The 127855-nt window shown below is 36.0% G+C and overlaps 8 protein-coding genes across 12 annotated transcripts; 5 read left to right on the top strand and 3 right to left on the bottom strand.

Moving 5' to 3' along the window:
* Positions 1-10237: 10237 nt before the first annotated feature.
* LOC144558653 (uncharacterized) lies at positions 10238-11083 on the top strand. The gene is made up of 3 exons (XM_078307502.1): positions 10238-10333; positions 10757-10822; positions 10901-11083. The coding sequence occupies exons 1-3, from the start codon at positions 10249-10251 to the stop codon at positions 11059-11061; spliced, it is 312 nt and encodes a 103-aa protein (XP_078163628.1). The 5' UTR covers positions 10238-10248; the 3' UTR covers positions 11062-11083.
* A 1069-nt stretch (positions 11084-12152) lies between these two features.
* LOC144558466 (hydrophobic protein LTI6A-like) lies at positions 12153-13160 on the top strand. Its single transcript, XM_078307306.1, has 2 exons — positions 12153-12341; positions 12766-13160. Exons 1-2 carry the CDS (start codon positions 12249-12251, stop codon positions 12892-12894), a joined length of 222 nt encoding a protein of 73 aa, XP_078163432.1. The 5' UTR covers positions 12153-12248; the 3' UTR covers positions 12895-13160.
* Positions 13161-18514: 5354 nt separating this feature from the next.
* LOC144557976 (enhancer of rudimentary protein) lies at positions 18515-21655 on the bottom strand. 2 transcript variants are annotated; one of them, XM_078306659.1, is made up of 5 exons: positions 21503-21655; positions 20420-20513; positions 19865-19985; positions 18806-18909; positions 18515-18775 (listed from the first exon to the last, which is right to left on the bottom strand). In XM_078306659.1, the coding sequence occupies exons 1-4, from the start codon at positions 21503-21505 to the stop codon at positions 18816-18818; spliced, it is 312 nt and encodes a 103-aa protein (XP_078162785.1). In that variant the 5' UTR covers positions 21506-21655; the 3' UTR covers positions 18515-18775; positions 18806-18815. The 2 variants fall into 2 exon arrangements, with proteins under 2 accessions (XP_078162785.1, XP_078162784.1); XM_078306658.1 differs by having other exon boundaries at positions 18515-18909.
* Positions 21656-24996: 3341 nt separating this feature from the next.
* On the bottom strand, positions 24997-36786 carry LOC144557808 (DNA-directed RNA polymerase 3B, chloroplastic-like). 2 transcript variants are annotated; one of them, XM_078306415.1, is made up of 20 exons: positions 36218-36786; positions 35258-35391; positions 34435-34647; positions 33595-33719; positions 33098-33167; positions 32597-32655; positions 31998-32115; positions 31399-31512; positions 30881-31012; positions 29985-30135; positions 29275-29540; positions 28476-28526; positions 28289-28359; positions 27877-27961; positions 27556-27708; positions 27074-27148; positions 26880-26969; positions 26490-26537; positions 25858-26076; positions 24997-25594 (listed from the first exon to the last, which is right to left on the bottom strand). In XM_078306415.1, the coding sequence occupies exons 1-20, from the start codon at positions 36732-36734 to the stop codon at positions 25484-25486; spliced, it is 2802 nt and encodes a 933-aa protein (XP_078162541.1). In that variant the 5' UTR covers positions 36735-36786; the 3' UTR covers positions 24997-25483. The 2 variants fall into 2 exon arrangements, with proteins under 2 accessions (XP_078162541.1, XP_078162542.1); XM_078306416.1 differs by lacking the exon at positions 36218-36786 and having other exon boundaries at positions 34435-34607; positions 35258-35386.
* An 8072-nt stretch (positions 36787-44858) lies between these two features.
* LOC144557972 (protein RRC1-like) lies at positions 44859-57147 on the top strand. Of its 2 annotated transcripts, XM_078306650.1 has the most exons (18): positions 44859-45045; positions 45374-45454; positions 46051-46186; positions 46647-46692; positions 47253-47307; positions 47780-47926; positions 48383-48493; positions 48888-49053; positions 50674-50786; positions 50866-50940; positions 52536-52757; positions 53067-53125; positions 53233-53317; positions 53638-53775; positions 54174-54398; positions 55120-55811; positions 56289-56464; positions 56695-57147. In XM_078306650.1, the coding sequence occupies exons 2-18, from the start codon at positions 45398-45400 to the stop codon at positions 56946-56948; spliced, it is 2757 nt and encodes a 918-aa protein (XP_078162776.1). In that variant the 5' UTR covers positions 44859-45045; positions 45374-45397; the 3' UTR covers positions 56949-57147. The 2 variants fall into 2 exon arrangements, with proteins under 2 accessions (XP_078162776.1, XP_078162774.1); XM_078306648.1 differs by lacking the exon at positions 46647-46692 and having other exon boundaries at positions 44871-45045.
* Positions 57148-70354: 13207 nt separating this feature from the next.
* LOC144557867 (autophagy-like protein) lies at positions 70355-76325 on the top strand. The gene is made up of 5 exons (XM_078306491.1): positions 70355-71912; positions 72488-73970; positions 74527-74744; positions 75288-75492; positions 75779-76325. The coding sequence occupies exons 1-5, from the start codon at positions 70948-70950 to the stop codon at positions 76124-76126; spliced, it is 3219 nt and encodes a 1072-aa protein (XP_078162617.1). The 5' UTR covers positions 70355-70947; the 3' UTR covers positions 76127-76325.
* Positions 76326-80501: 4176 nt separating this feature from the next.
* On the top strand, positions 80502-82639 carry LOC144558660 (uncharacterized). The gene has a single exon (XM_078307507.1). The coding sequence runs from the start codon at positions 80524-80526 to the stop codon at positions 82411-82413; it is 1890 nt and encodes a 629-aa protein (XP_078163633.1). The 5' UTR covers positions 80502-80523; the 3' UTR covers positions 82414-82639.
* An 83-nt stretch (positions 82640-82722) lies between these two features.
* TLP8 (tubby like protein 8) lies at positions 82723-86226 on the bottom strand. Of its 2 annotated transcripts, none has more exons than XM_078307508.1 (9): positions 85595-86226; positions 85351-85462; positions 84908-85084; positions 84529-84584; positions 84284-84389; positions 83881-83973; positions 83466-83561; positions 83121-83188; positions 82723-82981 (listed from the first exon to the last, which is right to left on the bottom strand). In XM_078307508.1, the coding sequence occupies exons 1-9, from the start codon at positions 86116-86118 to the stop codon at positions 82906-82908; spliced, it is 1308 nt and encodes a 435-aa protein (XP_078163634.1). In that variant the 5' UTR covers positions 86119-86226; the 3' UTR covers positions 82723-82905. The 2 variants fall into 2 exon arrangements, with proteins under 2 accessions (XP_078163634.1, XP_078163635.1); XM_078307509.1 differs by having other exon boundaries at positions 83881-83970.
* Positions 86227-127855: the final 41629 nt, after the last annotated feature.

Below are 127855 nucleotides of genomic sequence, written 5' to 3'. Positions count from 1 at the left end.
CAGTCGTTAGGATTCGTTCTTAGAGGATCTAACGGTGCGCAGCGCTGCAGCCTGCAGAGGATTAACAGGCGAAGTTTATTCTTCCTGTACCTCTAAAATTAACAGGTAAAATCCATCAACTTTTTTCTCGTATGTGCTGGAAACAAGATGGTTTAAACGAGAACTCAGAAAACTATCGAGGATTAATTAACCCAAGTTGAATTAATCTGTTTTATCCACGCTTTGCCCAGTAAATAATTATGAAATCTGAAATTATTTAATTAGCTATAATTAAGAGATTATATATTACCATGTGAAAACGTCTAATTGTCCACAGTTTTTGTCCACTATTTGTCCACAACTTTGACTTGCACGAATACTGTAAAACTACTTCTACATGTTGTATAATAATACAATATATCACATAAAATATCAACCATCTAGTATTCAAAGTAATCCCAAGATTGTTAGAAACAAATTGCAACTTGTACAACAGGACAAAAAAAATGTACTTTGAAGTGTACTTTCAGAAATTACTGTTATAGGAAGTTATTGGTTGTTAGTGTTAGTTATTGGCAGTTATTTAAGGCAAAATTAAATTTTTCAAATAATTTTTTTTCTTTATTTAATGAACACACAAATAAATCATCAAAATAATGAATACTGTAAAATTGACCACTTTAACTATAAAAATAAAATGTACAAACTATAAAATTGCAGTCGTGCAAAATTCACAGATGAAAACGATAAAATAAAATGTTAAAAAATATCAATTTTCAATACTGTAAAAATATCAAGTTAAACTGTGAAAACAAAACGTAAAAACTATAAATTTTCAACAATGTAAAATTAGCAGATGAAAATGATTAAATAAAATTTAAAAAATATCAATTTTCAATACTGTAAAATTGTCAACTTAAATTGTGAAAATAAAAAGTAAAAACTATAAAATTTCAATAATATAAAATAAGCAAATGAAAACGATAAAACAAAATGTAAGCAATACAAAATTTCAATATTATAAAACTGTCAACTTAAACTATAAAAACAAATATACAAACTATAAAATTTCAATATTGTAAAAATGTAAAACAAATTTATGTATAATGTTAACTATAAAAATAACAATTGCAAACTGTAATACATCATTGTTCAACAAAGATGAATACTGTAAAATCACAAGATGCATATTGTAAAATCACAAGGTGAATACTGTAAAATTAATATTCTAGATCGCCTCGCTCTCATCTCTCCTCCATATCGCCTCTCTCAGATCGTCTCCTCATATGTCCTCCATATCGTCACTCTCTCATCTCTCTCCTCCATATTGTAAAAACCATTTGAACAATCTGCAAAATCAATCAAACAAAATAACTGATGTATCATATAAAATTAACTGATGTATCCTATATACCTTGAAAATCAATCGAGCAAAATAACTGATGTATCCTATAAAATTAACTAATGTATACTATATAGGTGATAAAAACAATCCTGTAAAATAACTTATCTAATCAATGAAATTAACAGATGTATCTTATGTATGTGCAAAATAAATCATGTAAAATAACTGATATAACTAATATAGTTAACTGATGTTTCCTATAAAATAATAGATGTATCTTATAACATTGATAGATGTATCCTACACAATTAACTTATTTATCCTATGTAACTGCAAAAATTCTATAAACTTTCTAATAAAACCAATAAAATTAGTAAGTACATCATGTAAAGTTAAAAATCATACGGACCTCTCTGCAGCACCATAAACTACAATCAAGGGAATGAAAGTAAATTTTCACTTGAGAGCTAAATTTAAGCTTAATTATCAAGGGAATGATCAGGCAATGTCAAATTATATACAAAAATTTACATCTTTACCACCATAAACTACAATCCTGTAGGACCATAGTATTCGATGTACATTAATTGATAACTCGAATTGTTTGCACATCAGAAAAATAGAATGAACTAATACAGTAAAGGTCAATTAAAAGCTAATACTAAACCAGAGAATGAACACCTTGATCAAAACCTCAAAACCATGAGACAAGCTCAAATGTTGCAAATTGTACCTCTTCTCTTAATTTACTATTAGGCCACAGAAATCGAGAGAAGTTCATAAGATTAAGAATAGATGCAGCGCCCATTATGTAGGGGTTTCTAGATACCACTTTTGGGGTTTCGCGGTAACCAAAACCCCTTTTAGGCTTAAGGTGCGGAATGACCGTAGAACAAAAATTTCTACGGCCAACTTAATCTCAGGATTAAACGGGGTATGTCAGGAAACTTTCCAAGGCGGTCCACCTTCAGTATTCCTTTGGCATCAAAACCCAATTTAATCCTTTTACAGATCTACTCCATGATTGATTTCTAAAACTTTAATCTACTTACCAATTAAATAGATTAATATAACATATTTATACCTTGTTTCCAAATCACAGTTGGAATGCAGACCGAGCGAGTAGAGCCTCACCAGGGAAGGAATCGACTCGGAGTATCACACGTGTGATACCTCTATCGGTTATCCACCAGGACTAACCAGAGAGCGGTTTGTTTCTTCTGCCAGAAATACCGTAAACCGCGAAATTCTGCAAAAACACTATTCACAGGGAAAAGACGAAAACCCGTAAACACGAATTTTCGGTTGCTCAGTTTCATCAATATGCAAAACTGACATACCGCTAAATTCGATAAAACACTATTCATCGATCCCGTAAATATACTCCACAACAACCCGCAAGATTATACGTCAAGTACGTATAACTTTCTTTTCTCAACCGAAACACTATTTGGGAGAGAAACCGAGAAAGAGAGAAAATACCGATTCGTTTCTGCACGAAAAGATACATGTGAATGTGCATATGTATATGTTTTTCTCTCTACCCCTCCACCCCTATTTATAGTGTTTAGATTCGGTTGCAAAAGACCAAAATGCCCTCCAAGTTCGGCCTATTTACAAGATATGCCATTGACACCTCATCCTTTTATATGTGAAATGACCAAAATACCCCTTCCACACCCTTCCACATTCTTCTCCATGCTTCTACACATGCAAGGTGGCATAGGTGTGAAATGACCATTTTGCCCTTGTGGATAGGATTGATGACATGTCATCTGGATAGGATCAATGACGTGTCATGCGGATAAGGTCGAATCTGAAAAGACCTGAATGCCCTCGGCCCGAACACAAATAATATTCGTATAATTATTCTGAACAATTATATATATATTTTTCTTTCGGTTATTTGTTTCGGTGTCGATGACGTGTCATCTGGATAGGATCGATGACATGTCATGCGGATAAGGACGAATCTGAAAAGATCCGAATGCCCTCGGCCCGAACACAAATAATATTCGTATAATTATTCTGAATAATTATATATATTTTTCTTGCGGTTGTTGTTTCGGTAATTTATACAATGTGTCCTGCACATTTATAAATTAACCGGTTAACTTTTATACAACGTGTCATACACGTTTATAAATTAACCAATGTTTTTGCTTGTTATTTTTACATAACATTTATAATTTAATTATAACATGTATAATTAATTATAACCATCTTATCATTGATCATAACCAATTTATAATCAATCAAAATAAGATTATCCGATTAACTCCTATATGGTGTGACCCAATAGGATCTGTGTTATGTTGGTAAATAGAGTTAAAACCGTTTTAACTTCTATAATCATGGGTGGCGTATGGCAACACATCATGACCATCCAATTACACAGATGATGCTGTACTGTACAATATCACGATCCAGTAAACAATTTACTTGTGTCTGTTCTTCTGTCTCATAGCTATCAGATCAGTTTCAAGGTAGATGTGTGTCATCCTTGCTAACTGAATCTTTTCTTGATCTTGAGCAGATTATCAAATATAATTACTCTTGTAATTATACCGCTAGCAGATAATCTTACTCTATCAAGGGGCCCAGTGATGCTATAGCTCGTATAGAGATACGAGGGACAAATAGTATTCTTGGTAAACTATCACTTCCTCAGCTAAGCTATACATATGGAAAAGCTACCGTTATGACTGCTTTTTACGGACAGCGGTGGATAACAATCACACATACATATTTCTCAGTGGGAACGATAAATACCTCATACTGTAGAACGTGACACTGAATGAAAACATAAATGACACGAACACAATTCTATTTAATGTTTCATTCGGGGTCTGTCAAATACCATGTTTCTAGAACATGTATCTATGTGATTAAAATGACATCTCGTGTCAGGTGGTTTGTAAAACTTAACCATCTTTTAATCCACATACTAACCTTATAGCGGTAATTAGTGTTCCTGCTAATTACCTTGGTCAGTGACCTTTTAAGAGTATATATCATCTATATTATGGAGTTTCACAATTTCAGTCATGAACTCGAAATGATCCATAAATTCAATAATACTCAAGGCAACAAAATGATATATAAATAAACATTCAATTCATGAACAAAGCTTTATGATAATTTATCGTATTATTGACTTCTAGATTATTACAAACTAACACATTACACTCTTTGAGGACAATGAATTGATATGTCTGCAATATACACAAATTACATATGTCATTTAGTAGTATGGTAATGGTGATATATTTTCAAATATACCATGTTCATTCTTCTTAGACTTTTGTTCAACACAGCATTGGACATCTCCAGTTTCTGTCTCATTCAAGCGAGAAATCTTCCGCCCAATGCTCTCTCTCTTCTCTCATGCTTATTCCATACTGCACTAAAAAACTACTTAAATAAAAGCAAGGTACTGTTTTGCAAAGGAAATTACATGCAAAAAATAGATGTCACACTAATATATGATTTGATGGTACCTCATTAGTTCATTTTTGTTCTTTGCTCCATGAATTTTATTCCTATATGAGACCGAAATTTTTAAATATACCATGGTTAAAAAAAAGATAAACCCAAACACCCTTTTTTTGAAAAATTTCGAATTTTGACACGGCCGCATCCCGAGGGAGCGGCCACCCTGTTTTCAGTTCAAAGTCACATGAGAAAAAAGCAAAAAAGCAAAAAAAGCAAAAAAAAAAAAAATGGGCCGCTGCCCCTAGATGCGGCCCGCAGAAAAGTGGCCGCATCTAGGCGATGCGGTCATGTCAAAATTCGAAAATTTTCAAAACCGGGGTGTTTGGGTTTATCTTTTTTGGGATGATGGTATATTTAAAAATTTCGGTATATGAGATATTAACCATCAAAACATTAATTCTAAGTTCCTCAGAAGTAAAAAATCATTTATACACCAACAAATTTTTTACAACTGAAAAGAAGAAAAATAAATAAATAACCTAATGGCCAACGGGCTTGCTATTATGCAAGATAAGAGAAAAAGGGTAGAAGAAGTCTCTCTTCTCCTTCAATGTTCTCAAGCTGCCCGAGCCATGTGAACTTGCACAATTAGGTGGACTATCCAGATTTAGTGTTGCAATAAGTAAAGTTCAGTCAAAGAACTATGGAAATAAACATTGCATTACTCCAAGTATGAATCTATAATATTCAACACCAATTTAATGCAAGAACCGATGAGATAGATTAAAGAGAAAGGACAGCCTTATCCTGGTGATTGGTCATTTCTAGGGGGTCGAGGTAGTCCCATCGATCATCTTCAATCTCATAAACAAATTGTGTAATACTAATTCAACTTAATTGCGAGATTATACTTCATAAACATGCTCTTTGATCCCAAGAGAGATGGAATCCATCGACCTGACAACCCACCATTCAAATCCTACACAACAAAAAATGATACCATCACAAATCAAACCATGCACATAACTTGTTTGACGAAATGCCAAAGCAAAAAACCGCACACTAACCTGATAAGTAATGGAGTTGTATTGGATTTGACCTCATACTCTAACAAGAAGACAATACAAATCATTAAGTTACCATCGGGGATGTGTAATCTACAGAGCTAGTGAAAATCAAGAGAAGGTACCAATGTCGTGGAGGCAGTAGTAGGTGGAGTCAGGGAGGCAGATAAAATGAACAGAAATGGATCTACTCGCTGCCATAGATGCTATCCTCTCCATTTCTTCTCCTTTACCTTCGCCATCTAAACTCATCTCTTTCGCTCTTGCTTGCTCCAGTAGTAGACCTTTGCTGTATCCAGTTCACACCAATGAGGTGTCAAATCGTTCTTCTCTGAGCAAGTTAATGTCGTTGTCAAGGGCCCCTTCGTCCCTCTCTTCCTCTTGCTCCATTATCGAGCGAGTTAGCATCGATTCTTCATTGATTCTCCATATTCGATCTTGCAATGGTATTTTAGAGGTAGAAGTAAAGGTGGATGTGATTATTTGATGATCGGAAGAGAGATTTTGAAGAGAGTTTCGGTCAAGATCATATCTGAATGCAAAAGAAACGGGGCAAAAGCTAAAAATCAATGAATAAGAATCAGAATTATGGTGAGAGAATGGAACGGGGAGAGATCGAAAATTTGTAAAAAGGAAATCATGATGTTGAAGAAGGAAGGTTTATTTAAGGAAATCGTGCTGGTGGGGACCAGCTACCGTGAAAACTTGTTAGAAAATGGATCAGGTCGTTGGAGTTTGACAGTTAAAGTCAGTTGAACCGGAATCGAATAAGGCTATGAACAGATGGTGAACAAAATATAATGGACATCAACCTTTTCTCTTACCATATTACAAATTAAACCGGATCCTTTTCAAGATAACTTCGCTCTAGAAACATATTATCAGAAATTTTAATATTGAATTCTACGATGGCGACACAAAATAACATAGCTATCATCTCTACCAATAATTTCTTCATGTAACTGTTACATTGTACGTTGAGCACAATAAATAGTGGCTGATATCTTATCTTATGGCTGGTTTTCTAACTAAACCATTTCTTTTTGAGGAAATATATATATAATAGCTATATATCTCTACCAACCATTTCTTCATAAATTTGCTAATGATGCATGATGTGGTAAGTTCCAACAGCCATGCATAATTAAAAATACAAATTGGTCCATTGAATTACGTGATGAAAATCAGCGGCGGGAGGCAGATTTCTTATTTTAGTTAAGAAGTATCGATTGGATAGGAACGACCCCACACGCTCTCGCCTTCTTCGTCACAGAAGAAAACTTCAATACAATTCAACTCTGCAAATTAGCTGGCGTTTGACTTGCTGCTTACCGACTTGCTGTCGGTTTCTTCTTTTGAAAATTTAATGTAGAACCACTGGTTATTTAAGCCTGGAATCACATTAATTTTAACATGGGCTTTTCTGGGCCAGCTGTTAGCTTCTAAAGTATGGAAATATGAAGCCCACACAAAATTCGGACCTATACATCTTGGGTTCGAACTTCCAACAATTTGGAAAGATCGAGCACAGATGTCAGTTATGTTATGTTTTAATTGAATTAGGTATCCATTTTATGGACCTACACAGAACTTAAAAGTAGTGTGTGCAATAGATCTACACAAATATTAAAGCAGACGTACACAAATATTAAAGCGACATACACTGTTCTTAAAGTAGATCGAACAAAAACAGAAGTCATCTAACTCAAATTTGAATCTGATAGACATCGTACGCACCTTGTTTACCCTTCTTTAAAGGCTAAAAGCCTAAAACTAAAAGACAATATATATTTGACTTAGAGTCTAATGAGTGTCGGACGCACTCAAATAAGGCTAAAAATAACAGACAACAAACATAAAAAAAAAAAAAAAAAAAAACAAATACGCATTTAACATTTGACATTAGACTACAAATACACATTTAAAAAAAAAAAAGAGAGACATTTTTAAATATTTAAAGAGAAATTTGTATATATCCCCATCAAAACTTCTCTTTTTAGATATATCCCCATCACAACTCTAAATTTAGTTATATCCCCATTAAAACTTAATTGTTTTATTTATATCCCCATTTTTTCATTTGACCTCTTAAAATTTAAAATAAATATTAATAAAATATTTAAAAGACTATTTTACCCTTCATCAAAATTACAGCACTAATTCCTTTTCTTTTTCTCTGCCTTTCTTTCCCTCCCACTAAAACTTCCTTTTGTTTTCTGTTTTCCTTGAGCATTTTCCAAATCTCAAAGACTTCTTTGTAGGCTCTCCAATAGAGGAGGCAAGATTTGCACATAAATTTGCCAATGTCTGACAATCTGTGTAAAAGATGCAGCTCTGGATTCCCATGGCTCTTGCTTGTGTCACAGCCGCTTTCAATGCTTGAGCTTCTACCTGCAGTGGGCAACAAGCCTGAGATGTCGATGATTCATATACCAGCAGTTCGTTCTTCCTCTTTATGACATAGCCTATCCCACCGTGCCACATGTCACTCCATGATCCATCCGAATATGCCACATGCTCTTCTTCAAGATCCAATTAGGGATCTGGATCCTGTCTTCTATTGATCAATTTGGTGTTTGCTAGCATAGTTTCTGATGAGATCTTGTTGAGGTAGAAATTAAAATCTCAAAAGATGGCTGCTTTGCTCCGTATGCCATGCCAATTCTGCACCTCCACAAAGACCATATCACATTGGCCATTAAGATTTAAATATCACATACTTAAATCTAATTTATAAGATTTTAATATCATCTAAAGAATAGTATGTTATCTAGCTTAACATTTAATCAAGTGGTAAAAAACATTCAACTTATCTATATTGGTACAGTTTATAGATAACATACTGGTACAATTGAATCATGTTAAGAAGATAAACATGAGGTCACCAAATAATATTTATCCGTTGTGGTTGGTTTATTAAAGCCATTTTTTGTTTCTTTTCCATTTTTTATTTTCATACTTTATAGTTCTTGATAGACATACTGATAAATCGAGGGTAAATTGGTTTTAATTAAGGAATAACTGAGGCACAGTTAAGCTATGCCAGTCATATCCATGTACTGTATCAATATGTCTATATCATAAAAACTAATTTCACACAACTAATTTCATATAAGTGAGATTTCCAATTAGCTTAATGACAATTTTTTTTTAATCCAGCCTATAATACTAATTGCAACGGTTAATACAACACCCATGATTGCAATTGATCAAAGAATGTAAGAATTGAACAAAGAACAAACAAAATCAATTTGATTAAATCTCAAAAAAATGATACAAATGGCACAAATGCCAAGTCTTAGGTGGAAATCATACAATCCCTTCATAATTCGCTAATTGACTCCACAATTACATTCCTTATTTACATATGATCCAAACACAACAAAAATCACTAAATTTGGTTTGATATATCTCTCTGACCGACCAGCTTCGCGTCTTCATCTTCTTCAATGTGATCTTTAACTGGGTCTTCTTTTTGCGAGCTTACTAGTTGCTACAATCTCTGACTGGTTGAAATCGATAGTAGTGCTATATCTCAAGTAACAATACTATATGAAAAGTCTCCACATGGGATTTAAGAATGGTGTAAAGGGAGAGGTTAGTTGGAAAAAAAGAAAACAAAAGGAAGTTTTAACGGGAAGAGCCTTATGACAGAGAAGGGCAAAACAGTCTTTTAGATATTTTATTAATATTTATCTTAAATTTTAAGAGGTCAAATGAAGAGATGGGGATATAAATAAAATAATTAAGTTTTGATGGGGATATAACTAAATTTAGAGTTGTGATGGGGATATATCTAAAAAGAGAAGTTTTGATGGGGATATATACAAATTTCTCATATTTAAATAACATTTCATGAGAAGGTTAAATTATATTAAAAAAAACATTTTTTTAATAAACATGATTAAAAAGATTTAAATATGTGATTATGTACCTTTTGACTTGATTTTAGATTTGCCTATACTTAAAAAATAAGAAAGAACTTCAATTGAACGTATTTACCTCTGAATATGCTTATTAAAAAGAGACACGCAGGTTTTATCAACAACAACAATAAAAATAAAAATAAAAAATAAAAAACAGAGAGACATGTAGGTAGGGTAGGGTTCGTAAGAGAAATAAATAAATAAAAAAGGATAAGAGAGAGAGAGAGTAGTATCAAAGATAAATACGGCATATATAATATTTAAATATTTTAATTGAATGAAATTATGGTCTGACTTAAGATCTACTCTCCAACCACTCAAATAGGGAAACAAGTCATCAGAATCATTTAATGTGACTAGCAATGGAGCTAGAAACTATCGATCAGCTAGCACCTTCCTCCTTTCCTCTTTTGCCTATAAATAAGGTACAAGTACAATGCTTCCTAAGCTAAGTGTGCAAGAGAAGAGAGAAAGTAATTAATATTTAATATTGCTAACAATGGCATCCAAGGCAATGGTTTTGTTTGGGGTTCTCTTGGTTGTTGCTCTTTTCGTCACCTCTGAGGTGGCAGCTCAACAGACCCGTGAGTTTTACCTTTAATTATTATTTTATAATGGATTTCAAGTCTAATTAATACTATCTCGTTAGTTACTACAAGTAACAATGCTGTACAAATTGATTAGGATAGAGGTAATTAAAAATAAAAAACTTAAGTAGGGGTTTTGGTACTATATTTTGGCCTGTACACTTGTCTTAATTAGCAAATAGTGGCCACTATTTGACAAAATATGTTAGAATTAGTTGTTTCGACAGAGACAATTAGTAACGACTTCGTGGCGCCACATGCATCCAGTCATAAATATATATTTGTCATTGATATATATATACAAAACCAATATAAGCACATTTGATTTAATTAACTTCTGAATTATTCGTACAAAAATGATTTGGACCATTTAATTAATTAACAAATTTAATTTGTATTAATTGGAAATGGGAAATGCAGAGGCAACCAAGGAGAACAAGGCGGGAACACAAGACTACCGTGGAGGCGGCCCAGGTTACAATGGTGGTTACGGCCCAGGAAATGGCAACGGCGGCCCAGGTTACAATGGTGGTTACGGTCCAGGAAATGGCCACGGCGGCCCAGGTTACAATGGTGGTTATGGCCCGGGAAATGGCCATGGTGGTGGTGGTGGCCCGTACTGCCGCTGGGGATGCTGCCGTCGCGGATATCATAACGGTTGTTCATGCTGCATGCACCCGGATCAGATCCGCGACCCAATGTACATCCCCGAAGTTCAGAACTAATTAATCAATCATCCTATCAATTCTCAGTTATAATTCTCTAAAACCATCTCTACTAGCTAGCTAGCTAGGTGTAACAAAGACCCTGTTTTAGAGAAGTGTAACACAGAAATTGGTAGAATGGATGGTTACTTGGTGTTTAGTCGTTGTGTTTAATTTGTGTCATGTAACTCATGTTTTGTGTTTGAGAAATAAATAAATAATAAGAAGGGGGTTAAATTAAAAACATGTATCATGCATCTATGCATGCATGCATTGTGGTGAGTTTAATTTATCTAATGTTTTCTTTTCTCAGTGCATGCTTTCCTGCTTGTTTTCAGCTTCCAATAATAAATAATTAAGCATGGCTACATGTATAGTAACTCGCACTCGCTCCTTTCTCCTCAAAATATTATCTCGCTTCATTATAATGCTCACCTCTTTGAAGATAAGTACCAAAAATGACCAAAATATCCTTCAATATTGTTTGTACTATTATTATTTATATTTATATGTTTTTTAGTTTTTGAAACAAAAATAAAATATTGTATTTGAAATTGTAGATATGGTTCAACTTATCCAAAACATATCAAACGTCTAACTTTTCTATGTTTTTGTATTAAACGCACCGTCAAATCCAGCTTCAATTAGATGCTAGTTTTCAAAATTGAAGATATATTTTTTTTCGAAGAGAGACGGAGTTCGTACCCAAATTGTTTTTAGAAAAAAAAAAAAAAAACGATCCTGAATTCCTGATACTCTCTGTCTTAATTTGGAGCCTTGATCCTTAGTCCTTACCGTAGTAACCGACTAGCCGTACAATTACCCCTCTTTAGACTTTAGAGGTACACACGTAGCCATACAGCAAAGCGGATCCAGCTTTAGAAAAAACAAGTGAGACCCACTTGTAAGTGACTAATAGCACCGATATTTATGGACAGACTGAGAAATTTCTTAAAACTGCTGCTCAAAATTTGCATAACCAAATATGTGGCGAGTTAGGAACATTAACTAATGACCTTTTACATGGAGTGTTATAAAGAAATATTCACAGAGAGTACTTACCTCAATTCAAGGCCAAAGTGCGAGTTTGCTATTTAATTTAATGCCCAGCCCTCCGTTCTGTTCCTCACTTTATCATCCCCAAATCTAAAAAGTCGACGCCAGAGTTGAGAAAAAGGGGTTTAGATTTTAAGATCAAGAGAGAGAAAATGTGTACCGACAATACGGCGAGGTGCCTCGAGATCCTTCTCGCTCTCGTCCTTCCTCCCCTCGGCGTTTTCTTTCGCAAGGGCTTGTGCAGTGTATGATTTCTCATCTTTTATTGCTTTTATTTTTAATTTACGAAATACTTGATGCTTCTCGATCTTCAATCTGTAGTTGAGTGTGTATGGGGGTTGTTTGTGGATCAATTAAATATAATTAAGCATGAAGTCCGATCCTTGTCTTACAGTCTTGGATTATTGTTTTTTATACAAGTATGTTTAAAAGCCCCCATTTTTGCAAAACATTCAATCAATTCTTTCAAGTTTTGTAAATTTGTACAAGAGAATAATATATTTGCATATTATGGAGAGGTGTCTATTGGCATGCAAGTATACAACATACATTTTGGCGTTCTTTGAGGACTGAATATTAAATTGTAGGAAGTGAAGGACTAGAATGACTTATTTCTCTTTTTGTGATTTTTTTTTCCTCAATTAAAGGATGTTTTGTATAATTTTTCAGCTAGAATTCTGGATCTGTTTGCTTCTGACGATCTTAGGCTACGTGCCCGGGATGATCTACGCCGTCTGGATCATCGTCAAGGTTAATCCTGACGGCGAAAGCAGAGATATTTACGAGCCTCTCGCCTGAGATATCATTCTCACATTTTGCAAGCTTATGGTATTTCTAATGTTTCGATCAAACATGTTGGTGTTTGATTAGAGGGTTGCGTTTAATTGGTGCATATGTAATCTCTTTGTTTTGGTATGAAAGACAGTATTTGTGTGTTTCCTTTGATTTTGGAAGTATGAATTATGTGAAATTGTTGGCTTTTCTGATGTTTCGATTAAACATGTTGGTGCATATGTAAAGACTGATCTCGTTGTTTTGATATGGAAACAGTGTTTGTGTGTTTCCTTTTCTTTTTCTTTTTTTGAAAGTATGAATTATGAAGAAATTGTTGCCAGGATTAAGATTACTCTCGTGAAAAAGAGTGAAGAAAAGAGCTAAAGAATATCTAAAAGCCTTCTAATTGGTAAAATAGTTCATTTTTATACATGTGACGTGCACAAATATAAGGGTAAACACGTTGTATATGCGATCAAAAGTACAAAAAATGTTATTATTTATATGCATCAGGAGTCAGGACACAAAATAAATCATTTACATTTAGAAACCGATTAATTAGACAATTAAACATTTTTTGTTATCCAAGCTGTATATGTATATATTTTTAATAAAGAATACCATGAGATCTTTATAATTTTAAAATGAGTTTTATAAAAAAAAAATAGATAAGTTTTGTGAGTTTTTTAAATTTTAAAAGAAAAATATTATATTAATAAATTTAGAGAGAAATTGATGATTTTATTTTTATTTTTTAAGGAATATATATAAAATCATCTTAACTTTTTATATGTCATTAATGCTGCTATATATATAGAGAGAGACTAATGTGCATTTGTATGCATATGACCCGATATGCATACGGTCTAAATTTGAAATTTTAAAATTCAAAACGTCGATCCGAATCGTTCATCTTGTTCTCCATATTAATATGTGCTTGGAGACCAAATTTTGCATTTTTCTGAATTGTTTTACTATTTATTAAGTCACTTTGAAAATTATTGATCCAACGGTGGCTTAACAAAATAGTAAAATCAGCAGCCACTATTGGATCAATAATTTTTAAAGTGGCTTAATAAATAGTAAAAAAATTCAGAAAAATGTAAAATTTGATCTCCAAGCGCATATTAATATGGAGAATAAGATGAACAGTTCAGATCGACTTTTTAGATTTTAAAATTTCAAATTTGGACCGTATGCATATCGGCCCATATGCTACCGAATGCATATTAGTCACTCTCTCTCTCTCTCTCTCTCTCTATATATATATATATATATATATATATATATATATATATATATATATCAAAACATTTGTTTCTAGGCCGTTGAACAAACGCTTCGGTTTTTACATTTTCAAAGTCCAAGTAGTCGATCCAAAGTCCAAACTGTCAACATTCAATATATATTAAAATGTGTTTGGAAACCAAATTTTATATTTTTTGGAATTTTTTTTATATTAAAACAGTTTTAAAATCGTGGCTTTGAAATACTTTATTTTGGTCATTCATGTCTAATGTGGCCTCTGCGGTAAGCCCGGAACAGTTGACAGACTGACTGAGTTTTTTCTTTATTATTTATTTTCGGTTTACCTCTTCGTCTGGAACAGTTGCCAGACTGACTGAGTTTTTTATTTTATTTTTTTAATGTTCGGTTTATCTCTTCGTCTGGAACAGTTGCCAGACTGAGTAAGTTTTTATATATTTTTTAATTTCGGTTTACCTCTTCGGGTTAGTGTCAACGGCAATTTTGCTAGTTCTATTTACTGAGCTCCCTGCGCAATTTTATTCTAATATTGTGAGTCGTGCCTCAAAGCAAATCATTTTTTATGATAATGATGTGTACTGGATTTCGAATTTGCATCTCCAACGTGGAGGCATGACATGTGGTTTAAATTAATTTTTTTTTTTTGAAAAGTAGTGGTAATACCACCAATTTTATTGAAATCAAACATACTTGATATAGTACCCAAATTAGGTACCATAACCAAATATGTAAAGGTCTACAACAATAACGTGTTCATAGCAAAAGATAGAAAACATACAAAAAACAACCAACAAGATAATAGAAATTACACAAAACAATAACAGACCACTAAGTAAACAAAAAAAAAAAGCTAAACAATTAGCAGAAGAAAAGACTACTAATCATAATCCAGTAAGTCTTCATCCGTCAATTCTTCTCCAGACATTTGACCTGGAGGGCTGCCAGTTCCAGAAACCTGGGTTGACTCACCTTCCTCCTCCAGTATCTGATCTGGGAGGTCCTTAACATCATATGGAAGCATTAGACTTAATTTCAAATATGAGTTTTCATATCTAGATTTACACCAAAAAATAGCTAAAGAAATTATCTTAAAACCTAATGATTTAGCGGAAATGGGAGTAGTATCATTATTAAAGATAACTCTATTTCTTTCTAACCATACAATCCATAAGATAGCTCCTCTTAGCAATTCTACAAGTAATCTATCTTTTAAGGGAATAGAAGCATCAAGTAACCACAGATCATCTAAAGAATTACAATTAAAGGTAAAAGAATTGTAGGATGCAATCCAATTCCAGATCAATCGTACATAAGAACAATGTAGAAATAAATGTTCAGTACTCTCATGTTGGTCACAAAATGCACAGGTAAGATCTTCTGGCCAACCTTTATTTGCTAAGTTAACCTTTGTTAGAATTTTATCTCGTCGGACCAGCCAAATAAATATTTTGATTTTTAAAGGGATGTGAGATTTCCAAATAGTATCATATTCAGAATTTGGTATACCACCATACTCTAACCATTTATAAAAAGAATGAACAGTGAAGTGATCATCTTGTGACCATCTCCATATCAATCTATCATCTAAATTAGGAGACAAAGTAAAATGTTGAAATCTAAATTGCAAAGCATTCCATTCTACTAAGTAAATACCCGTGAGTTGTCTCTTAAAAAACAATTGTAAGGAGTTATCAAAAGCATCTGCCACAGAAATAAACCTATTATAAACAATTGAAAACAAATTTGGGTATAGATGTTGCAAGGCATGTTCAGTAAACCATCTATCGAGCCAAAAAGCAGTTGTTTTGCCATTTCCTATTTCTTTATTTAGACCTAAATTAATTACAACATGATCTTTTAGAATAGATTTCCAAAAAGGGGAACATACAGAAGGGGCAGTTCTGACACCGTATTTACAGTGAAGAAGATCTTTCCTTATACCCGTAACAGAATTGTCATGGAATCTTATCCACCACTTGGCTAGAAGAGCCTTATTCATATTTTTCAAATCTAAGATACCGAGACCACCTCGATCCTTACCCTTACATACTATATTTCATGCTACCAGAGAATATTTTTTCCTAGTAGAATTACCCCCATGCCATAAAAATTTCCTTCTAATCTTATCTATTTTATGTCTAATTTTTGCGGGTAATCTATAAATAGACAACCAATATAGAGGAATAGCCGACAAAACTGAATTTAAAAGGGTAACTCGACCCCCTAAAGATAATAAAGACCATTTCCAACTTTGAAGTCTCTTTTCAATTTTATCAATTAAAATTTGCCAATCTATATCTGTAAGAGACTTATTATTTATTGGGACACCTAAATAAGTAAGTGGAAGATTAGCTACTTTACATCCTAATACAGAAGATAAATCACATTCCGATACAGATAAATTGAGAGGATACATCTCACTTTTCTCAAAATTTATCTTAAGACCTGAAACATTTTCAAAAGCTAAAAGAAGCCATTTAATATAATTCAAGACGTCCTTATCAGCTTTAAGGAACAACAAAGTGTCATCTGCAAAGTGTAAATTCAAAATATTACCAAAATTCGGGAAGTTTCCTAAACCCTCAATATATCTCCCGACTTTTGCCCTATGTAAAATTTTATTCAAAACATCCGTAACTAGAATAAAGAGGAAAGGTGATAGTGGGTCACCCTGTCTAACCCCCCTTTTACAAGAAAAATAAGGACCTAAAGTACCATTTAAGTTAACACATGTTCTACTACGTACCCTCTAAAGTTAATCTCACCCATGTAATAAAACGTTGTCCAAAGCCCCTAGCATGCATTACTTCTAAAAGAAAATCTCAATTAACATGATCAAAAGCTTTCTCAAAATCTAGTTTAAACAAAACACCCTTTTGTTTTTGAATCTTAACTTGATGCAAAACCTCATGTGTACTAACTACATTATCAAGGATGAACCTTCTCTTAATGTACGCGATCTGAGATGGATCAATAATAGAATCCATAACTAAGGCTAATCTATCGGTATAAATTAATATAATAGTATTGAATTATTGGTAGGTATAATTAAGGTTTCCATTTTATTTTTGATTTGGAAGCGTGATATGGATCGGGTATCTGCTTTTGATTTATTTATTCAAATTAGCTTGGCATTTACGGCATTACCACATGAAGAATGTTTTGCTCCTTTGCAAATTCATGGAGCCGTTGCTTCTCTCCCTTTCGAGTTAATAAATATATATGGATATAAGATCCCATGGTGGACAAATTAAAATGTACATAATTGAATAAAAAAAAGAGGTGATACTGATACAGCGGACAGTTGACAAAATTGAATTAAAATTTGGTGATTTTGCCAGGATGTAATGGTGCTTGTTCCAGCTGCTATGGTAGGTTGACCCTGAAAATTAAGTTCAAACACTTGACAGGAATTAGGAATATGCTTACAGAATTATCGTTGTATGCAAAAAAAAAAGAGACAGTACTCAACAACCGGTTTTTTACACAAGTGATGTCTGACAGCAGCATTGTAAAAGAAATGGGAATAAATTGAATTTCAAATAATAAAGAAATGGGTAGTTTCTCATTCTCAAGTCTGAACACATTTGGTTCTCTGAATGAATGTAGTCCGGTCACTTCAAAAAGGAGAAAGATCAAAGATGGGTATGTTTGTTTTGTATTATTCCGGAGAATATAATTTGTTTGTCTTTCTCATTTCGATAAAGACATTTTGAGTGTTGCAGGGGTTATGAAAGAAATCTCTCCGATATTTACAGTGCTAGGAATGCAAATGGATTATATATTAGACGAATATGGATACGGGTCAGATATAAAATAGATATGGATATCCACTTAAATAACATTTTTTTTTCATAATATATATTAAATATATTTACTATTTGAATACGGATAATTAAAATTTAAAATCATATCTGTATTCGCACGGATATTAGAATATCGGATATCTGTATCTAATTTTCAAATACGAATGAATAATATCTGACCCGTTTGCACACAACAAAACCCCTTTAGTTCTCACACAAGGCTGTAACTATCACCATCACTATCAAGTATCAACACTTGTGTCAACAGACTTATTTTATTTCACACCTGAGTTATGGTCTCAAAGCTCAGATGTTACTTTAAAAAAATATTAATTAGCTTAGATGTTACTTAATTATGTTAATGGGCATATATTACTTCAAATCCTGAATTATAGTTGGTCTTAATTAGCTGCATGCCCCACAATTAAGGATATTAAAACAGCTGTACATATTCGTTTCGTTTCTCACAAAAAGTTCTGTGCTGCTACTCTGAGCTGAGCGTTTGTCATAGTTTCCCTTAACATCTATCTCTTTGAAAATTCTGGACAGGAAATCAGGTTGACACTACCAAGAAAAACAATTAACCAAGGTACTTGAATGTTTACACTTTACACTTACACACAAAAAAAATCTAATTCACTTCACATGTGGGTTTCTATCTCCACACTGAAACGTAGGCGGGGTGGGTGGGGGGGGGGGGGGGGGAAGCATAATCATACAGTTTACAAAATAATTAGTCTTAAATCTTAATACTAAACATGCACGAGCAATAGTAGTTAACAACTACAGACACATCTTAAATATATTACAAGTTGTAATTATTTTAGATGATCTTTATCTCAATGGATACTGGATGCTGGATCATCCAAGCTTCTAAGTAGAGGCAAGTCGCTTGAGGTGCTGAAAAGCTTTCTGTTTTATCCAGCACCGATCGTATGGTAAAAAAGCTAGAATATTGTGATCATAACTGCAACAAATCGAAATAAAATATTTGATTGCTAAATTGCAGGAAATCAAAAGTTCAGAACACACATTGCCTATTATATTATAGGTATCTAAAACATCTCAGTTTCATGCATAAAGAAGTTCATTTTGATGAGCATCGAAAGCTTGGACATCAACATATTTTTGGCCTGTCAATTTTTGGGGCTCATACTAGAATAACCCAAAATTATGCAATATTTTGATGCATGTGGTGCACGAGATGTGTAATATCTACCTACGGAAGTTTGGTATTGAAAACTTATAAGTTTGTGGTGGTTTAATGAGTGTGAGGAGCAGGGCAAACTTGTGGTGGTCTTTTGTGCATTATGTTTAATGCAACAACACCTGACAGATTCTGTCATCGTATTTAAAAAAAAAAAAAAAGATATATAAGATTGTTTGAAGAGATTAAATTACATGACCACTGGTTTGGCACCAAAATCTATAGTATTAGGCCTCTTCAAACAATTATGTTCTCGGGAATTAATATCCCGGTACCTTCCCAAATTAATTTCCAAATTACACTTATCACCATTTTTAATATATGACTACCGAGTTACGATGCCTCAATAGAATAATTATCATACCAGTAAGGTCCATTACCAGCATGTACTACAGCATCTGTATACCCTTATTTTTATTTTTATTTTTTTGTATACTGGCACTATATCTTAACTGAATTAATTATGCACTGGGACAAAAACAAGGAAATATAAGGAGAAATGATGCATAATCGAACCTTAAACATGCAATCTCTGGAAAAGAACAAAAAAAAAACAAGAAGAAAGAATACACAAATAAGCCTTAAGTATGCAAATTTTGGACATAAAAATCCCCCAATGAACAATAATGGAATTGGAGCATATTGTTACATGCTACCGGAATCAGACAGCATTTGATTCATTGAAGGGGGGAAAAATGGAGTGAGAGATACATACACGAGTGCACTGAGATCTGCTAGACCATCAATGAAATTGAAGAGATCGGTTATATCATAAGTGATATGCTGAATGGTTGGATTTATTTCTCTTATTTTTCTCTCATAGAAGCTACACAGCCCTGTCCAATTTAGCAGATTTTCATTCGTTAATCAGAAATTAAATTATGCGAAACTAATTCTATCAAGGATTGCAATTTCAGATAAAACTCTTCCAAGGATTAGAATGAAAAAAATGTCCTGCACTTGAAGGTATTGTATCTACACTATAGCTGATTACTGGTATCGAAAATTCCACTATCACTTCTTCTTTTTTCTTCTGTGATTTTTGTCAATAGTTTAAGCTATGATCAAAAGAACTTCTAAGAATAATACCATGGTACAAGTACTAAAATTATATAGCATTAATTGGTACAGTAAAGGTACCTACAGTGCTTGCCACACATGTCAGTGGGTATATGTATATGGTACTGTATATACTTAGAAGGGACCAACCTTCAATGCAATTTATTAGCTTTTCAGATAAATAGAAGAGTGCAATTATAAAATCAAGTACCATCAATCGCTTTTCCGATGGAATCATAATCCAGGAAGGTTCTAGAAGCCCGGCTTTGTGTTGTTTGCATCAGAATTATTGTGTGCCTATTTGTCTGAGAAGCAAAACTAGTTAAATTAGCTTGGTACCTAGCTTCAAATTAAAGAAGAAACAAAATTGAGCACATCGCATAATAGTAAATTTTCTTCTTTTTTTTGTTGATAAAAATGGGGTACAAACTACAAACAAAAATGTTGGAAGTAGGTACCAAACAGCTGGTACCTAGCTCATATTATATTTGTCTATATAAGCAGACAAAAATTTCACCCTAACAGGATAAGCTAATATAAGCAACAGAAAGCACCTTCCTAAGTCCTAACAGTATTATATTGAAAATGATCAAGTACATCAAAAGCCTTGAATACAACAAAATTAAAATCAGTTCATGCTGAGTTTAGCTATCAATCTTCAATTGAATCATGTCCAGACTAGCTAATTTAATGTCTTGATCATGTCAAATTCGGGTCGGATCTGATTTTGAGTCAACCAGGTTTCAGGTCCAGCATTGCACTGCTGTAGACTTTTCAAAGTATATAAAATGTCTGGCGGGGTATGGCAGGTCGTGTTGGATCATACCGGTTTCATCAAGAATTGTTTATAAACCAGTTCAAAAACACATTAAACGAATTTAATCTAAAATAGGTAACAACTGCATATAAAATTAAAAAAGAAAAAAAAAACTGAGAATAAAAATGACCTGTTTTGGAACTTCAAATAATATAACGGGAATTATTGCTTTTCTACTGAATAATAAATTTACCTTCTTATGACTTCCAGACAATTATTTTTTTCTGAAATTTGGAAAATGTTGAAGTATAGTTCAAAAAAACAAAAAAAACAAAGGGTTTGTTCTCTTCGTATGTTACTCCAGATTTGCAAATTTCTCAAAACAAGATAATTAGTTCTCTTGTTTTCTATAAAAAAAAAAAAAAAAAAAAAAGGATCCACCTTCTCAAAAGAAAGCAGAGCAAGCGTAACATACAGGTTGGAATTCTAGAAACTAACAAAACGACGATTGAACAAGGGAAGTAAACTCAAACTCACCATTGCTGGAGAAGCCAAAAGCCCAGAGAGAGAGAGAGAGAGAGACAGACAGACAGAGAGAAGCCTCTGATGAAGAGGAGAAGAAAACAGAGAAAGGTATTGACCTTGACTCAAGCAACTAGCTCAAACGATATCCAACGACTGGTTCATAGCGGGTCTAAACACCGCCTCCATGATTTCCCCTTAGTTTCCGATACCAACCCAAAAAAAAAAAAAAAAAAAAAAAAAAAAAAAAAAAAAAAAAAAAAATCTTGGAGTTTAGCTGTGCTGACGCCTCTCGAAGGACGTCAGTAAATTAATCAGTCCTGATGCGTTCAATCATTTTATTATTTGCTTTTAGTTTTAGTGTCGTCTCCTTTCTGCTTCGGTACTGGAGACATCTGAGTACCAATTTTTATTGAGGGAGCTACGGTTCTTTAGGAAGTACAGCTGCTTTGTTTGCAGTTTATATTTTACGATTTCAAGATTTAAGAGGTTAGTTCAAATCAATGAATATGAAGTTGGTATTAAAATATATTTGAAAAATAAATTTAGTAATGAGGTTAAAAGAAGGGGCGAACAGTAGCGGGGTGATCCGAATCCGAAACATGTGTTCTGTACACACCTTTTAGTGTGGGTCTCCAAGTAGAAGACTGGTCAGACAATTTTTTTGACTTGGCAACAAGAGACAAGTCATCTACAATGAAAGAAATATATTCTCCGCGAGCTGAATAATCTCTCCAATAAAAGCACCCCAGAAGCTTCCAACATGGAGTGTGCTCCTTTGTCATATCAATATCATCCATGCATGCACAATCGATATTTCTAACATTAATTAGGAATTACTGATTGGATGGATTCCTTAATCGTGTACATTTTAAAATTATGCATAGTTAAGTTTGTCTTGGCTTTTAATTCTCTGGAGGTGGTCGATTGAAGGTGGATGCTAACATGAGTGAACTAAAACAGACGAGGAATAAAACCAGTGCCAGTGCTTAAATAATCATTAACCATATCCAGATATACTTAATTTTAAGTTAATTAATTTTCTTTGAAGATTTTTGAAGAATGTTTCTTTCTTTATTCGAAAATGTTGCTGTCGTTAAAACTCCGAAATCCGAATATATAAAAATAGAAGATAGGAGAACTTATGATCAATCATCATCTTACAACTCATTTTATTCCTTCTTTCTTTATTCGAAAATGTTGTTGTCGCCTAAAAGCGGTTCGTTCAGAATTTGCAAACCAATTAGGAATTAGCACATGGCATATCATCTCTGCAAACACGTTCACAATTTTTGCAGCTTTCTTTATAAATTGGGATCGAGTGACATCAGGTTACACTTGTACTCTTGTACATTATCAGGCCCTGTTCGACCAACTAATAGGAATGGATGTAGACATAAAAAAAAAGTAAAAATTTGAACAAATTTTTACTGTTTTTGTAAAAAAAAAAAAATTAAATTAAATTTTTTTCTTCTCACACGAACAGTAATGCAATCAAACACGCCCTCAAGCTGACAAGTTCACAATTTCCTATATAGAGACTGACGCTTCAAACAACAAAACTACAAATACTAAGTGCTTACAATACCCGATTTTTTTTTAAATGCCATAATAAAAAAATAAACAAAAACACCATTGTTCTGGGGGAATTCGAGTTTTACCCAGACTGCACAGCCAATCCGCGGCCCCATTTAGGGCATGTTCGGTTGCCAGTCGAGAACGGAAATGGGTTTGGGATCGAATTCAATTTGAATGGCCGAAACACTATTTCCGTGGGAAAAAAATTTCACTCTTAGTGAATTTTTTTTTCCATAGAAACAGTAAAAGCCAAACATGACCTTAACGGGGACCACACAGCCAGTCTACGGTCCAACAAATTTTTTTTTGAGTATCTGTAACATTTATTGAAAAAAAACAAAATAAGTTTCGCTCAAACTTTGAGATATCTCAATCTCAGACGAATTATTTGCTTTAAAAAGGCTCAATTTGAATTCTCATGCACACGGTTTCAAGTAAAAGATGAAAAAGAAAAAAAATTAATATACATTTTTGAGAACACGCGAATTTTGGTTCTTCTCATAGGCACGAATTTCAAAAAAAATGGATCATAGATTGAATCTGCGGATTTCAGTGAAAGGTCGCAGACTGATAATGCGGTCTCTATTAAATGAGGCCACAAATTGACTGTGCAATCTGGATATTCGTGGAATTCTCTAAAACGGAGGTGTTTTCGGCCTACAATACGATCCATGTTGAAATTAAATTATAGTCCGTCTGAATGACTCTTAACAGTTAACACCATTAAAAGAGGAGGGCACGCTGCCTGTTGCCATTAGCTGGAGACGAAAAATATCTCCTAGTATTACACTTTGAACTGGTAAGCCATCTATGATTTATATACTTAAAACTCTTATATTGTTTGTTTATTCCTTCCATCTTCCAAAGAAAATGGAGGACAGTTGCCGCTATATTTGTGAATTTTGGATCTGCTAAATTTGAGATTGGATCCTGTCTGTCAAATGTTCAATCAGAATCTACACGAATATTAAAGGAGTTATGTGAATTCTAACTCAAGACGGATTGGTCCGGATCTAAACTCAAATTTTGAGTTACTTTAGGGGTACCCATTTTTGTGTCGAGGTAGAATTTCACATTTGACTTAATCCTTAAGTATTACAGTAGATCTAGAGTGTCCATAAACAGCAAACAAATCAATACCTTTGATTTTGATTTATTTCTTCTTTAATGCTCCGAATCTCAACATTTGTGCTATGCCTGTGTGCTTCGTTTCCAGCTTGCGTAGTTGCGTCGAGTCTTTTTTACATTTTTTAACACCTTGTTTAGATGGAGAGTAGAGGAAGGAAGTAGAGGTGAAGAATAGAATAGAATGGAATATATAATAGAAAGGAAGATTAACATATTTAATTTCTTCGTGTTTGGATGATTAATGAGAACAAATAAATTTAATTTTCATTTTCATCTTATTTTTTGTTTGGTTAATTAAAATTTATAAGGTTAATGAGAAATTTAGTGATTGTTGCATGTTTGTAAAAAAAAATTTGTATGAGAATTATATTGGTAAGATATAGAGTTGGACTATGTTATTTTTACTAAAAGTATTTGCAACAAAATTTCTCTCTCCATTACATCTCAAATTGGGAGAGAAACCAATTATATTAATTACAATGATACAAGGTTGAACTTTTCACCTCTTGTACCCTTCACCTCCGACATAATTTTGTCAACGAAACACAATTCGACGGAAAGTTATCTTTTCTTTCAATTCTCTCCCTTCCTCTACTCTCCATCCAAACAATGTGTAAGTGTAACTTGTATATGCTTTATTAGGATTAGATTACACTTATGGCATGCTTGATTGTATCTATTATGTACTAGTATCATGTTGTTCTAAATGAATTTGATTACGGGCTTACTCTTCAAATAAAACAAAAAATGTTCTCCAGAGAGGGCTTCCGTGTTGTTATGGGCTTATTTGTGGCCCATGTCCCTTTTCCAACTTTACAAAGATCCTATTTTGTAATAAACAAAATCAATGACTATTATCCTACACACTATATTTGTACAGTACAAAAGTCCCTAGTGTAAACAATGCATCTAATTTAAACAGTACAAAGATACAAAAGAAGAAAAGAGGAAAGAATATCATATTAGATTGACACTTGTATCTCTGAACTAATTTGTACAATTCTGATATATTCTAAGAGTCCAGCAATTGCACACTTCTTTATTTCTATATATGTGCACAGATGAGATTCAAATGCACCTCACGCACCAACCAAAAAATATGAATCATGTCTCAGGTAGAACTGTATCTCGCCAATTGGTCAATAGCCATATCATGTCAGTGGAAAGTGGTTGGCTCCACATGGTCTATTTCTTCATGTTCTGTCTGTTTCATGCAATTTCCAGATTTCGGAAAGTGGATTTGCTTGCAAGTTGTGGCAGATCGAAAGAGATTTACCATGTGTCTGTTACTTAGTTGAAAAAGTAAGGAGAGCTGAGCACATGTCGCAAGTCAAAGTCGCCTCTTTCTGGTAGAGGAGGGAATTCTAATGTAGGATAGGATTCCTCAAATTCCTTCAACAACTGTAAGAGTGAAAAGAAAGAAAAGAAATAAATAAGATACAACTTGGATAATATAAATACAATACGACAACATGAGAAATATTGTCAACCCCCTTTTCTTCCTAGTTCGTGCCAACAGTTACAAATTTACTCCTAGGTCTATATAGCTAAATGGATAAAAGAGAGAGAGAGAGAGAGGAGGGACACTTTGGTGTATCTTCAATAACTAAGTGCAGTGATATTACCCTACATTAATAAGAGAGTTGTATAAGAAAGAAGCATACATTTTCTAGAATGGGAATTTCGTAGAGTTCGACAAACTTCTCCCGTAAGATTCTGTTCATGGTGTCGACATCACATGCATGCGTCCAGAAGGAATCGTGGACCCCAGCGAAAGTCAAGCCGGCACTTCGGCACGCCGTGGCAGTCATCATCATGTGTGAGCTGTCCAGTGAGTGTACGAAATTCGGTGGGAACGCTGTCCTTTGCTTTTGTTTAGAAACCTGTAAATGATCTTGCGCAAATTACTGGAAAGAAATACAATATATCCAAAGATTATGACATTAGGAACTTCTAATAGCATGTACATGACACAATTGTAGTCTCTTAGTCAGGGAGAATTATTAATCCTACAGGTCTTCCTGCCTATATCACAAATTGTTATTGTTCAACTCGCATATATTTACATGCATGAGGCGAGGGTTAAATACTTAATTTCAGAATTCTGTTTGGCTAAGATTTTAGTTTAGCTTAGTGGGGGCATGACTGTATATGCATGGATGGACTAGGTATTATTCCTGTCAAGTAAAAACAGTAGGTAAGTGCTGTACAGTTTGGTATTATGGACCTTTATAGAAAATTAAGAGGAAAATTTTTGGTACTAGAGATGCAAATGCTCAAATTTTATCATTGTTACCTTGTCGCCTTCACCCCTGATTGCCATTCTCTGGAGTGACGTATAGAACTATAATAGAAAAAAAATTAGTTGGTTTGCATTTGCTTTAAATGCTGGCAAACATATTTAATTGATTGCAAAAAAAACTAATCTCTAACAACTAATAGAGGATACCAACAATAAATAGAGGGTAGATAAAATGAACAGTGACCAAAACATTTTCAACTCAATAGAGTCAACCATTAGTAATACTGTAATAGCATACACTATTGGTCATGTCATCAAATAATGATATTCAATTTTGAGTAAATACAGTGAAATATTGGTTCCATTTGCAGAAAACAATTTATTGAAGTACTACACGAAACTCTCAAAAGAACTCAAGAGAGAATTAGAGGAGAAGAAACTTACACGAATTTGCTTGATGGTTCGATATGGCTGCACAACTGGTAAACCAAGTGGTGTTGTCCATCTCACTGGTTTATTCTCTACAGTTATTACCTATTGTTAAAAAAAAAAAAAAAAAACTCGAGTGTCATGCAAAGCACTATATTAATATCTAACAGTGTAACTTTGTGAAAATGTTACAGATAGACGCAGGGCACCTTAGCACATTTTGCGAGCCAACTCATGATTTCGCGTGCCGCTTGAAACATCTCACCCAGAGCCTTCATTGTTAACTTCATCCAAAAATCAGTAAACCTTTATTAAATATTTTCAAAAAATATATATATATCTGGAATAATGCACCAGGCTGATCCCCTCCCCTAGTCTGCTTTTAAACTTTTCATCAGATAATAACATCCCCTCAAAATCATCACTAATAAATAAGGCAGCTATTATAAGGCAACTGTTGGAAATGAGGAAGATCCACTCAGGATTGCTTTCAGGAAACAAATAAGAGTGATGACAGCTCAACAAACAACAAAAATCAGACATCCATAAGCCACCTCTCCCCCTAATTCAGTGAAAACACACTGCTAACTGCTATAGTTGCATAGGGGGGTAGTCAATAGTATTAAAAAGATCAACAATGAAGTTTTAGAAGATATATTTTTAATTTCTGAAGCATCTCACGTGATAGTACCTTGCTAGCATAACAGGAAGCCTTATAAAGTACTCTGTCGTCATCAATCAAACCTCTCTCCCGTAGCCTCCTTCGTATCTGTTGTCTTGCACCAATATATGTGACTCCATAAACTGAAGTCATGACTGTCTGTTTGACTAGCTTTCTATCCACCTAGAAAAGGCCGGTACATTATTAGAATTATAGATAACACCCACATGCCAAAGATGGGCCAATCTAATGTTCAAGCAGGCCTACATTATATTGTGTATAAGACTAGAGAGTAGTGGTAATCTTGAATCCTACAAAAGATACATTCAAGTAAAATAAAATAACAAAAACCTGATCAACTAAGATCTTGGCCAAAGAAGCCGATGGCCATGTGGCAGGATCCTTCATGGAGTCTTTTTTTATTGTATCCAACACCCTTCCAGTTATTGTCAAAAATTAACAAATGAAAGTCAGTATGATTATATTTTTATTTCAACAATAACATCTCAAAACTAGAAGCTATCATTGTAGTTTAAATTCCTTTTGTTAAACAACAAAGCTTCACAAAATTATCTATGTAAATGGATCAAACTGAACAACAGGTACAATATCATTACGAAAATTCATTACTCAATTGCAATTGATACCAAAAGTTCCAGTCATCTGAACTAGAACTTCTTTTTTAATTTTTCATTTGCTCTATTCATTAACTGTAGTTGTTACTAATCTTTTTTTTCTTTTTGGAGAGAAGAGGGGGCCTTACCTGGCGGCTACTCCTGAGTAAACATCCGTTGGTTTCTCTCCAGTAACTAAGTTAACTGTCGCTGCTTCTGGCTGCAATTAGCAGTATGTTTATCAACACGTGCCAAAAGATAAACTGTTAAGGAAATGTAAACAAACCCAGATAAATCAACCAAAGAATATATTCAGTGAAGAGAGAAGCAGCTTACAGCATGTCTTCCTAAAGCGGCATAATGCTGGAGGCCATTACATGAACCATCCTAATAAGAAACCACAAATATTTAATAAGGCATTCAGTTTTACTTTGTTTGCAAATTAACCTCACCATTTGTCTTTATCACACCCACCATGGCCCACACTTATAGGGTTATCACAAACCAACTAAACCGTGGGATGAGGGTTAAATAAATGCAAGATTGCACTAAAAAATGGAAAGAAAAAGGAGATTCCAGACCAAGACAGATGCAGCATAGGTTCAATGCAGCATGCAAGGGTATCTATATGTAAAAGCATGAATCCTGTTAGCAGCTAATTAGGTTAGACTAGTGTGAATACATGCAGGTTGCTGTTGTTTCTGCTCTATACATCTTGAATTCTCTCTATACTAAAGAAATGGATTTGTTAGATTAGGAGGCCTGAAAGTGTTTACAACCATGTATCATATTTTATCTTGTACATGTTAAGAGTATATTTTTTTTCTTGGAGATCAATTCCTCCTTTCATTTATATTGTCAGTTTGTCACAGTTTTCATTCTTTCTTTATTTACAGTGTCAAAATCCCTTCATATATTTTTAATAAGAAAGAGGCTCATTGTTAAGTGGGGTAAAATTGAATATATTATACAAACAGTTTACGGTAGTCCAAAGCCTGAACTCTTGTTGGTTGGCGATTATTGGCATATAACCCAAAATATCAAAGGTACTACTTTCAAATATAAGACATTTTGGGTACTGTGCACATGTACATTAAGTTGATGGGTATAATTTGCGAAAGATCTACAATATTACCTGATGAATAGGGAGGTGTGAAACATAAGTATGAGGTGAATCACTTCTCAAAGCACCAGCAAGCTCAATGCAAGCAGCCAGGCATTGAAATGGATCCTCGGCTTTCATCCACCACCTCTCACCGTGTATCGGATTTGCAGCCGAGTCGAACACTTCCCGTAAGTGCACCTCAACAAAGTCTAGTCGCATGTCGTACGATAATTTCTGTACTCCTCCCCCAAACAGGTTTGCAAGGTGTATCTTAAGCCATTTCAAGCCAGATTTACCTAAATACAAAAATAAGTTGTAGATAATATAGGCAAACTTCAAAAAATGGAAGAGCGAGTACTAATCAAAACTCAACAATGACAAATTCTTAGACAAGCGAGTACTAATCAAAATTCAAAAAAATCAACAAAATCAGAAGACCCAAAAGGCGTAATATGAGTTTGCAGTGATAACATAATGGAAGAGTGTTGTATTAGCCGCCTTGCATCGGTGCCAAGCAGGACAATTCTGGTAAAGCCGCACAGTTGCAGGTGGATTACACAATGTTAGGCCCAACATAGAGGATAAAAATAATGAAGATCAATCCAAAGGGCAAAATTAAGAAATTTCAATCCTAATGTGATGTAACCCAAAAATTGTTTCAACTACTACTTCTGTAAGAGGTCGTATACCAAATAAATCCTAAATTATACAATCCTACAGTTTTAAGTTGTAACATGTACCCAGGGGTTTTCCCTCGGAGAATTCTAGAAGGCCACGGCAGAGGTCAGATCCAAGATGCGTCAGGTGAGAGTGCATGGGGTAGGCACGGCCTCTGAAGTCAAGATTGTGTGGATAATAGAACGCCTCCTCACGGCACATCTTACGTGCAACCTGTTTTGCACCGAAGTTCACCAAAGTTTATATTTCATATATGATGAAAGGAATCAACTATTTGGAGGAAAAAGTTTGGTTATCTGATGAATGTTGGCCAAATGTATTATTATCTTGAAAACATCGGAAAATGTCAACTTTTTAAATGTTCCAAGATAAAATCAAAGGCATGTACCCTCTTACCCGTTCATTAGCTCCACAAAAATGAGTAAGAAAAGAGGATTATTTTGGGTCAGTCTAGAGAACTTAGCAGAAGGAGAGAGATACACATAACATCTTCCGGGTCTTAGGGAGAAATATAAGATGTTTATAGTATTTGTATTGGTTTAAATCTTGATGCATTGCAACAGCATAGGGCATCTTTGGATTTACTCCAAAAAATGTAGTTAGATACCTATATGCAGAAAAAATCAGTGTTCGACTATTCAGCTGCATACTAAGGCTTAGTTGGACCTCGAATTTCTTTCTATTTTTTTAAAGGCAAACAGAGATTTTATTAACAATAATAAATATGAACGGTAGGGATTAAGATTCTTCTTTAAGCTGAAAGAATCTTGAATTCTAAATCTTCATGTTTGACCAAAAAAGAAAGCAATATTTAAGCATGGTGAATCAGGGAACACCCTTGGTACCCTTGCAGGCCAAGTGTCATGTCATTCAGTGAAGTCTGGTCAAGCTGCACAAATGCGTAAAACAACTTAATAGATGGAAACATCGCTAAAAACCAAGAGAGAAGGGAAGTTACAGTAAGTATAAGCTCAGTATCACATCGTAAAGCGTGCATCTCACTGTTGGCCTTTTTTGTTTTTCTGTTGGCCCATTTCCATCTCTTGATTTCTTCTAGATCGTTTGTCAGAGTCTTTTCTGGTAATGGAATCTACGAGAGAAAGGAGGGGGCAGGGACATGAGTAATGAATGTCATGCAAATAAATAAAGAAGAATGTCGTGCAAATAAATAAAGAAGAATGTCATGCAAATCCCAGAAACATAAGAGATCTACATGTGACTCAATACAACAAACATATTGTCTGCACTTCCTCCAAATTTACTTCAATGTATTTCCAAATTACCACTCTGCCACTTCTTATTTCAAAGTTTACAAGCAAATAGCATAATCTCATTAGCTTTTGAAATGCTGTTACCAGCCAAATTTCTCTTGACAGCAGAATATAATATGATATTCTTGTAATTTCTTAAGCGGTATAAATGATATTACCAAACATAATTGATATACACAAGATTTTTTATGCAAGAACTACATACATCTTGCTTATTTACCAAACCGGCAATGTTTCCACCACTACTCCAAAGGCTCTCTACGATATCTAGTATCCTTCTGTTTACTCTCCATTTTGTGCTCCCTAGCACATCCAATGCCTACAAAAGATGACAGCAAGACATAAATAAAAAAAGTACAGATGAACGAAATATGTGTTTATAGGAAAGAACAAGAAAATACAACAGTAGAGATGTTGCCTCCTCTTTTTGTTAGAAGTTTGGGAGTCCGATTTCAACAAAGAAAGATATGAAGCACACTACAGCTCTCTACAATGTCTTTCCCAACTTCTGACATTAATTATGTCAGCAGAATTTTGCACTGCCCCAAAACCACTTTGGTTTCCCCATATTTACCATCTAAACTCACTGCTCTATCCTAAGATTCTGATGTGTAATTCTTTCAAAATAATTCAGCGCAGCATAGAAGTATGAATTTTCATGTTCAAAGTATAGATAACCCATAAATTGACAGAAATTAATTTGGACTGCTAAGATTACAAGTGCCTATTATGCAGTCCACCTACACATACAATGCAAAAATTTATCAAAAATTTTGAATTGTGCAAAATTGCGTCAGAAATAACCTTGAAAACTTTATCAAGCTGGTTTTTTGGAGCAACTTTTAGTGCAATTAGCTGATCCTTCGAGCCTCGTGTTCGCATGGCATAAGATGGGAAGGAGATGTACGCGCCCTCATTGTACCTGGATATGATAAAAAAGAGAATTGATATATGCATATTCAACAACAAAATAACCATTTGTTCCGCAATATTAAAAAAATTAACCTTTTGTACAACTATTATTTGACTTAAGCCAAATGGATTACGTAAAAGTTCAAGTCAAGCATTACTTGCAGCTCATACCCAGTTGATAAACAAAATTTAAGTCGAAAACAATTATCAATTTTTCCTAAAAGGATGAAAGCCACTCCAAAACTTGCTTTGTCAGAACTTGAAACCTAATCTGCTATTTGCTTGATTTTAATGCAGTATTTGCATTGTAGTAGTCTAACACGTAAATGTACTATATAAACAAGAAAGATAGATTACGTTCAAATGTTTGGCATACTTTTTGTTTCTAAATTGGATTACTCCGTTGTTGTGTACATCCGCTTCAAGTAAGATAGATAAACATGACCAAGAGGAGAAATAAATTGCGTATGGCACTTATATATAGATCATACCGTTTCCAAGTTTTTGGTGGGATCAACATCGGGAGATGTGGAATCACTGTGTGCCTAACCTGCAGGAATAAAACTTAAATTAAAGAAAAAGAAATTTCCATGCAAATTCATCAACTCCCATAATTTAGTGCAGCATGGTGGTAAAATAGAATTTCATCAAGCCATAATCACCAACTTCCAGCACAAGAAACGATTATCACTCCCATTATTATTGTACTGGAGACTGAATTGTTTACCATGATTAAGGCACAATATAACAGTAGGGTGGCCAATCGCTTGCTATATTAGGTCCAAATTTGAGTATTTCTAAATCTACACAAACAAACACACCCTCGAATATTGATTATACTGGTATAATATGTTGATCAAATTTGCATAATTAATCCAATTTACCAGCTAAAACACACAAAAACACCCAAAATACCAAAAAGTCATAATCAGGAACTATACCCAAATAAAACCAAGAACCATAGAATCAGTTCAGAAAAGCAAAAGGCTTACACCGGTACAGTCAAGCCCCTCATATACCAACGAGTTGCACTCTAGCATGCCTTGACTATATCTTACCCTCCTAGAATTAAAATAGAGAATGGTGAGCAACACAGATATAACCTTTTAGTTTTTGAACCATTTTAGTTATGATGCAGACGCGATCACACAAAGTAGGAAGGCATAAAAGAGCAATCACATTGGCCAAATACCACAGCTTTGATCAGTGTGGATCAGCAATGTGCCACCTAATGAGGGTGGCATGGACTGGTTCAAGCAGGTGATCTAATGAGACCAAGTCCAGCCCAATTAAACCCTAGATGCTATAACTAAACGTCAACTTAAGCCAATTTTGCCTCGATTAATTCTATATCGTGCAATATAACAAATTTACTTCGAAATTGTCTAGCTAATTAGTGCAGAGATAATAAAAACAAAGCATAAAAAAATAAGAAAACAAATATAATTTCTCATCCAATACAAGAAAGAAAAAATCATAATAGCCATACCCAGAAGCTTTTGCGATGTAATGCCTAAATGCAGGTCGAATTTCAAATGAAGCAGCACTATCTTGGTTCACTGGTGGTTGTATATATGCTGATTCAATTAACAAATCTATTAATCTGGTCCCCAGCTGCACAAGAAAAAGGGGGTTAGTAACATTTCTAGCTTCAAGTATACACATCATTATTTCAAAACATCACTTCAGAACAAATAACTCAGGTTGTTCAGAAAAAAAAAATTAGAAAAGAATCAAACTGATAATTCTAGTGTAATTTCGGGGTACCCTTTTGTCCAACACTCTTCCATATATTATTTTTTATATTTGGATTAGATTCTTTTAGTTGGAAAATTAACCTTATGGTCTTTAACTGCACGACTAAGGTTTAATTGAGGTATACTTCAAGCTGTTTAGGAAATTTTGCTAAATCAGGGCAGAGAGCACCTAAGCATATAGGGGGCCGTTCAGCAACAAAAGTAGGATTAAATCTTAATCCGTGCTAAGGAGCTCATGTTTGGTTGCCTTAATTCGTAGTAGATGCTAAGGAAGCTTAATCCAGAGGTAGAGGTTCCTTAAGGTCCAGGCAGGGATTGGGATTAAGATTTCGGGCAAAGGAGGTTAAAGGAGGGGTTCTTAATCCTTACAAAGGAATCGATGTTCAGAAGGATTAAGCGACTAAGGAAGCTAAAGGAGGTAAAAGGAAGCTTAAGGAGGCTTAATCCTCCCTTGCCGAACAGCACCATAAAGTGCCACTTCGGTGGGAGCAGTACCTATATGCAAAATTGATGCTAATGTTTGAGCTGTTGACCTAGACAAAAATAAAAAAACAAGGTACATAGTAGTATACCTGTGCTTGGATTTCCTTTGACCAGGGCTTTACCTCAAGCTCATCCCTAATTAGCTTTTGGACCTCACAAATTTTTCTCGCCTTGATCATGGCAGAAATCCTGTTCTTGCGTGTCAGGAATTCTTTCCTCAGTATCTTGCTATCCTTCTTTTCCTCTTCATGTGCTGGGCTTTCTGAATTTTTAATGTTTTTCAGATATGCCTGAACCTTAGCCTGTAGGCAGGATAATGTAAGACCAAAAATTGCTTGAATCTTGGTGTTTACCAATCGAGCTGCACACACTGATAAATAAGTATGATGCCGGTATCTATTACATACCAATATGTCTGTTGTTATTGCACTTTATTATGTCCATTTATCATAAAATTAAATGGGGTTGAAGCATAATGCCAGGCATTTTTTAGTTTTTCAGAAAGAGAAAGAGATTCTCCTGCAAACATCACTTTATCATATTTAATAATAATACCCAGCATTTCTCATGTTTGCAAGCAGCAAACATGACCCAATTTTGGAATTTGCAAGATAAATGCAAATGACAGCAAATGTCAAGTCAAAAAAGTTACAAAATTGCCTAATTTCTTCCTATAAACTTAGTCAGATGTCCATTATATATAAAATTTTATCATATGAACTTGCAATCCAGCATCAAAAGGAAGGAAAAGTAAGGTTATTTCTGGATATATTTTTTCAGTCACACCATTTTAAACGCTGGCAACATTTGCATATCTCAAACTCTGTTGGGGGTAGTCGACATTACGACAAGATACCAGGTGTTAGAAGTGATGGAAGCTAGAAAAGATCATGCTAAGCTAAAAATAATTACCTCGTGCTCAATGGCCGCACCAATTTTGAGCGCCGCCTGGACCAAAGGTACCGACCTTTCAAGATTGTGTGGCAGTAATAACTCCATTACCTTACTCATCACTATCACTGCCATTTTGTCTGATGGCAACACATCTGTAAAATAGATACTAGGTATAAATAAAGGGACATGTTTGTCTGCACTACCACAAGACAGAAAAATCACATTCATCCATGCACCTCGAACATAGTTTCTTCGAAACATGCTAAAAGAGCTCTCTCTGTTGCTCTTTTGTTGCCAGGAAAAATGCCAAAAAGGAAGGTTTGTCTGAGCTTCCTTTTTACATTTTTTCCTTTTTCTCCTAAGAGTTCAAAGGAACAATTACAGGGAGCAGTTTCACATGCTTAAAAAAGGGATTTCCAGCATGTACTTATCCATATATAGGATATACATGGCATTTTGAGGTTTTGGAAGGATAAAGGTGAGATTTAACTATACATGATAGAAGTAAAATTATTGAAATAAGAATGAAGAATGGTTGAACAGGCACTCCTCTTTTGACTACTGGTTTGTCTACAATCAATTGACTTTTTGTATTTTATTTGTGTTGGTTTTATTCAATTGCATTGCCAGTCAGATTGAGGGTCATGCATCGTTGCTGCTTAGCTTAGTCGGCTGCAGCTTGGTTGAGTTTAAGAGGGCCCTGCTCGGGTTTATTGAAACTGAATTATGCTTAATTGAGGCAAAGAAGGGTTTCATTTACCCTAGCATTGCACAACCTAGGATCCATATTGTTTAATTGAGGCTTAAGCTAGTCTAATTGGAGCAAAATAAAATTAACGGTGGCTTGACTGATTTGGTCGAAGCATAAATGATTGGATTCGGGTTTTGTAGCTAAGTGTGAAATTTATATAAACTGGGTATGACATAACAATTGCTGGATCAAATTAAATTGAATTTCAATGAAGTTCTAATTCTGACCTATATAATACCCATATGCTTTCTTCCTGTTCTTACTCATTTGCTCCTGCTTGTCTCTCTCAATAGCATCTCTCAATTGCTCAAACCAGCTGAGACAAAGAGACTTGACAAATGGCAAATTTGGTGCCATTTTTTTCTCCAGCATAGTCTTCTCCAGTTCCTTGTACTCCCTCAGCGCCTCCGCATACGCCTGTGTCTCGGCCTCTATCTGCCTTTTCCTTAAGCTTTCGTAGTCCTCTTTAACCTTTATAATGGAGTTCAGGTTCGGTTTGGCTGGTTGAAAGTTAGGCGATATCCAGTGAATCAACGGTAGATCCATTATATCAGCTGAGAAATCTAGGTTTTGAGTAGCTTCCTGGGTTGGTGGCGGATACAGTAGGAGGGACGACCGAAGCGGTGACCGGAGGATTACGGAGGTCCTGCGTTTAGGATTGAGTTTGACTGGAGAGGGTTTGGGGAGATGCCATAAAGGGGCAGAGAGCAAGGAGGTGGTGGTCGACATTGGGAACTCCGCCATTAAAGAATGGAGAGGGTTTAGAGGTCTGACTCTGAGAGGGTAGGTTTTCAAGTGGATAGAGGGCTTAAAGCCTTAAACCCCTGGCCCTTATATGATACTTCTATTCTCACGTGCAAATTTTACCAACTTTTTACGTAGAATGCTTGTGCCGTTATAATTGGCTGGTTCCTGCTCTGAGTCGGGATTCGTGATAATAATTAAAAAGGAAATTTTAAAAATATATAAAATTTCATAAAAAAAAAATGAAATTAACAACTTAATACTACGAGTTAATTTGTTTGTTTGTTTAAAAAAAAAATGAACTATTTGGGACTGAATTGAACAGGTCCAAACTTAATCGAGAATGCAACAATACGAACATGTCCTCGAATTTTTAGACCCGATGATAAACCATCAAATATTGAATGGATCGGACCGAAAATTTGAGTCAAATGATCGGGTCTAGGGCTTCAAACAGGCCCGACTTCTACGCCCGTTACCATCCTGTTGAGAGATTTTAGTCTCCATTTCAGTCTTTGAAATATTTTTTTAACTAACTGTGTTACAATTCCATTTTGATTTTAGTCTCCATTTCAATCTTTGAAATAGAAATAGAAAAACAACATTTTTTCTCGATAAATCTGACATTTATCTGTTGGATCATAATCCAACGTTGAGCATATATGTAATATAATTATGAATTGTTTACTGTCATATATGATTGTTATAATTAAAGTTATCTAATATGAAATTAAGATATTAGACAATCTATGTATTCAATATGATGTGGTCCATAAATGTGTAAAAACAATTTAGGCAAATATCAAATCATTGATGGACTGATTCTGAGATTTGTAAATACAAAAACTGTTTTCATAACTCTGTGTGGACGCACTGAGCTACAGTGCGGACGCACTCAGTACTTAGCCATTTTTTTGGAATTTCAAGACAACATAAGAAAAAGTCCGAGCCTAGTGCAGACGCACTCAATACTTAGGCGATTTTCTGAAGTTCAGCGCAGAAAAGTCCAAGCCTAGTGCGGACGCACTCGCGGTGCCAGATGTGTAAAACTATATAAGGTTGGGTCCCCAAGGCATAAGGTAACCAACTCAACTTATAATTATGAAGAGAGGTTATTTTATATAGAATTTTAAGTGTTTTCTCCCTTCTTCCACCATCAAAAAATTGAGAGGAGAAATCCATTAGAGATTTAGAGATGATTTCTCAAGAGCAAATATTGTTGTTTTGAAAGACTTAATCCACGATTCAACCAAAAGGGCGGGAGGGAAATCTTGGCACCAAGAGTCTTGTCTCGCGCTCACGGAGACGGTTGTTGCTCCACCATAGGCTTTGGATATTCCATGGCAAACAGCATTGAATTAGGTATTGTATTCCGCACTAAAGATTATATTTTGAGTCTCTTTGGCACAGGACGATCCTTAGGTTAAGGTGGGGATTATTTCTTTTTCCCCGGGATATAAGTGTTTGACCCTTAGATGAGATGTAAGTGTTTGATCTCTAAATAAGACGTAATTGTTTGACCTTTATGATTCCCAACATTGTCTCCATGACTTCAACCGTCGTTTTATAATTTTATATATTTTTAGAAATAAGAAGTTAACACTTTTTTACCATAATACATAAAAAAAATTATATGATAAAATTTGAACTGCGTACATATATTTTGTAGAGTTCGTTGTTAATATACTTCTCAATACTATCAAACGAGTGGAACTACGGTGTTTTTAAGTTCGCCAAGTATTTTTGTGAACTCAACTCTAAAATCTATTGAATTGGCTTCAAACGATGAATTCAAACTGTTGAAATTTGTGAACTTTCTAATTTTGAGACTCTATACAAAATTAACAGAGTTCTTTTGATAAGATAGAAAATAGATCAACACACCCCCTTCTCCATTACAGATAGTTCTTGATGTCTGATTTTCATATAAACTGAGAGAATGTCACGACGCCATTTGCATAATTTCTCAAATTAAGTACAGTGTGTCTCCAAATAGTTTATCTATGTATGACTAGGAGGGAAGAAAAATAATTTTGGAGTGTTGGAGTAATGAGAGAAGATTATCCATGAATACAAGGAACGCTGTTGTTCATAATCAATGGGTGTATGTATACACAATTACACATAAAAGAACAAATTGGTTGATCATATTTTCGATAGAAAAAAGGTTCGCGATAGATAAAATGAGAAGAAAAAAATAGTGTTTTTTTATGCATATATTGCGTGTTTAGAAAGTTTAGACGGAGATAGGGACGATTAATTACTTAGCTCTGAGAAGAAAAAAATGATAAAACGGTGAATTATAATTTTGAAAGAAAATATTTACTAGTTACATAGCCACGTCTTTAGAGCTGGAGAAATACAAGTAAGAAAATTTTAAAAGGATATTTTGTACCAACTTTTTTCCGAATTTTTATTGCTGTAAAAAAAATACGAAATTTGAAAATCTACGCTCCATTCTGTCCAGACCGCAAATTATTTTGCGAAAAATCAACTCATTTTCGCAAAATAATTTTGCGATTTTGAAATTCCTATATCCGCAAAATCATTTTGTGGTTTTAGAATGGGTAGAAAATTATTTTATTTATTTACTCAGAAGTGACTTTTGAATCGGGTTCGATAACTCAAATTCAAAATATTTTTATTTTTTTTAATAACGCAAAAAAAAAAAAAAAAATTCTTACAGCCGTAAAAAAATCCGGTCTGAAAAATGTTGATCTGGATTATTTGTCGCAATCTTTCTAATAAATCAAATTATATAGTATTCCATCTATTTTCAAAGAAATATATAAAATATTTATAATATTTCAAAACAAAATTTATTTGCATACGATTCATGATAAAAATTGATTGATCATAACAACAATACGCAGCTTACAATACTGGACTGATAAAAATAGTATATTATAATCCGCGGTACAAAAGAAAATAAATATTTTGAGAGATTATTTCCATTCACAGATCAAGTAAAGCGCAGAGTATATTCGTATTGTTGATATGCAAGTGAACAAATTCGGAGAGCGCCATGAAATATGTTCGATACTTGTTTTCTTTAGCAGAGATTATAAAAACGGTACTATTAATTCTTCTGTGTTTTTACTGGCCAATTTAAATTCTTTATTGTCAAATATTTATTATTTTATTGTCTCGTTCGAATTCTTTTGTGCTCGAATCGTTTTTTTTATCGGTTTAAACATTGAGTGAGACTATGGTACTATGTATAATGCGGATTGATATATGTATTATGAATTAATATTTTTGTTTTTAAAATTCTAACGGTTGATTTAAACCGTTCAACGTGATATAAATATGTACTTACAAAATAAATTTTACATTTTTTTTTACTATTTTTTAGATGGATAGAAAATCTTTATTTTTTTATAGTTTCATAAATTTCATATCAAGTGATTTTCACCTATCTAAAAAAAAAGTAAAAATATAAATTTTAGTCCACAAGTACATATTCATATGGCGATAATGTTAAACAATTTAAATCGACTATTAGGACTTTCAAACTAAATTTTTTAATCCATAACACGAACCAATATACACTATGCATAATACAGTAACTAAGGATTGCAAAGAATCAAACCAAATCAAACTTACCCTACTTTTGAGTTTGAATAAGATTGGAACCGAACTGGTTTGATTTGTTTTAGAACAAACTTCAATCGAAGGAGTTAATTGCAAACTTTTTTTCGAATCAAAGTCGATCGAATCATGAACTACGAGTTTTTGGCAGTCCTACCGTCCTTAGTTATTTTTTGAAAATTGGATAACTTAAACTAAGCACTGCATTGGATCTCATTTAATCTTATCAGGTACCTATTTGTACCTATTTGAAATGAAACCTTGATTTTGCATTGAGTTACTGGCGTTGCTCTAATTTGAACGGTACATATTAATTTGAGATTCGAACCTAAATAGTCCGCGAACGAATTATATCCAGTTTGAATTTGAACAAGATTCGAACTAAACTTATTTGATTTGTTTCAAAACAAAATTCAATCCACCAAATTAATTGCAACATTTTTTTTGAATCGAAATCAATCAAATCACAAACTATGAACTTTTTTGACAGCCCTACCGTAGCCTCGCTCTTAAACATTTGAGTTCTTGCGTATGTTATTTTTCACGAGAACACAACTATTATTTTTTTTTTCCCTTTTTTCGAGAAAAACGCGCAGGCAAGGTTTGGCGATAACTCAAACTATTCAATTTGCATGGTTTCAGTGCATAGTTTAATCGCTTCGGTTCAGATGTCTTTGTTTAAATGCTCGAGTTACGACGAAGTCCGCACACTTTCTCCTGTACCGCAGTCCGCACGAGTTATAAATAGGAGTGCAAATCTACTGGAATCCATAGGTATTTCAGGACCCTGAAATTCTCAATCCAACCATCTACATATTTCGTGATTTGTGTATAAAATTCTGTCTACTTTGAGATTCGTGTATGAAAAAATTTAAATGGTTGGATTTGGAATTTCATGGTCCCTGAAATCCTTTGTGGATTTCAGCAGATTTCAATTCTATAAATAGACACTGTACGATTCTAGCTGAGCCCGAGCGATTGGAATTCGTGTTTCATTAAAGAATGATCTACATTTAAATTTGTTATAGTCTGATACTGAACTGGATCTGAATTATTGCTCGGCTTTTAGATTTAGATTATTTTATTGCATCGTCAAAACACATCAATATTCAATTTGTGTGTTGTACGAGAATTAATTTTTAATTTAGTAATTAAAGATAACACACTCTTTGCAGATTCAAAATTTGAAAAAAGAATTATTTTATGAATATATAAAATTGGTAAGCTTGCCTTTCATCTTTTATCTTGAACAATTTAAGTGACTATGTATGAATTTTTATTTAAAAATAAAGAGTTGTCCTCCATTTTTTTTTCAGAAAACTGTGTTTTATTTTTCAAAATATATATAAAAGTTTATGTGAATTTATCGAATATTACCAGAGAAATTGCATCTGAGACTGTGTAAAGTAGAGATTCATGTCTTTTAAGATGTATTGACCAATTTAAAGAAGAGTAATAGGAGTACCTTCTTAGAAGTACTGACTAATTTAAAAAGTTTTTTTTTCAGGAAAAGAGTTCATATATATATATATATATATATATATATATATATATATTTATTGTCTTTATTTTTAAAATTAAAATAACTTAAAATTTAATATTTAAATGTGAAAATGAAACTAAAATAACTTAAAATTTAATGTTTAAATCTCAAAATGAAATCGTTAGGTATGCTGTATATTATTTTTATGCACACATAAAATACCAAATTTTTTATAAATATACAAAAAAATAATTAAATTTAAAAAACTAACCAAAGTTGCGCCGGATTTTGAAGTCTACCCAAACGGTTTCATTTTTTCTTTCATTTTTCAGATTTTTTTATTTAAATATAAATATTTGTAATTTATTTATTTTTTGTATTGAATATTAGAAATATTTAATATATTTATTTGAAAATAGATGGAATACTATATAATTTGATTTATTAGAAAAACTGCTACGAATAACCCGGATCAACATTTTTCATGCCGGATTTTTTGCGGCCGTAAGAAAAATCAATATATTTCTTCATGTGTTATTGAAAAAAAATAAAAATGTTTGGATTCTCAATTATTGAGCCCGGTTCAAAAGTCATTTCTAAGTAAATACAAAAAATATTGTCATTCTTTTAGTACATTTAATTTCTAAAAAAATGTGTCTATTTTTGAAAAAAAACAAAATTTTTAAGTTATTTAACGATTGTTATTAAAAAGAATTATCAAAATAGATACAAGTTTTTATAAATTAAAGGTACTAGAAGGATCACAATATTTTCTGTATTATCTAGAAATGACTTTTAAACCGAAATCAATAACTCAGAATCCAAGTATTTTTATTTTTTTCCAATAATTAATAAACAAATATATTAATTTTTCTTACAGCCGCAAAAAATCCGCCATGAAAAATGTTGATCAGGGTTATTTGTAGCAGTCTTTCTAATAAATCAAATTATATAGTATGCCACCTATTTTCAAAGAAATATATTAAATATTTATAATATTTCAATACAAAAAATAAATAAATTATAAATATTTTTATTTAAATAAATAAATCTGAAAAATAAAAAAAATTTAAACCCGAATTTTTATTTTTTTATAATTGCTGGTTTTGGAATTCCAAAACCGCAATTTTTTTTTGCGGTTTGAGTAAATTTCGAAATCCTACACAACTTTGGTTAGTTTTTGAAATTTAATTATTTTTTTGAATATTTATAAAAAAATGCTGATAATTATCTCTGCACTCCCATCCCCGCATTTATCCTCTCATTAACTTCGATAACTACCATGGGGTACCATAAAAACTGCAGCACTGATTTTTTTTCTAAAGTATTAATACCTACGTACAAAAATATTTATCCCCAAGAACGAAAGTATTTATACCAATAAGGTAAATAATTTTTACATAAATAATTATTTCCAAACAAATTTCAAACTACGTGGGGGACTATGCATGTTTTTAGAGGTGGGTTTTTTTTTATCTCATTTCAATCTCGTCCATATTTCTGACGATCTATGATGATTTTTATGAATCTAAAACCACGAACGTCTTGTATGTAATTTTCTCTTTCAAATGATATCTATGATGATATGCTTTCGGGCACGTCGTTACACATGTATTTATACTTCACCGTGCAAGTATTTATACATATACTTGTAAACAAGGTTCTAAATAGCGCACTACAGCGTTTTCAAACCATAAAAGCTATGACGCTATCAGCGCTACAACGCACTATAGCGGTGCTATTTGGGCATAGCGCTGTTTTTTTAATCAGTCCGCTATGACGCAATAAACGCTATTTAAACCTTTGCCTGTAAATATTTTTTACATATGACAGTGACTGACATATGAAAGTGTTAATATTAAGTATTACAAGTATTTATACTTCTACACTAGAGTATTTATACATATGTAGAAAACTACTTGAATAAGCACCTTGTATACGTTTATCACGATAAATATTTTTTGTATGGATAAATAATTTGTGGGGACCGTAGTACAACCTTTGATTTAAAAAATGAACCCTCTAATTTTAGAAGTGTTTAAATAATTAGTGGGAACCATAGTACAACCTCTAAATAATTATTACATTCCTTATTTAACCTGTACCCTTTAATTTTAGAAGTGTTTAAATAATTAGTGGGGACCATAATGTAACCTTCATAAATTATAGTTGTGGGAATGAAGGGGAGATAGAAGTGTGAGGATGAATATAATTATTCTTATAAAAAATGGGCATAAAATATCATTATATTTTAATTTCATTTTGATTAGTACCGAGATTGTAAAAACACACCGATATGGATAAATTCTAGACGTTAGTATTTTCAACTCATCGATTCATATAAAACCAAAATAAAAAAGTGATAATTTTTTATGTGATTAGAAAAAATTACAAGATCACTTCTAACAATTATATTTTGATATATGAATTTTAAAATTTTATTATTAGAAAATTACAGTCATATTACGGTTAAAATAAAATGAAGGAATTTTGGGCATTCTTCTTCGTTCTTCCCAATAGCGGCGAGATCGGGGGAACAGCAATTAAAGTATCCGTAAATCAGCTACGTTTCATCAATTTTAATTTAATAAAGGCTTCGTCCTACGCGACTGCGAGCCTCATGCCCACCGGGACCCACAACGGATCTGCGTTAACGCACCGTATGAGTTAATTTTTGGGTCGTCTGATCACGTCCACGTCTATAACACGCGGATCCATTAATATTAACACCGATTTAAATCGGACGGTCTAGATCTTAACTCAAATTTTGAGTTATCTCAGAGGATATGAATTCACCAACAACGATATTCAAGCTAAAAGTGTCGGAACGAGGAAACAAAAGTAACCGGGTCCCCTGAATAGACAGATCGCTACACCACAGATTTTTACTCGAAACAGAGGATCCAGGCCCTACTAAAGAAGTCCAAATCCGAACCGAAGTAAACTGCACGGGGCCCTTGATATTCATGCCAAAGCAGATCGGACGGTCCGTATATAAACTCAAAATCTCTGTTACCTCAGGTGATATGAATTCCTTGAATGTTGTCTGTACAATTAATCGTACCGTCTTCGAACGCGAGCGAGGTAGAAACCCTAGCTCTCTCTCTCTTCCCAACTCCGCTCTGTACCTCCAATCCTCCGTCTCTACCACTGCACGCTCTGCGATTTTCTGGACCGGTTAATTTCTTGGCCTTATCTAACCACCCAAGCTCCGCGAGGCACGCTCCATACCTTACGGTACGGTACTGGCACAGTAATTTTCTTCTTGCTGCTTAGTTGGTACTACTTACGATCAGCATTTAGATGAGATTATAAAGCAAAATTAGGCTTATTAAGGCTCCGATTTGAAGTTTTGATCAAACTAAACTTCATGACTGAAAGAAGGGAGTCTTTCCGTATCTCGTCAGTATTACCGTGTACATTGCTGGTAACATAAAATTACAAACCTGCCAGCAAAAACATGAAGAATAACTTGTTACCTGAAATAGAAGACTATACATTCATAATTTTCATTTTCATTTTTGCTTCTTTCATACTTTTTTTTTTTTTAATTTTGCTTCTTCAGAGGCCTTTTGGAAATCTGAATGAGATGAGTTCAAAAAAGTCCTTTCTCAGACACAGGGAAGCTGAGGAGGCTAGAAAGAAGGTATGAACTGTCCACTATCTTCTCTCTCCCCTCCCTCTTTTTCTTCATGCTTGTTTGTGTAAGGATCACAAATTCACAATGATCCTTTGAAGATATGAGTTGTCGACAAGGTGTAGTAGCTGGTGTTTATAATTTGTGACTGCATCTGTGAAAGTTGTTATAGGAAGCCTAAAGAAGAGCAAACCAGCTCTTAATAGAAAGCACACAACTAGATTCAATTAGAAAAACTCAGTATTGGCCATGCAAAATACAAACAGAGGGCAGGAGCTTTTTTTACAAGTACTGCTGTTAATCATCATTGGTACAACTGGGTACCTGGTAAGGATTGCAATTTGGACCTGTTCTTGCTGGTGCTTGACCGTTTTTTGGCTAAACCTTAATGTTTGTTCCAACTTTAGTCCTCATATATTCACAAGATTAATCTAGTAAAGAACGGTCGGCAATTTTGAATCCGACAGTTAGGGCCCAAGTGCAATTTTGTACATTCTGTTACGTAACAATACCTGACCCAACTGATGTAATAGGTATGTCCGGTGTTGGTGGTATATTTAAATTATTATTTTTTTCTGATGCAAATTCATTGTAAATTTTCAAAGAGGGAAGAGGACGAAGCAGCCCGTGTGTATGCTGAGTTTGTCGAGTCGTTTAAGAGTGATGGCACACCTGGATCGAAGGCCTTTGTTAGAGGAGGGTTTATCGACCCAAATAGGAAGCACGAGAATGATTCACAAGGTTAAATTTTGGATTTAGTTTCTTCAAGTGAATGGTAGAAATGATGCTTCAAGATTTACACTATTATATTTTGGCCCTTTCAATATTAAGAGCTTCACAATTTGCTCTTTTTTCAATGTCTATTTTTAATAGATTGAAAATATGACTTCTTTGAAGGGTTTTATCCAATGACCGCACAAAAATGTCTTTTGTACTAAAAAAAATGAGCAAGTCAAGTTGCAGAAAAAGAATCCTTGTACAGGAAAAAGGATTTTTCCTGGTAGTTGACATCGCCAAAAAGCTATGGAAACCGCATTTTAAAATAGAGGTCACAATACAATTTCTTGGAAATTGGAAGCGATAATCCAACGTAACCTTAATTTTATTGTAATCCAAGTGTTTCATATTTTATATAATGCATTGCTTATTTATTTGATTTTTTTGTGCACATTAATTTAAATTAAAAATGGGCCAATGGCAGGTTCACAATCCAAAGAAGGGATGTCTCTTTCAAAGAAGGGAAGTAGGTAAATGAAAATGCACTTGTGTTGAAAAATGGTGCATGTAGTGGTATTGGTTTTACCGGCACAATTAGTCACTAGCAACAAATAGATGACGTAACCTTTGTGCTACTGTGTGTAGATATCGAGTGTTATTTTGTGGTACTGAGCTATGTTTTTCTTCTACAAATATCTAGCTGTTATTTTTTCTTCTGAAGGATTCTTATTTAACAGTTGAGAGTTTCTTCCTTTTTCCTTGTATTGAATATAAATTACAAGGATTAGTGTATCATTCGCAGCTTTTTTTTATGCTATTGTCTTCAAAATGGTGGTAATGTACTGACGAATACATAATATATTTTAAACCTTGTACCAAAGATTTTTCTAAATTTCCCCTCAAGTCAATAAAAAATATGGTGCAAAGATTAACACACCATTCCATGCGTCTAAGAGAGTTCATTTACTGATATTATGCTTACTAGTTCTGGTTAAGGTTCTACATCATTCTTTTGTATGGAGTTTGTACATCATTTTGTCAATAAGATCAATATACATCTGTTGTTATTTTATGTATTTCTGATATTCAGGTACGTGCCATCATTCTTGCCTCCATCATCACAACTGAAAGAACCAGAGAGAAAGGTAAAGATAAATTAGTTTTTACCGTCTTCACTCTTCAAGGATTTTAATCTTGGCTTATTGTAGATATCATTGCATGTTATATTTTGTGTCCTTTTTTAATTTCTCCTCTGCAAAGGTTCTTTTAAAGTTAACAGCAGCATCAAGTGTTAACAGCACATTGAAAAAGACGGAACAAAGCATAATTGAAAAAAGAAGCAATATGGGTCGCTTCTGGGCCTGATTTGGTTTGTACTGAGTTCTGAAATCATCATCCTTGACTATATACGATATATAGTATTATACTATCTTGGTTATTGTAAATTTCTCTCTCAACTTGTTTATGCAGAACAATTATGTAGAATTATACTTGCAAGAAAAATCAACTTACAAAACAAGAATGTGTTTAATCATTAAATCAGGCAGAAACTGCATCGTTCTGCATTTTTGGTTGTTTCCTCATTGTATTGTAATGATAAGGTTTTAATAATCGCAGAGAGATGAGGAGAAGCCAAAGGAGAAGGAAAAAGGAAAGACAAGAGCCATAGACAAGTTTCTGGAGGAGCTCAAATACGAGCAAGAGATGAGAGAAAAGCGCAACCAGGAGCGAGAAGCTCGCAACAACAACTCCGCCTCCTCTGCTGTAAGTTCTTTTCACTTGACAACTTCTTCAGGGTTTCCCTTTTTTCTTTTGGTGGGGAGGGGGGGGGGGTTGAAGTTCTTGAGCCATTTATAATCTGTGCAGAATTGCAGAGAAAATCAACAGATCACAGAAAATACTGTAAAGCAGATAAATATAATTGAACCAAAAAAAAGTCCAAACTGAGGTGTGCAACTAGTTTGTGCTACTTGGTTAAGTTATGTCCTTTTAGAATGAACTTCATTTGTCCTATTTGGTTAATTTTGTTCTTTTTAGAATGAATTTTGCATCTAACCTTGGTGATATTGATCATGGTGGTTAAACATTAACACTTACAAGTCGGTTTTAAAGCACCATGCAATCACTGAGCTAGCCAAGACAAGAGAGAGGAACAATGAAACTATCAAGTAGAAACAGAACCGCACGCACATGATTTATTTACTTCTTTTTTTTTTGCAGTCCTCTAGCCATTTTGACGAGACACCAGATTATTTTGACCTGAAGTATGGGTCATTTGATGATGGAGACCCTCAAACGACGAATTTATATGTTGGGAACCTCTCGCCAAAGGTTCTTAATTGTGTTTTTTATTTTTTGTTCGTTCGTAACTTCATACTTCTGGGGAGCGCACAGACAAGATTGGGATAAAGAGTGCTCAATTGCATTCTGTTATTGCTCCTTGCATATTCTTGTTCAGTGGTTATTTTGAATACATTGCACTCATTGCTTTGGATAAACAGAAACCTCAAGATTAGGTTGTCTTTTTGTTAGGAATAAAGCAGCTTAGGAGTAATTTTGGGCAAACGCAAATATGTTTGCAGAGAGAAATAAAGTTTGATTAGGAATTTTCATCAAATAAAAAGTTCGATTAGGAACAGTTGTCATCATTGCTGAAATGTTTGTCTTCGGTACGAGCAAGAAGTAATGAGGTCATACTCAATTGTTTTTCCTTTTAATTTTTCAGGTAGATGAAAATTTTCTGTTAAGAACCTTTGGCAGATTTGGGCCTATAGCTAGTGTCAAGATCATGTGGCCCCGTACTGAAGAGGAAAGGAGAAGGCAAAGGAATTGTGGCTTTGTTGCCTTTATGAACAGAGCCGATGGCCAGGCTGCCAAGGACGAGATGCAAGGTTTGTTTTTTTTGCCCCCCACCCTTTATTTGGGTGAGAAAATAACTTGCACTTTTTTTTTTCCCTGTTTTTTCTGCTCTCAAGTCAATACATTGCTTAGGGGTGAAATCAGAGCGGATAGTGGTAAAACCATATCCATACCCCTTTTTAATTTTCCAGATACGGATATTAGACGAATATGGATATGGATCGGATCGGGTATTTATTAAAAAAACTAGTCAAGTGCCCGTGCGTTGCAACGGGGATCGAAATATTAAAAAAAGAAACAAAATTAAAAAAAGAAGATGAAATGGGCTAAATCCATGTAAATTTGATGGCCTAAATCAAATGGAATTGATTGCCGCCTAAATCAAATCAATTACAAAAGATTGGATCAGCCCAATTAAAATTGCTACATGGGCCGAAGTGAATAACAATGAAAGAAAGAAAAAATCACGGCAACCTAGTTCTAATTAAAGGAGGTGAATTTGGACAAAATAAACTAATAGCCCATGCCAAACCAAAGTAAAGAATTGGGCTGGCCTGTGACTAACGCAGAAAACAAAATTGAAATGAAGCTCTCATTCAAACTGACGTGAGGCCCCCACATCCCTTCAACCAACCAGCATTCAGCTCAAATCAAATATCGCCGAATTTGAATGATATGCTCCCAGCGACTCAAGCTCTCTCCCTTTAAACGCGGCTCATGAAAGACCACTTGCAGGACAGCCTCACGGCTCATTCTACACCATACCCACAACATCTCAAGCCTCGGGAAGAAGCGCGCACAACAACAGAGAGAAAAACGCGTCTTCTCTTGATTCTAAATGAAACAATTTTTATGTATCTTTTCGTGTGGCGAGTATGTTTTAAACTAAATTTCAATTTTTACCCGGTTGATAACATGAAACAAATACATAATATCTAAATTTGTGACTAACGGCTGAGATTTTGATATACTTTTGATGAGAGGCTGAGATTTACTCAATCAACAGCTGAGATCCTCTCTGGACAGATAGATGCTTGGATCCTAAAAATTTCAACGCTCTATTATAGTAGTCTTGATATTAAAATAATATTAAAAAAATACTGAAGTTCATATTACATATCTAATTACAATGGTGAATGACATAATTTTTTCATAATATATATTAAACTATATGGTATGTATCTATTATTCGGATATGGATAATAGAAACGTAAAACCATATTTGTATCCATATCCACACGGATATTCGGATATCAAACAACAACAACAACCAAGCCTTTAGTCCCAAACAAGTTGGGTTAGGCTAGAAATGAAATCCAATCATATATGGGATTTCCACGTCTAATTTTTCGAATACATATTGTACGGATCAGATATGATCCACACCGTTTTGACCCCTGTCATTGCTAGATTGTATTTAAACTGCAAGTTGTTTTTCAAATTTGTTTGAAAAGAATAAGTTAAGAAGTCCAAGAACTTTCTTATTTTGTTTCCAAGGTTACAAATGCTACAGTTTGGACTACGTGTGACTACAGTATAGGATCGGTGCATACAGGCTTTTGTCCTCTTAGGTTTTGGTTACATGATTGATGCAAAATTTGAGGTTTAATTGCATGTAATATCTCTAATACTCCTTTCATTTTGTCCCTCAGGTGTAATAGTGTATGATTATGAATTGAAAATTGGGTGGGGAAAGTCTGTGGCTCTACCCTCTCAAGCACTTCCTGCACCTCCACCTGGGCACATGGCGATTAGAAACCAAGAGGTCGAAATTTACACATTTAATCCTTCACTCTCAGATTTTGCTCATGCATTAGTTGAATATATTTAATATTTTATTGCAGGGTAATACTGTGATCTTATCTGGCCCTGGGGGCCCACCCATTGTCGCGCCAGCGGCAACACCAAACTCAGAGCTGGTAAGTGCGTATTTACTCTTTTTTATGCTTTCTTTGTTAGAAGCACTTGCATTCAAAGAACTTCTACTGTCCGGGTGCTGCTAAAGCTGAGGATTCCTAACTTCTATTCCTATTGTCTAAACGACACATATCTTCTTCGTATGACCCTAATATATGGTCATGAGTCTTCCTTTTTCCCCACTGTTTTTCCCCTGACTGGGGGACTTACTTCCCATGTTAGATTATTAGGCCTTCAACTTGCTCTTTTAATAATAGGCAAAAATACTTACTATCAATGTATATTAAAAATTAAAGAGGTTGCAATTTGAATGAAGAGTAAAAAGAACAATATAAGTACTAGCACACATGAAACCCTTGAAAAGAAGTATAAAAAGTGCCTGATTACCTCGACAATCTTTGGCTGGACCCTTGTTGGAGAAATGGCCTGTCACATCTTTTGACTCATTGACTGTTCAGAAGCCAGATTTTCTTTGCACCTTATAAATCTGCCACAGATGGAGTGGCTACAGAAACAGCTGTTGACCCAGGAGAACCCTTTGACCTGCCTTACTGTGGCCCTATGGCTCACTACAAGCCATGAGAGAGAGAGAGAGAGGGAGGGAGGGAAAATGACCAGCCGGAGCCTTCTCTGTAAAGGCGATAGGGGGAGGGGGAGGGGGAGGGGAGCTCTGGAAATAACAAATGCCTGCATGTCCTCCGACTTGTAGCCCTGTTCAATTTTTATTTTTTTTGTTATCGAGTTGTTAATCAAGTTGAACTGTTCCTTTGGATTTTGGTAGCGTTGCACACACTTCTCTTTTTTTGGCATAGAGTTGTATAGAGGTTTTTTGTTGCTGGCTGGCACTGGCATTTAGTTTGAACTGTAGCGGTACTGGACACTTGTTAGATTTGTTAATTCATTATTGGCAGCCGTGGCCAATCTTTCAAAAAGGCAAAAAGGGAAGGGAGGGAGGGAGACACTATTCGGGAACTGATATTTACAGTAATTTTGAAAACCATTATCAAATTTGATTGGATTTTACATTAAAAACAAGAGTGATCCATTAAGTAGTCTTAATTAGGGCATTGTTTATTTGGGCTATGGAGCAAACCTACACTACAGATCTTTAATTTCATTTATATAACCAAGTGATGTAAATAGCTAGATAAAGTCTACTTCTACATTCTTGTCAATACCTTGAGTGAGGACTGAGGATACCTACAGATGATTATCCTCCTTAATTTGTTCTTTCATCCAAATTATTTGTAGACCTTGTTGTTCTTTGCTAGCAAAAATAGCTCATAATGTATGAAATTCCAAATTACAGTAGTTTGAGAGATTAATTTGGAGTTGGATGCATTCTCTGTCTTTCTCTTTGAATAATGACAAACTAAAGCCTGCAATTTAGCATTTGTGAAATGAATTTTTTGTATCATATAAAGTGTATTGTTGTAAGTGATTACAGCAACTAGGGAGTAGCTTTTGAATTTTCTTGGAGGAACTTAAAAATGTCTCTCTGATTATTTATTAAAGATACCAGCAACATTTTAAAAGAGATTTTCTAGAAATGAGTTTTTATGTCAAGTTGGGAACTTCTCTTTTGGTTTGAATGTAGGTGCTCACACCGAACATCCCTGACATAGTGGTGGTTCCGCCAGAAGATGACCGGCATCGCCATGTCATTGACACCATGGCCTTACACGTGCTTGATGGGGGTTGTGCATTTGAGCAAGCTGTGATGGAGAGAGGTCGTGGCAATCCCCTATTCAGCTTTCTATTTGACCTCAAGTCAAAAGAACACACCTACTACGTCTGGCGGTTATATTCTTTTGCTCAGGTTTGTATTCTCTTCTCAGTGCAGACCGGTGCTTCAGGACAATCTGATGTACATCAATCTATTTTTGGTTCTATCTTTGTTCTCTTCTTTCTTTAGTATTTGGCCAAGATTTTTTGTAAGGTTGTGCACAAAACTACTTAAATCACCCTAGGGTGCTGGTCTACCATACTGACAGTGTGGTGGTCAGATGCTGTATTAGTATATAATTGATTTTAGGTCTGTGCCCTACACTAACTTCCAATATATGGGAATGTAGCTTATTTTAATTTCAAGTTCCTTTTTAATTAATGCTCGATAGCCTCTCTGCAGGGCGATACTTTGCAAAGGTGGAGAACGGAGCCTTTTATAATGATTACTGGGAGCGGAAGGTGCCTTTTCATGCAGTTCCAAGATTATGTATTGTATTAAAGCTCAAATTAGTAGTCATGAAACAACTTATCACATATTGCAATATCTTTGGTCATCTTGTCAATAGGTGGATGCCACCAGCTCTCTCTTCTACGAAGAGCCCTGAGCACACGAAAGAAATCAGTACGGTGACTTCAGCCAGTAGAAGCAGGGTGAGCAACCAGACCATGAATAATATGTTCCTCTTGGCTTTATAGTGAAGTTGTTTTGATTATCATGTAGTTTTTTTTGTAAAAATAAGATTCTATACTAATCTTATATTATAAAGGAAATTTTTGTTAAAGTTGAATAATTTACCTGTGTTATTTGATTAATTAAATATAATCAAGTCATAAGATAACTAAAATTAAAAACGGAGATTCCTACTTTTGGCCCTGAGTGATGTTTTTGAGGTGTCTTACCTTGTAGATACTAAAATTTTAAATATGGCAACAACTTGATCTCAAAATTGACTATTTGTCTATTTGTTTAGCGTGTTGAATTAGAGCGTACATTGACAGATTCTCAACGAGATGAATTTGAGGATATGCTTCGTTCATTGACACTAGAAAGGAGCCAAATAAAAGCAGCCATGGGTTTTTCACTAGACAATGCTGATGCAGCTGGAGAGGTACACTTCCTTTTTCTTTTTTTTATGAAATCAAAGATTTTTGTTGTCGAACACAATAGTTAAGCTTTGAGGTATGTACTGATACAAAGGATTATACATTCTTGATAATTCCAAAAATCCCTGCATTGTTGGGAAAGATGAAAACAATACTATTAATGGACAACTAAGAACGACGTTGCAAAAATGCCCTGCATTCATAAAATTTATGGTGGTTCTGCGAGATGCTGTGCTCCATAAGAAATTGTTAAACTTGGAGAGGACATCCAAGGTACCTTGGTCATTTTGTCAAATTCACTCAAATAAAATGGTGAGGGAGGTTCTGTCAACACTCATATAGGAATAGGATGGGTCAATGCTATTATGAGTTTTTCAAATTCTAATTATCATATGAATGCCAGATAGTGGAGGTTTTGATGGAATCACTTACGCTAAAGGAGACCCCCATACCAACGAAGGTGGCAAGACTGATGCTGGTGTCAGACATCCTGCACAACAGCAGTGCACCTGTGAAGAACGCCTCTGCATTCCGAACGAAATTTGAGGCAGCCCTGCCTGATATTATGGAGAGCTTCAATGATTTATACCGTAGTGTCACCGGCCGCATCACTGCTGAAGCCCTCAAGGTAACTCTTCTCTCTCTCTCTCTCAGAAAGCCTTGGAAGCGGCTGCCAATTACTCCCTCCCTCCCTCTTTCTCGCTGATGTTTTAAACTCCATCATCCTGCAGTTCTTTATTTTTTTTTTGTGGGGGTGGTGGGGACTTTTGGGATCTGAGTTGAGCTGTCTGATTTTAGTCAGTACCATTGTAATCTATGGTAGGGTAACTTTTGGCAGCATAATGGGGGACTTTTGGGATCTGAGCCGAGCTGTCTGATTTTAGTCATATGGACTTTTGAGCACCTTTGTAATCTATGGTGGGGGAACTTTTGGCAACAGAATGGGGTTCTATTTGTCTCTTTTGAGGTTGGATCCTGCCATATTACTTCCATGAGATTTTGCCTCAGTTGACAGAGCTGCAAGTTTTTGTCATATTTATAATTTTAACTCAACTTCCATTGTAACCAGTTATACCATTAGTTTAATTATTTAAATAATCATTTTTAAATGAGTATGTTGAGGAAGAAGGTTAGTTCTATATTTTGGCATAAATCCCAACCTTCCTCCAAAACACTGGAAACTTTACTGTTTGGGTACAGACTGTTGGAAGTTACGTCAGCATTAGTAGAACAGCACTCATTCATTGGATTTAGTAGTTAGTGCAGTTTGTTATAGCTAACAAGTTTGGAAGAAACTGAATGAAATAATCATATCAATGTATCATTTTATTTTCAATTGCTAAATGCAGGAGAGAGTGCTAAAAGTACTACAAGTATGGGGTGACTGGTTCCTCTTCTCTGATGCATTCCTAAATGGGTTACGGGCCACCTTCCTCAGGCCGAACAACTCAGGTGTCGTCCTGTATCACTCTTTATGTGGGGATGCACCGGAGATAGATAAGAAAGGTGGCCCCGGAGATCTATCAGATGACTCCAAGTTGTCCCAAGATGGTGCCTTGGCCATGGGCCAAGCTGCGGCCCGTAAAGAACTCCTTGACCTCCCATTGGCCGAGCTGGAGAGGCGTTGCCGCCACAATGGCCTCTCTTTGGCTGGTGGAAGAGAGATGATGGTTGCTCGGCTCCTTAACCTAGAGGAAGCAGAGAGAGACAACAATGCTGCTGAGATGAAGTATGAGTATGGTAAAACTGTGAAAGAGGTTGCTCCGGAGGCTGAATATGATGAGGAGGAGGTTGAGGAGGTGGTAACAGGTAAGAGAGAGAGTGCAGACCCAGTACCCGTATTGACCGTGTCAAAGTGGGCCCGGGATGATGACGTTGAGGATGTAGGCGAGGGGGAGGAGAGAAAGGTGGAGGGAGTTTCGGGTATTATAGAATATTCTTCTGAAAGTGAAATTGCAGATGAGGAGGGTGGTGAGCTGGAAGTGGCCAAAGAGAGTTCAGTTCAGATGCAACAGGAGAATGCTATCAACGAGGAACAGAGGTTATTTTCTCAATCAACTGTTTGCCTTTGACCGGACAGTGGTGTACCAGCCAGTCTGATCAGCACCAGACGTTGCCAGCTAATGATCATAAAAATATTTATTGTGCCACTATTATATGGAACTTCAAATATGCTTAGGATATACATGTAAAAAAGGATTTTCAACCAGATAGCTAAAATGAGGCCATGACCATGGTGTAGTTGTTGCCTATGAGTATGGAATCACTGGCATTGATTATCAGTTCCCAACCTGATTGTGATCCTTATGGTACCTAATAATGGGATCGCAATCCTCTATGCTGACAATAAATTATTGTATTTTACCCTTCTATGAATGGCAACAAAATCATATTCTATTAATCATAGTTCATAGTTCAAGCAAAGAAAATGATATATATATATATATATATATAATTATATATATGTTGGTTATTTAATATACCAGTTAATATATTAAAGAATGGTTTGGTTTGACAGACAGAAGTTGAGGCGACTTGAAGTAGCTGTCATGGAGTACCGTGAATCTCTTGAAGAGAGAGGAATGAGAAATACTGATGACATAGAAAAGAAGGTGGCAACTCATCGCCAGCGTCTTGAATCTGAATTTGGCTTGTCCCAATCGAATGATGGGAAAAGAAACAGCCACTTGTCAGGTAATCACTGAATCTACCAGGTTTTGACCTAAATTGTATGGTCTGTCCAGATATCGCTTACCTGGTACTGCACAAGTACTAACAGGGCATTTTCTTGTCCTGCCTGAATGAATACTTGAGAACAGACCACTGGAAAATAATTCCCATGCCGTTGGTGCAATGCCAGAACGGACTGAACGTGAATTGTTTTTTTCAGTTAGTGAATAAACAAATTTCTTTTTGTTGTGTAGAGAAAACATCAACTGAGTCGAAAGAGAGATCAAAGTCAGGTGAGAAAGCCGAAGAATCTTCTAGAAAAAGGCCACGCAGCAGGAGTAGAAGCCCCCGTCACAGGTCATCAGAGAGAGACAGGGTAAGGGACCGGGATTATCACAGAGACAGGGAAAGGGATAGAGATAGGGGAACATCACGTGAGAAGAGTGGGAGTAGGGAGAGAGACGACCGTAGAGACAGGGACCGAGATAGAGATAGGAGGAGAAGATAGGTATTAAAGCAAATATCTATGTTGGGTTGAAATGTTGGAGAGAACCTATCAATGCTGGGAACACAGCAAGTTTGTGCAATTTATTTTGTTAAATGTTTTAGTAAAAAATTGTAGAACAGATTTGTTGGATAGTTTAGTGCCGTCGAGTTTTTATTGTTTATTCTATTTATTCATTGTCATTATGTTTAAATTTTCTTTCTTTGGCTGAGTTTTTGTTGCAGTTGCTGACAGGCTTGGATGAAGGGTTGCTGTACTGTTCACTCTGTACTAGTAGTTGAATGGTCCTAGTTAACCTTAGTAAATTTAGTGATGGGGGAGTATCTACAGCTCTGTAGCAAATTTTGTAGGGAAAAAATGCCTCGTGCTTTTCTTTGTCCACAACTGATGGGATTAAGAATATTATTACCACATTGAACGTAAAATGATATATAATCTTGTATTTATGGTGTTGTGATAAAGGCTAATCAAGGAGCGTTAGTAATATTTTTAAATGTTAGCATTGGAAGACTAACAGCGAGGTCCCTTCTAACAGATTTTGCAAAGTATAGTTGAACAAATGTTCTAAACTATAGACTGAGAATTTGCTTTGTATTTGATATTTTGATGCTAAGCTTTGTTTGTATACCTGTTAGCGGGGCGGTGACTCCGTGACTGAGATGTCTTTTGATGGAAATATTGTGGTCTGGTACAAGTGTTTGGTGGCTTGGTACCGCCAGGAACTTCATGCTAATGCTTCCAATGTATTCATGTGAGGTATGTTGTCAGAATGGGACCGGATATTTATCTGGTAAAATTTCATTTCGTGTTAACGGTCCATTATATCGGATTGGTGAGTCAATCGGTTCATCTGTGATTTTTCAAATACCTCTATATTTATGAGATAGAATGATTTATGTAAAATAATCATACTTCAACGTGGTATCAGTTCAAATTTGCATCTATAATGCAGTATAAAATCGAACTTACATTTTTTCAAAATCGTGTCACTCAAATTAAATAATAATTGTAATTCTCAACATATTATATTCAAAATGCATAAAATACGGCATGTAAAACATCTAAGTACCTCACACGAAATAAAAGTTGAGTGATTAATAACCAAAAAATGTCACCCTATTGCTTGGTGCTTTAGTATATAATAGCATATGTGCGGCATGCTAGGCCAGTTTGAAGGATTAGAACGTGTTATCACTAAACCCTCAAATAGCGGCAGAAATTCAACTAGAACTTGCGTGACAGAGAAAGCGGCTTTGGCTCTGATAAAGATTCTACCACTTATTCATTACCGACAGTGGCGGACCTAAAGCCATTCAAAAGGTAGCTAAGTCATTCTATAATTTTAAAATTTTAATTGTGTGTACTCAGATTTAATTAAATTTTATTTTTTTAGAACATTTTATATAGAGCTTGAATTCAATTTCCACCAACCACAATTTGTGCATTTTAAGTTTTAGCCCCCTCTATCAAGATTTTATAGTTCCGCCCCTGATAACCGGCACCTACTTCTAACTAACTAAGACTATTTAGATAGCAGTTATTGATTCACAATGCATTTTATCATTTCGAGCATGCACCACTACTCCATTCTTACATACACCGGTTAATGGAACCATAGATTAGCAAGGCACAGTGTTCTTTACCATAAGCAAATAATATTGTTTTGTCATTATATCATGCCATTTACCATATAAATATACAAACTAATTATGCAATTTTCATGTGTGTTTATCTATAACTATCTTACACGAGATTGAAATTTTGGCTGGAGCAATTAATCAAACACCTTAAGAGCATCACAAGATATTATCCTTCCAACTGCTACTTACAAACATAGTTTCACCAATTAGATAGGCACTTACAAATTGAGCCTTTGGTTTGTATTAAAAAAGGTTGAATTTGATTGGTTTCTCTTGGTCATTTTGCTTCAAAGCCGAAGCTAAAGGTGTTGAGTACTTGACCTGCTTTGTGGGTTCGTAATAAAAAAATCGAAGACTAAAACATCATGCAATTTCTCATAAATCAATAAATCTCTTATCTATAAATGCAATCGGATGATTAGAGTGGAGTAGGCTTGATGGATGTTGGACCTATTTTTGGGATTCGATGAGCTCCAAAACCTTTCGATCCACTTTAAGATCTGTGCACACAAACATTGTAGCGAATGTGCACGAATATTAAAGCATAACGCACAGATCTTAAAACAGATTGGACAGTCTTGAAGCGCATCAGACCTACCCCGCTCTAAGGGACGATAGGTACGCACCGAAATCATCGAGAGGCAATATAGATTTAAACTGTGTATTTCGGACTAAATGGTGTGGATTGGATTTCACCAGTAGCTATTTAGAACTTGATAATTGCTCAAACTAGTTTTAGCAAGGATTAGATAACCTTCTAATTTCAAATGGAGAGTCGAAATTATTGAACATTGGTGCGGTGTAAACTAAAGCGAGCATTTTATTATGTTTTGGTTTCGATTTTGAAAGCTGTAGTGAAATTTGGTTGGTGTACAACCCCATTCCAAATCGTTCTCTTCTTGGCTCTTGCAGTTCAACTGTTCAAGTTATCCGCTTAAATAAAAATAATAATTAAATCTGTATATGTCGTTAATAAATGCCAGCTAACGATTTACTGGTATGGAGAGGAATTGTGAAATTTATAAGACCCTTTTTTTTTTTAATTTGAAATTATATCATTTGAAGGGCCTTTTGAAAGTTCAGAGGAATCAACTCACTAAGGGCCCGTTCGGCTCCCTACTGTTCACCGTGGAAAAAAAAATTTGCTCAGAGCTAAGTTTTTATTCCCACGGTGAACAGTAAAATTCAGTTCAAAATTTTTGATTCCCACATCCATTCTTATTCCCTACTGGGCTGCCGAACGGGCCCTAAACGTTACTGGTATGGAGAGGAATCAAATGAATGGTAACAGGAGCATTGTTTTATGGAAGGAGATTGCTATATTGAGGACATCTTTTCTAATTTTGAGAGTTAAGAGAATTTTTTTTTCTTTTCTATTATGTACAACCTGATAGCTTCTATTAGGTTTTTAAAAAAAAAAGAGAGTTAAGAGATTTTTTTTCTTTAAATATCTATTTTGTCCTTCCACTCTCTCTCTAAGCTAATTAATAAAAGAACTAATAATAGAAATAAAGTAAAGTTACCTTTTCTTTCCCATAGTGATTGACACATGGAATGAATTACACTTTCTTCTTCATACGTATTCTTACCATTTCTGTTGTTCATATAGATGGATCTGATTAACAAGGAAGAATACGGTGCCATTGATAATGTACTAGATAGGGTATGCAATTGAATTTTTCTTTGAATTGACATTCATCAAAGACCACGACTATTTGAAATTTAATTTGATTTTTAGTTATGCAAATTTTATTCAATTAATTATCAAAATCACTAGTACAAACAAAATTAATTTGTGTCAGGTCTATTTCGTTAGTTTTATTATTAAATTTTGATTAGAGATATTTAACCGTAAGTTCTTAATAAATAATGGTCAATGCTTGAAGTCATAGTGAGTTATTACTTACAAAAGTAGGCTTGAGTTGTTGCATCAGATTTGTTTTGTTGGATCATTATTTTTCTGTCAAATTAAAATTCGACATTCATTTTCGTACTTATGACGAACACTGTTATTTAGTGTTAATTTTACACTTGTTTTCATGTAAGCAACTTATTATCCACTACTTAAAATGACAAGTAACATATTTTTAAAATCTAAGAGGTGTGCGTGCCTGTACCATTGTTTTTGTTCATGCTGTTTTACTTGTTTACAAAAAAATTAAGTATATTAATAATTAGATCTAAATATTTTTTTCTCAGTTCTACACAGTAGAATGATATTAAATTATAACATCAACCAAATCTTGCAATCTTTTTTGCCCATTATCTTTTCTAATAATTCTCTTGTAAGAACCTCAACAAAATCCTGAACACTTACAAGCCGTATGATTTCGATTATGTTTTGTGCACCGCTTGAGCTATAGTTTTAACTAAGTTGAATGTGTTGGAAATGTCTCTTATCTCACCTTTATGCAATTAGTTTTACTTCTAAGGTTATATTTGTAAGTTTCCATATTTAAAGTCTGTAAGACTTCTCTCAACTAAACTGAATCGACAGAGAGTTATTCTATTAAGCGAAAATAGTGTCTCTTTGTATTCCTTTCTCTCCTCCCAGTTTTAACATAATGATTGTTTAAAAGATGTTTATTAAAGTGTAACATTCTCATCACTTAATTTGTGTTATGGAGAGAGCGATGCTCTAGAACATTCGCATAAAATATCAAAGAATTGAGCAAACAGTAAGAGGAAATGGAAAACCATAAAAAATTTACATGACCGATCAAGGTTACTGGCAGTCAAAATAGTCCTGGTACCTCTAGTATGGTTTCTGGTACATAACTCTGTGTTAGCAGGTTGCTGGTACTGTTGTAGTTTCAGAACAAACAAAAACAATCAGGAATTATAAGAATCTGTATGAAGAAGAAAGTATTAATTTATGGAAATTCCATGCGCCAATCACTAACGGGAAGAAATGGTAACTTTTTTTATTTCCTTTATTAGTTCTTTTATTAATTGGGTTAGAGAGAGGGGGTGAAAGGACAAAATTGGTATTTAGAGAAAAAAATTCTCTTGGCTCTCAAAATTAGAAAAGACGCCCTTAATATAGCACTCCCCTTTATGGAATCAATATGATGTCATTAAATTATACACGGATAAACTAGCATTCAGGATTTGAGGGGAGACCTGGAAAGGATAGGATATGATAGGATCGAATTTTATATTGGTGAAGCCTCGCGAGGCCCGTTTATTTAAGGGGGAATTTCATGTATACCCCTCAAAAACATCAAAATTATGTATTCCCCCCTCTAAACTTTGAAATTATGTATTCCCCTTATAAACTTCAAAAACTCACAAATTTACTCATTTTATTATCATTTATATTAAAACTCATCCTAAATTTATAAAATGCCCATTTTACCTTTATTAAAAGCATACAACGCCCTATCAGACTCAAATTTGAATTTGAAGGGTTCCTTTACCGTCCGATCCATGTGTATCACATTAAGATAAGCACGCATCGCTTCAACTTTCGTTCGTGTTCGCTTCAAGATTTGTGCTAATCTAGCGTGCACATATCTTAAAGCAATTATGATCTGTGCACATCGCATTAAGATATGTACACGTTGCTTCACTATTTGTGTGTTTGCTTCAAAATTCGTGTTGATCTAGCGTGCACAAATCTTAAAGAAGTTCGAACTGTAGAGTACTCTTTAGATTCAAATTTGAGTCAGATGGCCATTTTATATTTTTAATAAGAGGGTATAATAGATATTTTTTAAATTTAGAATGAGTTTTAATATAAAAAATAATAAAATGGGTAAATATGTGAGTTTTTAAGTTTAGAGGGGAAAATATGTAATTTCAAAATTTAGAGGGGGACATACGTAATTTTGAAGTTTCTGAGAGGTATACTTGAAATTCCCCCTTTATTTAATTGTTTTGTAATCATATATATTGGAATTGGCTAGCATGCTATCGGTAGCTACGGTTCATTTATGCTACGGTATTTTCAAACATCTGATCAGCTTTAATTGTCGTGCAGAGATGATGAGGTGCTGATTCTAAGTTAACGGAGACAGAACATTTCAAACTGTTCTCTCTGTCTTATGTCTTCAATCTTGCCCAAAATCTTCTCCATCCGGCCGAAAATTTCCCTAACCCTCATTAGGGTTTTGTCCCGCCTCCTCCCCGCCCGTCTCCTCTACAATCATTGCGCCCTATTTTCCTCCTCTCGCTATCTGTCCTCTCTCTACTGGTGTTATTCTCATCTCGCACGCTGCCCTCTCTCCCCTGGTGTTGAGAGAGTTGTGTCTCTCACTTGCTACCGTGTTAGGCTCGACTCACTCCGGTGACCGTCTTTCCTCCGCCTTACAAGGAATTAAAAATTACTTGTAAGTCTCTCTCTATCCCTCTCTTGCTATCTCTGTACTTAAAAATTCTATACTTAAAAAAAAATTCAGAATCGAAAAATGTATCTGAGCCTAGAAATTGAATATATTGCGCACATTTCAGAATTGATTGGATTTCACACACGTAATCGCATATTTGGATCTGATAGAAAATTCTCACCGCATACTTGGTCTCGAGGGCTTTTCTTTTGAAAATTATAGAAAGACTTATAAAAATTTGTTCACTCTTGAGTTTAGGCTCTTACTGAAACATAATACTAATAGTTAAAAAAAAAACATCAGCTTAAAAGGTTTGGTGATGCATTATATAGCTTCATACAAGGTTTATTTTATTTTATTTTGTAAATAGGTTGAGAGATGAAGCAAGATGGCGGTTGATGACCTCAGTAATATTTGTGGAGAACTAAAGGTGATGGTCTCAGACATGGGATCAGAGATTGACAGGTATGTTTTTTTTATGTAATTTGTTCTCAACACCACATATGAAAAATCTAAAATCGATTAATGAATTGTGTAGGCTGTTTAAATGTGGGAGAATTGACAAAATTTCAAGTTATTGCCCTTACTTTGTCACACTTTAGCAAGCTACTGTTTTCTCTAACATTATTCTCTTCAAGCATTAAGTGTACAGTTAGCCACCATCACTCCTCTGAATATATATAGGAGTAGACAAGTAAAATAAATAAATAACAAACTAAAACAAAAAATATTACTTAGATCATAATTTTCTACCTGTATATGTAAAAATAGTAGGTACATGTACCACATCAGTCACAGGGATAGTAATCTCACAAACCTGTATGGTACCTTAGGTATATGTAGAAATGTGCATGCAGCAATCTTAGAATAACTGCAAATCATAGTGGAAACTAACTATAATAGAAAAAATGTATACATCATTAGCACACTCTATCTAAGAACATAACATGTAGTTCACAAAAACAGTTGTACTAGTCCCATTACTACTTGTACCAGTTGAAAACAGAAAATAAAAAATCCATGGAATACTTGTACCAGTCCCATTATTTATTCAATATCTCTCAACTGCATGCATACTAGAAGAATAAAATCATGATATCAACAGTTTCATTGATGCTTCTTATCTGTGACAGTATACTTGTTGCTGTACCAGATGTAGTTTTTTTTTTTTGGTTTCTTTTCATCTTATTACCCTTTATTTTGAAATCCAAGTGAACTTCAGAGCGAACTACCATTAATACAAATCCCCTTAATAGGTACAGGAATAAAAGTGAGACTGGTACAAATCAATATGACTGTTAGGTTGGTAACCTTGGAGACGTTTACCTTTAGCATACCAACAGAGGGAGATTCAACAATCTCAATTGCAATCTCAGGCACCTTGAAGGACTTGAGCCTTAGCCTCGTTGCCAGAAATTAGAAAGAAAAAGACATGGGAAGAAATTGAAAGTTCACATTTAGCAATTTCAAGAAAAAAAACTATGCTTAGCCACTTTTTACATTGCTTCTTGAACTGTTTTGTTATTATTATCCTTTGCTCTATTTACTTACTTTCAAATTTATTTTGCAGCCCGACGAACTACTATCAAGTATCAACTTCTTGTTGTTCACCAAGCTATGTTGCGCCAGAGGTTGTATATAATGACAGTTTAATTATTCAATTACTTCGCTACGTTGTAAGAACTATTCTTTATTTTCTTATATCTTTATTGCATTTTCAGCTTTTTTCGGCCGTTTGCAGTAGCTGCTTGGGAATCTTGTTAGCACGAGACAGTAATAGGGTCATTTTGGAGTCTGATTTCTAGGGTCATTAGACATAAAACGATCATAATTACTTAGTGCTTGATGTATATTTTGTTGTGTTGATGTGATGATATTATTACTTTAATTTGTGCTTGATGTATATTTTTGCTTGTTAGATTCAATAATTACTTAAAATCATTAAAAATTCCAATAAATTAGAAATTTTGGTCAGTGATGCTTGGCACATTGTGTTCTATCTGTGGGTGTATTTTGGGGAGACCATTCCAAGTACAATTTCATATGGAGACCATTCGAAAGTAGTGATTTTCAGTTGTTATAAATATTTCTCTTGCTCGTATTGCTCAATTGTGTCCCTGAAAGGGTTTTAAGTGTTTTGTTGACTCATATGAGCATGACAGATTTTGTTATAAAAATTTAATAAAGAAGACAATTTTAATATTAGGCATTGTTAAAAACATACAAGAAGCAAGTATTGTTTAAAACATACACATGATTAGATATCATCACCAGTTCCTTGCATTGATCAAAATTTTGTACAAGTTCATACTAAAGTGACCAAACTACTAAAGAGCATCAAATTCATTTCAAAAATACCAGTTCAGCAAAAGACTATAAGATACAAATTTGATCATACAAGAACCAAATTTAATTATAAACTATTTGTTCATGTTCATACAAGCCTAAATATTCAAAACAATTAACTATACCATAAATATGATTCCAAAAAAAAGCATAATCACATATCTCTTCTATCAGGGAAGAAAAGACAACCTGACAAGCATAAAGGAAATATGCAAATAACACCGTTGTTTTTCAAATATTACAGCCTCTAGATTAATACAGTCATTAATTCATGTTTGTTTGCTGCAGTAGCAATATTGATAACTACTGCTTAGTCGCATTAGCCATTTCATATTAATAAGAGTCAACTGACAATATAATGTTACACCCATCTCAACAAAATAAAAATAAGGCGCTACAAACAATGCACAAGTAAGAGCAATCAAAGTAATACATCAACATAAATAAAAATAAAAATAAGAGTCATTAATTCATATTATCAACTATTGTCATAGATCTCGGTCCATATCACAATTTTGCACATAGACCCTACTGTTATCTATTTTTTAACCAAAAGATCCATATAAGTCATCTTGTTATATATGCCCGCCTCGCTCTACCATCAATCCAAACAATGTTCTTTACAACTCCATCACTATCCGGCTCTATGGCAAAGAAAAACTCTGAGTCCTCCTCTTGTTTTTTATTAAAATGAGCCAAGGTCGTTTCCACATCTATACCCACCAACCTCCTATTTTCCTCAACTATTTGATTATTGACATCCTTCTTTGAAAAATAAAGTTTACCAATCCCACCAGCATTTTCTCCTAAGTAATGTCAAATTTGTGAGATTGGACATTCAATGCTCGCATCTGTCTTATAATTGCCTTCTTCTCTAAGGTCATGCCTTTTAGGGATCTCAGATTTCTTCTTTTTGATGGGCTATCAATCAAAACATGATTATGTACGGCATTAAATGTGGACACTTTCCAAACTCCATTCTTAAATCGTCTAAACCTAATGAAAGCCATACAACCACTCCTCGTATTTGGGATTTCCTTTTGAGGTGTCCCCATGTTATCTGCTTGCTTCTGTCGATCTGACAACCCTTGTTTTGAGCACACCATCCTAATTGAAGAAATCCCAGCTTTCGTCTTGGCACTAGTTTGTACCCGGACACTAAATTCGAGTCTACCACCATATGAGTTGTAAAACTTCTTAGCCTCAATTTCACTAGCAAACTCCATGCCAACAAACGGTTCGACATTCTCACTTTCTCCCATTCGTCACCTATAACATCATCTTCCTCAATCTCTTCATTCCTTTCATCACCTATAACATCATCTTCATTGATTATATCACCTCCAAACCAGTCTTCCTCAAACTCACCTTCCTCCACAATGGCCATCGGAAGCCCACCTTTCTCGTTGCTCATGTTACCTAGTCAAGTAAATACAAACATAAGAAAAATGACTTGTACCAATTTAGTCAAATAATCCCATAAAACTTGAGATGCTTTGTTTTGAACCAGTGGTCAGAATCCATTGGCATTGGTTATACTCATAATAAATGTTGTCACCTAGTTAATGACCAATTTAGAACAAAAATTCACCTGGTATCATTTATAAGTTTAAATCTTGAAGATGACAGAACCAATCTTTGTACTTGTGTTTATATCAAAATTATCCCTTTTAAAGTAATCAAAATTTTTTTTTAATGAAACTATAGGACAGATTTGGTCTGACTAAAAATTCAGAAACCAGTTTAAATTATCTAAAAGAGTCAACTGACTAATTTGATACAAACCAGAGTTTAAAGACTAATTTGATCAAAGCCTAAATTTTTCCAGAGCCGGTTGCAATTTTTTTGTAAGTATCATAACTTGCTCTATCTTCTATTTTGCCAATACTGGTGCATAACATATTGTCTTTAGGGTTATGTGCAAGCATAAATAGAGAGAGAGAGAGAGATACCTGATATGTGGAGAGGGCAGATTGAAAGGAGAGGAGAACTGCATCCACGGAGAGAGGGCAACACAAGAGGAGAAAAACCCAGCGACAGTAGCAAAGGAGACGTGGCAACGTGAGAGAAGTGCTAAACCCTAGCGAATCTCCATGGGGGAGGAATGCAAGATGGGAGGGAGTGGGGCGGAAAAAGAAAAAAACCCTACCGGGAGAGAGAAGGTCGGGACGGAGAGGAAATAAGAGAGAGAGAGAGCGATTAAAATTTTCTGTCTCCGTTAATTCAATTCAGCGCTCCATCTCTTTGCACGAAATTTAAAGCAATCATGTGGTAGAAAAAATACCGATAGCATGCTAGCCAATTCCTATATATATATATTATACATCAATCAAATCAAAGGTGTATCGATACAATAATTAAGCGTGCATTTTAGAGTGGTCTCAAAAATGAGTAGGGAAGTTCAAAATATCAAAGGATGCTACACAATAGTTAAGTGTACCGTGTAATAATTGAGTGTGCATTATAAAATAATAAAGTTTGTATTTTGAGGGTTCATATAATGAGTTCGGACTTTGGAAGAATATTGTATATGCTGAATTCAAATCTGCTGAAATTCCAAAGAGAATTTCAGAATCCCTGCAATCCCTCTCTTCTCTCTCTCATCAATAGTCTCTCTCCTCTGACTATTGATGAGAGAGAAAGAAGAGAGAGGAGAGAGATTGGAGGAGAGAGGGATTGCAGAGACCTAAATTTCCTTTGGAATTTCAGCAGATCCGGATCTTTATATGCTACCAACTTCCGTTAAAAATACATTGTAGGTGTCAATACTTGTTTAATATATAAATTGGCGTGTGCATCATGCAATACACAAATGTGCTTCAACAACAGAAGCGTGCATGACCATGACACCGTGTTCAAATGGGCATTCTAAAATTAATGTATCAAAATCTGAGTTGGATTGTATCATATATTAATATATGGGTGTTTATCAGCCCGTATTATTTTTCCATTTACGAGTCAATAATTATATTTAGAACAATTATTTCAATCTCCCCAATTTCAGTACCCGTACCCACAACAACAACAACAGATGAAGGTTGTACTATAATTCATACTAATTATATAGTCTTCTTTCTCAATTTCCATATTCGTATCCGCATCACCTTTCATAGGTATAAATATATATATTTTTTTTTGAAAAATAGTGACATTACCACCGATTTCATAGAAATCAAGCATACCTGATATGGTACCTAAAATAGGTACCAAAATCAAATATGAAAATATAAGATATTAATACTTTCAAAATAAAGTATTAATACTGATAAAATAAAATATTAATACTTGCATTCAGGGGCGGAGTCAGACATTCGAACTATGGGGGTCAAATATATATAGAGATCAATTTTACATTCGAACTATGAGGATCAATTATATACAATTTTTCTACGTAGAATAGGAATCAATTTTACAATATTGTGACATTTTATACTAAATTGTATATAAATTTTGCAAAAATCTAAAAAAATTGAAAAAAATGGGGTCAATTGACCCCCATTAATTATTTATAACTCTGCCATTGCTTGCATTCGTAACTTGATATGATCATTCATTTTTTCAGCTTTTCAATCGTCCCTACATTAACCTTCCTCTAATGAAGTAGTAGGTACCCCGTATTCCCGCATCAACCTTCTCTAATCGTTTCTACGTTAATTTTTCTCTAACAAAAATAATTGACCTCATAGGTATAAATCCTTTAGTGCATAATTACAGGTACTTGCAATACTTTATATTAATACTTTCAGATGTAATTCAACATCATATGTAAAAAGTACTTGCAAGTATAGTTATAAATACTTACGTGACGACGTTCCTAACAATTATGGCAGTTAAGGTGCACGTACTAGAGTGCGGATACTCATATTAGCTTCCTTATATTTATTGTTATTAATTTAAAAATAAACTTTATTAGAAAAAAAACCTTGATTAACATTTTATTATTCTTAGTTTGAAAAACGTCTAATTATCAAATCATGTCAGCTAAATTTTTACAAACGCATGTCAAATTTATAATTCGCAAAGACTAAAGAGAGTGAAGCTTGTAACTTTCTGATCACTCGTGCCACATCGTGAAGACTTAATTTTATCCGTTCAATCATATTTTTCTCTTTTCATTTATTTTGATCAATGCTTTTGTTTTTTCTTACGTCTCTCTTCGTTTTAAAGATAACGGGATTTCTTTGATCAATGCTTGTTTCGTCTTAGGATTTACCTCTCTACCTAATCCTTCTTCATTGCTCCTCCTCTAATATAAAAGGCTTGAATCGTTATGATATCTCTCCTCTTCGGGGTTTTCTCTGAAGTAGGAAAAATTCATGCTTCTCTTGACCAATCCAGTTGCTAAAATTACATTTTAATCTCTGTGTTGCTTTGATATTTCTCAAAATCAGCAACCTCTAGTCCTATTTTCTGCCTATCGAAGACACAAACTTATTGTATTACAAGATCTAATCATTTTTTGTGAATTTGACTTTTTTTTAGAGTAAGGTGGCAAGTAGCCATCTTAAGAATTTTCATTGATAACAAAATTATTTATAAATTCCTACCAATTGTTGCATTTAGCGCGCTTTTCTTAGACAATAATGCAAAAATTTCTATATACGAGGTAATTTCCTTTACAAAGTAAATAAATTGGTGAAACCTATTCTCGCTCGGTGGCTTAAGCCAATTTCGCGGTTTCTACTTTTCCGTCTGATGGGTAAAAAAAGAGAAAAATAAAGAAAGCAAAGAAGAAAGGACAAGCAAATAAATCCCAAATTAAGATAAAAAAATAAAAAAGATTCAAGGGCTTTTGTTTTTAGTTATTCTGAAATTAGATTCGGATGAGAAATTCATTTGAACGATTGAAATATAAGAAGTAATCTGGTGTCACCAAAAAAAAAATGCAAATAAATCTCTCCTCTTGTCAAAATTATCAACATATAATTAATTTTTATTTGCACATGTCACACCAATTGAGTAATTGACTGTTTCATTTCATTAAACAAAACAAGTCTAAATTTATATCTGTATAAGTTAAGAAAAAATATTTTGGTGAGGCATTATCCCTCTCCTATTTATGAACCGTGGGATCCTACCGACAGACAGACAGATCCATCTTCTTTCTTTCTCCTTCAATTAACGAAACATAGTCGAGTCACGTCACGCTATCCCCAAGTCTCTCTCTCTCTCTCTCTCTCTCTCTCTTCCGATCATCAATCAATCACCTCCCTCTTACGGCTTTTACCTTCTTCGAAGAATCGAATCAGTAAACAAAACAAACAAAAAACAAAATCAAATCCGAGGAATCAGTTAGTCAAAACAAAGTAACAAACTATAGGAAGAATCGGCGTAACTCGGACGGTAGGTCTCTTCCGATTTAAGGTTTCTTCCCCCAAAAGAATCGCCCAATAATCGGATCCTGGGTTGTCAATAGATAGATTTGTCCAAACTATGGTAGCAACGCAACAATGGTGCGACTATTGCTTGTTCTGGTAGAAGGTCGTAAGTTTTAAGTAAGGTACTTCAGAAACAATAGAATAAGGGGGCTTGGGCCCCCGCTGGCCACCCCCCTCGCTCCTTCTCTCGCTGGGGGGATATAGGAAGCTCAAGCTCTTACGATTTCAATAGCTTTTTTAATTTTTGATCAAATAGCGAAAGTACTACCTACCCAATTGTATTTATCTTTTTAAGAGTAGAGAGATAGAGATGAGTGCTGGTTCAACTCTGACGTCTGGTGAAGACCCGGCCAATCCCGGTGTCTCACTCGGCAGGAAGCTATTGGCCCACGTGGCAGAGAACGGTAACAGCTTTGAGTTTGAATGTGATGGGTCGACCACTGTCGAAGCCATTGGGCTCTCCATCCAGACCCTAACAGGCATCCCTCTCTCTGATCAACTCTTCCTTTATGGTTACAATTCTTTAGACCTAACACAACCTCTCTCCGCCTACAAATTACCCCAAGATGACAGTGAGGTATTCCTGTACAACAAGTCTCGCCTCCATGCTGACTCCCCCTTACCAGGTCCTGAAATAATAGATATACCCATTAACCCTGTCCTGCCGCCGCCTAGTGTGACACCTCCTCTAGAGACCAATTCTAGTGACCCAGCTCTGAAGGCACTGGTATCATATGAGCACAAGTTCAGGTACCACTTTCAGATATCGAACTCAATTTACGGTTGTACCAAGGTTAAGTTTGAGGTGTGCAAGAGGTTTGTCAGGGAGATACAGGTTCAGGAGCGTGCCTTGGAGACTGGACGTGGAACTCTGGAAGTCACTTTCCGGAAGCTCCTTTTTCGGTATAATGAGTTCATTAAGTGCTTCTCAAGGCAACACAAGGCACATGCCGAAATTTTAGTTAACTTTGAAAGGGATTTGGAGAGGTTAAGACGAGTCAAGTTGCCTACATATTTACAAAGGGAAGGTAGGAGGTGTTTGGTTGATTTAGTGAAGGAAAATGAGTTACGGAAGTGGGCTGAGGCATGTGCAGTCTCACATCGTCAGTTTGAGGGAAAGGTCTTCCAGCTGAAGTCGAATTTTGGTGAATTGAAGAGAAGAGTCGAGAACCTGTTTGAGGCCATGATTGCGAATTCGGCAAAAGATTTGGACATGTCTGTAAAAGAGCACCAGAGGCTGGTCAATGATCAGAGGAGCATCATGCAAGTTCTCAGGTAGTTTCTCGATTCCATTTTTCTACTCTGAGGTAATCTGGTTATTCAACATGCACCTCCTCGATCTCCTAATTCTAAATTGAGCTGTAATTGAGGTGTCATTGCACAAATGAGAGTAAGTCGAGGTGACGTTTTTCAAGTAGCGGGACTCTTCGTGTTCAATTATGTAAAAGATTTAGTTTAAGGGTTATACTTTGTGATTGATGAGTATTTGTTAAATTTGGTCCTTGCAATTTCTTTTTGGTACTTGCGACCATATTCTCAGCTTGAGATGATTTGGCTGGGTGGCAGCCAAAATAGTCCCATATTTTTAACTTGTAAATGCCTCTCAATCTGTTCTTCTTCTTTGTTGCTGTCTGCTAGCATTTATTGTCCTCTGTGTGTGTGTGTGTTGTGTACTTGACTACTCCAAAGGTGTCTCTACAAAAGATCAATAGTAGCATTTTTAAGTCCTTTGTTCATCAGTTGGATTTGCACTAGTAATGAATAAGTATCACAACGCTCCCACATAATCATAAAAGAACATTATTGGTTTACAGTCCATGCAAGCTAATCAATTTGTTCTCTTCTTTCAGCAAAGATGTGGACACAGCAAAGAAGCGAGTAGATGAATGCTCAAGACCCAACCTGTCAGCCTCACTGCGGCCTCACGATGCCGTATCAGCTGTGGGACGCATATATGAGGAGCATGAGAAAACCCACCTCCCCAACATGTATTCCTTTGACGAGGCTGTTTCTTCCTTCCTTGAAAAATGCAAAGCAAACAAAAACAGGATGAACCACTTAGTGCATGTGAGCATGCAGAGGGTCAAATCGGCACAATTCTCTATCAAAGACACCATGAATGAGCTGCATGCTTTTCAAGAGGTGATGGGGCATCAAGATAGAGATTTTGAAAATTTGAAGCTGGTAAATGGTATTGGGCACGCATATCGGGCATGCCTTGCTGAGGTGGTACGACGACGGTCCAATTTCAAGCTTTATATGGGTTTGGCAGGACAGGTGGCAGAGAGACTAGCTACTGAGAGAGATACTGAGATAAGAAGGCGGGACGGATTTTTGAGGACCTGGGGCCGGTATGTACCACATGACATGATGGCACAGATGGGATTGTTTGATACACCTAGCCAATGTAATGTTAACATTTCTCCCTTTGATGGGGACTTGTTGAAGATTGACTTGCCTGATGTGGAGCGTCTCGCCCCATTATCTCTTGTTGGCTCAGGTCTTGGAACTTTGAGCAATATCATGAAAACTGATGAGCTGTCAGAGATAGATGATTCGGATTCAGTGACTATTGAGGGCACAAGTAGGGTCGAGGTTGAGAATGCAAAATTGAAAGCAGAGCTTGCTTCAGCTATTGCGATAATATGTGGATTGAATGCAGAGGTGGGTTTTTTCGAAACTTCGGAAAATGGGGATCAATTTGAGAAAATGCTCAAGGAGATGAAGGAGAAAACAGACGAAGCACTTGCTTTAAAGGATGGATATGCTAACCATCTTGAATCTATGCTTAACTCAAAGCAGGAGCAATGCAACTCTTATGAGAAAAGGATAAAAGAGCTTGAGAATAAACTATCAGAACGTTATGTGCAAGGTCAGAGAGACACCGGCTTCAAGGCCCTTGAACAGATGGATGAATCTTCTTCAGCCACGTCGGCATTCATGGAGAAAATAACAGCTCCAGGGAGACAGCCTAGCAAAACTATATTGGAGGGAGGAGATGAGAACATGATAGATCTTATTTCGGGTTCAAATACCAACAACCCATCGACAGGATCAACACGAAACTCAATGGATGCCTCAATGAACCAGACCGGGGATGCTGAGAAGGAAGAGCGGTTGGAGATGAGGGATGATGCAGCAGCTGCAGGTGAAGCAGGTATAGACCAGCACCAGGTACGAGAGGAGGAGGCTGTGATGGAGCTAAAAAGAGATATAGAGGAAAAGATGAACCTTCTGGAAGAGGCCCAGGAGAAAATCAGGGTTTTTTCAGAGGATGTCAAGTCTCTTAGGGTAGAGCTTGAGCACAGCCGCAATTTACTTGATGAATCTCAGGTAATGAATGTATGTTTTTTTCTTTCTTTGTGCAAACTGCCTATATTTTATTTTCTATTGTGTGAATGGAATGATGACCTCACCTTATGCAAGAACATGATTCTCCATTTATATTTTTTATCAATGAAAGTGGAAAATAGTATAATTCTCCTTTAGCCTAATACTTGGTACCATCAATTGAAATGGTTTCTTATCCAGTAAAATGGTAATTCACATAAAATAATGACCTACATAGTATGGTATCAGCTGGAATATATATATATATATATATAGAGGAGGGTTCTATATATGTTTTGCCTATTTTGACCTACTTAGTATCTATTCGAAATGTCAAAGACAAATGTAATGAAATATTCCAGTATTTGACTGCACTGCTCGGAGCACTATGACTTGTGTGATCAAACAGACTCTTATGCCAAATGCTGTTGGGATTTTATAAAAGCAAACAACAAAATGTCAGACTGGCACTTTTACAGGAATGCATTCTGCAATCAAGTAGAGTACCAACATTCATTGTTGGTTGAACCAATTATTCATTGAAATATGACATTTTCAGATGAACTGTGCTCACCTGGAGAACTGCCTGCATGAGGCAAGAGAGGAGGCACGCATCAACAAATGTGCAGCAGAAAGAAGAGCTGCTGAGTATGAAGCACTACGGTCTTCTGCTCTGAAGATACACAGCCTCTTTGAGAGGCTGCGGGGTTGCATCACTGCCCCTGGTGTGCCTGGCTTCGCCGATTCTCTTCGCTCCTTATCCCTCTCTTTGGCCAGGTATGGGCCCGCCCTTATTATGTGTGAGAATGTGTGTGTGTGTGCCTGAGAGAGAGAGAGATGGTGATTGTTTTCTTTTCTGTATTTTTGTCCCTTTTCATTTTTCTTTGTGGGGGAACCATTAATATGGTTTTAGTTTTGGTTGGCAAGTTCTGCTGCAGTTTTATCTGACCTCTCAAATTTCAAATTTTGGTTTGAATTGTTTATATTCTTCTGAATTATGAATGTGCACTTTTGATTTGTATTGAAAAGAAAGAGAAAGCTGCAACTTGTATAGCTGGTGAAAGGGTGCTTCATTGAAACTCCCATTTCGTGAAGTGCCTTTTATTTTCGTTTAAGTTTGTATTAAACATACAATGATCATGTCAAGTTGAAAATGATCAAACAATTGTCATACTCTATATCAGTACATATTATTGAGGTAGTCGATTGCAAATAACTAAAAAGGGGAAGGTTGAGTTTTTTTTCTTCAGGTATGTTTTTGTTTATTTTGTCTATATTATCACTACTTTAATGAGCTTTTGTCCCTCTTAATCGATGCAGTTCGTCTAAGAAAGATGAAGGAGACGAGTTTCATCAGTGCATTAAGGTGCTTTCTGACAAAGTTGGATTCATCTCGCGTCAGAGTGCTGATCTGCTAGAACAGTGCTCTCGGATGGAAACTACACAGAGCCATCTTGTGAGAGAATTAGAAGAAAAGAGGGAGCTGATTCGCAATCTCTATGCTAAGCTTCAGCTTGAGAAGCAGGTAGGTACCAGCTGGTTTGAGTTACAATTTCTTTTTTATATAAATAAAAAAAATAAATAAAGTTGGAATGGTTGCCAAGCTTGTCATGTACAAACATACTTACAACTTCTCGACTCTATACTGATACTGTTGCTTACAGGTATCAAGATATGGTATGACCTTACAGAAAATTTCTGTCAAATTTTAATTACATTTCAACTGCCTAATTGTTTTACAAACAAAAGATTTAGTTCTCTACTGATAATATAATGCGCCCGACTTCCTTTCTTTTTTATTAATATGCCAGGCAAGCAAGGATAAGATATCCTTTGGCCGACTTGATGTCCATGAGCTGGCAGCCTTTGTGCGCAACTCTAGTGGTAAATATGAGGCGGTAAACCGTAACAACTCGAATTACTACCTCTCTGATGAGTCAGTTGCTCTTTTCACTGAACAGCACTCAACCCAGCCGGCCCACATAATTGGTCAAATTGTGCACATAGAGAGGTGTGTGGTGCAGTCTGACATGTCTGGGTCCCGGTCCGGATCTGGGTCCCGGTTTGGGTTAAACCCATATAACCTCCCGGTGGGTTCTGAATATTCCGTGGTGACAATTGCTTTGCTTCCTGACACCATTCGTTCAAGTGCTTCCTGATCCTGCCATGTGTCAAGCTTCGTATGGCTGTTGAAATGAAGGGAGAGAATTCTCTGTAAATATTCTGATATAAACTATATAATATATTATAAGAATTATGGATACAGAAACTTTTCTCTTGTGTTGTTTTCAGTAGGTAACCAATGGCGATCATGTAAATATGTTAATCTTAATGTTTGGTAAAAGACTGTTCTTTCAAGATCTTTGTTCTGGGTCTAGCTCTTTCGCTTTGAAATTGGTAGTGGTAGCTTGTTAGTGAAGAGGCCTTGAGATTGGCCCATGGATGAATTGTCAATTTTTTTCGAGTTCACTTATGAAATAATGCAATTCACGCATGCCTATCGAATGTAAATTTTATGGGATGTTGATCTTTAAGTAATGCTCACATGAAATAATGCAAATACTGTAAATTTGTCGTCTACTATGATTTTTTTCTCTGTCGTCCTGTTTCTCGTTTCCTTTTTAGCAGGAACACCATTTTATTTACACCAATAAAATACCTCTAATTACTTTCTTTTACGAAAAATTGTTATTTCATGAAATCAAAAACCCAAAGTTGGATCTTGGGCTGTTAGCACTAGAATTCAATTTTAGTTTGCCGCTTTTGTTCTGTGAAATTTATTTAATTTGGAAAAATTACCTCTTATCCATATGCGGTTATGACCTTATCAGAAATGAATAGTGCGATGTAGATTGGATCATGCTCGATACGCTCTGTTGATTTCCTATACCATCCATGCTGAACAGTGTCTCCTGTAATTCTTCCTAAAAGTCCTTCCATCTTTTTGTGAATCCCTGTAAAAGAAAAAAGAAAGAGGATGACCCTACTACTGTGAACATTGTAAGAGAATTTGGTATGCATTGTTAATTAGTAATTACCTAATGCCATACATGATACATAAACACCATCGATGTTCGCAAACAATATTAGCGGTACGAGAAACTTGTGGAGATAGTTTGGAGCAAGAACAAATAATAATTTTGTTTCAGGCAATCACAGATTATCAAAAACTTAAAACTTCCAAAAAATGTTTCAGGCATTCAGAGCAAGTTCTGCCGTGAACAAGCAAAACTGATTTTAAAAGTTCAAAGTTAATTTGGTACAGGCAGATTAAACTCTATTCCATGTGATAGAACTTATTTATTGAGATATTATTTTTCCAAATAATTATAGCAAAGAACGGAATAGTAAAATTTGATATCCTTATAGCAAATCATCAGCAGAACCTTCTTAGATCATACTTTAATGATCTAAATGAAGGGACAATATAAAAAGATATAGAAAATTGGGGGCAAACCTGATTGCTTTCAAGCCTTCAACTCAGGTTGATAATGAATAAAAATGAGTTCAAGATCAACAAAAACTTCACCTTAGCACACTCCTTTTGACCTTTGTGGAGTCTAAATATATATAGTAGCCTGTAGCCTACATTGCTGGCGCAGGTTAAAACCTATTAGAAATTGAACCTTGCTTGCTAGAGGTGCTTCATTGAATTTGTTGGAAACATATCTTTAGCATTAAATATTAATGCTTTGGGACAGCAGTTACAACATATATATATATAGAGAGAGAGATGGGCTATGGTGCATTGCAATGCATGGAGGAGTTTGTGCATTGGACCATAAATCTAAAATTCAAAATCCAAATGGTCGATCCAAACCGTTCATCTTGTTCTCCATATTAATATGTGCTTGGAGACCAAATTTTATATTTTTCTGAATTTTTTTACTATTTATTAAGTATTTTACAAAATTGTTGATCCAACGGTGGCTTAACAAAACAGTAAAATCAGCAGCCACCGTTGGATCAACAATTTTGTAAAATACTTAATAAATAGTAAAAAAATTCAGAAAAATATAAAATTTGGTCTCCAAGCACATATTAATATGGAGAACAAGATGAACGGTTTGGATCGACCATTTGGATTTTGAATTTTAGATTTATGATCCAATGCACAAACCCATCCATGCATTGCAATGCACCATAGCCCATCTCTCTCTCTCTCTCTCTCTCTCTCTCTCTCTCTCTATATATATATATATATATAGAGGAGGGATCGAATGACACCCTTTTTTGGTGACATCGAATAACATCGTGCATTTTCAAAGTTTTCAAAGTCCAAACAGTCGATCCAAACCGTTCAACATAATAGATATGTTAAAATGTGCTTGCAGGTCAAATTTTACATTTTTTGAAATTTTTTTACTATTTATTAAGTATTTAACAAAATCGCTATATTCAGACCGTTGAATTTTTGTACCCATCTTAATAAATAGTAAAAAAATTCAGAAAAATGTAAAATTTGATCTGCAAGCACATTTTAACATATCCATCAACTTGAACGGTTTGAATCGACTGTTTGAACTTTAAAAATGCACGGTGTCATCCGATGTCACCAAAAAAGAATGTCATCCGATCCCTCATATATATATGTTATTGTTTCAGTATATCTTTGGCATTTAATGCTTTGGGTCAACAGTTAGTACGCATATGTTTTAGTATATCTTCGGCTTTTAATGCTTCAAGGCATATATTAATTTCAGTATATCTTTGAAATTTAATGCTTTGAGTCATCAGTTATCTTATATATTTGGCATTAATGCTTTTCGATCAACAGTATTTACAGGGCATATATTTCAGTATATATTTGCCATTAAGTTTTATATTTCTGGCCAACAAAGTACATAGCATTTGTTGTTGTATTTCATTGGCACAAAACTAAAACAAATCAGGATGACAGTTCCTCCTTTTCTTTGTTCTGTGCATAAATGTTGTCATAGCACATGAACTAAAATAGTTAGATGGATTTCCTGATAGAGCACAGGATTTAAGGCCCCAAATCACTCAAAGGGAGAAAGTATATGTGGCCCAAAATTGTGGTAAAAGCGGGCCTAGACGATAGCAACGAGGCCCAATCAGTGTAACAAAGTCTACCATGGTACGAACAGACAATTCGTGCATTCCACGTTTCCAATATTTATTAAGGATAATTTATGTTATTTTTATTACTAATAAAGAAACGAAAGTAAACGACCACATCTTGACTCGATCGATCCCGGACTCTTATCGGATCCAAACGGAGGTATCTATCCAGATCCAAATCGACTCTAATATTCCGATTGGGAATAAATCAGATGAATTGATAATATCATACAATAGCAAAACTAAAAGTAATGAACGAAAAAGGACGCGAGAATTTCGTTGGCGAGAAAAATCAATTCAGTATTAGAAATATCTTAAATATAACCTAGAGGTAATAGACGTGTATATCTCGTAATGATAATTCTCATTATTCTATCTATCTAATATTATGGAAATCTCAGATCGATTTTTGATAGTTGAGGCATTATGGATCTAATCATGACAGTGGAGGTCTTACTGTCAATGTGACAATGTCAGAAGAGGAGGCGTCCGGGGATCAGTTTTCGGAGATAGTTCGAGAGGATTTTGGGTTTGACAGCCTCCTTAGTCTAATGTCTAGCGTCGCCTGGGGTGAAGATGGTGATTCTGTTGATTGGAACTTGTTAGACTATTGATAGGGCTAAATCATGTACTTTTTGTGTTTGTCTTTATAATTGTTCTATCGCTTGTAACTAAAACAAATGTATTATTGAGTAATGACTAAAAAATTAATACTTATTTTGGGTACCACTACTTTGTTATTTTAATTTCTAATAAAAATCGGTGGTGCAACCACTAATTTTAAAAAATAAAATAAAAAAATAGATGTTTTATATCAAAAAATATGTACTAGAGCGTGAGAGAAAATAACAAATAATTTTCAAAAACATTAATTCTATGATTGTGAATCATGCTCCATGATTTTCGTTTTTAAAAAATTAATTACTTTAACTGGTAAACAAAAAGCAATTGATAACCCAATACTCCTAATTATTAATAAATATCCCAATTAATATGATGGAATCATAATATTAGTACATACTGATTGATGTAATGACTGTCACAAACTGCATAATATAATTAATTAGCTATACTTAATTTGAGGTATGTATTACACGATTTGTCAGAACCAAGAAGGAATGCTGAATTGGAAAACGCTCCGATAATTTGCCAAAGAAACATAATATAACTGAAGAGATTATCGGGTTATCGGGTGATAGCGTTACCGGGTAAAAAGAATACCAAGTTCCAAGTTCCTTCTACCTCAAGGTTTTTAAGTCGGTCTATGATTGGACAGCGACCGAGACCGGACACATCATCTTCTTTCTCCTTGGCTTGGCATGCAAGACATCCCCACAATTCCTTCGTAATATAAACCCTCTCCTCTCCTATCATAAACCTCTCACACAAACAACCACACACGATCCTTCTTCTTCTTCTCTATTTTATTACACGCACACGCACACTCACACTCACACTCACACTAGCACAACGAATGGCCGTCACCTCAAACATCCTTGTGGGCCCGCCGGAGGCTCACCTTGAAACCACGGCCAACACCTCAATTAATAATTCAAACTGCACTAAGACCATTCCAATCTCAGAACCCGATACTGGCTCAGAACCAATGAAAGGCCTGACAGAAAACTGCTCTGCTACCTACTTGGCATCTGGAGATCCCTGCCTTGACTTCTTCTTTCAAATTGTGCCGGGGACCACAGCCGACAGAGTCACCTCCCTTCTCTCTGCAGCGTGGGCCACCGATCCATCAGCTGCCCTCCGACTCATGTGTAATCTAAGGGGAGTGCGTGGGTCCGGGAAGTCAGACCGCGAGGGGTTCTATTCCTCGGCGCTCTGGCTCCACTCTCAGCATCCGAAAACCCTGGCATTGAATTCAGGGCCCATATCTGAATTTGGATATTTGAAAGATATGCCGGAGTTACTGCACCGGATTATCAATGGAGGATCCACACGAACCAGGCCCCGTAAAATTCGTGCCAAGCCCGGCAGGTTTAACAGGCGCCGCTTTGTTGCCCGTCCCAATAGGAGGTCAAAGGCGGACAGATTGGCACAAAAGAATGAGTTATCAACAGAGGAGCGAATTGCGGCTGATTTGGAAAAGGGAAGGGTGTTATCAGAAAAGGCAGCCGAGCTTCGCCGTAGCCGCCGTGCCGAGGCAGCTAAGCGTGCCCTGGAGCAGTACAACAAGGACCCGAACTACCGCCTCCTACACGATTGCACCGCTGATTTGTTCGCCTCTCTACTATCCAAAGATCTCCAGCGATTTAACTCTGGCAAGGAAAACTGCCACCTGTCATTGGCCGCAAAATGGTGCCCCACTCTCGACTCGCCATATGATCGATCGACACTGCTCTGTGAGGCAATTGCACGCCGTCTCTTCCCAAAGGACTCTGATGCGGAATTCGCTAGCCTGTCAGATGAGCACTATGCCTACCGTGCCCGCGAGAGATTGAGAAAAGTCGTGCTTGTGCCCCTTCGCCGTGCCTTACAGCTCCCCGAGGTGTATATTGGAAAAGGTGACTGGGGCTCCATCCCATACAACCGGGTGGCCTCGGTAGCAATGAAAAACTACAAGGAATTCTTCCTCAAGTACGATAAAGAAAGGTTCGAGAGTTTTCTAGGTGACATCAAGGAAGGGAAGGCGAAGATTGCGGCTGGCGCACTGTTGCCACATGAGATATTGCAATCGGATGATGAGGTGGCAGATCTCCAGTGGGACCGCATGGTGAATGACCTATTGGCAAAGGGGAAATTGAGTAATTCTATTGCAGTGTGTGACGTGTCGGGGAGTATGTACGGCACACCGATGGAAGTCTGTGTGGCACTTGGTTTGCTGGTGTCTGAATTAAGTGAAGAGCCATGGCACGGCAGGGTTATCACATTTAGTGAAAACCCACAACTGCACCTGATACGTGGTGGGACCATCAAAGAAAAGATGAACTTTGTCAACCGGATGGATTGGGGGATGAACACCAATTTTCAAAAGGTGTTTGACAAGATGCTAGAGGTGGCGGTGCAGGGCCAGCTGCCAACTGAAAAGATGGTCAAACGAGTGTTTGTTTTTAGTGACATGGAGTTTGACGAGGCATCTGCCAATCCATGGGAGACAGATTACGAGGTGATTAAGCGAAAGTATGAAGAAAATGGGTATGGTGAGGCAGTGCCAGAGGTGGTGTTTTGGAACTTGAGGGATTCACTGTCGGTGCCAGTGACAGCTAGCGAGAAAGGGGTTGCATTGGTTAGTGGTTTCTCGAAGAATATGTTGAAGTTGTTTTTGGAGGGAGGTGGAATAATTAGCCCGAGAGCTGTTATGGAGAAGGCCATCTCCGGCAAGGAGTACGAGAAGTTGGCGGTATTTGATTGAATCTGGAATGGGGTTGTGGTTCTAATTTTCAGATTTCAGGGGTTCCGATTGAGAAAACTGGCAAGTGATCTGACATATAATCTGAAAAGGGGCTCAAATTGCTACTGGCATTCTCAACTTATAAAGGGGAAAATATATTGAAAAAAAAAAAGGGTTGGGAAATGAGAAACAGTCTTCAGCATTTTCTTTTTGTTCTTGTTAATACAAAGCTTAAATGTTGCTCTCATCTTTTAATTTTGTTTTATTTGTTTTTAGTTAGTGGCATAGCTCTTATGCTTGTTTTTACTTTTTTTTGTCAAACTCCAAAGAAAGATGAACATATTTTCAATGAAATTGTCTAGGTAGGACAACACAATCCCAGGTTGTTCCATCTCAAGCAAATACAAGTACAAAATTAGGCCAGCAAGATGCTAACTTCTTTACACCATTTTATATCCCAGAAAAGCATTTATATCCCAGAAAAGCAATTATCTTAAATCAAACCAATGATCTTCACAGGGTGCAACAAAGTTTCGAGTCAATGGCAGCTAAACATATGCAGAATGCTTGATAGCCCGTTAATGGATATCTGCAAAGATAAGATGTCTGTTAATAAATTATAACATTTCCCAAATAGAACTTGCAAAATTTGGTTGTTGTTGTTGTTGTTGTTATTGTTCCTAATTAGAACTACTTAATCATCTTATGAAGCAACAAAGCTGCCATACCTGAAATCCATAATATATTTTGATTTTCCGATCCTTCCAAGCTGCAGGATTGTTTGCTTGCTTTTTTCCTGTTTCATTATAACGTTAATATTCTTCAAAGAATAATTTATTCAGTAATAAATCAATTACAGCTTGACATGGCAGTGGTTAAAAAGAAAAGAAAGAAGAACAGATATGCCATGAATAATATTTGCACTAGTTTCAGAAGAGATTCAGCTTGAACCAAATATTGTCAATCACACTGGATGATACCATAGTGTCAATTATCAAACTTCCATGAATTCTGGTAAAGAATGGCACAGATTTGCATGTTATGTAGGGGAAGGTGACAAAGAGAGAAATTACCTCCATGGTCATTTGAAAATTCTTAACTGATGTTTGCACTCTTTGGCCAGTTCTTCCTGATCTCTCTCTGTAGTCTAATTCGTAACGCTTTGTTACCTGTATAATTAAAGGCAACAATACCACTTAAGGATAACCATAGTCTTCTATTCCTATTTCAGAAGATGTTGGACAGCACCTTTTGGGTTACTTTTCAAATGTGATTGCCAAAATCAGAAATATCCAATTCGCCAAGAAGTTTGATTGAGCCTTAATTTCAACAATTAATGATTGATTCAGGCAAAATTTAGTATAAATTGTAGCTTTATTTGTATAATGGTGATGAATTGAGACTTATTTGAGCTTAATGTTGTCTCTTGGTTGCCAGGGAAAGTGGAAACAAAATTCCAGGTGGCATTAAATAGATATAAAATCTTACACTGTTGTAGAAGGGAACTCTTGAGACAAGCTGATCGGCAGTTCTTTTCTTCATATCCCAGTCTTTAGTCAGCCCATTTACATGTTGAATCTGCTATTGAAACAGGATCAAAATTGTGTTTGAATATTAGTAAGTTATATTTGTTAGATCAATAATCAAAGCTAAATATAATATATGCTGAACTTTAAGCCTGGGCACGGGCCTAGACTTGCTTATGCCTGTTTGGGTTTCCTCATTATTGCACTTTTCACAATAAATTTTAATTGCCATAGCAAAAATCTTACACCATGGCACTTAGCCAGTATTATTCCAGAAACCATTTGCTTGAACAACTAGTAACTTACTATAATGTATCTAGAATTTAATTTTATATTTCATTTTGAAAAAAGGTAGATTTACTAACGTGGTTTGTAGATGTACTTTTGAGTTGTGTCGACTGCAATTGCCTTGGAATCAATGCCCTTATGCTTCTAAACCTCCCCGTAAATGTGGTTATTGTAGGTACAAACCTGTCAAAAAAGTCATTTTTAAATTTTTTTTTAACATATTAAGAACAAGAAATTTCATGTTCTGTATATCATACAAGAAATTTCATGTTCTGTATATCATACAAGAAGTTTAAAACAAAAGTTGAAAGAATGAACTCACATAACAACACCAAGAAGCTTTTTATTCTCAGTTTTTGAAGTATCAAGTCTTTTCCCCTGAAAAACATAATAATAAATAGGTTAAATTTAAAGTTTACCACCGGAGACTGCTATGAACTTATACTGGTACGGTTTAGAAACTATGGACATGCCTGTCAGCCTGTCAGGTATAGAATTGCATGGAAGTAAACAAGATTTTAATACACACAACAGGTCAGCAGTTATGGGAGTTATATGGGATAATTGCACATACATGTTTGATTTTGATACACTGTATAAAGCAGTCAAATCAGTTAAATCCATACTGGTACAGACTAAATCACTAAATACCTTACTGCAAGTGAACAGCACAAGACTGAGTAGATAGCAATTAGTTATACCTGATTGAATATTTTGTACTTGGATCCAACGAGATTAGCTGAGATTGTTCCCAAAAATCCCTCGTCAGAGGTGACAAAAATACCCTTCGGATTCTGAGCCACAATAAACTCAGATCGTCCTCGTCTCCTCCTGTGTCGAGCAATAGCTAATTTTCTATCTTGTCTGCCCTGGCCTTCCTGTTTACATACAGGAAACAAATTAATATTAATTTTGAATTAAACAAAATACTGCACCGCCTTTTTTTAATTACTCTATGGAGGCCACTCAAACTGACTTAATGGCTATATCCAGTTACACCAGTATCTCTTATATTTATTCTAATACTGGTCAAGATTGAGGTTATTGGTAGACATTCAGATTCACAGTTACATTATCTTTTATTAATTTAAACAACCAGGGTTAAATGGTACAAATACACACCAACAGTGCACCAGAAACTCACATTGGTGTACAGAGAATAGACCGAAATACCCCTTTCTCCTTCAACTGTCTCCTTGGCTATTATACAAGTGCACCTCCCCACATCCAATGGAAGAGGCCTAGACAACAATGCCCTGAGAGAATAATAAAAATACAAACAAGTGTCAGCAATCATCAATTATGTTTTTTTATTGTTGCATTGCATGTTTTGCCAAAATTTTCAGTGATGCTGTTGAATTTTGTTCTAGGTATGTATACCTGATTACCTGTTAGGAAGTGTAGACCATGACGAAGCAGGCGCAGATTCTGAATCCGAAAACTCCCAGATATCTGATGAGTGGGGTACCCGGTCTGATAGTTTTAAACCCGGATCCGCTTCGTTAAGCTTCATGCACATCTGGAGAGAGGAAGATTTTAATGGCCCTTTGTTCAATGGGTTTTTGGGTGAATAAGGCTGTGGTTTCCTGCCTTTGAGAGAACCTGAACCTGGAGCAGGTTTTGGAACCGGGTTTTCTTTCTCGGCTGAATCGGTTTCGGGTTTGGCATTTGTACCCGGATCGAGGCATTTGGGAATATTGGTATTTAGAGGAAGTAAAGGGACTCTCTTTAAATCAGACATTAATGGTGGGTTTCGGGTGAGAAGGAAAGAAAAGGATAAGAATTTGAGAGTGGTGCAACTGGGTTCGGTTTTATTGTTTGAAGGGAGAAAGAGTTTTAACTGAGGAAGAAAGGGTTTTAAAATTTGAAAAATGGAAAATCTAGGGGACTGTGTCGGAAGCTCAACGGTCATCACTTGGGTTTTTGGATTTTATTACAGAAAAATATTCAGGTCGGTATGGTGGTGGAAGTGTGGAACTGGGAACTTGGAAATTAAAAAAAAGTTGTCATGATTTTCTGTGGCTGTTTCCATGCATGCAAAAATACTAGAATCTGTAGCAAAATAAATCAATAATAACTATAAGAAATACTAAATTACTAATGTATGAACTATGAATGCATCTACATTCTATAGTAAATAATTTTTAGAAGTTCACTACAACTTGCAAATGGTTTAAATCTTGAATTGACACGGGATCGTATGTTTCATCAATCAAATGGTTTCTGAAGTTGGTGTGATTAGACTAATAGTCTTTGTTAACTTGTGAGTTTGCATTTTGGAGTATAAAATTCAAACTTTATTGGTTTAAATCTTGAATTCACATGGAATCGTCTCGAAACCGGAAACAAAAGACACGTATATCGAATTATTCACCAGCACAGGAGAACCGGATTCAGGGAGTTCAGCTTTTGAATTGCGGTCTGGTGTCCTGACGAGAACAAAACTTTTGAATGACTCGCACAAACCGCCGAAGCGCGTCGGAGTTCAGATCCAGTAAAGTAACCCAATATTGGGTTTTAGATCGAGACCGTCCAATTTAAATCCGTAACAATTCTTGTGAAGTGGAGCGCACATATTCCGAGTAACAAATTCGAATTTCAAAACAATCTCAAGCGACGAATTCGAATCAGACAGTCTCGATCTAAAACCAAAAGTTGGGTTACTTTAAGATCCGGAACTTTCTCTCCTGGAGTTCGGTGACTTTGTCACCAGTAAAGTGCGCCTAAGGTACAGCACAACAATTTTGGAATCTATGATTTTGATGAAAAGCGCACAGCTTCAATTTTTAGTGCTTGTGGTTTAGGGAAGAACAAATAAATAATGAATCAACCAATGATGCAGGAATCGTGAAGGCGAAGCATCACAGGAACGTCAACGAGACTGGGGTCTACACATTTCTCTGCTTTCTGTGTACGGCGCCATTTAGAGCTTTAGAACTAGCTGTTGTTCCCTAGTTATGTGCAGTGTCCAGATTTTCTACGGCGTTCTCAGTGTTTAACAATAAATACTGGACAGGCACTTTAATGCGCATTCAATAAAATTAGCTAGTAAAAAATATTTGAGGTAAATTGATTGCAAGGCTCATTTCATGCAGTGTCTCGTATCGCGGCCATTTTTATTAATACCCAAAAAACAAAACTTAATTTTAAAAATAACCATCAGTTCTGGTTTTTTTCAAAAATAACCAAACTGCCAGAACTACGGGCGGTTTCCTTGGGGACCAAACCGCCAGAACTACGGGCGGTCTCCCTGGGGACCAAACCGCCCCTCCCACGGGCGGTCTCCTTTTTTTTTTTTTTTTATATTTATAGAGAGACATCTGAGTATTTTGATTTAAATAATGTTGTGAAAAAAAAGTTTTCTTGTTTAGAGTGTATGCCAAACAATTAAGACATTTAATAAATTTATGAAGTGATGTCGTTACTCTTTATAACTTTGACTTTATTTGTCAGTTAGATATCACAAGTCTAAATATAACACTAATGAAGGACTTGGCCTTTATTCAAAAATTTCCAAGCTCTGACAGCTTGTTGATCTTTTTCCGGTTTTTATAATATATGTATAATATACACATATACACATATACACATATATACATATACACATATACACATATACACATATACACATATACATATATACATACATACATACATACATACATACATATATATATATACATATACATATACATATGCATATACACATATACATATACACATATACATATATACATATTTCATCAAAAAAAAAAAAAAATATATACATATACATATATACAATTTTTTTTTTATAAACTCATTTTTTTATAATATATGTATATATGTATATATAAATATATACATATACAAATCAAATTAAAACATATTAGTTACAACTTAATTATAACAAATCGAATTAAAACATATCAGATTATAACTAAGCAAGTTTTAAAACAAAGCAATTCCATATACTAGCAAATTATAACTAATTAGTTACAACATAATTATAACAAATCGAAATAAGTTCACACTAGCAAAATAGCAGGTGCAGGTGCGACATTACTTGTAGAGCCTTGGCAACTAGATGATTGGCTCGGAGGAGGGGGGGGGGGTTGTGTTCTACCAGTTGCTTCAGCAACAACTCTGGCATTTTCTCTTTCGTTGTGCTCGTTTATGGCATCTGAACATAAGAACACAATTCAGTTAGTAATATAATAAGATCATAAATGAATTTCGTACAATGCTACATACCTGCCCTGCGCCTGTCAGAAACAGAACGGCGAGCCTGATTTCCCGACAGTCGCCTGCCACTTATTTCGTCCATGGTCATTATAATACGCTTGTGTCTCCTCCTCCCCTTTCTTATCCATCCTTCTGAAGGGAGTATTCTATCACCGACATATGCAGGCCACTCATGCTAATCGGGATAAGAATGGAAAGATCCACCCCAAGTGGAAGCAAGGTAATCGGTACGGTATATGTCAGCAACATAGTGATCCTCACAGTAGTTCTTCACTCGGCATACCGCCATCACGTGACTGCAGGATATGTGACTTAGCTGGGGTCCTTGGCATGTACAGGTTACCGCCCTGGCATCTCCGAATTTAACCACGTACTTGCAAGCCTTCTTGACAAACGCCATAGTGCCATCTGGTTTACGGCTGGTAGGAACGTACTCATTTGGATTTTGCACTTCGAATTCTGTTCCATCATTACCCATCGGGATCACGGTCATAGTTGCACCTTTGTCCCTGTGTCGTCTTAGTTTCTCCTCCACGCTTGTTGAAAATGACTGGTTCATCCTTATTAATTCTGCGGCCTTAGCACGCCGTTCCTGAAACCAGGCATTTAACTTGTAGAATGTGTCCTCTACAACTGCAGCCACAGGCAACATCCGGCTCTGCTTGAATACTGCATTCAGCGACTCGGATCCGTTGGTGGTCATAATTCCCCAACGCCAACCTCCATCACGGGATTGATATATTTTCTCGTATGCTGGATCTTCGTTGACATCTCGGGGATTATTTTTGCCCATCTTTATTAAGTAGAGATTTGCCTTTGGCATGTACTACATAAAAAATAAGGAAATAGAATAATGTAAGTAAACAATTGTACTAAAAAAAATTATTTTCTTAAAGTACAATAATATATGTAAACAATTGAAATACATGTACCTTTGCAAAACTGCTAGTCATCTCTACCACCCTTCTCGGCTTTTTCTTTCTACAATTCCATCTAAATGTATCAGTAACCCACTTGTCGCCCCCGGTTGCCTTGGAAAGGTTCTCCGCAATGTGTTGCATACACAACCTGTGCACACACTGGCCAGTACGGGTTGACCAACCGTAATCTTCACGATCAAAAACATATTTTATTCCTTTGTACTGATCTGATATCACACAGAAAAACTTCCCTTCCCCAATCACCCGTCTTCTTAAAAACTGCATAAAGAATCCCCAATTCTCACCATCCTCTTTATGAACAATTGCAAACGCCAAAGGCAATAGCTGGTTCTCAGCATCATATGCACATGCTATCAGTAGCCTCCCCTCATAACGGCCAGACATGAAGCATGCATCAATGCTTATAACGGGTCTGATGTATGGCACAGCTTGAATACAAGCACCAAAAGCCCATGCTATGCCCTTGAATTGTTGAGCTCCCTCTATTAGTACTTCATCTTTATCAAAAAAAGGGCCATGCCATCGCTCATATACGGTGCCGACATTTGTACTTGCCATGGCCTGGAGCAATGGTGCCAGATAGCCATATGAATCCTTCCAACTACCGAATATTCTGCAAACCGCAAGTTCACGACCTCTCCACAGCCTGTTGTATTTTGGGATTACATATTTGTATTTGTGTCTGACGGTCATAGCCACCGCCTTGATGCTCATCGATGGATCCAACTTAATGTCCTCCTCAATTGCATCGGCAATTAATGATGCCGTCAGCTGCGCATGGTCTGTCCTTGTGGACGCAGACTTGCATGTGTGAGGTGGTTCACACTTCTTAATCATCCATGCTTCCCTTGAACCCGCAGGGGCTGCATAAAGGCGGAACTCGCACCGCGGGTGAGTTTTACATAGCACAACTAACCTTGTTCGCTCTCTTTTTTGTATTTGACATTCCCAGTTGCCGTGAACATGGGTCTCATTGATTTTCTTTACAAGTTCGTCTATGTTGATATAAAGTTGCCCTGCGGCAAGTTCTTTATTGTATTGAACACGAGGACCAAAAAAACTAATGTCTGCCTCTTCGAAAGCTGTGGTATCGTTGAATATGGTGACTGGATGCTTATTCCCCCGATCTCTAATCGGGAATTTTTCTGCCCTGGATAAACCTGGTACATTTGCATCACCATATGATAAGTCATCAGATTCCCAAACCCCTTGGTATTCATCTCCCGTTTCCATTTCCCTTTCTGGTATGACATCAATAGCATCAACATCAATATCAATATCAGTTCGATTAACGGGTACCGGTCCTGACTCTGGCATAGTTGGAAATCTAGGGATTATGGGTGTCTGTCTGGGTGGTGGTGGTAACACTTCAGTATTTTCTGGGGAGTTGTGGTAACCCTGGTTGTCATAAGGGGAGTGGTGGTGGTACTCCTGGTTGTCATAAGGGGAGTGGTGGTGGTACTCCTGGTTGTCATAAGGGGAGTGGTGGTGGTATCCCTGGTTGTCATAACCCGAATTGTCATAACCTGAAGGCCCAACCCCAGCCGCACTTGAAGGTCCAGCCCTAGTCCGGGGAACCCTCTTCAAATATATTTCCATTATCGGGACCCCACTAGCCGCAAATTGAGTGTACACAACTCTCCACAAATTTGCATCTGTTATTGGAAACTTCACAAAGTAAGGTCTACCCCCCACCCCAGGTGAGTTGTCAATCCGTGTAGCCAATTCTATTTCATACCTATTGGGGTTTACAGCAGTCTTTTCGTATATTAGCTGCTTCAGTTCCTGAAATGTGGTATTTTCATTAACCTCGAAGGCAAATGCGGCATCTTTCGTGTACTGCACGCCATCTTCACCCCTTTGTAGCCTGCCGCCCACATACAGTGCAACTAACATCTTTTCCTTAACAACCTACATTTAAAAAAATTATTTCATAAGGATTAAAGTTTTGTATAGTAATTATAACGGGTACAGTAATCAATGGCAAATTAGAAAATAAAAAAAAATAAAAAAATTACATATTGCTACAGTAATTTATGTTGCTACAGTTACAGTAATTGCAACAGTAAATTTGTAATTGTAACAGTAAATTTGCTACAATTACAGTAATTAAAAAAATTGCAACAGTTACAGTAAATTTGTATAGTAAATGAAATAGTTACACACAGTAATTAATAATTAGCAAAAAATTAACAAGAAACTAAAAAAAAACCTGTTGCTACAGTAAAATCGCCTTTCAATCGCCCAACAATTGCCAGAGCTCTCTCTCTCAAACAGTAAAATCGCAGCACAGTAAAATTTTGGTTTACATAATGGTTGGAGTGGGCAAGAGAGAGAAAAAATCGGGTTAAATACCTATAGAGGACCGCCCGTGGGGGGGGGGGGGGGGGGGGGGGCGGTTTGGTCCCATAGGAAACCGCCCGTGGGGGGGGGGGGGCAGTTTGGTCCCATAGGAGACCGCCCGTAGTTCTGGCGGTTTGGTCCCCAGGGAAACCACCCGTAGTTCTGGCGGTTTGGTTATTTTTGAAAAAACCCAGAATTGATGGTTATTTTTAAAATTAAGTTTTGATTTTTGGGTATTAATAAAAATGGCCGCTCGTATCGTATGGGAGAATATATGGGGAATTTGATAAAATAATTCTCTTTCGAAAAAAAAATCAAACAAAATATCATTTCTCAATTTTTTTTTAACAAAATAACTTTTTGAAAATTTCTTGACAAAATAATTCTCTAAACCCACCATATATAACTTTTTTCTTCTCCCAATTTACTATAATTTTTTTAGTTACCTCTTCTCCATCCTTCAAAATTCTAATCTATTCCTCTTGATTAAACTAAAAATTGAAAAAGATACTACACCTGCAAAACAAACATCACGTTGTCATTTTTTTAATTCCACATTTTTGTATTGTAAAATAGTGTCTCGAACAGCGAGAAAAAAATGCTCAAGTTCGGAATCAATTCGGATTCAACTTGCTAATAACTCGAGTTGAAACTGATTCGAGTCAAAACTGACTCGAGTTTACTGACTCGGTTGATTTATGAGTCGAATCCAAATTACTCCCAACTTGGTTCGGAATCAACTCGGTTGGACTCACACCAAACTCTAATCCATATATTTCTAATTTTTGCGTCCCCAAATGACTAAACCTTATATGTTTAGTAATTTTTAATTATGTACTATTTTGGTTTTTTCATAATTTTTAATTATGTATTAGCTATTGTCTCATTATGTACTTTAATTATGTATTATTTTGGTGAGCTATGTAATATTTTTTTTCTTAGAATTAAATTAGATTGTCTCACTATATACTAAATTATGGGTCACGAGTTGACTCGAGTTGCTCGCAAGTTGATTCCAAAATTGGAGTTTCTGACTCGGAACTGAATTAGCAACTCAGACTCAACTCGGCTCATGAATTCGCGAGTTGAATCCAAGTTGTCCTCAACTCGGCTCATGAGCAGCCCTGATTGTGCCCGTGCATTGCAACAGGTACATATTATAAGATTGAATAAAATATAGAGAGACTTTTTTGTTTGATATTAAAAAAAAATTAAGAAAAAATATATTTAAATAAAAATTAAAGACACAAATACAAAAAAAATGAAAATTCAAATAAAAAATAACAATAAAAGAAACAATAACAAATGAAAAAAAAAAGATCAAATATAACATGAAAAAAAATTCTTGAAGTATCATTGCTATTTAATATCTAATTTTCTCTATAAGCAAGACATGTTATTAAACGATTTAGAGGAAAAATGATCTATAAAGAAACAAAATTAAGAAATATATGATTCAATTATTAAAATAAGGATTTTTTTCCACATATATATTCTTGATGAAAATTATTTTAACAATGAAATACATATCATTTCTCTACACAAAAGTTTTAGATATTCTTTATTTTCTTTCCAAATCGAAAAGATATGATTGTTTCCATCAGCATAAGATATGTTGTTCATCTATTTATAAAGATACAGTAGTCCTAAACAAAATCCGAAAAGATATGATTATTTTTAATTTAATTGCAGAAATCATAGATGTAAAGAGAAATAAGGAAACAGATCGTTAGAAATTTATTCAATTTTATTGTGACAAGCCATGTAGCAGTCTATGTGGGAAGTATGTTTTTAACTAAATTTAGACTTCTACACATAATATAGATGTATTTAATCAAAAGAGACAGATTATATGATTGGTGGGTTGATATTCAATTCGAAAATTTATATTTCAATCTCAGCCGTTGGAGGATCAGGACAACTACGTGCATAATATAAGAATGGAGATAGAACCATGTTCAATTGAAAAATAATTGCATTAATTGAAAAAAAATATTACTTTCAAACAAAATGCAGTTCTTTAGAAGCATTTTCATCCATGGTATCAAGGTTTTAAATAGCAATTCTCGTGTCATAGCGAAAAGGCTAAAAAAAAAAACCTATAGCGAAAGCTATCCTACATAGTATTTTTTGTTCAAAAAATTATATTTTAGATTTCTATTAATTATCAATATTATCTAAAGTCTTACAGAGCAATAAGTAACATAAAATTGATTAAGGAATTAGAATATTCATATCAAACCAGTACAAAGTCTTTTAAAAAAATCATAAGAATCATGGAATAAACTATATATTTTTTTCTATTTAAAAGCAAAATCAATTTGGACCTTGAAAAAATAGATTTTTAAAATTAATTTTCAGTGCGAGCATTTATAAAAAAGCCTATGTAGCATAGCATGTGCTATAACGCGTAGTGTGTAGCGCAGATAGCGAACCACTATAGCGTTCGTAGCTGAAATACAACACTTTTATCCTATAGAGCAGCATTTAAGGTCCGAAAACGCTATCACCGCTATTGCATTGCTATAGCGCGCTATTTAGAACACTGCCTGATATTATTAGAGTTTCTAATTTTAGGTGGCAGTTTTTATTTCGATTTCACAAATGTTCGAGCTTCTTATTTAGAAACAATGCATGGAAATTTCTTAAACAATCCATTAAATTGACAAATTATGAGCAAAGTTTGAAATCGGTACAAAAATCTGGAACCCAAAATTATTTTCCAAAATTTTCAATTTTGTCTCTTTTTCCAAAAAAATATAGAATCCAAAACATTTTTAGTGGTTTCAAGTTTTTCAATTTTAATTTTTTCACAAATCTGGAACCATGTTCAATTGAAAAATAATTGCATTAAGTGAAAAATCTTACCACTTGCAAACAAAATGCAGTTCTCTAAAAGCATCTCCATATATGATATTATTAGAGTTTCTATTTCGATTTCACGAATGTACAAGAGTTTCTTATTTAAAACCAATGCATGGAAGTTTCTTGTTAAGAAATCGTTTATAAACTTCACGATAACAAAATCATTGGCCGAAGTTTCTTTTTCCTGCATGAAAGTTTTTAAAATCGATGGTGTTGCCCTAATAGAAACTCTAATTTCAATTTTAGAGACGTGGAGGTTTATAAATTAAGAGAGACTTAATTTCTATTTAGTAGTTAACAGTTATTTAGAAATCAGTTAGAGTTGTTGAGATGTAGATGCTCTAAGAACCACTGTAAAATCTAGAATCCAAAATTGCAATTCGATTGTAATTTTTGTAAAATTTGGAACAAAAAAAAAGATTATAATAGAATGCGGTGCTTATTTTACAACTGTAGCAACTTTTTCAATTTTTAGTAAAGATCTCTAATTGGAGTGTTGTATTAGGGTTACAACTGTCCTCTTCTTTTGACATCTGGAAACACTACTAGAGAGTTGCAAAGACCTTCAATTCGAGTGTTTTATTAGGGTTGCAACTACCCTTTTCCCATTCCATTTTGGAGACACTACTTGAGTGCTGCAAAGACTTTCAATTCGAGTGTTGTATTAGGGTTGTAATTAACCACTTATATTATCATCTGGAGACAATACTAGAGTGCTGCAAACACCTTCAATGTGAGTGTTGTATTAGGGATGCAACCACTATTTTCCCTTGCCATTTGAAGAAACTACTAGAGTTCAACAAACACCTCCAATTGGAGTGTTGTATTAGGTTTGCTACCACCCACTTTTCTAGCTATCTAGAGACACTACTAGAGTGCTTCAAACACCTTCAATTAAAGTGTTGTATGATGGTTGCAACTACCCTCTTCTCTTGCCATCTGGAGACAATATTGGAGTGCTGCAAACACCTTCAATGTGAGTGTTGTAATAGGGATGCAACCACTATTTTCCCTTGCCATTTGGAGACACTACTAGAGTTTAACAAACACCCTCAATTGGAGTGTTGTATTAGGGCTGCTACCACCCACTTCTCTAGTCATCTGGAGACACTACTAGAGTGCTTCAAAAACTTTCAATTGGAGTGTTGTATGATGGTTGCAACCACCCTCTTCTCTTTTCATCTGGAGGAACTACTAGAGTGCTGCAAAAACCTTCAATTGAGTGTTGTATTAGGGTTGCAACCACCCTCTTCTATTTTCATCAGGGGACACTACTAGTGTGCAACAAATATCTCTAATTAGGGTTACAACTACCCTCTTCTTTTGCCAACTGGAGACACTACTAGAGTGCTGCAAAGACCTTCAATTCGAGTATTGTATTAGGGTTGCAACTACACTTTTTCCTTGTCATTTGGAGACACTACTAGAGTACTACAAAGATTTCCATTGGAGTGTTATATTAGTGTAGCAAAAGATTTTAATTGGAGTGTTGTATTAGGGTTGTAATCACCCTCTTCTCTTAGAATCTGGAGACAATACTAGAGTGCTGCAAACACCTTCAATGTGAGTGTTGTATTAGGAATGCAACCACTATTTTTCCTTGCCATTTGGAGACACTACTAGAGTTCAACAAAGACCTTCAATCGGAGTGTTGTATTAGGGTTGCTACCACCCACTTGTCTAGCCATCTGGAGACACTACTAGAGTGCTTCAAACACCTTCAATTTGAGTGTTATATGATGGTTGCAACCACCCACTTCTCTTGCCATCTGGAGGCACTACTAGAGTACTACAAACACCTTCAATTGGAGTGTTTTATTAGGGTTGCAACCACCCTCTTCTCTTTCCATCAAGGGACACTACTAGTGTGCAGCAAAGATATCTAATTGGAGTGTTGTATTAGAGTTACAACTATCATCTTCTTTTGCCATTTGGAGACACAACTAGAGTGCTGCAAAGACCTTCAATTCGAGTATTGTATTAGGGTTGCAACAACCATTTTCCCTGGCCATTTGGAGACACGACTAGAGTGCTACAAGGACCTTCAATTGGAGTGTTATATTAGTGTAGCAAAAGATTTCAATTGGAGCGTTGTATTAGGGTTGCAACCACATTCTTCTCTTGCCATTAGGAGACAATACTAGAGTGCTGCAAAACACCTTCAATGTAAGTGTCGTATTAGGGATGCAACCATTATTTTACCTTGCCATTTGGAGACACTACTAGAGTTTAACAAAGTCCTTCAATTAGAGTGTTGTATTAGGGTTGCAACCACCCACTTCTCTAGCCATCTGGAGACACTACTAGAGTGCTTCAAATACCTTCAATTGGTGTGTTGTATGATAGTTGCAACCACCCTCTTCCCTTGCTATCTAGAGGCCTTACTAGAGTGTTACAAACACCTTCAATTAGAGTGTTGTATTAGAGTTGCAACCACCCTTTTCTCTTTTCATTAGGGGACACTATTAGTATGCAGCAAAGATCTCTAATTTGAGTGTTGTATTAGGGTTACAACTACTTTCTTCTTTTGCCATCTGGAGACACTACTAGAGTGTTGCAAAGACCTTCAATTCGAGTGTTGTATTAGGGTTGCAACTACCATTTTCCTTTGCCATTTGGAGATACTACTAGAGCGCTACAAATACCTTCCATTGGAGTGTTATATTAGTGTAGAAAAATATTTCAATTGGAGTGTTGTATTAGGGTTGCAACCACCCTCTTCTCTTGCTATGTGAAGACAATAGTAAAGTGCTGCAAACACCTTCAATGTGAGTATTGTATTAGGGATGCGACCACTATTCTCCCTTGTCATTTGGAGACACTACTAGAGTTCAACAAAGACCTTCAATTAGAGTGTTGTATTAGGGTTGCTACCACCCACTTCTCTAGCCATCTGAAGACACTACTAGAGTGCTTCAAACACCTTCAATTGGAGTGTTCTACGATGGTTGCAACCACCATCTTCTCTTGCCATTTGGAGGCACTACTAGAGTAGTGCAAACACTTTCAATTGGAGTGTTGCATTAAGGTTGAAACCACCTTCTTCTCTTTCCATCAGGGGACACTATCAGTGTGCAGCAAGGATCTCTAATTGGAGTGTTGTATTACAGTTACAACTACCCACTTCTTTTGACATCTGAAAACACTACTTGAGAGCTACAAATACCTTCAATTCGAGTGTTGTATTAGGGTTGCAACTACCTTTTGCCCATTCCATTTGGTGACACTACTTGAGTGTTGCAAAAACTTTCAATTGGAGTTTGTATTAGGGTTGCAACCAACCTCTTCTCTTGCCATCTGGATTCAATACTAGAGTGCTGCAAACACCTTCAATGTGAGTGTTGTATTAGGGATGCAACCATTATTTTCCCTTGCCATTTGGAGACACTACTAGAGTTCAACAAAGACCTTCAATTGAAGGTGTTTGGAGCACTCAAGTAGTGTCTCCAGATGGCAAGATAAAATGACATTTACAATCCTAATACAACACTCTAGTAGTGTCACCAAATAGCAAGATAATAGGGCATTTACAACCCTAATACAACACTCCAATTGAAGGTGTTTGGAGCACTCTAGTAGTGTCTCCAAATTGCAAGATAATAAGACCATTTACAACCCTAATACAACACTCGAATTGAAGATGATTGGAGCACTGTATAGTGTCTCCAGAAGGCAAGATAAAAGGGCATTTACAATCCTAATACAACACTCCAATTGAAGGTGTTTGGACCACTCTAGTAGTGTCTCCAGATGGCAAAATAATAGGGCATTTAAAACCCCAATACAACACTCCAATTGATGGTGTTTGGAGCACTCTAGTAGTGTCTCTATATGACAAGATAATAGGGCATTTACAAGCTTAATACAACACTCCAATTGAAAGTGTTTGGAGCACTGTAGTAGTGTCTCCAGATGGCAAAACAATATAGCATTTACGACCCTAATACAACAATCCAATTGAAGGTGTTTGGAGCACTCCAGTAGTGTCTCCACATAGCAAGATAAAAGGACGTTTACAACCCTAATACAACACTCCAATTGAAGGTGTCACTTGAGTAGTGTCTCCAGATGGCAAGATAAAAGGGCATTTACAACCTAAGACAACACTCAAATTGATAGTGTTTGGAGCACTCTAGTAGTGTCTCCATATGGTAAGATAATAGGGCATTAACAACCCTAATACAATACTCCAATTGAAGGTGTTTGGAGCACTCGAGTAGTGTTTCTATATGGCAACATAATAGGGCATTTACAAACCTAAGACAACACTCCAATTGAAGGTGTTTGGAGCACTCTAGTACTGTCTCTAGATGGCAAGATAATGGAGCATTAACAACCCTAATCCGACACTTCAATTGAAAGTATTTGGAGCACTCTAGTAGTTTCTCCAAATGACAAGATAATTTGGCATTTACAAACCTAATATAACACTCCAATTGAAGGTGTTTCAAACACTCTAGTAGTGTGTCCAGATGGCAAGATAATAGGGTATTTACAACACTAATACAACACTTCAATTAAAGATGTTTGGAGCCCTCTAGTAGTGTCTCCAGATAGGAAGATAAAATGGTGTTTACAACGCTAAGACAACACTTGAATTGATGGTGTTTGGAGCAAACTAGTAGTGTCTCTATATGGCAAGATAATAGGGCATTTACAACCCTAATACAACACTTCAATTGGAGGTGTTTGGAGCACTCTAGTATTGTCTCCAGACGACAAGATAATAGGGAATTTACAACCCTAATAAAACACTCCAATTGAAGGCGTTTGGAGCACTCGAGTAGTGTCTCCAGATGGCAAGATAAAAGGGCACTTACAACCCTAATACAACACTCAAATTGATGGTGTTTGGATAACTCTAGTAGTGTCTCTATATGCCAAGATAATAGGGCATTTACAACCCTAATACAACATCCCAATTGAAAGTGTATGCAGCACTCGAGTAGTGTCTCGAGATGGAAAGATAATATGGCGTTTATAACCCTAATACAACACTCCAATTGAAGGTGTTTGGAGCACTCTAGTACTGTCTCTAGATAGCAAGATAATGGGGCATTAACAACCCTAATCCGACACTCCAATTGAAAGTGTTTGGGGCACTCTAGTAGTGTCTCCAAATGGCAAGATAATAGGGCATTTATAAACCTAATATAACACTCCAATTGAAGGTGTTTCGAGTATTCTAGTAGTGTCTCCAGATGGAAAGATAATAAGGCAATTGCAACACTAATACAACACTCCAATTGAGGGTGTTTGGACCACTCTAGTAGTGTCTCCATATGGCAAGATAAAAGGGCGTTCACAACCTAAGACAACATTCCAATTGATGGTGTTTGGTGCACTCTAGTAGTGTCTCTATATGGCAAGATAATAGGGCATTTACAACCCTAATAAAACACTCCAATTGAAGGTGTTTGGAGCACTCGAGTAGTGTCTCTAGATGGCAAGATAAGAGGGCATTTACAACACTACTACAACACTCCAATTGAAGGTGTTTGGAGCACTCTAGTAGTGTCTCCAGATAGGAAGATAAAAGGGCGTTTATAACGTTAAGACAACACTCCAATTGATGTTGTTTGGAGCACTCTAGTAGTGTCTCTATTTGACAAGATAATAGGGCATTTACAACACATATACGACACTCCAATTGAAAGTGTTTGGAGCACACTTGTAGTGTCTCTAGGTGGCAAGATAATAGGGCATTTACAACCCTAATACAACAATCCAATTGAAGGTGTTTGGAGCACTCGAGTAGTGTCCCCAGAAGGCAAGATAATAGGGCACTTGCAACGCTAATAGAAGAATCCAATTGATAGTGTTTGGAGCAATCTACTAGTATCTCTATATGTCAAGGTAAAAGAGCATTTACAACTCTAATACAACAGTCCAATTGAAGGTGTTTGGAGCATCTAGTTATGTCTCTAGATGGAAAGATTATAGGGCATTTACAACCCTAATACAACCCTCAATTGAAGGTGTTTGGCGAAATCTACTAGGGTCTCAAGATGGCAACATAATAGGGCATTTACAACATTACTACAACACTCCAATTGAAGGTGTTTCGAGCACTCTAGTAGTCTCCCTAGATGGAAAGATTATAGGGCATTTACAACACTAATACAACAATTCCAATTGAAGTTGTTTGAACCACTCAAGTACTGTCTCCAGATAGCAAGATAATGGGGCATTTACAACTCTAATTCAACACTATAATTGAAGGTGTTCGGAGCACTCTAGCAGTGTTTCTATATGGCAAGTTAATAGGGCATTTACAACCCAAATACAACACTTCAATTAAAGGTGTTTGGAGCCCTCTAGTAGTGTCTCCAGATAGGAAGATAAAATGGTGTTTACAACGCTAAGACAACACTCCTATTGAAGTTGTTTGGAGCACTCGAGTAGTGTCTCCAGATAGCAAGATAAAAGGGCGTTTACAACCCTAATACAACACTTCAATTGATGGTGTTTGGAGCACTCTAGTAGTGTCTCTATATGGCAAGAAAATAGGGCATTAACAACCCTAATACAACACTCCAATTGAAGGTGTTTGGTGCACTCGAGTAGTGTCTCCAGAAGGCAAGATAATAGGGCACTTGCAACGCTAATATAGCAATTCAATTGATGGTGTTTGGAGCACCTTAGTAGTGTCTCTATATGGAAAGATAATAGGGCATTTACAACCCGAATACAACATTCCAATTGAAGGTGTTTGGAGCACTCGAGTAGTGTCTCTAGATGGAAAGATAATATGGCATTTACAACACTCAAATTGAAGGTTTTTGGAGCAATCTAGTAGTGTCCCCATATAGGAAGATAAAAGGGCGTTTATAACGTTAAGAGAACACTCCAATTGATCGTGTTTGGAGCACACTAGGGCATTTACAACCCAAATAGGGCAAGTTAGTGTGTCTCTATATGGCAAGTTAATAGGGCATTTACAACCCAAATACAACACTTCAATTGGAGGTGTTTGGACCACTCTAGTATTGTCTCCAGATGACCATATAATAGGGCATTTACAACCCTAATACAACACTCCTATTGAAGTTGTTTGGAGCACTCGAGTAGTGTCTCTCTAGATAGGAAGATAAAAGGGCGTTTACAACCCTAATACAACACTTCAATTGATGGTGTTTGGAGCATCCATGTAGTGTCTCTATATGGCAAGATAATAGGGCATTAACAACCCTAATACAACACTCCAATTGAAGGTGTTTGGAGCACTCGAGTTGTGTCTCTATATGGCAAGATAATAGGGCATTTACAACCCTAATACAACAATCCAATTGAAGGTGTTTGGAGCACTCGAGTAGTGTCTCTAGATGGCAAGAGAATATGGCGTTTATAACTCTAATACAACACTCCAATTGAAGGTGTTTGGAGTACTCTAGTAGTGTCTCTATATGGCAAGATAATAGGGCATTTACAACTTAAATACAACACTTCAATTGTAGGTGTTTGGAGCACTTGAGTAGTGTCTCCAGATGGCAACATAATTGGGCATTTACAACACTACTACAACACTCTAATTGAAGGTGTTTGGAGCACTCTAGTAATGCCTCCAGATGGCAATATAATAGGGCATTTACATCTCTAATACTACAATCCAATCGAAGGTGTTTGGAGCACTCGAGTAATGTCTCCAGATGACAAGATAATAGGGTATTTACAACCCTAATACAAGACTTTAATTGAAGGTGTTTCGAGCACACTAGTAGTGTCTCTATATGGCAACATATAAGGCATTTACAACCCTAACACAACACTACAATTGAAGGTGTTTGGAGCATTGTAGTAGTGTCTCCAGATGGCAAGATAATAGGGCATTTACAACCCTAACACAACACTCCAGTTACAGGTGTTTAGAGCACTCGAGTAGTGTCTCCAGATGGCAAGATAAAAGTGCGTTTATATCCCCATTACAAAATTCCAATTGATGGTGTTTGGAGCACTCTAGTAGTGTCTCTATATGACAAGATAATAGGGCATTTACAAGCCTAATACAACACTCCAATTGAAAGTGTTTGGAGCCCTCGAGTAGTGTCCCCAGATGGCCAGATAATAGACAATTTACAACCCTAATACAATACCCCAATTGATGGTGTTGGGAGCACTCCAGTAGTGCCTCCAGATAGCAAGATAATGGGGGCATTTACAACCCTACTAAACACTCCAAATGATGGTGTTTGAAGCACTCTAGTAGTGTTTCTATTTGACAAGATAATAGGGCATTTACAACACATATACAACACTCCAATTGAAAGTGTTTGGAGTACACTAGTAGTGTCTCTAGGTGGCAAGATAATAGGGTATTTACAACCCTAATACAACAATCCAATTGAAGGTGTTTCGAGCACTGTAGTAGTGTCTCCAAATTGAAAGATAATAGGGCATTTACAACACTAATACAACCCACCCATTGAAGGTGTTTGGCGCACTCTAGTAGTGTCTCAAGATGGCAACATATTTGGGCATTTACAACTCTAATTGAAGGTGTTCAGAGCACACCAGTAGTGTCCCTTTATGGCAAGTTAATAGGGCATTTACAACACATATACAACACTCCAATTAAAGGTGTTTCCCTTTATGGCAAGTTAATAGGGCATTTACAACACATATACAACACTTCAATTGAAGGTGTTTGGAGCGCTCTTGTAGTGTCTCCAGATGGCAAGATAATAGGGCATTTACAACCCTAATACAACAATCCAATTGAATGTCTTTGGAAAACTATAGTATTATCCCCAGAAGACAAGATAATAGGGCATTTACAACTCTAATACAACCCTCCAATTGAAGGTGTTTCGAGCACTCTAGTAGTGTCTCCAGATGAAAATATAATAGGGCATTTACAACCCTAATACATCAATAAAATTGAATGTCTTTGGAGCACTCGAGTAGTGTCTCCCGATGGCGAGATGAATGGGCGTTTACAACCCTAATACAACATTCCAATTGGTTGTGTTAGGACACTACTTGTGTGCTCCAAACACCTTCAATTGGAGTGTTGAATTAGAGTTGAAAATGCCCTATTATATGGCAAGATAATATGGCATTTACAACCCTAATACAACACTCCAATTGAAGGTGTTTGGAGCACTTGAGTACTCTCCAGATAGCAAGATAATGGGGCATTTTCAACTCTAATTCAACACTCCAATTGAAGGTGTTTGGAGCACACAAGTAGTGTCCCTATATGGCAAGATAATAAGGCATTTACAACCCAAATTCAACACTTCAATTGGAGGTGTTTGGCGCACTCTAGTAGTGTCTCAAGATGGCAACATAAGAGGGCATTTAGAACACTACTACAACTTTCCAATTGAAGGTGTTTGGAGCACTCTAGTAATGCATCCAGATGGCAAGATAATAGGGCATTTACAGCCCTAATACAACAATCCAATTGAAGGTGTTTGGAGCACTCGAGTAGTGACCCTAGATGGCAAGATAAAAGGGAGTTTACTACCTAAGACAACACTCCAATTGATGGTGTTTGGAGCACTATAGTAGTGTCTCTATATGGCAAGATAATATGGCATTTACAACCCTAACACAACACTTGAATTGAATGTGTTTGGAGCACTGTAGTAGTGTCTCCAGATGGCTAGATAATAGGGCATTTACAACCCTAATACAACACTCCACTTGAAGGTGTTTGGAGCACTCGACTAGTATCTCCATATGGCAAGATAAAAGGGCGTTTACATCCCCAATACAACACTCCAATTGATGGTGTTTTGAGCACTCTAGTAGTGTCTCTATATGACAAGCTAATAGGGCATTGACAACCCTAATACAACTCTCCAATGGAAGGTGTTCGGAGTACTCCAGCAGTGCCCCCAGATGGCATGATAATAGGCCATTTACAACCCTAATCCCACACTTCAACTGAAAGTGTTTGGAGCACTCTAGTAGTTTCTCCAAATGGCAAGATAATAGGGCATTTACAACACCAATACAACACTCCAATTGAAGGTGTTTGGGGCACTTTAGTAGTGTCTCCAGATAGCAAGATAATGGGGGCATTTACAACCCTAAGACAACACTCTGATTGATGGTGTTTGGAACACTATAGTAGTGTCTCTATTTGACAAGATAATAGGGTATTTACAACACAAATACAACACTCCAATTGAAAGTGTTTGGTGCACACTAATAGTGTCTCTAGGTAGCAAGATAATAGGGCATTTACAACCCTCATACAATAATCGAATTGAAGGAGTTTCGAGCACTTGAGTAGTGTCTTCAGATGGCAAGATAATATGGCACTTACAACCCTAATATAACAATCCAATTGATGGTGTTTGGAGCACTCTAGTAGTGTCTAAATATGTCCAAGATAATAGGGCATTTACAACCCTAATACAACACTCCAATTGAAGGTGTTTGGAGGACTCTTGTAGTGTTTCCAGATGGCAAGGTAATAGAGCATTTACAACCCTAATACAACCCTTCAATTGAAGGTGTTTGGCGCACTCTAGTAGTGTCTCTAGATGGCAAGATAAGAGGGCATTTACAACACTACTACAACACTCCAATTGAAGGTGTTTGGAGCACTCTAGTAGTGTCTCCAGATAGGAAGATAAAAGGGCGTTTATAACGTTAAGACAACACTCCAATTGATGTTGTTTGGAGCACTCTAGTAGTGTCTCTATTTGACAAGATAATAGGGCATTTACAACACATATACGACACTCCAATTGAAAGTGTTTGGAGCACACTTGTAGTGTCTCTAGGTGGCAAGATAATAGGGCATTTACAACCCTAATACAACAATCCAATTGAAGGTGTTTGGAGCACTCGAGTAGTGTCCCCAGAAGGCAAGATAATAGGGCACTTGCAACGCTAATAGAAGAATCCAATTGATAGTGTTTGGAGCAATCTACTAGTATCTCTATATGTCAAGGTAAAAGAGCATTTACAACTCTAATACAACAGTCCAATTGAAGGTGTTTGGAGCATCTAGTTATGTCTCTAGATGGAAAGATTATAGGGCATTTACAACCCTAATACAACCCTCAATTGAAGGTGTTTGGCGAAATCTACTAGGGTCTCAAGATGGCAACATAATAGGGCATTTACAACATTACTACAACACTCCAATTGAAGGTGTTTCGAGCACTCTAGTAGTCTCCCTAGATGGAAAGATTATAGGGCATTTACAACACTAATACAACAATTCCAATTGAAGTTGTTTGAACCACTCAAGTACTGTCTCCAGATAGCAAGATAATGGGGCATTTACAACTCTAATTCAACACTATAATTGAAGGTGTTCGGAGCACTCTAGCAGTGTTTCTATATGGCAAGTTAATAGGGCATTTACAACCCAAATACAACACTTCAATTAAAGGTGTTTGGAGCCCTCTAGTAGTGTCTCCAGATAGGAAGATAAAATGGTGTTTACAACGCTAAGACAACACTCCTATTGAAGTTGTTTGGAGCACTCGAGTAGTGTCTCCAGATAGCAAGATAAAAGGGCGTTTACAACCCTAATACAACACTTCAATTGATGGTGTTTGGAGCACTCTAGTAGTGTCTCTATATGGCAAGAAAATAGGGCATTAACAACCCTAATACAACACTCCAATTGAAGGTGTTTGGTGCACTCGAGTAGTGTCTCCAGAAGGCAAGATAATAGGGCACTTGCAACGCTAATATAGCAATTCAATTGATGGTGTTTGGAGCACCTTAGTAGTGTCTCTATATGGAAAGATAATAGGGCATTTACAACCCGAATACAACATTCCAATTGAAGGTGTTTGGAGCACTCGAGTAGTGTCTCTAGATGGAAAGATAATATGGCATTTACAACACTCAAATTGAAGGTTTTTGGAGCAATCTAGTAGTGTCCCCATATAGGAAGATAAAAGGGCGTTTATAACGTTAAGAGAACACTCCAATTGATCGTGTTTGGAGCACACTAGGGCATTTACAACCCAAATAGGGCAAGTTAGTGTGTCTCTATATGGCAAGTTAATAGGGCATTTACAACCCAAATACAACACTTCAATTGGAGGTGTTTGGACCACTCTAGTATTGTCTCCAGATGACCATATAATAGGGCATTTACAACCCTAATACAACACTCCTATTGAAGTTGTTTGGAGCACTCGAGTAGTGTCTCTCTAGATAGGAAGATAAAAGGGCGTTTACAACCCTAATACAACACTTCAATTGATGGTGTTTGGAGCATCCATGTAGTGTCTCTATATGGCAAGATAATAGGGCATTAACAACCCTAATACAACACTCCAATTGAAGGTGTTTGGAGCACTCGAGTTGTGTCTCTATATGGCAAGATAATAGGGCATTTACAACCCTAATACAACAATCCAATTGAAGGTGTTTGGAGCACTCGAGTAGTGTCTCTAGATGGCAAGAGAATATGGCGTTTATAACTCTAATACAACACTCCAATTGAAGGTGTTTGGAGTACTCTAGTAGTGTCTCTATATGGCAAGATAATAGGGCATTTACAACTTAAATACAACACTTCAATTGTAGGTGTTTGGAGCACTTGAGTAGTGTCTCCAGATGGCAACATAATTGGGCATTTACAACACTACTACAACACTCTAATTGAAGGTGTTTGGAGCACTCTAGTAATGCCTCCAGATGGCAATATAATAGGGCATTTACATCTCTAATACTACAATCCAATCGAAGGTGTTTGGAGCACTCGAGTAATGTCTCCAGATGACAAGATAATAGGGTATTTACAACCCTAATACAAGACTTTAATTGAAGGTGTTTCGAGCACACTAGTAGTGTCTCTATATGGCAACATATAAGGCATTTACAACCCTAACACAACACTACAATTGAAGGTGTTTGGAGCATTGTAGTAGTGTCTCCAGATGGCAAGATAATAGGGCATTTACAACCCTAACACAACACTCCAGTTACAGGTGTTTAGAGCACTCGAGTAGTGTCTCCAGATGGCAAGATAAAAGTGCGTTTATATCCCCATTACAAAATTCCAATTGATGGTGTTTGGAGCACTCTAGTAGTGTCTCTATATGACAAGATAATAGGGCATTTACAAGCCTAATACAACACTCCAATTGAAAGTGTTTGGAGCCCTCGAGTAGTGTCCCCAGATGGCCAGATAATAGACAATTTACAACCCTAATACAATACCCCAATTGATGGTGTTGGGAGCACTCCAGTAGTGCCTCCAGATAGCAAGATAATGGGGGCATTTACAACCCTACTAAACACTCCAAATGATGGTGTTTGAAGCACTCTAGTAGTGTTTCTATTTGACAAGATAATAGGGCATTTACAACACATATACAACACTCCAATTGAAAGTGTTTGGAGTACACTAGTAGTGTCTCTAGGTGGCAAGATAATAGGGTATTTACAACCCTAATACAACAATCCAATTGAAGGTGTTTCGAGCACTGTAGTAGTGTCTCCAAATTGAAAGATAATAGGGCATTTACAACACTAATACAACCCACCCATTGAAGGTGTTTGGCGCACTCTAGTAGTGTCTCAAGATGGCAACATATTTGGGCATTTACAACTCTAATTGAAGGTGTTCAGAGCACACCAGTAGTGTCCCTTTATGGCAAGTTAATAGGGCATTTACAACACATATACAACACTCCAATTAAAGGTGTTTCCCTTTATGGCAAGTTAATAGGGCATTTACAACACATATACAACACTTCAATTGAAGGTGTTTGGAGCGCTCTTGTAGTGTCTCCAGATGGCAAGATAATAGGGCATTTACAACCCTAATACAACAATCCAATTGAATGTCTTTGGAAAACTATAGTATTATCCCCAGAAGACAAGATAATAGGGCATTTACAACTCTAATACAACCCTCCAATTGAAGGTGTTTCGAGCACTCTAGTAGTGTCTCCAGATGAAAATATAATAGGGCATTTACAACCCTAATACATCAATAAAATTGAATGTCTTTGGAGCACTCGAGTAGTGTCTCCCGATGGCGAGATGAATGGGCGTTTACAACCCTAATACAACATTCCAATTGGTTGTGTTAGGACACTACTTGTGTGCTCCAAACACCTTCAATTGGAGTGTTGAATTAGAGTTGAAAATGCCCTATTATATGGCAAGATAATATGGCATTTACAACCCTAATACAACACTCCAATTGAAGGTGTTTGGAGCACTTGAGTACTCTCCAGATAGCAAGATAATGGGGCATTTTCAACTCTAATTCAACACTCCAATTGAAGGTGTTTGGAGCACACAAGTAGTGTCCCTATATGGCAAGATAATAAGGCATTTACAACCCAAATTCAACACTTCAATTGGAGGTGTTTGGCGCACTCTAGTAGTGTCTCAAGATGGCAACATAAGAGGGCATTTAGAACACTACTACAACTTTCCAATTGAAGGTGTTTGGAGCACTCTAGTAATGCATCCAGATGGCAAGATAATAGGGCATTTACAGCCCTAATACAACAATCCAATTGAAGGTGTTTGGAGCACTCGAGTAGTGACCCTAGATGGCAAGATAAAAGGGAGTTTACTACCTAAGACAACACTCCAATTGATGGTGTTTGGAGCACTATAGTAGTGTCTCTATATGGCAAGATAATATGGCATTTACAACCCTAACACAACACTTGAATTGAATGTGTTTGGAGCACTGTAGTAGTGTCTCCAGATGGCTAGATAATAGGGCATTTACAACCCTAATACAACACTCCACTTGAAGGTGTTTGGAGCACTCGACTAGTATCTCCATATGGCAAGATAAAAGGGCGTTTACATCCCCAATACAACACTCCAATTGATGGTGTTTTGAGCACTCTAGTAGTGTCTCTATATGACAAGCTAATAGGGCATTGACAACCCTAATACAACTCTCCAATGGAAGGTGTTCGGAGTACTCCAGCAGTGCCCCCAGATGGCATGATAATAGGCCATTTACAACCCTAATCCCACACTTCAACTGAAAGTGTTTGGAGCACTCTAGTAGTTTCTCCAAATGGCAAGATAATAGGGCATTTACAACACCAATACAACACTCCAATTGAAGGTGTTTGGGGCACTTTAGTAGTGTCTCCAGATAGCAAGATAATGGGGGCATTTACAACCCTAAGACAACACTCTGATTGATGGTGTTTGGAACACTATAGTAGTGTCTCTATTTGACAAGATAATAGGGTATTTACAACACAAATACAACACTCCAATTGAAAGTGTTTGGTGCACACTAATAGTGTCTCTAGGTAGCAAGATAATAGGGCATTTACAACCCTCATACAATAATCGAATTGAAGGAGTTTCGAGCACTTGAGTAGTGTCTTCAGATGGCAAGATAATATGGCACTTACAACCCTAATATAACAATCCAATTGATGGTGTTTGGAGCACTCTAGTAGTGTCTAAATATGTCCAAGATAATAGGGCATTTACAACCCTAATACAACACTCCAATTGAAGGTGTTTGGAGGACTCTTGTAGTGTTTCCAGATGGCAAGGTAATAGAGCATTTACAACCCTAATACAACCCTTCAATTGAAGGTGTTTGGCGCACTCTAGTAGTGTCTCAAGATGACAACATAATAGGGCCTTTACAACACTACTACAACACTCCAATTAAAGTTGTTTCGAGCACTCTAGTAGTGTCTCCAGATGCAAAGATAATAGGACATTTACAACACTAATACAACAATCCAATTGAAGTTGTTTGAACCACTCAAGTAGTGTCTCCAGATAGCAAGATAATGGGGCATTTACAACTCTAATTCAACACTCTAATTGAAGGTATTCGGAGCACCCTAATAGTGTCCCTATATGGCAAATTAATAGGGCATTTACATCCCAAATACATCACTTCAATTGGAGGTGTTTGGAGCACTCTAGTATTGTCTCCATATGACCATATAATAGGCAATTTACAACCCCAATACCACCCTCCAATTGAATGTCTTTGGAGCATTCTAGTAGTGTCTCCAGATGGCAAGATAAAAGGGTGTTTACAACACTAATACAACACTCCAATTGAATGTATTTGGAGCACTCTAGTACTGTCCCTAGATGGCAAGATAATAAGTCATTTATAACCCTAATACAACACTCCAATTGCAGTTGTTTGGAGCACTCTAGTAGTGTTTCAAGATGGCAACATAATAGGGCATTTACTACACTAAAACAACACTAAAGCAACACTCAAATTGAGAGGTGTTCGGAGCACACTAGTAGTGTCTCCAGATGAAAAGATAATAGAGCATTTACAACCCTAATACAATACTCCAATTGGAGGTGTTTGGAGCACTCGAGTAGTGTCTCCAGATGGCAAGATTAAAGGGCCTTTACAATACTCGAATTGAAGGTGTTTGGAGCACTCGAGTGGTGTCTCCAGATGGCATGATAATAGGGCGTTCACAACCCTAACACAACACTCGAATTGAAGGTGTTTGGAGCACTCTAGTAGTGTCCCTAGATGGCAAGATAATGGGCATTGACAACCCCAATCCCACACTTCAACTGAAAGTGTTTGGAGCACTCTAGTAGTTTCTCCAAATGGCAAGATAATAGGGCATTTACAACACCAATACAACACTCCAATTGAAGGTGTTTGGGGCACTTTAGTAGTGTCTCCAGATAGCAAGATAATGGGGGCATTTACAACCCTAAGACAACACTCTGATTGATGGTGTTTGGAACACTATAGTAGTGTCTCTATTTGACAAGATAATAGGGTATTTACAACACAAATACAACACTCCAATTGAAAGTGTTTGGTGCACACTAATAGTGTCTCTAGGTAGCAAGATAATAGGGCATTTACATCCCTCATACAATAATCGAATTGAAGGAGTTTCGAGCACTCGAGTAGTGTCTTCAGATGGCAAGATAATATGGCACTTACAACCCTAATATAACAATCCAATTGATGGTGTTTGGAGCACTCTAGTAGTGTCTAAATATGGCCAAGATAATAGGGCATTTACAACCCTAATACAACACTCCAATTGAAGGTGTTTGGAGGACTCTTGTAGTGTTTCCAGATGGCAAGGTAATAGAGCATTTACAACCCTAATACAACACTCCAATTGAAGGTGTTTCTAGATGGCAAGATTATTTACAACACTAATACAACACTCCAATTGAAGGTGTTTGGAGCCCTCTATTAGTGTCTCCAGATAGGAAGATAAAAAGGCGTTTACAACCCTAAGGCAACACTCCAATTGATGGTGTTTGGAGCACTCCAGTAGTGTCTCTATATTGCAAGATAATAGGGCGTTTACAACCCTAATACTACACTCTAATTGAAGGTGTTTGCAGCACTCGAGTAGTGTCTCGAGATGGAAAGATAATATGGCGTTTATAACCCTAATATAACACTCCAATTGAAGGTGTTTGGAGCACTCTACTAGTGTCTCCATATGGCAAGATAATAGGGCATTTACAACCTAAATACAACACTTCAATTGGAGGTGTTTGGAGCACTCTAGTTTTGTCTCCAGACGACAAGATAATAGGGCATTTACAACCCTAATACAACACTCCAATTGAACGCGTTTGGAGCACTCGAGTAATGTCTACAGATGGCAAGATAAAAGAGCATTTACAACCCTAATACAACACTCCAATTGATGGTGTTAGGAGTCCTCTAGTAGTGTCTCCAGATAGGAAGATAAAAGGGCATTTACAACGCTAAGACAACACTCCAATTAATGGTGTTTGGAGCACACTATTAGTGTCTCTATATGGCAAGATAATAGGCCGTTTACTACACTAATACAATACTCCAATTGAAAGTGTTTACAGCACTCGAGTAGTTTGTCCAGATGGTAAGATAAAAGGGCGTTTACAACCCTAATTCAATACTCCAATTGAAGGTGTTTTGAGCACTCTAGTAGTGTCTCCAAATGGCAAGATAATGGGGCATTTACCACACTAATACAATACTCTAATTTAAGGTGTTTGGAGCACTCGAGTAGTTTATCCAGATGGTAAGATAAAAGGGCGTTTACAACCCTAATACAACATTCCAATTGATGGTGTTTGGAGCACAGAGTAGTGTCTCTATATGGCTTGATAATAGGGCATTAACAATCCTAATACAACACTCTAATTGAAGGTGTTTGGAGCACTTGAGTAGTGTCTCTATATGGCAAGATAAAGGGCATTTTCAACCCTAATACAACACTCCATTTGAAGGTGTTTGGAGCACTCCAGTAGTGTCTCCATATGTAAAGATAATACGACATTTACAACACTAATACAATACTCTAATTGAAGTTGTCTGAAGCACTCAAGTAGTGTCTCAAGATAGCATGATAATGGGGCATTTACAACTCTAATTCAACACTTTAATTGATGGTGTTCGGAGCACTCAGTAGTGTCTCTATATGGCAAGATAATAGGGCATTTACAACCCGAATACAACACTCCAATTGAAGGTGTTTGGAGCACTCGAGTAGTGTCCCCAGATGACAATATGAAAGGGCGTTTACAGTAAGATACAACACTCCAATTGATGGTGTTTGGAGCACACTAGTAGTGTCTCTATGTAGCAAGATAATAGGGTGTTTACAACCCTAATACAACTCTCCAATTGATGGTGTTTGGAGCACTCGAGTAGTGTCTCCAGATGGAAAGATAATAGTCAATTTACAACCTTAATACAACACACTAATTGATGGTGTTTGGAGCACTCTAGTAGTGTCTCTATATGGCAAGATAATAGGGCATTTACAACACCAATACAATACTCCAACTGAAGGTGTTTGGGGTACTCTTGTAGTGTCTCTATATGGCAAGATAATGGGGCATTTACCACACTAATACAATACTCCAATTGAAAGTGTTTGCAGCACTCGAGTAGTTTGTCCAGATGGTAAGATAAAAGGGCGTTTACAACCCTAATACAACACTCCAATTGATGGTGTTTGGAGCACTCTAGTAGTGTCTCTATATCGCAAGATAATAGGGCATTTACAATACAAATACAACACTCCAATTGATGGTGTTTGGAGCACTCTAGTAGTGTCTCCAGATGACAAGATAATAGGGCATTTACAACCCTAATACAACACTCCAATTGAAGATGTTTGGAGTACTCGAGTACTGTCTCTAGATAGCAAGATAATGGAGCATTTACAACCCTAACACAACACTCCAATTGAAGGTGTTTGGAGCACTCTAGTAGTATCTCCAGATGGCAAGATAATATGGCATTTACAACTCTTAAAAGCAAGCATGTGGTATTAAATGAATAATGTATCACAATCTTTTCTACCGATTTACCTGCCAAATTGAAAGATCTGTTGGTCCCAAAGGCACCTAGAGGGGGGTGAATAGGGCATTTTTAAATTTTAATCTAAGTTATAAAGGTCGAGTGTGTTTTAAAGTTATTCTTGGCGGAAACTTAGAATAAGTTTGTCCTAAACTAAAAGTATAAAATAAATAAAGTAAAGAGTAGATTTTAGAGACACTTCGCACGGGAGTTGTTTACGGAGTTTGACACTATTGCCCGCGACCTTCAAGATGGCACGCCTTTCTTTACCCAATGAGAAAGGATTACAAAATGGAATCGGTGAGCCCTTACAATCTTCTGAGAAGTCACACGGCCCTAACAAGGAGCACTAAAAGCTCAAAGAAAGACAATCTGATTCACGAGGACTCAAGGATTGCTGGGTGAGCACAAAGGCACGAAGTAGTAATTGGTTTGATCATGCAGGATCACTCTAGTAGTTGTTTAATTGATTGAATAAGCTTAAGATTGATTGTGAGTATTGAAGTTTAAGCACACAAGCAACAATGGATTTCTCTAGATCTGTAAATACGAAATATTGAAGTTGGGGGCGGCTAGAATGTCAATCCAAACCTTGGTATAGCTTCTATTTATATAGTTGTTAAAAAGGAAGTAAGTGGTGCTGACCGTTGCAACGATACATGGATCGTTACAACTGTAAGGTAGTTTGAATAGGTTTGTATCTGTAACGATCAAGGACCGTTATAACAGTCTCCACAACGTAAGTCTCTATCTCGACTTTCGGTTGTAGCCGCTTTATTCTGATTTAATCCGGCGCAGTCATTTCTGCAAATTTATTTATTCTGTTACAATGGTCCCTGGACCGTTGCAACGGTAAACCTCACTTAGGTCAGTCTCAAGCTTATTTTACCAATTTCACATATTGATTGTCCTTCATCTTGAGTTATATTTTTTCTATCCATTCTCTTGTTCTTCATGACCACATCCTTGATGTTATATTGCAGTTCATTGATTCATCATTGATATGTATTTATTGTATCTTCAATTGTCATGAACTGGCACATGTCTCAAGAAGGAAAATTGTAAAATGCAATTATGTATGTTTTGCAAATCTAGTCAAACGAGCAAGTCGAGGGCTCCAAAAGCCAACAAGATCCAGGTAGTTTCTCGATACCTTGCTCTATAGATACAACTAAGATTGAAAATGTAATGTGTAATTTAGGGGCAAGTGTATGTCTCATGCCTAAATCAGTTTATGACAAACTTAAGTCTAGTAATTTAGAACCAACTGATATGACACTAACTCTTGCTGATGGGACGACAAGATCGCCACTTTGTATCTTGAAAAATGTGGTTGTGAAAATTGGTAAGATTAAGATTCATGCCAATTTTGTTGTCATTGAAACGGATGCTCATTCGGCCATTCTCTTAGGTCGAGCTTTCTTAGCAACGGCGGGTGCAAACATCAAAGTCAAAGAGGGGGGCTTTCTTTCTCCGTTGGGAAGAAAGAAAAAAAAATCATTTTCATAAGTCATTAATACCTCCTAACAAAAATTCAGTTTGCATGGTAGAAATTTCACAGGTTAATGGAGAATTTGTGCAAGAGAAGTCAGTGGCAACATCTGAAACAGACAAACATCAAGAAATCGACAAGACAAAACAAGCTTGGCTCCCAAAAACAAAAACCATGAAATTGATGGAAAAGTTCAAAAACAGGAGCAAGAGGAAGTTTAACAAAACCAAAAAACAAGAAAATCAACACAAAAAAGAGCAACAGGGACCACCCTCCCGATCATCCACCCGAGCAATAAGGCGCTCTCGCCACCACCACAACTTTCATGTCTTATAAGTTTTCATGTTTTCTTCTATTTTTCTTTCTTATGAGGATGGTAGCATTGAGGACAATGCTTTGTTTAAGCTTAGATGGAGGATATTAGAAAAATTATATCTGCATTTAAGTCATGTTTAATTTTTACATTGCATTTTTAGTGAAAAATTGGTGAATTTTTTTAATTTCAAGGATGTGGCGGAAATTTTTGGGTTTATTTTCAAAATTTTGCAAATTGGAAATAGTTGCACAAATAATGAAGTATTTAAAAGAGGGAATGCTTGAGTTTCTAAACAAATGAAAATTTGAATTTATTTAGATTTTAAAGGACTTTTTGGGCGAACATATGCTTTTGGGTTAAATTAGGGTATATTTGAAATTTATCCACAAAAGGGATCTAAAAAAAAGTTTCACGGTATCTCTAGGTATGATTGAATACTTTTAGATATGTGTAATCACGGTGAATGCAAAAAAAAGTGAATAAGGGAGGACGTAAAAAGAGTACGGGCTCCTACAAAAGAATGGAAGTCAATAGGCTCACGAGTCCTCCCAAAATTTTATTTTTGCATAAAAAGTTACATCGCACCAACACATGTACCCGGTGAGGTTCTAGCCCAAACTTGTTCCAAACTTGGGGGTGATATGTTTGAAAAATAAATGTCATTTTATTCGAATTATCAAGATTTGACGAAAAGTAGTAGTTTGTCTTCAAAGGAATTTAAGATTTCAAGAAAATTCAAAATAGTAGTATTTGAGAAACACAAGCATTTTTAATCGTGAAAAACAAGAATTGATTTGTGTTATAAAATAAGGTCTGCAAAATTGACAAAATATTTTCACAAATTTCACGTGAGTCCTTGACATTAGATTTTTTGCAAATTTTTCATCATGTAAGATCATCAAGGAACTTTGGTTAGTCTAGAGACTGGACCTATATCTAAGTTTAGATTTTTGCTTGAGGACAAGTAAGGTTTAAGCTTGGGGGATTTTGATAAGCCTCAATTATATATACTTTTGGTTAGGGTTTTACCTCTAAAATTGTGCCAAATTCATTTTATTTTATCTTAGTTTAGTGTTAAAATATGCCAAAAATCAAGTTACTGCCAAAGTCTATTTAAATTACAAGAAATAGAGCAAATTGTAGATGTTCTCGCAAGCTTTCCGAAAAGCAGTAGAACACTAACAATAGAGTTACGGGTGATGATTTATGCTCGTTTGAAGTTCGATTCACAAAAATTCCAGAAAGTTCTGCGGCCTTGTCTGGCCGCACAGAATCGCAAGAGCCAACACATGGTTCATATTTTGGCCATATTTTGGTCATGCGAACTCCGATTTGGATGAAACAAAACTTGACTGAACCAGAACAAAGAGATCTACAACTTTCATGAAGGAAACAAATCCAAATTCAGGAAACAGAAATTTACCCGTTTAATTTCTATTCACAAAAATGCCGGAATCAAAGCTAGTGCAGGCCGCACAGATTTTATGAAGGTCGCACACTAGTAGTGTCTCCATATCACAAGATGACAAGAGAAGGTATTTGCAGCACACTAGTAGGGTCTCCAGATGACAAGAGAAGGGGGTGGTTGCAACTCTCAAACAACACACCAATTGAAGGTGTTTGAAACACTCTAGAAGTGTCTCCAAATGGCCAGAGAAGTGAGTGGTAGCAACTCGAATACAACTATCCAAGTGAAGGTTTTTGTTGCACTCTAGTAGTGTCTCCAAATGGCAACATAAATGGTGGTTGCAACCCTAATACAACACTCATATTGAAGGTGTTTGCAACACTCTAGTAGTGTCTCCATATGGCAAGAGAATAGGATGGTTGCAACCCTAATACAACACTCCAATTGAATGCCTTTGCAACACATTAGTAGTGTCTCTAGATGGCAAGAGGAGTGGGTGGTCGCAACCCTAATACAACACTCCAATTGAAGGACTCTACAGCACTCAAGTTGTGTCTCCGAATGACAAGGCAAAAGGGTAGTTGCATCCTTAATATGACACTTGAATTGAAGGTCTTTGCAGTACACTAGAAGTGTCCTCTGATGACAAAAGAAGAGGGTGGTTGCAAACCTAATACAACACTCCAATTGAATGTTTTTGCAACACTCTAGTAGTGTTTCCATATGGCAATAGAAGAGGGTAGTTGCAACCCCAATACAACACTCCAATTGAAAGTCTTTGCAGCACACTAGTAGTGTCTCCATATCGCAAGAGAATAAGGTGGTTGCAACCCTAATACAACACTCCAATTGAAGACTTTTGCAACACACTAGTAGTGTCTCTAGATGACAAGAGAAGTGGATGGTCGCAACCCTAATACAACACTCCAATTGAAGGACTTTGCAGTACTCAAGTTGTGTCTACAAGTTAATTTAACTAACGTGTCTATAAGTTATTCTTGGCGGAAACTAGAGTAATGCTACGCTACTTTGCAAATTAAAACCCCTCTTTTAATTCGCATTTGTGACCATTGGATCTCCTTCAAAATTCGTGTAAACTAAATCAGATCAGATCTCAAATTTTCAAAACTGGAGACGTCCAGGTGAGAGGGGTTTTAATTTGAGTTTCCAGAATTCAGAACTGGAGCCTCCAATAGAGATAATGTTCACCCCTCGACTCAGCCCATCCCTAAGCCCCTGACGACTCCTTTCTCTCACGCCAAAACCTAAAGCACCTAAAGAGAGAGAGAAAGAGCAGTGGCACCATGTCTTCGATCAAAGGTGACTGACCAACGACGGACCAGCGACACCATCTCCCCGATCTCCTCTCCAACGACAGTGGCAGAGGCGACTGACCAACGACACCATCTCCCTACTCTCTTGGTGCCACCTCAGATCCTTTTTTTAGTTTGAATTCAAAGCTATTAGAGGTTGCAACAGGTAAAATTTGAAATATAGTTTGAATTCAAGGCTATTAGAGGTCAAGCCGATAGCTTACCAAAATTTTGAGAAATATGACCAGTATTTGAATTTAACCTACTCATCTTTCAAGAAAAACAAGAAGAGGTTCCATCATTTAAAGTTTTGTTGCTTGATATATCTCATATGTAGTGCAGATTAGATTGATCTCATTTCAAAAACAGTTTGGTTTATAAGTTCATGAAGTAAGATTAAGGTTTATGTTCATCTTTGACACGAATACATCTTTGACGCGTGCACCTACAACCCCAACTTAACTCACCTACATGGTAAGTTAAGATTTTAATCTAATTTTCATAAATCAATCCAGTAACAATAAAATAAATTTAATCTTTCAGGAAGAATTACATATTTAAGCCTAGTTCTTCAGCTCGTGCAAAGCGTATGCAAGCCAAAAAAAATAACTGTACCAGCTATTTGATTAGAACTGCACCAGATATTCATTGTAAATTCTGGTAGATAACAATTTAATAAGGGAAAATTGTGAAAATGCCACTGCAAAACCTTGAAATTGGGAGAATGCCACTCCAAACTTGGAAATTGATAAAATGCCATCCCAAACTTGATTTATTTGTGAAAATGTCATTTATACGGTATTGAACTTTTTAATGCCTAAAATACCCCTTAATCAAAAATCAAAAATCACGAACCCTACCTCCTCCTTTGCCTGTGACACGCTCTCCCCCATTTTTCTCTTGGTCACCGAGTTCGAGCTCGGGTGCCCCTCGCCTCCTCCTATTACTTCATAAGTAGCCCCCTTTCGCCATCGCTATCCCTGTCGCTCTCTTTTCCTGGCGTCAGTGACCCCCCTTTCACTGGTGTGGCCCGTTCTCTCATTCTCCTTACCTTAAGACAAGCCAAGGCAGGTCTCTCTCTCGACTTTAAGCTCTCTTTGATTTGGAACTATTTGATTACGAGCTTTGTATGATTCACATTGATTTGCAAACAGGTTGGTACCAAGGCCTATTACAGTGCCACAGTGCCAGTAATAATTTCCAAAAATTATTAGGTACTTTGATTTAGGCAAATCATTACTATGCTACCTTTAAATTTTTAATCTAGGTACCACATTTCTAAATTGCAGAATTATTCATTCAACTTGATATATGTCTCAGTTGATGCCAGTAAGAACTAACTATTTTTCTTTTTTGCAAATTAGAGCCAGTAATTTGACATATTCTCATTTGGAACAACCATTACATTAAGGCAACTTAAAAGATGTATTCCATTTTGTCCATTGTATGTTGGCATTTTTACCCCGATCTGTAATTGGGCTTTGTTATAGAAAATTCTGCAATTCGGTCAATTCAATTACTTCATGGTTGTTAGGTTTAAGTTGCAAATATGGAAAATGCAGAGTACTACTTTCTATGATAGAAACTTGAGTCTTATTATGTCAAAGAGCACTTTAAAGATCTGGTAACAAGAATTATAAGTAATTTTTAATCATTTTGCCTTTTGTTTGACAAATTTCAGAATTGCAGCAAGAAAGGAACTTGTGATGTTTTTTAGTAGATGAAATGGACGGTAGCTTAGAATCTTTTCCATGCACTCCATGCCAACCAACACCATTTGTTGCACCTATTAATCAGAGCCAAGTGGAGAGCTCTCAGGGGTGTAACACTTCATCCCAACCAGCACCATCTATTGCACTTGGTAGTCAGGGAGGGGCATCTCATACCAGTCAGATTGCAGGGCAACCTGATCAATTTGACGATCCTGATCCTGATGAATATGTGGGTGTTAATGATGAAGATATTTATTGTGACGGTGAGGAGGCTATACATGAGGAGCACATTGGTCCAGATTCTATTTTGGAGAATGAGGAGGCAACTATAGATGATGTCGTTGACAGTGAATGGGCCATTGTGTTTGACCCTGAAAACCCTAAAATAGCGGTTGGTGAATTATTTCCCAATGTACATGCCTTTAAGAAGTCGTTGAGGCATTTTGCAATAAAAATGAGTTTGAAGTTTTTACGGTGAAGTCGGACAAGACCATAGGAAAATGCAAAGATCCTAGTTGTCCTTGGAGAATTCATGCTTCTAGACTTCAAGATAACAAAACCTTCAAGGTATGCAACAATTACAATTACCTTCAAGGAAGACTTACTGTTTCTAAATTTGCAGCATTCTCTGCTTATTTATTTATTGGTTTTTTATTGGTTCTCTTTATTGTGTTTGTCATGTGCAGCCCATAGCAGACCATATCAGCCCCTATATTTTCTTATTCTTATAGACCATATTATTTTTGCTATAAGACCCATTTACAATTTATACATCTCCTATTCGCTGACAAGTTTGAATTTTGTAATTACAGGTGAAGGTATTACCACATAATCATTCTTGCTCATCCACTACCATGGTTGACGGAAAAATGGCTTCTAGTTCTTGGGTATCAGACAGAATAGGAGATTGGTTAAGAAAGAATCCCTCGGTTGGAGCCAAGGAAGTAAAGAATAAGTTAGAAGATGAATTTCATGTCAAGGTGTCCTATGACAAGGCTTGGTTGGGAAGAAAAGCTGCTCTTGATCAAATCCACGGGTCGTGGGAGGAAAGTTTTCAATTGATGTTCAATTTTAAGGGTGAGTTGGAGAAAAGATGTCCTGGGAGTATTGTTGAGATAGATTGCAAAAGGGTTGGTAATAAGATGGTGTTTAGCAAGATATTTGTGGCTCTGAAACCATGTATCGATGGGTTTCTACATGGATGTAGACCATATTTGGGTGTTGATTCAACACATTTGACGGGCAAGTATAAGGGTCAATTGGCGGCTGCTGCAGGTGTTGATGGGCACAATTGGTTGTACCCAGTTGCATATGGAGTTTTTGACTTGGAAACAACTGAAAATTGGGGATGGTTCATGGCTCAGCTGAAAAGGGCAATTGGAACCCCACCGGGTTTGGCAATATCTTCAGATGCAGGAAAGGGACTTGAAAGTGTTATTGCAAGCGTATTCCCCGAGTCTGAGCATAGGGAATGCATGAGACATTTGATGCCAAACTTTAAAATAAAATTCCATGGTGATATCTTTGCTACTCACATGTGGCCCGCAGCAAAGGCGTACACCATAGAGAAGAGCGAATACCACTTGAGTATGATTAATGAAGCAGCACCAGCAGCTATTGAATTTCTCGGAAAGAATCACAAGCACCTTTGGTGTAGGAGTAAGTTCTCTGAGCTAACAAAGTGTGAGTATGTGAATAATAACATATCGGAGAGTTTCAATAGTTGGATCAAAGAGTATAAGGGTTTACATATCGTTGATCTCGTTGATCAGATTAGGCAATTGATAATGGTAACATTTGACAAAAGGAGAACAATATGAACTAAATTTGAAGGTGTTATTCTTCCAAATGTTATCCAACAATTGAATGCAAAGAGTAGGAACATAGTTAAGGTCAAAATTAGTCGAGGTGGTAATAACTACGCAGAGGTGAGTGGAATGGACTTAGAAGGCAAGCCATGGAGGCATGCGGTAGAACTGGATAGACAAGAGTGTACATGTAGAGAGTGGCAAGCCATGCATGCATGCCATTGCATTCATTTGCACACTTAGAGGAGCATGTATGGAGGATTATGTGCACGAGTATTTCTCAATTGCTAAATTTAGAGTTGCATACGAGGGTGTGATTAGACCTATGACTGACAAGTCGCAATGGGTAACTATTGATCCTGGATTCAAAGTAAAGGCACCTCCAATGAAAAGACCACCCGGTAGGCCTAGAAAGGAGAGGATTCCTGGTTGTTTGGAGTTGAGGACAAAAAGACAAAAATCTAAACGATGCAATCAATTTGGCCATCAACAAAGGACATGCAAAGCTGGTATTTCAGAGGATCCTGAAACTACTACAAATAAGAGGTAAAGTCCCTAAAACTGCTCTCTGTCCTGTGAAGCCCCTCAAAATGCTTTGTCATTTCTTTGTCCCTCAAAACTGCTCTCTGCTCTCTATCTTGTTAAACCCGATTATTGTTGGCAGTCAACACATGATAATTTGGTTTGGGTTGGCCGAGTTTCCTTTTTGCCTTAACTATATCATTTTGCCAGATTATGATGTTAAAATTATTTTTGATAGTCAATCATTTCTTTTTTTTAATACAATGCTCAAATGAATTATAAAGAATTTTGGTAATATCAATTGATATTAAAGGAACTTCTTCTATTTTCAAATTTTCCCTTATCGGATCTGAACTCAAAATTTCTACTCTCAACCACATCACTTTTTTGTTGTGTGGTACTGGTTTGCAAGACCTTGTACCAGTGTTATATATTTTGTGTATAAATCATTTTGGATTTAGTTATCCCATTAATTCTAATTCTATTTGCAGGAAAAGAAGATCAAGCAATGCTTAGCGGAAGATGCATCTAGTTGTCTTCATTAAAGTTACACCTAAAAGGTATACTAGAATGTTACATTTATGAAAGCACTTGTTTTGAAATGAAATAAAGAACAGGGACTGATCTGAATTTTTACCAAATTTTTGATAGGATGTTTTGAGAAGGCTATTTTGAAGGTTTCTGGGAAGGCTGTTTCGTAATATTTTGCAAGATTGTAATTGTCACACCCCCGGACAACCCGCCGCGCATTTATGCGCTAGGCGTTAAGCACATCACATACATCATCAATAAAAAAAGAACATTCAACAAGCCACTTTATTTAAAAGTAAATGGAGTTCACAAACAAACAGAAAAGGGACAATATGTCAGACATGGCTAGTCAAACAGTCACTGCCATGTCCACACAATATATTGTTCATACAAATATAAAATAAACAGATAGTGGCTATCTTAACAACTTCCGCTAATTTCCTCACCCGCGGCCTTCCTCCATGCCTTCTTCTTTGTTTCCTGGAACCCACATAACAGGTGGTACGGTGAGAGATCGAACTAACTCTCAGTGCGGGATTTAGTTCCAGCCCGGTGCTTTTACAAATCAATGCATTTAATTCCCCAAATAACATAAAAAGAAGGTTTTTGAAATTTTCCCCATGTCCCTATTCATTTCGGATATGCAAATCACTTTAAAATCACCAGTTTTTATTCCCGCCCCTTTCTAACTCATTTCCAAAGGTTTTAAAATTCCACACTCTGGGAATCCATGCCCGTACATGAAAACCCGGCGAATCGCCACGCAAGGACGACCCGATTATCACACTCTAGATGGGCCATTTCGGGGACCCATCCGGCGAACCGCCGTGAATTTGGCGACCCGTTCTGTTATGTTCTGTTCTGTTCTGTTCTGTCCTGTTCACACACTGGGCTGCCACACATGGACAGCCCGCTTTTCAAAAACACATGCAGAGCCGCCTCACACGGACGGCCCCAATTTAAAACGATTCATTCAAGTTCCCCATTCTCAAATTCACAATTCAATTCCTATCAATTCAATTTCATGCATCAAGAGTTCCTATCATGCAATTCTACACAAATTCAAACGATTGTTCGACATTCACAACATGCAGTTTATCCACCAGATTAAGAAAAAGGACTACTTACCTCAATCCATGCATTTTTTGTATTATTTGTAAAAAGACCAGGAACCCGCACCTGTTGTCGTGGAATAGCTCACTCCTGCCTCTACGTTACTTCTTACTTCAGAATTCGGACCTAGATCATATTCATATAACATGGTTTCTAAATTAATATTTATACATGTTTTCTATGTAGACAAGTCTATTGCTAAACTAATTTTTGTTAAGCATAAGATCCGTAAATTATTCATAATATTTTAAACAGAAATATATTTTGTTCTACTATACGATCTGACAAATAATGGAATTGTATATTTTTGTCTAAATATCATTCATTAGATTCCAAACAGAAATACTTATATCTATTTTTCATCAGGAATAAGATCAATTTATTTATAAGTTTTTAGAAGGGACCATTTTGAAATAAAAATTACTTTAGGGTTATCGGTGAATAAATTCCTAGGGTTATCGGTGAAAATTTATCCTTTTAATAAAATAATTGATGGTACTAAAAAATATAAGTATAAATCCGTTAATAATCTCTGTTATCAAACTTCATAGTATAAATCCATTTAATTAAAATAACTCCATATCTGAACTATATGAACGAAGACATATATGTGTGTGTATGTATATAGGTAGCTAGTGTGAAATACATCTTTTTCTTTTTTTTTATTCGCTTGCCGAATCCAAAAGAATGAAAATAGACAAAATACAAATCGAAGAAACATTAAGAAATGTTTTGATTATCGTTTAACCAAATAATTTATACAATTCCATAATTTCTGACAATTGATACCATTATAGATTATGATTTAGAAATTTTATCAGATTAATAAATCTAAGGAATCTTATCAAATACCTAATTTTCAGAAACAATACAGTTTTCAAGAAGTTTTATCACATCAATAAATATACGAAAGTATTGACTCTACTTACTAAACACTAATTATTTAATAAAAGATTGAAATACCTTTATTTGAACGTCTTGGGTCTCTCATGGGAGTTATGAAGGAAAGAGGAACAAAAAAATGTAGAACTCTTTTCTATTAACTTCTGTGGAGATGGCGGGGAGAGAGAAAGATAGAGCACATAGTAATATAAATAGTTTTCTTATTAGTCTTCTGTGAAGAAAGCGAAGAGAGAGAGACGGTAGATGGTGGTTATATCATGTGAAGAGTCAGATAATTGAGACGGTTATCCTGTAATATAAATACAGATCATCTATGAAGAGTCGCTACTAAATTATTCCGTTTAAAATACTCACATATTTATTAATCCTAATATAGATATCTCACTGCTGACTATATATATATGTATTAATTTATACAAACATCAATCATAATATATCCATTTTATTCAAGGTGCCTATTTTGCATTTTTATTAAATTAAACTATTTAAATAAGAAAAGAAGGAAGGTATCTAAATTAATTTCATCGTACATTGATATAGTACTTCCACTACTTCGTGTTATATTTATTAGCAAACCGAATTTTAAATTTAGTCGTACTTAATTTTATTTCTTAATTCACGTGGCATTACATCATTCACACCTTAAAAAGAATTTTATCCGCAAAATTCAAATATTAATTAATTGTAGTTATTTTCAATTACATGACGTTACATAATTTAAATATCATTTTTTTATGAGATTTTCAATTAGATCGTACGTACCTAAAATTACATGATGTTACATTCTTCCCCTCTTCAAAAAGAATTTTGTCCCCAAAATTCAAACATAACAAATCTTTTACATAAACTAAATAATTTTAAATTATACTATAAACTTAAGTAATTATTAATAAAATATATATACATTTTTTTTTCAAGATGTCACATTCTTTCCTCCTTCAAAAATAATTTTATTCTCAAAATTCAAACTTTATATTGTAATTACTTATACTAATTGTAACTAAATGTAACATCCTTCCCCCCTTCAAAAAGAAATTTTGTCCTCAAAATTTAAACATAAATTTATAAATATTTTTACTGCGCTTTCGCTGCGCAACTCTGATTCAATTATCAAATTATTATTTAAAAATAATATTAATAAAATAATAAATAAATAATATGAGATGTTGACAAGAAAGTTTATGAAAGTCAAATAATATCATATTAGATATATATATTAATATAGTGGATAATTAACCACTTCAAAGAAATTGACAAATTCAAAAGAATATTCTACTAGGTGGTGAAGAATTTTAAAGACTAGATGATTTAATCAAAGAAACCAAGTTAGAAAATAATAGTTAATAATAACTTATAAATCTCAACGAAATTAATTTCAATTGATAGGGAAGGCTTACTTCAATCAAGGTTAACTTTATAGATATCGAATCATATCATACTAGTTTGGATCAAATGCAGATATAATGAAATTATATATACATTATCGTATATGGGAGATATGATTGTCTTTTGGGTCAGTTGACATCATCACCAATGAGTTTTTAGGACAATAGGGAATCATGAGGAATACTCTTCAAATTCCATATATATATATTTTTCTAAATATAACTTTTGTATCGTAACAATTTTTATGATGACATATTGTAAGTATAATTGAGATCGTATTTCATAAATTCTAAAGACAAGACCTTAACGCGTTCTCTCTTAGTGGTTATTTATTGATATTGTATGTGCTTGGCTCTGATACCAACTTAGTTGTCACACCCCCGGACAACCCGCCGCGCATTTATGCGCTAGGCGTTAAGCACATCACATACATCATCAATAAAAAAAGAACATTCAACAAGCCACTTTATTTAAAAGTAAATGGAGTTCACAAACAAACAGAAAAGGGACAATATGTCAGACATGGCTAGTCAAACAGTCACTGCCATGTCCACACAATATATTGTTCATACAAATATAAAATAAACAGATAGTGGCTATCTTAACAACTTCCGCTAATTTCCTCACCCGCGGCCTTCCTCCATGCCTTCTTCTTCGTTTCCTGGAACCCACATAACAGGTGGTACGGTGAGAGATCGAACTAACTCTCAGTGCGGGATTTAGTTCCAGCCCGGTGCTTTTACAAATCAATGCATTTAATTCCCCAAATAACATAAAAAGAAGGTTTTTGAAATTTTCCCCATGTCCCTATTCATTTCGGATATGCAAATCACTTTAAAATCACCAGTTTTTATTCCCGCCCCTTTCTAACTCATTTCCAAAGGTTTTAAAATTCCACACTCTGGGAATCCATGCCCGTACATGAAAACCCGGCGAATCGCCACGCAAGGACGACCCGATTATCACACTCTAGATGGGCCATTTCGGGGACCCATCCGGCGAACCGCCGTGAATTTGGCGACCCGTTCTGTTCTGTTCTGTTCTGTTCTGTTCTGTCCTGTTCACACACTGGGCTGCCACACATGGACAGCCCGCTTTTCAAAAACACATGCAGAGCCGCCTCACACGGACGGCCCCAATTTAAAACGATTCATTCAAGTTCCCCATTCTCAAATTCACAATTCAATTCCTATCAATTCAATTTCATGCATCAAGAGTTCCTATCATGCAATTCTACACAAATTCAAACGATTGTTCGACATTCACAACATGCAGTTTATCCACCAGATTAAGAAAAAGGACTACTTACCTCAATCCATGCATTTTTTGTATTATTTGTAAAAAGACCAGGAACCCGCACCTGTTGTCGTGGAATAGCTCACTCCTGCCTCTACGTTACTTCTTACTTCAGAATTCGGACCTAGATCATATTCATATAACATGGTTTCTAAATTAATATTTATACATGTTTTCTATGTAGACAAGTCTATTGCTAAACTAATTTTTGTTAAGCATAAGATCCGTAAATT

The sequence above is a fragment of the Carex rostrata genome, chromosome 8 (genome assembly GCF_964058835.1).
Source record: "Carex rostrata chromosome 8, lpCarRost1.2, whole genome shotgun sequence".
Taxonomy (NCBI): domain Eukaryota; kingdom Viridiplantae; phylum Streptophyta; class Magnoliopsida; order Poales; family Cyperaceae; genus Carex; species Carex rostrata.
Note: the sequence above shows the minus strand (reverse complement) of the source record. Positions and strands in the feature narration are given on the sequence as shown.

Bases quoted from the DNA above. Each gene is read 5' to 3' on its own strand.
- LOC144558466 (XM_078307306.1), top strand. From the start codon at position 12,249: ATGTGTACCGACAATACGGCGAGGTGCCTCGAGATCCTTCTCGCTCTC. The intron at 12,342-12,765 runs GTATGATTTCTC...ATAATTTTTCAG, and splicing joins TTCGCAAGGGCTTGTGCAGT to CTAGAATTCTGGATCTGTTT.
- LOC144558660 (XM_078307507.1), top strand. From the start codon at position 80,524: ATGGCCGTCACCTCAAACATCCTTGTGGGCCCGCCGGAGGCTCACCTT.
- LOC144557972 (XM_078306650.1), top strand. From the start codon at position 45,398: ATGAGTTCAAAAAAGTCCTTTCTCAGACACAGGGAAGCTGAGGAGGCT. The intron at 46,693-47,252 runs GTAAATGAAAAT...TCTGATATTCAG, and splicing joins CTTTCAAAGAAGGGAAGTAG to GTACGTGCCATCATTCTTGC. The intron at 53,776-54,173 runs GTACACTTCCTT...TATGAATGCCAG, and splicing joins ATGCTGATGCAGCTGGAGAG to ATAGTGGAGGTTTTGATGGA.
- TLP8 (XM_078307508.1), bottom strand. From the start codon at position 86,118: ATGACCGTTGAGCTTCCGACACAGTCCCCTAGATTTTCCATTTTTCAA. The intron at 84,390-84,528 runs GTGAGTTCATTC...CTTTTTTGACAG, and splicing joins AAGCTTCTTGGTGTTGTTAT to GTTTGTACCTACAATAACCA. The intron at 82,982-83,120 runs GTATGGCAGCTT...TTATCTTTGCAG, and splicing joins AAATATATTATGGATTTCAG to ATATCCATTAACGGGCTATC.
- LOC144557808 (XM_078306415.1), bottom strand. From the start codon at position 36,734: ATGGCGGAGTTCCCAATGTCGACCACCACCTCCTTGCTCTCTGCCCCT. The intron at 29,541-29,984 runs GTACATGTTACA...TTTTGTATTTAG, and splicing joins CTCCGAGGGAAAACCCCTGG to GTAAATCTGGCTTGAAATGG. The intron at 26,538-26,879 runs GTAAGTTTCTTC...TTTCTATTATAG, and splicing joins GAACCATCAAGCAAATTCGT to TTCTATACGTCACTCCAGAG.
- LOC144557867 (XM_078306491.1), top strand. From the start codon at position 70,948: ATGAGTGCTGGTTCAACTCTGACGTCTGGTGAAGACCCGGCCAATCCC. The intron at 71,913-72,487 runs GTAGTTTCTCGA...CTCTTCTTTCAG, and splicing joins AGCATCATGCAAGTTCTCAG to CAAAGATGTGGACACAGCAA. The intron at 73,971-74,526 runs GTAATGAATGTA...TGACATTTTCAG, and splicing joins ATTTACTTGATGAATCTCAG to ATGAACTGTGCTCACCTGGA.
- LOC144558653 (XM_078307502.1), top strand. From the start codon at position 10,249: ATGGCATCCAAGGCAATGGTTTTGTTTGGGGTTCTCTTGGTTGTTGCT. The intron at 10,334-10,756 runs GTGAGTTTTACC...TGGGAAATGCAG, and splicing joins GGTGGCAGCTCAACAGACCC to AGGCAACCAAGGAGAACAAG. The intron at 10,823-10,900 runs GTTACGGCCCAG...ACGGCGGCCCAG, and splicing joins CGGCCCAGGTTACAATGGTG to GTTACAATGGTGGTTATGGC.
- LOC144557976 (XM_078306658.1), bottom strand. The intron at 19,986-20,419 runs GTACTTGATTTT...TAAATTGGACAG, and splicing joins CATCGGAAAAGCGATTGATG to GGCTGTGTAGCTTCTATGAG. The intron at 18,910-19,864 runs GTATGTATCTCT...GATTTGTTGCAG, and splicing joins GCAGATCTCAGTGCACTCGT to TTATGATCACAATATTCTAG.